This window comes from Rhinoderma darwinii, chromosome 8 (assembly GCF_050947455.1).
Source record: "Rhinoderma darwinii isolate aRhiDar2 chromosome 8, aRhiDar2.hap1, whole genome shotgun sequence".
Taxonomy (NCBI): Eukaryota; Metazoa; Chordata; class Amphibia; order Anura; family Rhinodermatidae; genus Rhinoderma; species Rhinoderma darwinii.
The window spans coordinates 100029980-100174158 of record NC_134694.1 but is presented as its reverse complement, the minus strand read 5'-3'; the positions used below and the strand labels follow the sequence as shown (position 1 = coordinate 100174158).

Genomic DNA, 144179 nt, shown 5'->3' with positions numbered 1-144179 from the left:
CCTCTTTCCTTTTGTACCAGCCTGCTAATTATTAAGCTCATGTTTATTGTAATTGTTGTTATTGTCTCATGTCATGTACTTTTCATGGCAGGTGGTGCAGGTGCCTCGTCTACAGCAACGTCTTTTGGCATCGCTGTAGAAGAGGCTGATGAGCGCTCCTGTGAGCTCATCCTCTAAGCAGGAGCTGTAATTTACAGCTTCCGATCTTAAAGCAGCCTGCTAAACACAGCTGGGTTTGGAAAACATTCTGACCCCAGGTGTTTAACCCTTTGATCGCCGCGGTCCATGACTGCGGAATGATCAAAGGGAACACCCCTCTTTGATCGCGTCACTGGAAACCCGGCGACGCAATCAAAGATCAGGAAATCCCTCTGCAGTCAGCCCTGGGGACCTACAAAGGACCCCATGGATGTCTGTTCAGTTTGCCCTACACTATGTGCTGCTCTAGCAGCTGCCTGGGTCATAGTGAAACAGTATAATGTATTGGCATACATGAGTATGCTAATATATTATAAGTAAAACAAAGGTATAAATAAGATATCCCTTATTGGGATTTAAAAAAAGTACCCCAAAAAAATATAAAAAATGTCATTATTTTGCCTTAAATATATTTTATTGCACATACATTACATAAAAACAAAAAAACGACACATATTAGGTATCTACACGACCGTAATAACCTGAAGAATTCATTTAACAGGTTATTTAGTATAAAACGTGTACGGAATACAAAATTAAAAATATATATATTTTAGGGAATCGCTTTTTCCTATATTCACGCCGTAAAAGTAAATTCTAACTATTTTATTGAAAATTAAAAAAGCAGTCATTGAAGTAGTCCTCGAATCCGACATAGTCCAACATCCGAACCTATAAAAAAACAAAAAGAAATCAGTAACACATAAAAAAGCAAAGCAATTATTATTCTTGCTTATAGGGGCCTTAGTCTTACAGATATGCTATCTCCGATATGTATGTAAAAATATTTTTTTTGGGGGGAGGGTTAAACATATGTCTTGGGGCTTGTGCCCCTGATCTTTTAAGATCCTAGCAACGCCCCAGCCGATCATTAAGGGGTTAAACCCCTTTTATATATACAGTGCCCTAGAATTAATGGCGCTTTAAAATAAATAATAATATGCCATTTGTGTGGCTGATCATAGGCAGGGCGAGCCTTAAAGGTGTACGACACCTCTTTTGCCACCCTTATCTTGCAGTTAAGGGTTTGTCTTCTTTCCATAATTCTTGTTTGTTAGATCGATCAGCTCTGAACTGCAGGGGAAGTCTTCATTTCCTCTTCAGCATTAAGACAGGAGAAATGAAGCATTGCATGCAGTCCATGACATCAATAGAATGTCAGTGCAATGTATGGATGTGCCAGGTCCACCAGAATAGGAGATACTCTTTGACTTGCTCTCCATTCTGGTTCATAGTTAAAGGTCCAGGACGGTGATGGTGATGGTGGTGGTGGGGTCTATGTTAACTGAGAATTCCCTCATAGGGTATTATAAATGTTTTTTTAAAACTAGTCAGCACCACTAAAGTTATTAACATTTAATAGGAGCCCCCTGTCACATATGATTAACTATGAGAATTGCACGATACATTGGAGAGAGTGCCTGATAGCTATTATTACACTGCATTTTGGCCTGGAAACTATACAAGAAAAAGACTATTTAACAAAGAAGATGGAAAGAATGAACAAGCAGGGCCGGCAGAAATTGTTAGTGTCACAAAAAGTTACGTTTTTATTTGCATGTTGGTATATTTATATATGTGTGTGAGTGCATGGATACCTTTGTCCGGGCGAACGCATGGATGTTTGTATGAGTGAGCGTAAGGATGTGCATGTGTGTGTGAGCGAGCTTATGAATAGATTTCAATGAGCAAGTGCATCAGTGGATGAGTGTAAACGTAGGATTGGAGGATGCCTTTGGGTATGTATAAATTGGCCATTGTTCATGAGTGTGATCGAGCACATAGGTGATTGTCAGTGTGCACAAGCAAACTCACATTTGCATGCTATATGTGCAGTAGGGAATTTTGCAATGGGTGCAATCGAAACAAATGCCAACCCTACTCCTCATTCATGAGAAAATGAAGCAAAAAAGATTTTAATAAAAATTATAGTAAAATTTACCATGCCTTTACTTCAACGTCTCTCCAGCGAATCCAGGTCAAGAGGTAATCTGAGTGCCCCAGTCTGCATCTTTACTGGCCATCATGAAAGTGGCACATCCAAGTGAAAAGTTAGCAATTAATCTTAGCTTCTAAGGCCCCATGCACACGACCTTATTTTCATAAATACGGTCTGTAAATACGGAGCAGTAGTCATCCGCAACTTATCCGCATATACGGAACGGTATACGCAAATACGGTTCGTAGTGCATTCATAATGCATCTGTAAATATGGATCCGCAAAAAGAAGAAAACCACAAATGATGTGCAACATCTGCAATCCTGGCGACGCCTAGAAACGCTTCTGTGATTACGAACAGCTATAGGTGCACATACGTAGCTGTCCGTAATTACGGAAGCACCCATAGACTTCTATGTAGAGTCCGTGCCGTAATTACGGACAAGAATAGGACATGTTCTATATTTTATGGATCATTTCTACGGAACGGACACCCATCCTTAAATATAAGGAAAGGTGTCCGTAGCCCATAAAAATGAAAGGGTCCTTAATTACGGTCCGTAATTGTGGATGAAAAATACGGTAGTCTGCAGGGGGCCTAAGTCAGTGAGCAAATTATGTTCCATTTGGACGACCAGACCTGTTCATGTTTTTAAAAAATTTTATTCATGTAAACCCGGCCTTACAAACCGAAATGAGAAGAATTAAAGTCTTCTTGTCCATTATAGGTACCTGATTAACCACTTGCTGACCACTGATTATACTGATCATATACATCTTAGGCTGGATTCACACGAGCGTGTGCCTTTTGCGCACGCAAAAAACGCGGCGTTTTGCCTGCGCAAAAGGCACTTGACAGCTCTGTGTGGCAGCATCATATGATGCGCGGCTGCGTGGTTTTCGCGCAGCCGCCATCATTATGACACTCCATTTGGATGTTTGTAAACAGAAAAGCACGTGGTGCTTTTCTGTTTTCATTCATCCTTTTGACTGCTGTTGCGCGAATCACGCTTGTCCCACGGAAGTGCTTCCGTGCGGCATGCGTGGTTTCCACGCACCCATTGACTTCAATGGGTGCTTGATGCGCGAAAAACGCCAAAAGAACGGACATGTCGTGACTTTTTCGCCGCGGACTCACGCAGCGTAAAAATCACACACATGTCTGCACGGCCCCATAGACTAATATAGGTCCGTGCGACGCACGTGAAAATCACGCGCGTTGCACGGACGTATATCCCGTCCGTCTGAAATAGCCCTTAGTGGTCTGTATTTCTGTATTTAACTGGAAGGACTTATAAACAGAGTTAGCTGCTGCACAATCAATTGTGCAGTTGCTGGAGGGGAGAGCCGGCTGTCATTGAGAGAAGACAGAAGTGTTTTCTTACTGCGCCTATTCTCAATTGTTATATACTCAATGAGCACAATGTGTACAATACAAGAGGCAGTGCTTCTTCCGGTACCAATTCGAATGGTCATGCGAACCTATACATCAAAAGAAAGGTGAGATCATGAGCAACCAATATAAGGACTTCATTTTAGAACCACACTACATAAATACACACACACACACACACACACACACACACACAAATTCAAAAGTAAAGACACATATAAAATGAAAACGGTTTGGCAGACAGTGATCCAATTTTAGACACAAGCTGTGGGGTGAAGGAGGAAACCTGTTAGGCCATGTCACCAACATAATGGCCTTCTTGAATACCGCCATCTTGGATTCTACTTCAGTTTTTCAAACTGGCAGAGAATTTCACGAGAAAAACAATGATGTGCTTCATGTTAACATCACTTTATTCATTCTCATTTTAAAACAATGATTTTTCTTCTGCACATGTGATGTGAAGGTTGGTGTTATCCCAAGCAGAATGGGTTGAGATCATCCTGATTTGAAGCACACGTGTTACCGCAGAAGGATTCAACCATGTCACCCAAACAGGCCAGCCATTACCCACAGTGCTGTTGGCAAACTTCTTTTGTCACCAAAAAACCGAAAGCCGGATTACCAAAAAACTCTACGCATGTAGTAACAGCAATCTCTATTCTGGCCTCATTCAGCAAGAGCCCGCAATGTAGCACTCTTCGTCTGTCTCTAAAATGTGGGGTTAACCGTGCCTCAATTTAGCGAATTTGGTCTACCCATAAATGCGTAAATGACACCCTTACATAATTCATATGCTGCAACACCTGACCAAGGACGGCCCAGACTGTCGTATAAAAGTCATGGTATGGTGTGGTGTATGGGGTACCCCAGTTCAGAGACCCTTCTTCATTGAAGGGACATTCAGAGAAGAACGTTACGCAAGGTTGTCAGATGAAGACGTGTTTCTCTTATTGTTGTCAGAGGATGGAACATTTCCTGATTTCTTCTACAGGATTGTGCCCCGACTCATTACAGACTTATTAGAAACTATCCTGATGTGCAGTTTCCCGTAAAGTAGATTTAATCGAGTGGCCGACACGTTCTCCTGATTTAACCCCTTAAGGTTTCTATCTGTAGGGTCAAGTCACTTGTTTACTCTGCGAAGATACAGAATGTTGTTTATCTTAAAGACGGAATTGCTGATGCTTGTGCTAGCATTCAGACAGATATTTTGTGAAAGTTCATCAGGAATGGGAGAAAAGGATAGTTGTAACACTCAAAAATAATGAACAGCATATCGAACACATTCTATAGACCTTACGGTAAATTTTCTGGTTTCACATAAAATCGGTGTTTCTGTGTTTTAGCGTCAGAATGAATGTAGTTACACTAACACCATTGTTTTTCTGGTGAAATTCTCTGCATTTGATGTGTCACACATCTACCTTTCCATTTGAGAAACTGAAGTTGAATCCAAGATGGCAGCATTCAAGATGGCCATCATGTTGGGACATGGCCTAAAAGGTTTCCCCTTTCCCCCAGAGCTTGTGTCTAAAATTGTATTACAAGTCTGCCAAACATTTTTCATTTTATATGGGTGTTTCCTTACTTTTGAGACACCCTGCAAATTTAAATACAATTAAATCTTTAATCCCTTAACAACATGTACATGGCAGCCATTAAGAGGAAGAATGGAGCGGGCCCACGGGCTGAGCGCGTTCCATACTTAGTGAGTGACGGCTGTGTAATACACCTCATTGCAACGGGCGGAATCAAAGATCACTTTGATTTCGCCCGTTTAACCCTTCAAATGCTGTGGTCAATCGTGAATGCGGCATTTAAATCATTAGAATCAGGTTAGTGGCCCCTCCAATGTGCTATCGCCCCCGCAAAGCGATCGCAGGGTGCCAATGGTTGTCATGGCAGCCTGGGGGCCTAAAAAAGGCCCCCAGGCTGCCATCTTTGTACTCCTTTCAAGCCCTGCCTCTGGCAGGACTTCAAAGGAGTCTGTCAGTGTAGCGATATACTGCAATACATTAGTATTGCAGTATATCATGCAGGCGATCCAACAATCACTGGTTCAAGTACCCTAGGGGGACTAATAAAAAACAGTTAAAGTTTTTTAATGTTCCAAAAAGAAATAAATTAAAAGTTAAAAAAAAAACCTTTTCACATTTTTTCCCTAAAGCAATATTAAAATCAATAAAAGTTAATACAACTGGTATCGCCACGTCTGTAAAAGTCTGAACTATCACAATATAGCCTTGTTTAACACGCTCAGTTAACACAGTAAAATAAATATATATACATATAAAACACACAAATTGCTGTTTTTTGGTCACCTCAGCTCTCAAAAAAAATTGAATAAAAAGTAATCAAAAAGTCGCATGTACCCCAAAATGGTATCAGTAAAAAGTACAGCTTGCCCCACATTGCTAGATTTACATAAAATAAAAAAGTTACGGCTCTTAGAATGTGGCGACAAAAAACAATTAATTTTCTTAACAAATGGTTTCTTCGAAAAGTGGTGAAACATAAAAAAAACATAAATTTGGTATTGCCGTAATCATATCAACCTGTAGAACAAGGTGAACATGTCGTTTTTACCGCCTGATGAACGCTGTAAAAACAAAACCCTCTAAAATACACGGCGTAATCGCAGTTTTTTTCTCATTTCACCCCACAAATATTGTTTTTTAAGCTTTCCAGTACATTATGCGGTACAATAAATGGTGCCATGACAAACTACAACTTAAAAAAGTTAAGGCTTTTGAAAGGCGGGGAGGAAAAAATGAAAATGAAAAAACAAAGATTGTCCGTGTCCTTAAGGGGTTAAAAAATGTTGCTCCATAAAAAAAAATAATACATTAAATAAAATGGGTATTTGTATATACGAAAGACATAAAATCCTGCAAGTAGTGAAAAAAAATGTAAACAGTAATTTAGAATGCCTATCAAATGAAAAATGTATAGTCCTAAAACGGACACATACTAAGTATTGGTAAATAGTGTCTAATTATTAAGGGGTAAAAATGAACCAGTCATGAAGTGGTTAAGGACATAAAGAGCAATATTTTTCTATCCGGTTCAAAAAGTTTTGAAAATAAATAAATTAGAACAAAAGTTTTCCTATACCTCCCCCTGGTGGTATACTGCTATAAACAGAGTACAAACGGTCCCTGAACTTACAATAATGATGAGCTCCCATACAACCATTGTAACTTGAAAATATTGAAATTTAGTTCTGAAGCCCCAAAAATGTCAACAAAAAATGTAGATAAAAGAAAAATAAGCAGATAGCTAATACAAACAAAACAAGTCTTTACATATAAAAGTCAGAAAATGCTGCTGGAGGCTGAGAAATTACTTTCTATGTAGAAGACAGAAGCTTCTTCAGGCCCAATATAGTATACACAGTTTACATAACAAAATATGGAGCCAATCCTCACTTTGTGTCCAAAGGAGCAATTTGTCCTGACATAGGAAGAGCGTAGTACAGTACATGTAGCTCTGTATTGTACCTCCGAGAGGCGCCACTAGGCAGCCAATCAGAGCATACTCTTAAGTAATACAGCACCCACTCATAGACTATCTGTCAGGTCTGATAAACACACAAGTCCCTGACAGTCCTAGACCCCCAACCACCTTACATAATACCATAAGTTGAGCTCTATACGTTGATAGTGAGAAAGCCCTCTTAAAGAGGCTCTGTCACCAGATTTTGCAACCCCTATCTGCTATTGCAGCAGATAGGCGCTGCAATGTAGATTACAGTAACGTTTTTATTTTTAAAAAACGAGCATTTTTGGCCAAGTTATGACCATTTTTGTAGTTATGCAAATGAGGCTTGCAAAAGTCCAAGTGGGTGTGTTTAAAAGTAAAAGTCCAAGTGGGTGTGTATTATGTGCGTACATCGGGGCGTTTTTAATACTTTCACTAGCTGGGCATTCTGATGAGAAGTAACATCCTCTTCTCTTCAGAACGCCCAGCTTCTGACGGTGCAGATCTGTGACGTCACTCACAGGTCCTGCATCGTGACGGCCACATCGGCACCAGAGGCTACAGTTGATTCTGCAGCAGCATCAGCGTTTGCAGGTAAGATCGACTTACCTGCAAACGCTGATGCTGCTGCAGAATCAACTGTAGCCTCTGGTGCCGATGTGGCCGTCACGATGCAGGACCTGTGAGTGACGTCACAGATCTGCACTGTCAGAAGCTGGGCGTTCTGAAGAGAGGATGTTACTTCTCATCAGAATGCCCAGCTAGTGAAAGTATTAAAAACGCCCCGATGTACGCACATAATACACACCCACTTGGACTTTTACTTTTAAACACACCCACTTGGACTTTTGCAAGCCTCATTTGCATAACTACAAAAATGGTCATAACTTGGCCAAAAATGCTCGTTTTTAAAAAATAAAAACGTTACTGTAATCTACATTGCAGCGCCTATCTGCTGCAATAGCAGATAGGGGTTGCAAAATCTGGTGACAGAGCCTCTTTAAGGCTGTAGCTAAACCAATAAGGAAGAACACACTGAAATTCATATATACGTATTATTTGCATTTCAACTGCCATGAATTTGGTCGTGAAAAAACGGATCCGCCAAAACATATTCATAGTGAAATTTTAACGCTTCGAGTCCAAAAGTCTAAGACCATTTTGAAAAAAAAAAGCGCCTGGAAATAAAGAGGTTAATACTATGCACAGACATCTATTAGGATATATCAGACAACATTATCACAGGAAATAGGAACCATATAAGTTCCCTATAAATCCAGGAACTCTGGCGATTGTAATGTTGGCGTTCACCATGATGTGACAAGGGGAGCTTCTCTGATCATGACGCCTAAGACTTTAAAAGAATGGGATCAGAGTTTTTTCTGATGCCTGCCATTGCAACATACAGTAAGTGTAGCTGTCAATCGCAGGCACACCCTCATGATTACCACATGCATGTACATAGATGTATGTGATAAGATCACTTTGGTGAAGTTTTTGATCTTGAACCATCACTGATTTCCAGTGATGGTCCCTTTTGCTTAGGTTGTTACATATACCAGAATTTTATGAGCAGTGCCAAAGGGTTTTCAGATCTTTATAGGGCTCATTCATTCTGGAAATCAATGGCAGACTTCACCAATCTGATGTTCTCATAAGTACGGTTTCTTTGGACATATCTGAAGATCATTTTGACCAGCTTTCCTCTTTAAATCATGTTGTCATTAAAGCAAATGGTGGGCACAGAAAGTACAGAAATTTGGAAATTAAAGGGGTTGTCCCTAGAAAATAATGTATTACCTATTCACAGGATAGGTGATAAACGTGTGATCGCTGCAGGTCTGCCCGCTTGTGAAGACCTCCAGGTATGCCTTCTGTACTTGACTAAAGAGCACAGAAAAAGGCAGTACACTGCAATTAACAGGTATTGCAGAGTATTGCATGGGTGATCCAGCGATCACTTAGTAAGGTTACAAAAGGGGACAAAAAAAGTGAAAGAAATGTTTAATAACATTTTTAGAAACATTAAAAAAACAGATAAAGTGAGAAAGTAAATCTGTTTCCCATTTTTTACATAAAATAATGTAAACAAATAAAAAAAATTAAACATACATTAAAAAAAAAATGTTATTTAACCTGCATGATGAATGCCACAGGAATAAAAAAATCACAATGCCTGATTTGCTGCTATTTGATCTTTTTTCTTCTCGAAAAAATGTAATAAAAAGTGATTAAAAAGTTTTATGTAACCCAACATGAAACCAATAAAGGCTACCGCTTGCCCCGCAAAAAGACAAGCCCTCACACATCTCTGTTGAAGGAAACAAACCAAAAGTTAGGGGGTCTCAGAATATGGAGACACATTTTTTTAACAATTTTTTTTTATTCTGCAAAAGTAGTAAAACATAAAAATGTCATATATATATTTGGTATTACTGTAATCGGACTGACTCACAGAATAAAGTTAACATGTAATTTTCACTACACAGTCAATGCCATAAAAATTAAACTCCCAAAAAATAATGCAGAATTGTGTGGGTTTTTTTTCTTAAATCCACCCTATACAAAGTTTTTATTAAAGTTTTTCAATACATTATATGGTACATTAAATTGTGCCATTAAAAACTACAACTCATCCTGAAAAAAACAAGCCTTATACGGCTATGTTGATGGAAAAATAAAAAAGCTCTTGGTGGGGAGGAAAAGATAAAAATTAAAAACCGAAAAAATGGCTGTGGCTCCAAGGAGTTAGTTTACCTTGCAAGTGTCAGAATATTGAATTGCAAATAAGAATGCAAAAAAATTCAATACCATAAATATGCATAGAAGATTGAGTTCTCTATTTATACTTGTAAACCTAGAGAACCTCTGGGAAAACAGGTTAAAAAGAGAATACTACCATAAGATACAATAATACTTTAATTTAATCAGAGGATTCTCCTCATTGATTATACACTCCATCTTCTGATTCTTATTTTGTGAGAATCTAGATTATCTCAAGTTGCATCTACATAGGTTTATCATAAAAATGTATCTAGCAAGAATATTTCTTGTATAACCCATGAGTAACAATTGATGAATGGTTTCAGAGATACCAAATATGCTTAATTCATTTCATTTAGTGACGTATAGAGAATCCTATGGGCCCCATGTCAAATTGTGCACCTGGGCCTCCTCTGACTCCCCACCACATAGCCCCCCTCCCCTTCCCTGCTTGTTGCTCAGATGCACAGGCGATCCTAGTATTAAAGACAATATCGCTATAGAAATAAATTCTATGTATGATAATATACCTTTAAATGAACCACTATACAAAGACCAAATATACTCATACTGTTACTGAACAAAACCCAGTATACCAAGGCCAATATTTCCAATAATGCCGCTATACAAGAGACAAATAATACCGCCCCACATGACCACATAGTGACAGAATAATACCATGGAACTGTTACTGAATAATACAGACACACCATGACCATATATTACCACTACATAGTGACTGGATAATACAACCATACTGTTACTGAATAATACAGCCACACCATGAACCCCATAGTGACTGAATAATATTACCATACTGTTACTGCATAATACCTCCACACAATGACCATATGTTACCACCACATAGTGTCTGAATTATACCCCCATACTGTTACTGAATAATACATCCACACCATGACCACATAGTGACTGAATAATATTACCATACTGTTACTGCATAATACCTCCACACAATGACCATATGTTACCACCACATAGTGACTGAATAATACCACCATACTGTTACTGAATAATACAGCCACACCATGAACCCCATAGTGACTGAATAATATTACTATACTGTTACTGAATAATACCTCCACACAATGACCATATGTTACCACCACATAGTGTCTGAATTATACCCCCATACTGTTACTGAATAATACAGCCACACCATGACCACATAGTGACTGAATAATATTACCATACTGTTACTGCATAATACCTCCACACAATGACCATATGTTACCACCACATAGTGACTGAATTATACCCCCATACTGTTACTGAATAATACAGCCACACCATGAACCCCATAGTGACTGAATAATATTACTATACTGTTACTGAATAATACCTCCACACAATGACCATATGTTACCACCACATAGTGTCTGAATAATACCATCATACTGTTGCCGAATAATACCTCCACACCATGACCACAGATTACCACCACATAGTAAATGAGTAATATCACAATACTGTTACTGAACAAAACCCAGTATACCAAGACCAAAATAACCAATGATACCACTATACAAAAGACAAGTAATGCTGGCACACATGACCACATATTACCACCACATAGTGACAGAATAATATTACCATACTGTTATGTGGTTACTGGTAATATACGGTCATTGTGGGGCTGTATTATTATACAGCCACACAATGACCATATATTACCACCACATAGTGACTGAAAAATACCACCATACTGTTACTGAATAACACAGCCACACCATGATCACATATTACCACCACATAGTGACAATTATATTACCATGCTTTTACTGAATAATACCGCCACACCATGATCACATATTATCATCAAATAGAGTCTAAATAATATTACTATGCAGTAACTCACCATACCTCCACATAATGGCCAAATGTTACCACTACAAATTGAATGAATAATATCACCATACTGTTACTGAATAATACCTCCACACCATAACCACATATTACCATCATATAGTGACTGAACAACACCACCGTATTGTTACTGAATAATAACTCCACACCATAATCATATATTACCACCACATAGTGTCTGAATAATACTACCATACTGTTATTGTATAAAACAGCCACACCATGACCACATATTACCACCACATACTGTCTGAATAATACTACCATACTGTTATTGAATAATACCTCCACACATGACCACATATTACCACTACATATTGACTAAATAATTTTACCATACTGTTAATAAATTATACCTCCACCCCATGACCATATAGTGACTGAATAATACCACCATATTGTTAGTAAATAAAAAACACTATGCAAAGACCAATATTACTAGTATACAGTGACCATATAGTGGTACATACTAGTCGTACAACAGTGCTCTGCAGACCATATAAGTTAATACAGTACAGTTAAATCCAGTGACTCACAGGTAACATCTTTCCTGATTATAGTCTTTTGCTTTTATTTTCTTCCTTATCCAGTCAAGCCCGCCATGATGAATTTCCCAGCCATGACACGTCTCTGCTGAATTAGAAGCACAGACAACTTGGTTTTCCAGTACCCTCCCCACCTATTCCCAACCCTCTACAAATAGTGCCCTTTTAGGTGCCCCACACATTAATTCCACTCCCTTTTCTGATCCACACAGTATTTGTAATGTCGGGGTAGGGAGACAGACAGGTGAGCCCTAATCTACACGCCACTCAGTCCCTGCCTACTTGCACGGCCCGTCCTAGGTGACGGCGTACAACTGGGCGATGGTCCCTACGCTCAATATGTGCACGACAGACAAACAGACAAGGGTACACAGAAGCTAAGGGAAATGGGGAGTAGTGAACAAGCCGAGTCAAACCAGGAGTGTACGAGGTACCAAACGCAGAGCAGGAGAGTAGTCAGTAAAGCCAGGGTCAATAAGAAGCAGAGGTCAATAGTAATCGCAGGAACAGCAGAGCCAGGAAACAAGATAAAATCACAGGCAAAGACAAGCAGCAAATGAAGGTATAAATAGACCGAGGGCGGGAGCTAGAACCGTCTGGTGAGGCTGTGATAGGTTCTCCCACTCCTCAGCCTACCAGCCTGAGTGGTAGCAGATCGAGTCACTCTATCAGACCTAGGAGCAGGTGCAGACTGATTAACCACGGGCGTCGACACAGAAGCTGTGTCTGGCAGATCCTTTACAGTATGAGTGCCCCTCAAACAGTAATTGTGCCCCCTTTAGGCCCCAAACAGTAATAGTGCCCCCACACAGTAGTAATATCCTGCTTTGTGTCCCAACACAGTAGTAGTCCCCATTGGTGTCCGCATATGGAAGTTAGGTCCCTTATATGGTATTTAGGCCTCCATATAAAATTTAGGCCCCTATACAGTAGTTATGCCCCCATATACAAGTTAGGCCCCCATACAGTATTTAGGTCCCCATACAGAAGTTTGGCCCCATATAGTAGTTTGGTGCCCCCATATAGTACTTAGGTGCCCCATATAGAAGTTCAGCCCCCATACATTAGTTAGGTCCCCATAGAGTAGTCATTTCCCTGTGGCTTACCAGAGTAAAAGGCAGGGCAGGAAGCTAATGGCCTTCTGTTCCACCACAGTAAACTATGCTTGCCCGGGAATTCTGCCCCCCCCCCCCCCCCCCCTGTGTGTAGGGAGATTGCTGTAGTGATCAGCTGCTCTTTTCCACTAACTAGTAGAAGAGAACAGCTGACTGCTGAGGAAGCTGTCCATTCTGTTTCCCTGAGAGGGCCACGAGGATTCACTGGCTACCCGTGGGCCAGTGTCCAAGCCATCTCTTAAGAGTAAGGCCCCATCAGCCTGACATGTAGATTTACCAGTTGGCCAGGCCTGGTGTTTAAATGATTATCAACGTCCGTACATTTCTTCAGGTAAACACAAGTGTGGGAACAGTGTAATACTGTATTTTTCCTGTGCTGGCGCTGCAGGTGAATTAAACGACTGCTCCCAGTTTTTTTTCACAGATTATAGTTGATCACTGGGAGTCCCAGCAGCAGTATACCCTGTGATATGCTTATTGTTCTAAAGTCCTTCTAATAAAACTGTATTGTGCAAAGTGGACATTAGCACAATGTCCACAATAGTTTACATATTTCTGATTGATTGCTATAATTTGCTATCTTTGCAATTTTTAAACTGGACTATCAGTTCTAGGATTTAATTAAATGTTTATTGTTAGACAATTATCTAGATGTCTATTCACTATTTGCCACTAGGGGACAATCACAACCACCAACACAATAATGTTTCAAAGTAATTTTCAGTGTTTCCAGCATATAAAAATACCTTTTTGATTTTTATTTCTTTTTTTTGCTTCCCTTTGACCCCCTTCTTTGTTCTTCTTCCCCCTCTGGCTGCTGACAATAAAGTCCCTTTCACTTTCCCTGCATTTAGGTAACATGGGATCCAGATAAGGCAAGATACTTTATATACAATGTGACATCCACAGTTTGTACTTCCTTATGAATCAATGAAAATATAATTATATACAACAATAAATACTGAATGAGCAAGTGCAGGGTTCAGATCAGCGTTCAGGATGCAGAGCATTACAATCCTAACAAGCTGAGAAGAAGGAGTTTTCTCTCCTATACTGCCATGCTACCACAGAGGCTCTGCTCCTACACTGACAAGCAGGGCAAAAAACGATTTCTATTGGCTGCTCTGCAGTAAACAGAGGGGAGAGTGACTTTGCACGCTTGTTCAGCAGCACTCCGCTCATTAGGTGGACGTGCACATTGCAATTCACTTTGAACAACAGGTGGCGCCATACTTTGCAAGTTATACGCAGAAAAAAGGGGGACATAGATATACTCAAAAAAACACAAAAACAAGCCATAATTACTAAATGGGTTGGTAGACACCAGTTCCCAACAGGACGCAGAGAAGTCAAAAATGCTACAGAGGGAAAGGGCTCAGGTGCATTAAATAGCGATATCCACTCCCACTAGTCTTTAGGGGAGTGGCTGCTCAGCGTTATCACTGCACACAACCAAAGCTTCAAATAATGCGCCAGTGAACTTTGTGGGATCGTTTGCTTTTTTTTAACAGCATGTAAATGGCAAATCTATGGATATCTATCCGTCTAATATCTATCTACAACAAAAGAAGTGATCGAAACACTCCAACATTGTAGTTTATTCACCCATGAAGATACAATGTGCCAGGGGCAATCGGTGCTCATTATGGGCTGACATCTGTCCGTCACACAGCCTTTAGTCACACTTTTCATTGTTTGTTGCAGTCTGTAGTCAAAATGCTGTGGTTCTGTAAAAAGCGAAGTAAAAAATGTGACTTGTCAGAAAAACGTGAAAAATAATGTGTTTGTTCGGGTTTTGTTTTTTTTTTTTATATTATACATTTTGTGTTTTTGAGTTACACACTTCCGTCCTGTATTGTCTGTATAGAAAATAGAGAGAGGTTAGAGAGGAGCCGACAATAAGCTGGTCTGTCTGACTGAGCACTGTTTGGTATCCAGCAGCTTGTAGTGTCTTGTACAACATACAAGCTCCAGAAGACAAACAATGCAAATTTTTAATGAAAGCCAATTGTAAATATATTTTACATAATTAAATGCATGCGGTAATTAAAAAAAATTGTCTCTTAACTCGCACACAGGTTAATGATAACCAAATTTAAGCAAAGGTAGGAGTGGAAACACATTTCTACATATTCTGTGGAGGGTGGGCCCTCATAATTATTTTCTCTGGTGGGCCCAAGGAACCTGGGAATTAGGCATAATGCACACATCCTGCACTATTATCACGTCCGTTAAAAACGAATCCGTGTCTGGCTTCTGTTGTCACTCCGCATACATTCCGTTCTTCCGTTTTAAAGGGACGTTGTGCTTCCATTTGTCTTCCATTTTAAATGGTCCATTAAAATCCATCTTGTGTGTTGAATGCTGGGAACTGTGGCACGCCCTGCCATTGCTTGGCAACGGATCTGTGAAAAACGGACAGCACACGGATGACTTCTGTGTGCCGTCCGTTGTTTTGACAGACGCAAAGGCTTCAATGAGCGAGACCGACACTGAACAACGGACAAAAGTAGGACATGTTCTACTTTTTTTTTTAATACTCAAATTTTTTATTGATTTTCAATACACACAAATATAGAACACAGTGGAGGGAAGGTCTCCATACACTAAAGAAAATCAACAAATAAGGGCAAAGCCCAAACAAAAAAGTGTGCATCACATCCCAGTACAAAGAACATTAATTATCAGCAGCATTAATTTAACCGAAAAATAACAGCTCAGACTCCGATACAACATAAGGTACAACAAGGGCCTAGAAATGCAATCAGAGGAAGCGAGGCACATTTCCCTAGACAGGGGAAAAAGAAAGAATAGAAAAAGTACAGAGAAGGGGAAGGGAAAGGTAAGGGAAGGAAGAAGACATGGGGAGCCTGGACTTCAGTTCCCGATTATCGTGAGTGAAAACAGAAAAGAGCAAGAGCCACAAGACACATAGTAGGGACATAGTCGGACTAGCAAAATCCCAGCAAACTACAAGGAACACCACCTCATAATAAGCCACGTAGGCAAAAAGGGGGGGGGGGTGTTACTCAAGCTACTGCAGTAAAATAGGTGGAAGAAGAAAGGAACATAATCCATGGAGACCATGTAGACGTGTATCTTATAGAAGCAGCTGGGGAATGGGCCATCAGGTGTTCCATTCTCTGTATCAAGGCAACCTCCTGAAACCACTCATCTAACATTGGAGGAACCGCCGTTTTCCACCCACGCGGGATTACCGACTTCGCAGCCTGAAGGAGATGCCTAGTTAGGGAATGTTTATAAATGTGTAATGGCATAGGGAACATAAATAAGAGAGGCGCCTCAGGAGAATTGGGAACCGATACTCCAATAACTTCTAATATTACTTTAAGGACCGTGTCCCAAAAACTCCTCAACGAGGGGCAACTCCACCAAACATGAAACATGGAACCTCCCATAGCTCCACAGCGCCAACAATTGTCAGACACGGACGGATACCATTTATGAAGAGCAGCAGGAACCCGGTACCATCAGGAAATAATTTTGTAACTAGTTTCCTGAGCTCTGATGGCTATAGAGGCTTTTTGGGAGAGTGAATGTTGTGTGCAATTCTTTCTCCCAAGCCTTGCAGAAGGAAGGGAGATGGTGGGATCATTGGGAAAAGAGTAGTTTATATAATGTGGCGATGGCATGGGTAGGGGACACAGTGGAAACACATAATCGTTCGAAGTCAGTAAGCGGCCAGTGAAGATGGGCGCGGCGATGATAGCACCAGAAAAATGCTTTAACACCGAATATTCAAACATGTGGCGTGTAGAGGGCGTATTAGCTGGGTAGATGGAAGCTAAAAGGAATCGGAAAGGACCTGAGTAAAATACATAGGATTGGTGGATGACCTACCTAGAAAGGATAGACGAGCCTTACCAGCAGGAAAGGCTAGATTGTCAGTAACAGGGGTTAAAGGGCCCAATGGGTCTATGAGCGAACCTCCCACCCCCGAAGACCGCAACGCCAGGAGAGTGTGGTAAACAACAAACGAGGTTTGAGTCGGTCTATTCCCAGACAGGTTCCACGGCAGGGTAGATAGGGTACTAGGGCATAGTTGTTGGGCTAAACTAACCCAAATTTTCGAGTCGCTATTGTGAAAAAAATCAAGAACACGAGCATGAGTTGACACCAGGTACTAGAGACGACAGTCTGGCAGACCAACCCCACCCGCATCTCTGGACCGAGTAAGAATGGCCATATGAAGGATCCAAAGCATTGCTGGATGTGCAACCAATAATAGGATGGGATGGAGATGTGGAGGAACAGTAATCTGGGAAGAAGAGACATTTTAATAATATCAATACTGCCAAACCAGGAGAATTCCCTCTTCTGCCAGGAATTAAGATCTGTGTGAAATTGGGCTAGCAGGGGAATTAAATTATTTGTAAACAGTTGTGTGAGGTCACTACTTATACATGCACCCATAATAAGTTATGCCCCTAGAGGACCAAGAAAAGGGGAAATTACTTTTGAGAAGTGACACTACCGGGGCCAGGAGGGTGACATTCAAAGCCTCAGATTTGCAAATGCGGAGGACTTATATTCTGTCCCTCCTATGGTAATGACTTTAATATCCGGGCTGTTCCGAATGGAGGCCATGAGATGCTCCATGACCCGGACATACAACAATGGGGATAGGGGGCAGCCCTGCCTGGTGCCATTACGAATAGCGAAAGGCGCAGAAAGGGAGCCATTTACTTTTAATTGGGCGGAGGGGGAGCGATAGAGGGCCATCATTTTGGCAAGGAGGGAAGGTTCCAGTCCTATGTGTTGAAGGGTTTGGCAGAGGGCGGGCCAGGATATTCTGTCAAACAACTTTTTGCCATCCAGGGATAGGATCATGAGTGCGATGTTCTGAGTCTGGGCATGATGGACATGTTCTACTTTTGACGAAACGGACGCTCGGAACCGTGAAAACAATGAAAGTCAGTGTGGTATCCGTTAAAAAAAACTGATAGCCCCCTGAAGAAAATAACTGAAGTGGGCATGAAAGCCTATGCAGCAAAGTTGACAAGTGAGCTACAGAAAACGGGAAGTCTCAGCTTATTGTGTCTGCTCTACTCGCCTGGAAACCTAGAAGATTTTATAAAAAAAAATATGATGTGGATATTAACAAAAAAAAAAACACCACCAAAAAATAAAAAAATTATGTTTATAGTAAAAACCTGATGATACATTCTAATTGCTATTGTTTCCGTAAAAAAAACCAGAAATCTTACGGAACGGAAACAAACGGAAACCAATTGCAACTAAAGCATTACCATTGAAATCAATGGTAATGCAAATGGAAACTATGGTTTCCGTTTGGCTTTCCGTTCATCGGTTTCTCCGATGGATAGGTCAAACGCACCCATGAACAGAAGCCCGATGCTGATGTGAACAGGCCCTAAGTAAGTTCATAACTAAAATACAAATGACAGTAACAATTAATAAAGCAGGAAACAAAAATAAAAACAAACAGCATGTTAAAACCACTAACTTGCAACAGATCTAAAGGGAAAGTGCATGAAAAATCTACAAAAAAAGAATGAACTATTAGTTCCGTTAAGGCTGATCGGGGCTAAGGTGTTCAACAGGTCAATCCACATTGTTTCTTTTTGGGCGAGTGTTCTTTTCCAATTGCCCCCTCTTGGGCCAATATACACCCAATCAATCCAGCAAATCCTAAGTAATGAGGCATCTCAGTTATATATCAGTTTAAAGTGACGAGAAATGGGTTTAAGAGTGAGCAGATCGTCACTTTCCTTGGCGTTATCAACGTCTAAGACATGTTCACACACTCTGCGAAATTGACGGAACTTTAATCGCACATAGATTTTTTTCCACAGGGGCAATAAGCATGATATATTACCCCTACTGTAGTGCAATCAATCTGTTAGGTGATGTTATAAACACTACTGCCATCGGAACCTCTCAATTACGTAACTCTTTCAATGTTGGGACAGGCTACACATCTACCACATGTAGTACAGCCCCACTTTGCTCCTTTGGACCCAAAGTTTTTGTTAGAGCATTGTCCATGATGGTACCTGTGGACCAATAAATCCCTCAGGTTTTTAGATCTCCAATTGGTCACTGAGAGATGTTTGGGCAAATATGCTTTCAGGACATTGTCGATAAGTAAGATTGGCCAATATTGCTCCAAAGACACACATAAGTCTCTTTTCTTGGTCAGTTTGGGGAGTAACTTTTTTGGTCAGTTTGGGGAGTAATAATGTCCTTCGATTGCACTTTTTCGATCTAGTGTAAGCCTGCTGGATACATCTCTTACTATACCTCCTCTCCTGGAAGTGCTCTCTGAGATCAAGTGCTTGTTTCTCAAATTTAGTTTCTTCAGAATAGATTCTGCGAGCCCGCAGAAATTGTCCAACCGGGATGTTCTTGATAAGATGATTCGGATGGGGTGATGCATGGAGTACAGTGTTTGTCTACGTACTTTTCCGGAACAGATTGGTTTGGACGAAATCATTGTGATCCATCATGATCTGAACATCAAGAAAGTCGATACAATTGGTAATGATTTTGTGAGTCAATTTAATATTCTGATAGTTCACATTCAACCTACTCATAAAGATGTTTAGGTCTTCCAATGAACCTTGCCATATAAGCAGGATATCATTGATATACCTGCCCCAAAAGTGAACCTTCTCTATGTGTCGTCTTGGGTCCGTAAGAAAGATCATTCATTCCCACAGCCCCAGGAAAAGTTTGGCATATGAGGGTGCAAAAACTGCTTCCTTAAGGGCCGCTCTCTGGGCAAAACTCAAATTACCGCTGGTATAGATCTAATTTCTTCAGAAACCAACTTAACAAACATATCAATCCCAGGGTAGAGAGACAAAGAGGGACATTTCTTAGATCTAGGAAGTAAATGCGTAGGGTACGTACCTAATGAAATATCCTGTTTCTCATCTAACAGGTCTTGCAAATCCTGTACAACCTCGCGTTCAGTATCCGTTGAAAATAAATTGCTTGGGTCATTCTGTGCAAATCTGTATAAATCTTTTACTGCAGAAAAATTATTACATTTGGCAGAAGGGGAGAAAGATGAGCCATGACCCAAAACTTCCATTTGGGCATTGGTGAGTTCAATATCTGATTAATTACCTTTTATGTTGGTCCACGTTGTGTGTCATTCCTCGGAGCGTCAGTTTGGCTTTTCCCACAGATTTCCTTTCTAGTTCTGCCTTACGTTTTCCATTAAGGAAATGATACCTATTCATACCGCCCACAGATGTTGCATAGCTCATAGATGACAATTATGTCACAGACGGCAACCTTTCTCGGAGAGGGGGCTTACTTTGTTTCCAGGTCTGTTTATCCTGTAAGTCTCTCTGGTATTTGTTAGTTTTTATGGATGATACCTGGTTCTCCCATTCAATGATATCCTTGCCAAGATCTTTCACAAAGGACTCTAGCTCCTCTTTGGATTTTGCGTTGAACCTCCTCAATTTCCTGTTCAAGAAGTTCTAAAGTTTGGCTGTTTTGGCCTACTAACAACTCCATAAAGGTCTTAGAATACAACATACAACTCTCCTCCCAGCGGGCTTTAAACATCTCATCATCAACAGGGAATGATGGAAAGTCCTGGATCCGTAACCTACGTGGGATAAGACAATTAGTCAGATAATTTTGTAGAGATACTTTGTTCCACCACGTGCGTACACGTCTATGATTCACAAGTCTGTGTAATCTCATGACTAAAAACATTTTCGGCCGCCCAGGATACATCTCTGCTCCTGTACCCATGGTTAAGATGGGGAAAAAGATCTGTAAAATACAGAAAAAAGAATGGCAATGCCAATTATTATTCCTATACACTGTAAGCCCTAGAATGCATGTACAATTATAAAACCAAATAGAAAGAATTCAGTACTAACATAGTAAATCTAATGTTTATTGATTGTCAATTAAAAAAGGATAAAAAACAACAACATACAAAGAGGGTCATGAAAACACAGACAAGAGAAAAATGCAAAAAAGACAAGGGCGGACTCCCCACACACAAAAAGAGACCTCACAAAAAAATAATAATTGTATTTATGAAAATGAGTAAATACTTAATAAGTGTAGTGCTGGCTAGAGATACAATGCTGTTCCGCTATACTAAAGGCAAATAACATATGCATACATGGACAATTTCACATATACAAATGTTCCTATAAATGACTTGGGTACAGAAACCCACAAGTGAGAGTGCAAGCCGCACAAGCAATAAAACTAGTAAATCATAAGCTTATAAATATTAAGACAATTGACTAATCCATACAGTCTCTTGTGTGCACCCTGCTAGACTACTTCAATACAGACTGGTTCCACATGTTGTATCCATTTTATACAGTTCCGTGGCTGTGTAAGTAGGTTGATAAACTAAAATACAAATGACAGCAATAATTAAGGCTTCGTTCACATCTGCGTTTGGGGTCCCGTTCTGACGTTCCGTCAGAGGTTTCCGTCAGAACGGTACCCTGAACAGACACAAACTGACACGAACGGAAACCAGAGGTTTCCATTTCAATCACCATTGATTTTAGTGGTGATGGATCCGGTGCCCATGGTTTCCGTTTGTTTCTGTTGTGCACCGGACCCGTCGTTGTGCGGGAATTAATAGGGTAGTCGACTGTATAGTACATCTTCTTTGTTCCCTGGCTCTCTTTTGTGTTCATCTCTTCCCCATTTTGGGCATTATTTGGTTACTATTGCGGGACACCATTGAATCTCTAGCCACTTATTGAATTTTTTTTTTCTCATTTTCATAAATCTAATTACATGCATAGATCTGGTATCGTCCAATGAAAGGCAACTTTTAAATTTGCTATAGGGTAAAATAAATAATATGCAATGTAGTACGGTAACTTTTTGGAGGTGGGGCTAAATGAGTTTGTTAATTAGAAACCTACAAATGTATAAGCAGTTTTGTATCGTATTGTGTATTTTAGGGCTTTTCAATGTTTTTCTACAGGGGCCTCACTTACCAGAACATGATGATGCCTGGGCCTCTGTCTCTTGATGTTAGTATAAGATTAAAGGGGTTGTCCAGGCACGGGGCAGTTTTTCATACTGATAACCTATCCACAGAATCGGTCATCAGTATATGATCGGTGGATGTCCGACACCCGGTCCTTGCACCGATCAGCTGTTCTGGCTGCCTCCGGGCACCGGATGTCGGATGGCTCTGGTCGCTGTATATCGCGGCCGTGCTGCAGTACTGCATCTCTGCTACCATACAAGTGAAAAGGTTGCAGTACTTCAGCATGGCGGATATACAATGTATGGAGCTATCTGTTTCCAACACTGGCCACTGCATAACATCCAGTGCCCCGAGGCAGCCGTAACATCCAACCTGTGCCCGGAAAACCCTTTTAAACTAAGCATAAAAAGGAGTCAGTTATCTGCTAAACCAATGATTGTTGCAGCCAAAGAAAGGCCAGTGAAGAATATAATCACTTCTGTCAAAACTGCCTCTCCAGCTGTGTCTCCCCAAAAATTGAGAAGAACTGTTGTATCCATGTAATAATTCTAACACAACAAGAATGTGTAAAAAATTATAACATCATACACACTGATCAATTTTTGCAGTGAATATAATTAAGTGCCAGATTTATGACTGTGAAAAGCAATTTTAAGGGCCAAAGAACAGTTATTGGGCTCTACCCTCGAGCCACAATTCAGTAATAATTAAACAGAAATCTCGATAACTTGTTGCCAAACATGTGAACAATGGCAACTGTTATCTCAAACACATACATGTTTCTAGTTAAATATTCAGTCAAACTAAAAATATAAAATATTACTCTCTACATATTACCCCAGTCATATTGAAAAAACAGATATGTATCCAAAAGCTAAAATGTAACTACCATTTTAGTATAAATTCCTAATAAAAATGTTCATAATTATTATGGTTTCCAGAGTGACTTTTATTGAAATTGGATGAGTGACTTAAGGTCCTTTCGTACAGCTCAATATGGGCCGTGAAAATGAACGCATCAAACAACGTTAGTTTGCCCCATTTACAAGGAGCAATAATTGGTAATGTATGGGGTTGAACAATTGTTATTACAATGTCTCATAGAAAAGGGAAAATTATTCACTCATTCACTGCAATAAGTGAAGGCTGTAATACTGTGAACCGCCACTACAAGTGTGTGTCAGAGATTCACAGTGTGAGCTGTAAAGGAAATGAAGGGGAAGCAGTGCTTGTACAAGCGCTGCAGTCCCTTCAAAACAACTGATCGGCGGGGGTGCCGGGTGTCGGACCACGACCGATCAGATATTGATGGCCTATCCTGAAGATAGGCCATATTTTTTAGGACTGGACATCCCTTTTAAGGGTCTGAGAATCAGCAAAATTTCTCTTAATTTATTACATCCTATGTATGACTGAAGCAGAGCATGGATATGGCAACTATCCCCGATCTGACTGTTTTCCCAATCATTAATGATAATTGTTCTATGGATATTGGTTCTGACCAACAGAAATCTGCTCTAGTGGTTGAAACACTAAAAAATGTTGTATCCTCTGAGAAAAAGTCATTACCGCATAATAGACCCTAGTGGCATGTGATTGCCTTCTAACTCAAAGTCAAAACTCCTCATAGGGTTGTCTTCTGCTGGGCCATTGTATTAGTAGTTTATTACTGTTTCAGAGCCTGGGCAAATCCCGGGGATCCTCTGGTAATCTAGTGCTCAAGTCAGACTGTGTTTGGCACTTATAGTGATAGAAAAGTTTATACAACCATTGCTGTCTGAGAACCTACAATATTCATTATTAACAGATGGTACCTAATGCCAGGGATCCCAGCCAAGAAGATTAGAACTAGATAATAAGCAAAAGGCAGTTATATCCGGACTCATTACACCATACAATAAATATGACCAGACAGAAGGACAGAACTGCTCCACCTATCATAAATAATAAATATGTCTAAATCGATTTAACAATCTATAATTGGATATTATGTTCCAAAAACATCCTTTGTGAGGCAAGGCTCTAATGTAGTAAATGACAAATTATATATGAAGTGAATGGATAGAAGCAACATTTCTTATTCCATGACATACAGTTTTAGGGCACTTTTACACGGGTTTATTTTGGTCAGTATTTTGCTTCAGTATTTGCAAGCCAAAACAAGGAGTAGGTCTAATACCTGGAAATGGTAAAATCTTTCCATTATACTTTATCTCTGTTTATTTTCCACTTCTGGTTTTGGCCTACATAACTGATGCAAAATATTGACCAAAATACTGCCGTGTAAAAGTGGCCTTAGTTAAACCCCATTTGTAATGCAATTCTCAGTTTTGGAGATTTCACCAACAAAAAAATCAATATTAATACTAGGAGGGAATCTCATAAAAAATTATTCAAGAGCTGAGGCAAAAAAACAAACGAAACTCTATAGTAGCAGAAATGTAGTCTCACCTCCGGACACCATTTTCCAGCTTACATATAGATATAATGAGTGGCGTAACTACCGCTATAGCAACCATAGCAGCTGCTATGGGGCCCGCAACATGAAGGGTCCCATGCCGCCCGGCTCATAATATTCATGTGCCGGGCTGTGCGGCACGGGCCCACTCATGTTCGCCAGCGGCGGTAGCACTGCGCATTCGGAGACCCGGGTCACTGCCACATTAAATTGCATCTGCATCCTTAGGACGCAGATTCACTTGAACACTATGGTGGAGCAGGGAGTTAGCTCCCTGTGCAGCCATTCACTAGGCTTCCACGTTAGGCCTGCATGCAGCCTATAAGGCACTGGGACAGGATTCCTGCACAGGCCGGCGCAATTACTTCACTGGATCACCCCGGCTTATGCAAAGATTCATTCTGGGTGTCTCATAGGCTGCTGAGGAGGCTCTGAAGCAGCTCCATTCATTGTGGGAACAGGGCTAGGTGAGTACAATTTTTCTTTTTATTTGTTTGGCGGGCACTATCTACAAGGACGGGCTGTTTGGCACTATCAACAGAAGATCACATCATGGTTTCTGTTTATACCGGAATCCACAATGCAGTGCAGGATCCGTCAAACGACGGATACCAGCGCCGCCCAGTGAGTCCGTTGACTTAAAATGGTGAACATAGCCCGAGTGATTTGCAACTAGTAGACATCAAACTATTTTAGTTCATTCTCAACAGGAAACAGGAAATACTTCCACAAGAAGTCTTGCAGCATTGTGGTATACTGATGTAGCAATCTGTAACTTGACTCTTAACGCGTTGAATACACCGTGGGAAGAAACCTTAACTTACTTTTTCAATGGCTTTTGTTGTTGTGGGATATCACACAGCATCAAGTTATCAGAGTCAAGTTAAACTTTGCTACATCTATAAAACAGTCAAGACAAGGGAAATAGACACAATAAAAGAAATACTTTAAATATGTGCTATACTAAGAGGGAGGCTTCCACAGGAGCCAGGGGTTAACACATACAGACAGCAGGGGGCCCCGGTGCAGGAACAGGATATGGGCCCATTCTGCTCTTGAATATCATAGAGAACCCCTTGATGTCTCTAATGATCCACCAGTGATTGTGAGCTATGAAATTTATTTAGTTTACAGACAGTAAATGAATTAGCTAATAGACAGTAGGATGAATTAGCTCACATGCAATCATATAGACAGTAGGAAGTTGTTTTTAAAGTGATAGTCTGCCCCCACCTACTGGGCCCCTGTGCATCTGCATAGGTTGCACATATGGTATATCCGCCCCTGACAGGAGCATAGTTATACATAGTTGCCAACATTTGAAAAATGTTTCCAGGGACATTTAAGTTGTGTATTATGTGGGTGTGGCTTTACCATTGGGAGTGGCTAATCGGGGCGTGGCTTTCTTCCCAGAATTTCTGCAAACAAATAAATGAACTAAAATTTCTGCACTAGTTTGGCTGACAACTACTATGGTGGCCGGTTTCTCTTTTGTTATCTGGTTGTTTACAGGCAGGTGATATCTCACTTTATCACTAGGGCTTGGTAATATGTGCAGACCGCTACTGGTAACCTAAAAAAACAGCGTAGATAGTGCCACACTCAGTGCCCCTCGAAGATGGTACTCCACGCTGCCCCCAGTAGGTAGTGCCACACACTGCTCCCTGTAGATATTACCACACACTGCTTCCTGTAGATATTACCACACACTGCTTCATGTAGATATTACCACACACTGCTTCCTGTAGATAATGCCACAGTGCCCACTGTAGATAGTGCCACATGCCCCCCCTGTACATAGTGCAACAGTGCCCTCTGTAGATAATGCCACAGTGTCTTTTGTAGATAATGCCAGTGTCCTCTGTAGATAATGCCACAGTGCACCCTGTAGATAGTGCCACAGTGCCCTCTGTAAGTAATGCTACAGTGCACTCTGTAGATAATACCACAGTGCCCTCTGTAGATTGTACCACAGTGCCCTCTGTAGATAATGCCACAGTGCCCTCCGTAGATGGTACCACAGTACCCTCTGTAGATCGTGCCACACCCCCCCCCCTAGACAATGCCACAGTGCCCTCTGTAGATAATGCCACAGTGCCCTTTGTAGATAGTGCCAAACCCCAGTAGATAATGCCACAGTGCCCCCTGTACATAGTGCCACAGTGCCCTCTGTAGATAATGCTAGTGTCCTCTGTAGATAATGCCACAGTGCCCCTGTAGATAGTGCCACAGTGCCCTCTGTAAATAATGTTATAGTGCACTCTGTAGATAATACCACAGTGCCCTCTGTAGATTGTGCCACAGTACCCTCTGTAGATAATGCTACAGTGCCCTCCGTAGATGGTACCACAGTACCCTCTGTAGATTGTGCCACACCCCCCCTAGACAATGCCACAGTGTCCTCTCTAGATAATGCCACAGTGCCCTTTGTAGATAGTGCCAAACCCCAGTAGATAATGCCACAGTGCCCCCTGTACATAGTGCCACAGTGCCCTCTGTAGATAATGCCAGTGTCCTCTGTAGATAATGCCACAGTGCCCCCTGTAGATAGTGCCACAGTGCCCTCTGTAAATAATGCTACAGTGCACTCTGTAGATGGTACCACAGTACCCTCTGTAGATCGTGCCACACCCCCCTAGACAATGCCACAGTGCCCTCTGTAGATAATGCCACAGTGCCCTTTGTAGATAGTGCCAAACCCCAGTAGATAATGCCACAGTGCCCCCTGTAGATAATTCCACAGTGCCCTCTGTAGATAATGCTACACACCCCCTTGTAGATAGTGCCTCACATACCCCCTTGTAGATAGTGCCACAGACCCTATATATAGTGCCACACACACCCTATAGATAGCTCCATTGGGGCTCCCTCTAGGAGTGGAATCCCCAGCCAGAGGGTTGTCAACTATCTGGCTGGTGATTACGCTTCTGAAGGAGCCCCTGATGTGGGGGTCCTCCTGGGCCAGAGTCCCCGGCCAGGGCGTTGCCGATGCTCTGGCTGGAGAGTCCTCTCCTGGATGAGCCCCTGATGTCACTGTCTATATATGGACACTGACGTCAGCGGCTACGTCTAGAAGCGTAATCCCCGGCCAGCGCGTCGGCAACACTCTGGAGCTGGGGTGTGTGGTGCGCTATCTACAGGGGGGATGGCACTTTCTACAGGGGTGTGTGGCACTTTCTACAGGGGGCTGTGTGACGCGCTATCCACAGGTGGCTGTGTGGGGTGCTATCTACAGGGGGTGGCACTTTCTACAGGGGGGTGTATGGCACTATCTACAGGGGATTCCGGTCCAGGAGGAGCCCTTTACCTGCTGTTCATATACATTGGCAACGCTCTGGCTAGGGATTCCACTCCTAGAGGGAGCCCCAATGGAGCTATCTATGGGGAGAGGGGTGTAGCCAGGTCGACAGGGTGAGGTGTATGGGGCAATATCTACAGAGGGTGGCACTATCTACAGGGGTGTGTGCGGCACTTTCTATACAGGGGGCTGTATGGGGTGCTTTCTACAGGGCGGGTAGCACTTTCTACAGGGGGATGTGTGTGGCACTACCTACAGGGGATTCCTGTCCAGGAGTAGCCCCTTACCTCACTGTCCATATATAGACAGTGACGTCAGGAGCTCACTCTAGGAGCGGAATACCTGACCAGATCATCGGCAACGCCCTGGCCGGGGATTCCGCTCCAGTACGAGTGAATGGCAGAGCAGGGAGCAGATAGTTTCCTGCTCTGCTATAATTTTCAATTGTGTCTGCCTCCGGAGGACGCAGATACAATTGAATAAGGCAGTTGCCGTGACACGTCCGGGACAGTACTTTGTAACGGTCTCTGTCAATTGTGAAAATTCGGAGCTGTTGAAAACTATGATTATAGAGTGTGCAGGGAAGGGGTTGTTGTCACACCTGTGTAGTCCACCCTGCCAAATAAGAACAACTTGTGTTTATTATCTAAAGACAGAGACATGACTGTGTTTATCATCTATGTATTATGACACTGTGTTTATTAACCCTGTGCTGTGACATCACTGTGGATCTTAACCGTTAGATGTGACATCACTGTGTTTATTATCTCTGTTCTGTAAAATAATTGTGCACATTATTCCCATACTGTGACATTACTATGTGCAATAACCCACTTCTATGACTTCACAGTGTTCATCATCCCCGTAATGTCACATCACAGTGTTTATCACTTTTTGTAGTGTGACGTCACTGACTTTTGTTATTTCTATCCTGTGACATCACTGTGTTTATAATTCCTGTAATGTGACATCATTGTGTTTATCAGAATTTAACTGTAACATCACTATATTTATTATCCTTGTTCTGTGACATAATTGTGTTTAGAATTTCTGATCTGTAACATCACTGTGTTTATTATTTCTGCACTGTGACATCACTATATTTTTATTTTTTTTACTGTGACCTTACTGTTGTTCATATCTGTACTGTTGTAAGTAGGGGGACTGGGTGGTGTATAGTCCTTGCAGGTGTGTCATGGCAAAGATGATATGAAGTTGGAGATCTGTTGTAAACTCAAACTTTACTATGTCGGTGTTCTCGGCACAACCGGCCACAGCAGAAAAAACAACAACACTTCTTCTCAATATCAGAGGTACAGTCTAAGACATGACTAAGGCAGGCAGACGATGATTGGCCGACTTGGCTTGCTATCGCAGACAGGGAAAGAACATCCCTCCCTGATGCAGGGGTTGGTATGTAATGCCTCATGCCATACCCACCACTGTCCCATGACTGTTGCATGCTACCTGGAGGATCCTGCCTTTCACCCGCAACTCGCTCTGGAACCACAGATTTAGGCCCAATGATATTGCAGTCACTTCTCCAGCAGCTTTCCACACTCCTTAAGCAGCTCTGCAGCAGCTCTCCGCAGCAGATCTCATTTTCTTTGTAACGCAGCCCAAGCTCTCTCCAAACCTCCACCTAAACACTGGCTTTGCCGTTTTATAGAGCAAGCCCTGCCTCTAGTGCCATGATGTGACGTAGCCACGCTGACTTTTTCTGGCGATGTTATGGTGTGGCAATGCTGTCAAAACGAGTCCCGGCCCACACATCTCAGCTCGCAACAATTTAGAATCCAACAAGCCAACCATCATTAATCCTGTTAAAACAGTCATAATGTTACAGTGCGCAACAACAGCACAAGATAAGTATACAGGATGGACTGGCCACTCCTCCAGTGGGACACCAGTTAAGTGGATAAAACAGAACTTAAAGGGGTTGTCCAGGCACGGGACCGTATTTCATACTGATGACCTATACACAAGATAGGTCTTCAGTACTTGATCGGTGGGGTCTGACACCCAGACCCCGCACTGATCAGCTGCCCTGGCTTTGTGAGCGGCAACATGCATTTCACCGTGGTTTCTTCTGGGAGTATTAAACTGTTTGCCCTTCCTAGACAATTTTGAAAAGTGTCTAGAAAAATGGTTGGCGTCTGGTCTGGACTCTGAAATCATTTAGGGTCTGGTTCGGGGTCTAATTTTGGCATTTGGTGTGGGGTCTAAATTAATTTTGGCATCTGCTCTAGGGTCTGAAATAATTCAGGCGTCAGGTCGGGGTCTAAATTATACCTGTCTGTTTAAGGTCTGAATTTATTTAAGGGTCTGGTTTCGAGTCTGAATCATTTTGGCGCCTAGCCTAGGGTATGAATGAATTTAGGGGTCTGGGTGTGGGTCTGAATTAATTTAGGGGTCTGGTCTGGGTTCATTTTGGGTCCGGTTTGGGGTCTGAATTAATTTAGGAATACGGTCTGGAGTTTGAATTAATTTATCGGTCTGGTCACGGGTTTGAATTAATTTAGCGGTCTTGTCGAGGGTCTGAATTCCTGAGAATTCTGGCTGGTTGCCGTGAGATATAGCTGAGGACGACCCATACGTTCTTTGATTTGTTGGAATACCTGTGTGTTTATAAATTCCAGGTTGAGTTTATCTACTTAGACGTTCAAGAAACCCTGAATGTGGACTGTCAATTGGCTTTATAGATGTGCTTCAGCCAGGAAATAATTACACTCCAGTCCTTTTCCCGAATGGGACTCCTCGCCCCCATTCCTGCTTGTTCATGTAATAGTCACATGTTGCTTTGTCTGACTGGATTTTGACATGCAAGTTACGCGAATGTAAGAGAAGTGACAAAGATGAATTTCCGTCATTTGCTTCCAAGTGGTGAAAGATCTGAGATCCCTATGGTGCCACTTCCTTTGGACCCAAAATATGTTAAAGTGGGAACACCAGCCCAGGCAAGAGGCATTGGTGGTAAATATGACAAACCTCTATGGAGTCAGTTGACATCTTCTGCAGAGATTGAGAGATATTAACCACCACGTCAAGTCCTTGCGAACTTTGAGAACAATGTGGCATTGCTGATCTAGAGCCAAGGGATGAAAGGAAGGCAAGGATAGAAAGTGGGGATGAGCCCATGGTACCACCTTGAGAAGATCCAAGGTTCTGATGGCCAATCGTACTGTAGTCCCTGGATGAAGGATCAGGTGGCGAATGGATGATTGTATTTTCTGTATTTTCTCTGACAGAGTAATCAACATTTTTTTGGGAGTTGATTATGTAACTCAGGTATTTCAGTTCTCTGGTTGGAGTCAGACAGGATTTCTTTAGATTTAGAATGAATCAGTGGGATTACAGTAGATTCATGGTAGGAGGAAGATGACTTTGCAACTGTGCTTCTGATCCCACCTTGACCAGTCAGTCGTCGAGATATGGAACTACAAATACCCCTTGAAACCTGAGGGCTGCTTCTAACATGACTATATCTTGGTTAAAACTCGAGGAGTGGAGACCAGTCTGAAAGTTAGACACATGAACTGTGGATGGATAATCGACTCTTTGAGCTGTACCACCAGCCTTAGATGTTTCCTGTGCTCTAAACAAATGGGAACGTGCAAATAGGCGTCGGTCAAATACAGTGCGGTCATAATGTCTCCCTCTGGTAGGACTGCGATGACAGATTTGATATTTTCTATCTTGAATCTAATAGACTTCCATAATTGCTTCAAATACTTAAGGTCTATGACCAATCTCAAATTCCCGTTTTTCTTGGTACTGCAAAAATGATGGAGTAAATGCTGGTACCTACTTCTTGTTTGGGCGCTCGTTCCAGAGCACCTTTGGTTATGAACTCCTGAAGAAGCATGGAAACATGAGGATTGAAGCTTTGTTTAACCGGTGCCCGACTGCTGGCTGTGTATTTGCGGCCAGCGGTCAAGGTCCTTAAAACTCGCGCCATGGACTATTTACGGCGCAGGTTTTAACTTGTCGGGTCTCTGGCAGTTAGTGACTGCCGGGGACCCTGAGGAGAAGATAGAAGCAGTTTTCGCTGCTTCTATCATCTCTGATCTCTTCTACACAGCTGTAAAGGATCTGCCAGGCACAGCTTCGGGGTTAACTCCCAGAACTAATCAGTCAGCACCTGAGAATACATCCCTGAGACTGACTCCTGCTTCCACCATTCAGGCTGGCAGGCTTAGGAGTGGGAGAACCTATCGTAACCTGGCCAGACTCAGCTAGCTCCCGCCCTCGGTCTATTTAAGCCTGCACTTCCTGTCCCTCGGTGCTTGTGACTCTTTCCTTGTGGTTTCCTGGCCCAGCTACAGCTCCTGCTATTTTTGATCCTGCTCCATACAGACCCTGGCTTACCGACTACTCTTCTGCTTTTCGTTTTGTACCTCGCACACTCCTGGCTTGACTCGGCTCGTTCACCACTCTGGTTGCTCACGGTGTTGCCGTGGGCAACGGCCCCTTTTTCTTGCTTGTGTTCCTTTGTATGTTTGTCGTGTTTGTCGTGCACTTACTGAGCGCAGGGACCGCCGCCCAGTTGTACCCCGTCGCCTAGGGCGGGTCGTTGCAAGTAGGCAGGGACAGAGTGGCGGGTAGATTAGGGCTCACTTGTCCGTCTCCCTACCCCCTGCCATTACATAATCACAAGCCCATACCTAGTCTACCCCTGGTCCCTGACACCACTATGGATCCCCGGGAGACCCTGGCTCAGCAAATGCAGGGTCTCTCCCTACAGGTCCAGGCCCTGGCTCAGAGGGTCAACCAGCCTGATGCTACCCTGGTAGTTCCCCTCACCGCACCTCTTGAACCCCACCTCAAGTTGCCCGACCGGTTCTCAGGGGACCGGAGGGCTTTTCTCTCCTTTCGGGAGAGTTGTAGGCTTTACTTTCGTTTAAAGCCTCATTCCTCAGGTTCTGAGAGCCAGCGGGTGGGTATAATTATGTCCCGGCTCCAGGAAGGGCCCCAAGAGTGGGCCTTCTCCTTGGCTCCTGACGCCCCTGAACTTTCCTCCGTTGATTGTTTCTTTTCTGCTCTTGGACTTATTTATGACGAGACTGACAGGACTGCCTTTGCCGAGAGTCAGCTGGTGACCTTACGTCAGGGTAAGAGACCTGTTGAGGAGTATTGCTCTGACTTTCGGAAGTGGTGCGTAGCTTCTCGGTGGAATGACCCTGCCTTAAGGTGCCAGTTTAGGTTGGGTCTGTCGAATGCCCTGAAAGACCTGCTAGTTAGCTATCCCTCTTCTGACTCCCTAGACCAGGTTATGGCTTTAGCGGTACGACTTGACCGACGTCTCAGGGAACGACAACGTGAACGTTTATGTGTTTTCTCCTCCGACTCCCCCATGATGCCTCCCGAAGCTCCGTTGCTTCGTTCCTCCCCGAAAGATTCAGAGATACCTATGCAACTCGGGGCCTCCGTGTCCCCCCAACAACGTAGAGAATTCCGCAGGAAGAATGGTCTCTGCTTCTACTGTGGGGACGACAAGCATCAAGTGAACAACTGTCCTAAGCGTAAGATTGCAGCCAGAGAACTTCCGCGTCTAAGTGATCATCGGGGAGGTCACTTGGGCGCACAGGTATTTCCCGTAAATATGAAACGTACTAAGATCTTGCTTCCCTTTCAGGTCTCTTTTGGTGGTAGGTCTGCTACCGGCAGTGCCTTCGTGGATTCAGGGTCCTCTACTAATATCATGTCTGTGGAATTTGCTATGTCCCTTGCTATGCCTCTGATTGATTTGCCTAAACCTGTCCCGGTAGTGGGTATCGACTCCACTCCTCTTGCTAATGGTAATTTTACACAGCATACACCTGTTTTTGAACTCCTTGTTGGCTCCATGCATTTGGAGCAATGCTCTGTACTGTTGATACAGGGATTATCGTACGATTTGGTTCTAGGTCTTCCCTGGTTGCAGTTGCATAATCCCACGTTTGACTGGAATACTGGGGAGCTAACCAAATGGGGTAATGAATGTTGTACGTCATGTTTTTCTGTTAATTCTATTTCTCCCCCTAAGGAGGCGAATACGCTACCCGAGGTTGTTCAGGACTTCGCTGATGTTTTCTCTAGGGAGGCCTCCGAAGTGTTACCTCCTCATAGAGAATACGATTGCGCTATCGAATTGGTACCAGGAGCTAAGCTTCCTAAGGGTAGGATATTTAATCTTTCTTGTCCCGAACGTGAAGCTATGAGAGTGTATATCCAGGAATCCCTGGCCAAGGGTTACATTCGTCCCTCTTCTTCTCCGGTAGGTGCTGGCTTCTTCTTCGTGGGGAAGAAGGATGGTGGTCTTAGGCAATGCATTGACTACCGTAGCCTGAATAAGGTCACGGTAAGGAACCAGTATCCCCTTCCTTTGATTCCTGATCTCTTTAATCAGGTTCAGGGGGCCCAATGGTTTTCTAAATTGGATCTACGGGGGGCGTATAACCTTATTCGCATCAAAGAGGGGGATGAGTGGAAGACTGCGTTTAACACGCCCGAAAGCCATTTCGAATACCTCGTCATGCCCTTTGGGTTGTGTAATGCCCCTGCGATCTTCCAGAATTTCATAAATGAGATTTTGAGAAATTACCTGGGGGTTTTTCTGGTAGTGTAACTTGATGACATACTGGTGTTTTCCAAGGACTGGTCCTCCCACATTGAGCATGTCAGGAAGGTGCTCCAGGTCCTTCGGGAAAACAAACTGTTTGCCAAAACCGAAAAATGTGTGTTTGGGGTACAGGAGATTCCATTTTTGGGTCAAATCCTCACTCCTCATGAATTCCGCATGGACCCCGCCAAGGTTCAGGCTGTGGCGGAATGGGTCCAACCTGCCTCCCTGAAGGCGTTACAGTGTTTTTTGGGGTTCGCTAATTATTACAGGAGATTTATTGCTAACTTCTCGGTCATCGCTAAGCCTCTTACGGACCTCACTCGCAAAGGTGCTGATCTCCTCCACTGGCCTCCTGAGGCTGTCCAGGCTTTTGAGGTCCTTAAGAAGTGCTTTGTCTCGGCCCCGGTGCTGGTTCAGCCCAACCAAATGGAGCCATTTATCGTGGAAGTTGACGCATCTGAGGTGGGAGTGGGGGCTGTCTTGTCCCAGGGTACCAGGTCCCTCACCCATCTCCGCCCCTGTGCCTACTTCTCCAGGAAGTTTTCGCCAACTGAAAGTAACTATGATATTGGCAACCGCAAACTCTTAGCCATTAAATGGGCATTTGAAGAGTGGCGCCACTTCCTGGAGGGGGCTAGGCACCAGGTAACGGTCCTTACCGACCACAAGAATCTGGTTTTCCTAGAATCTGCCCGGAGGCTAAACCCGAGACAAGCTCGATGGGCGTTATTTTTTACCAGATTCAATTTTTTGGTTACCTATAGGGCTGGGTCTAAAAATATTAAGGCTGATTCACTGTCGCGTAGCTTCATGGCCAGCCCTCCTTCGGAGGAAGATCCTGCTTGTATTTTGCCTCCAGGTATAATCATTTCCTCGATCGATTCTGATTTAGTCTCTGATATTGCTGCTGATCAAGGTGCAGCTCCCGGGAACCTTCCTGAGAACAAGCTGTTTGTTCCCCTGCAATTCCGGCTAAGGGCACTTAGGGAAAATCATGACTCCGCACTATCTGGCCATCCAGGCATCCTGGGTACCAAACACCTCATTACCAGAAATTATTGGTGGCCTGGGTTGCCTAAAGACGTTAAGGCCTACGTCGCCGCTTGTGAGGTTTGTGCTAGGTCCAAGACTCCCAGGTCCCGACCAGCGGGCTTACTGCGTTCGTTGCCCATTCCCCAGAGACCTTGGACACATATCTCCATGGATTTTATCACCGATTTGCCTCCATCACAAGGCAAGTCGGTGGTGTGGGTGGTGGTGGAACGCTTCAGTAAGATGTGCCACTTTGTGCCCCTCAAGAAACTACCCAACGCCAAAACGTTGGCTACCTTGTTTGTCAAACACATCCTGCGTCTCCATGGGGTCCCTGTCAATATTGTTTCGGACAGAGGGGTACAATTTGTTTCATTGTTTTGGAGAGCCTTCTGTATGAAGTTGGGGATTGATCTGTCCTTCTCCTCTGCCTTCCATCCTGAAACCAATGGCCAAACGGAGAGGACTAATCAATCTCTAGAACAATACTTAAGGTGTTTTGTCTCTGACTGTCAATTTGATTGGGTCTCTTTCATTCCCCTCGCCGAATTTTCCCTTAATAACCGGGTCAGTAACTCGTCAGGGGTCTCGCCTTTTTTTTGTAATTTTGGGTTTAATCCACGGTTCTCCTCCGTTTCACCTGGTAGTTCCAACAATCCCGAGGTAGAGGTCGTTCATCGGGAACTGTGCACAGTCTGGGCCCAGGTTCAGAAAAACCTAGAGGTGTCCCAGAGCGTACAAAAAACTCAGGCTGATAAAAAACGTTCTGCTAACCCCCTGTTTATGGTCGGGGATCTGGTGTGGTTGTCGTCTAGGAACTTGCGTCTCAAGGTTCCGTCCAAGAAGTTTGCTCCCCGGTTTATTGGGCCGTATAAGGTCATTGAGGTCCTCAATCCTGTCTCCTTCCGGCTGGAGTTACCCCCGTCTTTTCGGATACACGACGTGTTTCATGCCTCCCTCCTCAAACGCTGCTCCCCGTCCTTGGCTCCCTCGAGGAGACCTCCTGTTCCCATCCTCACCCCTGAGGGGGTGGAATTCGAGGTGGCCAGGATTGTGGACAGTAAGATGGTCCAAGGCTCCCTCCAGTACCTGGTCCATTGGAGAGGATACGGGCCCGAGGAGAGGACTTGGGTACCCGCCCGGGATGTTCACGCTGGGGTATTGGTCAGGAGGTTCCACCTGCGTTTCCCCAGTAAGCCAGGTCCACTTAGAAAGGGTCCGGTGGCCCCTCATAAAAGGGGGGTACTGTAAAGGATCTGCCAGGCACAGCTTCGGGGTTAACTCCCAGAACTAATCAGTCAGCACCTGAGAATACATCCCTGAGACTGACTCCTGCTTCCACCATTCAGGCTGGCAGGCTTAGGAGTGGGAGAACCTATCGTAACCTGGCCAGACTCAGCTAGCTCCCGCCCTCGGTCTATTTAAGCCTGCACTTCCTGTCCCTCGGTGCTTGTGACTCTTTCCTTGTGGTTTCCTGGCCCAGCTACAGCTCCTGCTATTTTTGATCCTGCTCCATACAGACCCTGGCTTACCGACTACTCTTCTGCTTTTCGTTTTGTACCTCGCACACTCCTGGCTTGATTCGGCTCGTTCACCACTCTGGTTGCTCACGGTGTTGCCGTGGGCAACGGCCCCTTTTTCTTGCTTGTGTTCCTTTGTATGTTTGTCGTGTTTGTCGTGCACTTACTGAGCGCAGGGACCGCCGCCCAGTTGTACCCCGTCGCCTAGGGCGGGTCGTTGCAAGTAGGCAGGGACAGAGTGGCGGGTAGATTAGGGCTCACTTCTCCGTCTCCCTACCCCCTGCCATTACAACAGCGCTCAATGTGTGCTGTGTATATGAATAGAGGCAGTGGCACATGATCACCGGGATGCCATTAGTGGCAGACTGCTGCTGGGTCTTACTAGACCCAGCACAACCCTATTAGTGACAATAGTCACTATGAGAGGGCTGATTTCCCCTGTAACTGTGGCTGCTGTGGAAAAACATGGTGTAAAAGAAGGGAAAAAAAAGTCCCCAAAGGTCTTTCTGACCTTTGAAGGACAGACCACAGTAATAAAAAAATAAAAGTAAAGTAAAGTGCAAAAAAAAATTATAATAATAAAATGCCCACCCCAAAAAAAAGTCGTCCCCCTGCCAATCATTGTATAATTGTCGTAACGCTAGCCCTGAGCCAATTACCCTAAAATAGACATATATTAAAATTTAGGTAGACAATGACTATCTCAAATATAAGGTCTACTTTAGTGTAAAACTATGTTATTATCAGAAAAAAATAGCTAAAATGTAAAAAAGCTTATTTTTTTACTATTATTTTTAAACTTTAAGTCTAAAAATTCTAAAATAGCAAAAAGGATGTGTATATAAATGATAAAAAAAGAAACCTGCATTGTCTATGGAAAATAACATTGCAAAAATCACATCGCTAGCACAACAAATAAAACAGCTATAGCCATTTAACTAATGAGTGCTAAAAAGGGCTAAACGGTGTCTGGACCTAAAGGATCAAAATAGCCCGGTCCTGAACTGGTTAATAAGAAATGAGGAGCTGGAGGTTTTTCGAGCTTCATGAGGTAACCTTTTTGGATGCAAGCAAGCACCCAGGCATCTGAGGTAGTGAGTAGCTATTTGCCAACAAAATTTGTTAATGATGCCCCTACTTTGAGGAGAGACCTGGCATCAGAATTCTTGTTAAGAATTACTCTGCTTCTTTTTTAAATCAAAATTTGACTGATCTGATGGACGTGGTCATGGTCTCTGATGATCCTTTTGAAACAGTTTCCTTCCCTTTAAACAACTTTGTTCTCATTCAGTTTTTTCAGCATGTTTCATAATTCTGCCCAAACAGACAGGAAGGCTGGAAAAGTAATGAACAGAAATTTATCTTGGAGCCAGAAGTTTTCCCCCTGACTCAGACTTCCATGTTTTGGAAGAAGGTAATACGGCGGCTTTTCTTTTTCTTTGGAAATATTACTACTTATAGTCGAAATAGCTGAGACTTGTTTATTTGTTATTTCTAATGTATTTGTACTATAAATAATTAAGATTTTTTCACTAATCTGTTGACAACGGATGGAATTGTTTTTGTCTTTCCTTTCTTCTGATGGATTATATAGTGCAAATATTTTTTTTTTCCTTTTTGTTTTTTTTTTCCTCCTTTCTGTTTTTTTTTGTTCTTTGTTTCTTAACTGTGTCGTTGTTATGTTGAAAACTTAAAAAAAATGTAAATTAAAAAAAAAGAAATTCATCTTGGAGGCTACATCATCCAACCAAGGTTTGATCCATAGTGCGCATCTTGTTGTGTTAGCCAAGTCAACATTTTTGTATACCAGTCGCAAAGTATTTAGTGGAAAGTTACAAAGAAAATCTCCTGCCAAGCCTCATATTCTTTTGTATCCAGTAGGTAAATCGACTTCAACCTTGATCCAACGTCTGTCCAACGTCTGTTTTTTTTGTCTGGAGATATCCAATCTTGCACCAAAATTGCTTTCAAGTCAAGGTAACTTGGTAGCCCTCTTGTCCTCTTCTTAGGGAAGTAAAGCAAAGATTCTTTGTTGACTGTGTCTTCACATCGTCCATCCGTCTGGATGATGCCCTTGACGGTCTTGACTAGACGATTCGTCTTGTCATGATGGAACAAAAAGTAATCTTCTAATACTTTCAACTTCGAAATCTTTGACCTAACCTCACCATCAGAGAGTGAGATAAATTTATAAGATGTGCTGGTGGAAGTTAAAGACTGTCTCTTGGATTTCCTATGATAAGCGTGGGATCGCTTTCTCTTCCATGGTGACTGATAATTGGCCTTAAAACCACTTGAGAAGATCTCTGGTACTCTTGGTTAAGTCATGAGCAGGATTTGTGCAAATATTTAATGAATTATTATCCTGTAGGGGTTGATGACATGAAGAACACATCCTGCGATGAGACTTGATATGAACTTTTCCCTCCAGCTGGGAAAGAATGACTTGACATCTGACAGGATAGAGAAAAAAAAATCACCTCTAGAATAATAGCTACTGCATCAGGCAAATTTCTATATTCCGATAAAGGGTCTAAGACAGTAGGGCATGTTTGTCACAGCACCTCTAACTAAAATTTTTGGAAGGTTACTAATGGTTCTCCAGGCCAGCTGCCACAGCTTAGACAGCTATTGTCTGGTCTCAGCTGGCGTTTTGAAGTGAAAAAATACGCACGGACAATCTGCGCCTGCGTTTTGATTCATTGCCATCTGCGCTTGCGCACACCTCACCGTGGAAGGTGTTTTGCTATCTGCGCCTATGCAGAGAAATTTACACAGCGGCCTCTAGTGACCGCAATCAATCTGCGCATGCACCGTGAAAAAAAAAAAAGTCGAACAAACACATCTGTATATTTTCACCTTTCTGCAGAGCACCTCTGCCTAGGTTATAATATTCAGATTATCCAAAGGATAATAATCACCAGAATACTTCTTGGAGGACACCCTAAAACAAAATATAAAAAATAAAAACTTCTGACTCCCGTTCATGAGAAGCAAAAGAAAAAACACATAATATTGCATAGCTGCAGGGACTATTTATGGGTGAATCTCATATGGATCTGATAAGATAATTAGTGGTTAATTGTTTTGTTGCTCTTGACTCTTCTGTTCTCTTGTAGGGTAGAAAACCATACCCAGTTTGCTTCCTGAGGTTCATAAGGAAGGCCTGAGGTTCCTTATGGTGGCCATTTTAGCAAAAGTCACAACAGGTAGTGCAGCAATATTAGTTATCAGTTTCGAATTAACTTGTCAGAAATTGGCTTTGTATCACAAAAAACAGAGCTCTAACCACCAAAAAGATGTATTAAGTAAAGAATTAGCAAAAAATATTGCGCCTAAAAACATAATGATAAAGATTCACAATAACCTCTAAATTAACAGGGCAATTTTAGCATTGAGGACCAGAATAATGTTTTGATCTTTTTTTTCTCTTTACATCCCCGCGGTCACAATTTTTTTTATATTTTTGTTCCACGTAGCTGTATGGGGCTTTGCTTTTGTTTGTTTTGTTTTTTACTTTTTTTTTAGTCCCATAATAGTATTTTTTATTAAAATGTTGTCTTTTAACTATAATTTACTGGCATATATTTATATGTTAGTACATTAGCTTGTGTATTGATAGTACACAGGCAGTTGTTAGGGTATACCTAAGTATGCCCTAACAACAGGAAATATGGTCAGAGAACTATGGGGTCCTTCAATGGACCCTGGGCTGTCTACCCATACAAGTTATGGACTTCATTCGCACGCAGGGATTTCAAAAGGCTAACGGTGGAAATCAGAGGTTTCTCTGATCTTCGCCATTAGAGAGGGGCTACAGCTGTGTATTACAGCCATTGCCCTGCTCCTGGGCACGCTTCCTGTGCCCGTGCGATCAGCAAGACGAATATGCTCATCCTAAATGGATATCGTCTTGACGAGCATACTCGTCCTGCGTCGGCAACCAGTTAAAGCAGTCGCTTGTGTGCACTGCACCAGAGCAAATACAAACTTTGTGACTGTTCTAACACAAGGTCAGAAAATTCAAACAGGAAATAAATCTTCCTAACTCGTCAGTGTGTTCTTTACTTTATTTAGTCTAATTTATAAGCACATTATTTCTTATTTTCCATTATAATATGAGTTACAAATAGATATTGGATTGTAAACATCTGCTCATCTCTAAGTCAATGTTCTAGAAAATGTTGGTCACGATGACATTAGATTTATACTAATATGGAGCTGAAACCAAGCCCAGATTAATTTAAGAATACATAAAAGGCATCCGATTCATGATATCACCTCAGAGTATAAACAGAACAACCCTTTGCAGGACTGAAAGTTGCCATAAGGACCATCATTAGCAGAAAATCCACAGATTGGCTCTGATGAACATGACATACAAAATTAGATATTTAACCGCGTTCATGTAGTCATACTCCCTTCTATCTGTTCCCCTACTTCTTGTTAACATACAGTATATTCCAGACACATAACCAGTTAGTGCCGGCCGGGCCCCGTATAGGACCCCTCTCTTTGATCATTCCCCCCAGATCAGACATATATATATATATATATATATATATATATATATATATATATATATATATAAATAAATATATATTTATATATATTTATATATACAGTATTTACTCACCGCTCCTCCATCTTCTCTTGTCCACGGGGGGTCCACCTCGGGTCCACTCAGGCTGTTACATCAGGCCTGGTCTATGACATGATGCATACAAAGTCCTGATGCTGGGTAGAATCAGGACGTTGTATGCGATGCAGCCCACGTCCAGCGGCATTTCATTGTGTGCTGCACTGCATATAACCTCCTGACGCTTCCCGGCATTACGACCTTGTATGCGGTGTGGCACAGACTGCCTAATGTGGCAGCCTGAGGGGATACAGAACAGGCCCTCTTTCCTTCCTAGTGACTGAGTCTCTCCAGTGATCCATTGATGCAGCACTAGCCAAGAGATTGCTAGAGTCTTGAAGGACTTGAAGCCCCAAGCCTTTTTTTCGCTATGAAAGTAGGGAAATTGTTAAAAAAGAAATAACGGTACAGTCAGCCTTAAGTGTGGCGAGGGGGGTCTATGGGAAATCCCGGCTTGGGGGCCCGCTTGCAACTGCGACCCTCTGTAGCTCCTATAGATTCGGCACAGACCAAAGCATAGGGGTTACAGATGGAAGAGAGTATAACCAGCCTACACTGAGTTTGTTTGTAGTCTGTTACCATGGAAACACTTACTTCTGCATAGGAACTGTAGACACAAAAGAGAAGGATATTTTTAATCAACAATATTAGCTTAGTTGCTTCATTTTTAATGTAAGGGTATGTGCACACGTAAATTGCATTTACGTCTGAAATTACGGAGCTGTTTTCAGGAGAAAACAGCTCCGGAATTTCAGCCGTAATGGCATGTGCAGGCGCTTTTCGCTGCGTCCATTACGGACGTAATTGGAGCTGTTTTTCCATGGTGTCAATGGAAAACGGCTCCAATTACGTCTCAAGAAGTGACAGGCACTTCTTTGACGCTGGCGTCTTTGTTACACGCCGTCTTTAGACAGCGGGGCGAAAAAAAAATTACCGTCGGCACAGAACATCGTAAAGCCCATTCAAATGAATGGGCAGATGTTTGCCGATGCTTTGGAGCCGTATTTTCGGACGTAATTCGAGGCTAAAACGCCTGAATTACGTCCGTAAATAGGGTGTGTGAACCCAGCCTTAGAAGAATTGGCACTGTGTCTGGTATTGCAACTCAGAACCATTTATGATTTTACTGATGCTGGTGCTTTTATAACACCAAGTACACAGAATGACCTTGTAGGCACGTTTACTGTTATCCCCTGATGTTTTAGAGTTCACTAACCTGTTATACCATCTGGAGAAAACAGAAAGAATGAACTCTTCAGACAAAACAAAAAACCATAAGCCCAGTAGGGACATAAATCACGCAAACATCATTTAATTATGTGTTCCTCATTAAAGCTGCATTCTTGAAAAGGAAAACATAAAATAACTATTTATAAAACACCAAAAGCAAATCAAGTGACGTTAAGCCAACTAAGTGTCCATCCTTGACATGTATTCTTTGCAAAAAGACAGGATTTATTCAGTGTCATACTGGCAGGCCATGCAACTGATATGGGGCCCCCATAGCAAAAGGGGCCTGACACTGAACTTCCTTCACTGCTTCTCATCACAGTTTTAGCATTCACATGCAGCCGCCACTAGGGGGAGCTCACTGTGCACAGATTTCTGTAGCTTCCATTGAGCTCAATGCAAGCTACATAAATTGAAGTGCAGTAAGCTTCCCCTAGTGGTGGCTGCAGGGACTCAACATTTTTTTTTATCATTTAGCTATATGATGTGAAAGTAAATAATAAGTAAAGTAAATAATAATAATAAAAAAAAAAACATAGAAATAAAGACAGAATTTTAGAATTAAAATAAAACAGCATTCAAGATTAATAACAATAGATCCACCCAAAAGCACTCTGCTAGGTATACCACGTGCCAGTGGCGTAACTACCGCCGTAGCGGCCGTAGCGGCTGCTACAGGGCCCGCGGCATGAGGGGGTCCGTGTCGCCCGCCGGCACGGGCCCCCACCATGGCCGGAGGCTCCGCTAGCAGCCGCTACGGCTTCTACAGCGCGACGACACTTAACACTACGGCAGAGCAGGGAAGTATCTCCCCGCTCTGCCATTAAACAAAAGACATGTATCCCCTATCCACAGGATAGGGGATACATGTGTGATCGCTGGCAGCGATAGGGAGAACGGGGGACTGAATGTCCCCTGAAGTTCTCCATCACAAACTTCGGACTTCCGGGGTCTGTGTCGGCAGCTCCGTAGAAATGAATGAAGACGCCGGAAGTCAGAGGTTAGTCATGGAGAACTTCAGGGGACTTTCGGTCCCCCGTTCTCCTTATCGCTGTCAGCGATCACACATGTATCCCCATGTATCCCCTCTCGCTGGCGACCGCTATATTTCCTCAATTTTTTTGCGCTGCAAACCACAAAAGTTTCGGAATTTGCTAAATCCCAATCTTTTGGGATATTCGGACCACATTTGATTTGTATATAATCAATCCGCTCATCTCTTGGTAGAGTTCATTACCCCGGAAAGAGAGCAGCAAATTCTTTAAGTCCTGTAAGTTGTGAGGTGGGGCCTCGATGGACCAGACTTGTTTTTCCAGCACATCTCACGCATGCTCGATCGGTTTAAAATCTGGGGAATTTGAAAGCCAAGTCAACACCTCCTTGTAATGTTTCTCAAACTATTCCTGAACAATTTTTGCAGTGTGGCAGGACGCATTATCCTGCTGAAATAGGCCACTGCCATTAGGGAATACTGTTGCCATGAATGGGGTGTACTTAGTCTGCAACAATGTTGAGGTAGGTGGCACATTTCAATGTAACATCCACATGAATCCCGGGTCCCAAGATTTTCTTGCAGAAGCTTTCAAGTCCACCTTCTTCTATTGCTCCATGGTCCAGTTGAGATGCTCAACAGCCTATTGTAGGCGCTTTTACCGGTAGACATTGTTAGCGGCTCTGTAGCCATGCAAACTGCAATGCACTGTGGTCTGAATCCTTTTTGTCATAGGCAGTATTAACATTTTCTGCAGTTTGTGCTACTGTAGCTCTTGTGTGGGATCAGACCAGACAGGCTAGCCTTCACTCCCCAAGAGCAACAATGAAAACGGGACCAATAGCCCAGTTGCCGATTCACCAGTTGTAGTGCCATTTTGGAGATGCCCTGACACATCTAGCCCTCACAGATCATCCATTGTTAAAGTCGCTCAGATCCTTATGGTTGGCCATTTTTCTTGCTTCCAAAGCATCAACTTCAAGAACTTTAGTGGTTATGTGTTGCAAGGCCGATAACCACGCATAAATAGCTGCACGTTTTACTGTGAATTGCCACGCTTTTTCAATACAGTTTTTGGCTGTGGGGCAAGTACAAATGAAGCACATAAAAATCATGTCCTTCACATGTACTTGCCACGCGTCCACAAACCCCATCCCACAAAATATATGTGGAACAAAAAGAATAACATAACTGGTATCGCCGCATCTGTAGTACTATTCCTATTACAATAAAACATTATCTAACCCGCACAAAGAATAGAACTCAAAAAGAGTTTTGGAAAGTCAAAATCAATGTTATTTGGTCACCTCATCTCTCACAAAAATTGAACAAAAGGGACCAAGAAGTCTTATCTACCCCAAAATAGCACCAATAAAAACTACAGCTCGACCCGCAAAAAAAACTAACCCTCACAATATTCAATAGACGGAAAAATAAAAAAACGTTATGGATCTCAGAATATGGCGATACAAAACAAATTGTATTTTTAACAGTCAGTTTTTCCTTGTAAAAGTAGTAAAACATAAAAAAATAATATACATTTTCTATCGCCAAAATCGTATTGACCCACAAAATAAAGTTAACATGTTGTTTTTACCGCATGGTGAACGCCGTAAAAACTAATCCCAAACAACAATAGAAGAATCCCTGTTTTTTCCCATTCCACCCCGCAAATAGATTTTCCCAGTTGCCCAGTACATTATATGGTACTATAAATGGCGCCGTGAAAAACTTCAACTCGTCCTGCAAAAAACAAGCCTTCATACAACTATATCGATCTGAAAAATAAAAAAGTTATGGCTTTTAGGAATTGGGGAGGAAAAAGCACAATTTCAAAAAAAAATCAAAACAACTGCGGAGGGAAGGGGTTAAAAAGGCTCTAAAGCAATAACAACAGCCATTAATCTTTGAGATCCAATACCTTGTAAATAAAGCAATGATTTTGTATTGACATAGCTACAAAAATGACAGCACCCTCATTTAGCAGAAGGACCGTTTTTCTATGTTAGTGGTAATACTTTAAATCTAAAAAGAAATTAAGTTTGTCAAGAAAGGAAAAACAAAGGTATCAGCTAGAGATCTCTAATAAATGTTTTTCAACATTATTGTCACACTTTATTTGTGGTATTACTCAGGAAACTCACAGCGATTACATCTAGCCGAGTATTTGTAACTTACCGTACTTCTTCTTTGACATTTTTTGCATAAAAAAGACACAGAATGGACAGAGTGGAGGACATTATGGAGTCAACTAGATGGACTTTTTATTACTCAGTTACAAACAGGCACTCTAAAACCTCTTCCTTAAGTAACTTGAAATGTTTTGAAACGTTTTACGTTAACATTTCAGGTGAAGTATTATTGTAAAAGGCAATTACTGTCTTACTGAAGCCTAATGAATAAACATAACTTTGAATAATTGCAAAAAACTTTTAAGACACCATAGAAGTATAACGCAGACTGGAATAAAATGTGTTTATTACAAATTAAACATTTATTGCAGGTAAAATTGAATTTATTAAAACAAATTTATGTCCCACTTTTGTGTTTTCCTCCCCGGGATAAAAATAAATTACGTCTACACATGTGAACAGGTGGATGCTGCAATCGGCAAGAAACCAGATTTATTATCATTAATTCTTATATTGGAAAATGAACGAGGTTCTTAGTGCATATGTTGATCAAATTATGTGCCCGTCAAATTGTATCTCTATCGGAGGCCTTAGCACGCACATCAGATTCCACTGCTAGAGACCAGGAGGTGGCAGAGAAGTTGCATTCATAGCCTAATCTGTGTGTATAAGTGTTGCTATTCTGGCAACTGGAATCTGTCATTAAATCTCTACTGTCTAATGATATTATGAGAGCTGACTCTGTCCAAGACTACATAGCAAAGCTTAAGGGTGGATTCACAAAGTGCAGTATTGCTGCGTTTAATGCTGCGTGGCTAAAAACCTGAAAACAACACAGGATTTTTTTACAGCAATTAGCATAACCGTGGTCAGTTGGAGAAAAAGTGCTGCCGTTTATTCAGTGTAGAGAAAAAAACACGTCAAAACCGCACCGTGTGAATCCACCCTTAAAGTGAGCTGCTGAAAACAGGAAATGTCAGCCTATAGTGTGTGCTCCAATGGCAACGGTGAAAACTGGAACATTTTAGAACTTTTTTTCTATGTTCACATCAGCGATGGGTTTACGTTTGGGGTTTCCATTCATCTATTCTGTCAGAGGTACAGAAGAACGGAAAGCCGAACGTAAACTATAGCTTCTGTTTGCATTACCATTGAATTCAATGGTAATACTTCCATTTCAGTTGGTTTTCATTTGTTTCTGTTTTGTAAAGTTTACGTTATTTTCACGGAAACAATAGCGTAGTCGACTACGCTATTGCTTCTGCTAAAAAAAACCTGAAACTTTACATAACAGAAGGAATTGGAGAACCAACTGAAACTGAATAAATTACCATTGAAATCAATGTTAATGCAAACGGAAGCTATAGTTTACGTTCGGCTTTCCGTTCTTCTGTTCCTTTGACAGAATAGATGAATGGAAACCCCAAACGGAACCTGACGCTGATATGAACCGGCCCTGAAACACATTCACCTTAAGTAGTTTTATCTGTTTTAGTAAGCATGATGCTGCTGAGAAATATATTTTTCCTGGATTTATTACAATATAAGGAAAAAACAGAAAACCCCACGTCCTATTCTTATGGAGAAAAACTGGTTTATTTTTATTATTTGCTTGTAAACTTGAAGATTAAAAATGTTTCTATGGAAGTCTTTTTATATAACAGTTTTGGTAGGCACAAAAGCTGGCACAGATCCTGAGCAAACATCCTCAATTTCCTTCGGCCTTGATCCCCGCTGAGCATCAGCCTTACTCTCTTCAGATTTGAATCCAAAACACATTCATTTCTGATACATACATGACATTTTTTTGTATAGGTCAACTGATGAATCGCTTTTAGCTGGTATTTGCTACAAAGAATATTTATTTCAGAAATAGCAGCATCTTTCTAGACCAAATACCACAATTCTTAGCCATCCCTTCCTACGGTAAATGCATGGGTACGGAAAAAAACAACTGTAATCTCAAGCATAGAATAGAATTGTATTATTATATTTTATTTCTAGTCTTTTTCTTTACACACACATATATATATATATATATATATATATATATATATATATATATATATATCATAGACATCTCGTAACAGAGTATCACAAAATCTATTTTCTTTTTTTCAAAGCTGGTCATCTCACGCCACACATCTCACGATACCTCTGCAAGTCGTACTAAGCACTCGCACCACACACAAACATCTATAAAGTTTGTACATTTTATACTGCCCCTATCCTGTCGAAATCTGATCTTAAGCGTAAAATCCACTAAATTCTTTCTGATAAATAGAAAACATTTCCGTCACAAAATACGTTTTCGTTCACTGATGCTCGCCATAAAGGATCGTTTTCAACCAGTTGCACTTCAGGATTAGTTAGGACTTTCCGTCAGTCAAATACACATGGAATGGAGCAACGGGCACCTGCTCGACCGCTGCTTTATTGGAGCTCCTCCTCACGGCTTGAGGAGCAGTGAGGAGGGATCGGGGATTAGGGAGACCCGTTCTTGCGAGGGGTGGGTGTCCCAGCATTTTAGCCCCCATCGATCGGACAATTATCACTTATCCTGTAGATAGGTGATAATCATCCATTCTTGAAATGTCCCCTTAATCTAGGGTTTATAGTTTCTAGATTCTTGATATAATAAAACCATTTACCTGGAAGCTGTATAAACTTTATCTGTACACTATGTGACATTGTGTATCTGGCTGATGTATTTCTAATTAATAGAGTTCTATACATGGATATTTTTTTATGCTGTTTTGGATCGTCCGGTTTAGTGGAAAAAGAGCCCAAGTCCCTAACTGCCTCGCTCACCAGCTACAAAGGAAACTTGGTAACTACAATAACTCATGCAATGCAAATGTCTATTCATTATAATTATGGAGTGCCAAAAGATCAAAAGATTTTTATGTGGATAGCTATCAGCACTCCAAAGATACAGCTGCTGGGTCATAAACAAGTCAGCTTCCACATTAAGAGAAGTCGATTCACAGGAAAGATTTTCTTTAAGTAGGAATGTTAAGAAAAATTCTAAAGATGTTACTTCCAGAAATGCTTAGCAGAAGAGGAAATAAGAAGAAAGTGAGGAAAATGGGTTCCAGTACAGAATGCATGTTTTCATATCGAGGAGGACAACAGGTAGACTGTGTTGTAGGAATAAGCACATGGATGAATTAAATGTGTCTACCTGTAATGGCAGGGGAGTAGGGAAACAGACAGTGAGCCCTAATCTACCCACCACTCAGTCCCTGCCTACTTGCAACGACCCGCCCTAGGCGACGGGGTACAACTGGGCGACGGTCCCTATGCTCAGTAGGTGCACGACAGACAAACAGACAAGGGGACACAAGCAAAGGGAAAAGGGGCAGTTGCCCACGGCAACACCGTGAGCAACAAGAGAGGTGAACGAGCCGAGTCAAACCAGGAATGTACGAGGTACCAAACGCAGAGCAGGAGAGTAGTCAGTAAGCCGGGGTCAGTGTGAAGCAAGGTCAAATAGCTAGGAGCTACAGCAAGGCCAGGAAACCACACGAGAAGAATCACAAGCAAAGGAGGAACAGGAAAGGCAGGTATAAATAGACAGAGGGCGGGAGCTAGCTCCGTCTGGCCAGGCTGCGATAGGCTCTCCCACTCCTAAGCCTGCCATCCTGAGTGGTGGAAGATGGAGTCAGTCTCACAGACATAGAAGCAGGTGCAGACTGATTACCCATGGGCGTATACACAGAAGTTATGCCTGGCAGATCCTTTACACTACCCTTCAATTGTTGGTCACCACCATAGATTGTTTGTAAAATATATTCATCAGGAAATAGATTTCATTATTTTACATTGGCCACAGTTTTAAGATTTCTCTACAATGTTGGAGGGATTTCTGTCAATCTAATGTCTATGGCGTGTGGAAACAGAAGAAAACATACGATATAATAAAATAAAAAATGAGAAATAAAAAGTACAAAAAATACAAATAAGTTAACGTAGATTAATAAAAAAATGATAATAACACAAAATAATAAAATGACAACGCAAAATTGCGATCAGTTACTTAAGTTTTTTTTTTTTTATCTGGTATGCTCATAAATGTTAGGCTGGGTTCACACGAGCATGTTACGTCCGTAATGGACGGAACGTATTTCGGCCGCAAGTCCCGGACCGAACACATTGCAGGGAGCCGGGCTCCTAGCATCATAGTTATATACGACGCTAGGAGTCCCTGCGTCTCCGTGGAACTACTGTCCCGTACTGAAAACATGATTACAGTACGGGACAGTTGTCCTGCAGCGAGGCAGTGACTCCTAGCGTCGTACATAACTATGATGCTAGGAGCCCAGCTCCCTGCAGTGTGTTCGGTCCGGGACTTGCGGCCAAAATATGTTCCATCCATTACGGACGTAACATGCTCGTGTGAACCCAGCCTTACAATCTGGTAAACTGGTTAAAAGTAATGTACATTCCATGTGATCTGTTTACTTTTAATTTCCACAAAAGCTGAACATGAAAAATAATATATAACAATATCGGTCATGAACATAAAAACAAGATGTAAGGCCTCATGCACACGACCGTAGCCATGTGCACGGCCGTGATTTTCGGATCGGCCGGCAGCAGACTGTCAGCCGCGAGCCGCCTGCAAATCGCAGGCCATGAACATGGCTGCGGCCATTATTTTCAATGAGCCCGACCCGCAGAACACGGCCGTAATAAGACATGTCCGTTCTTTCTGCGGTGCGGGCTCCCGGGCCATGCACGGACCGTAAAAACTACGGTCGTGTGCATGGCCCCATAGAAATGAATGGGGCCGCAATTCTCGCGTGGATTTTCGGGGGAATTGCGGCCGCAAAAGCACGTTCGTGTGCATGAGGCCTAACATAAATGTGCAGCTAAACATACAAGTGCTATAAATACTAAAGCTGGGACTCCATAGCAAAACAGGGTTGCCCGGAATTCAGGATAAAATTGCTAAATTATTGCGACTCCTGGGCGCCTTCGATCTTTTCTTTTAACAAAGAAAGTCGCAAGCGACCTTGTAATTTAATTTACCATAAGGAAATTCCCAGATGACTATCACTGTGGAGTTCAAAATCAGTTCTTCACGTTACACTTTGTATCTTTTGTAATCTTGTCAGAAAAACGAATCATCATAAACTAGTGGTGAAATAATTAAAATGAAGATTTTTGTTTTATAAACATAAAATGTATTCGTTTATTACCAAAGAAAAGTATCAGTACTTTTTATTTATCATTAGACAAGAGGTTCTATTACTCGGCCGTGTAAAGGAGCGCCAATCAATGAAACGGCTTGCTGATCGGCACTCGTTTGCTCCTTTCATAAGGAGCTATTATCAGTAATGTATGGGGATGAGTGCTCGTTATTCCAATCACTTGTCCCCATACATTTCTATCATGTTTACATAGGGAGATGCGCTGCCGAAAACGATAATATTTTATGTTGCGTAAACTATATAATCAGCCGATGCTCGTTCATCGGCTGATCGTTGCCCTGTTTACACTGGGCAATCATCGGGAACGAGCGTTTTGTGAACGCTCGTTTGCCCGATAATTGGCGGGTGTAAAAGGGCCCCTAGGGATCACAGCAAAGTTTTCAGGTGAAATTCTACTGACTAATGAAGAGACAACATCGGCGGGTAAATCGTGGTAGGTCACCTCAAGGAGCAATACATCCACCTTGTAGCCCTGGGCTGAATTATTTCTTATAAATAATTAACAAAATACTAAATGGATTAAATGGATTTAAAAAAAATCTGTACAAAAATGTATTCTAAAATGTGGGTTTTAAGAAAATTGGTAAAATTATGATCATAAAAATCTTTGTATATGAGTTGCATTGCAGCCTACATAATTTAGGGCCAATGTACATGGGAATGCCATGTATTATGCAGCTGTAGCCGTTATATTCTCTATTAAATCCTCTGTAATATGGCATATGGAACATATATTTTTTTCTTACAGATTTATACAAGAAAAAGTGTGTCCGTATAAAATCAGAGGCAGACAGACTGAGGTATATTATGGGCCAACATTAGACCATCATCACTGTATTATGGATTCCTAGAACACGTGTGCATAGACCCATATGGCAATAGCAGCTCTGAAAATGTTCTTAATAATCTTAATTAGAAAGAGGAGGGAATCAGCTTTCATTGTTTCATGTGCTAATCAGGGTTAAAAATGGGTTTAAAATGTTTCTCAGTTCTAAACATCCTGTATTCGGCTTACTTACCGTTTTAGTAGAAAGAATTGTCATTTACAGCCGGTCTATCAAAGTGGTTGAATTTCCTCTATCATGAATACAATGGAGATTTCTCAGATTCCTGGAATATCTGATTCAGTTGCTAATTTAAGTGCCAGTCATTAAATGATTTACAAGAATCTTTATGAGATAATTTACAATTCTTTCAAACATATGATGAATGGGGGTTTTCAGGCCTTTAAAAAAATGTTAAAATCAGTTAATACAGCCGTGAAAACGAGTGCCGATCGGCAACAGTTCGTTGATCGGTGCTCGTTTGCTCCATTCACAAGGAGCAATGATCAGCTATGTATGGGGATGAATGATCCTTACTACGATCATTTGTCCCCATGCATTTGCATCATTTTGGCAGCACATCTCCCTGCTTACATAGGGAGTTGTGCTGCCAACTAGCAACGATTTTATTGGCTGAATAAAAGACAATGTTTTGCTCGTTGATCAGCTGATCGTTGCTCTGTTTACACAGGGCAATGAATGGGATCAAACGTTCATATGAGCGCTCATTTGCCTGATCATTGGCCCGTGTAAAAGAGTCTTCACTCAATTTTGAAATCCTCAGACACCAACTTTTTTGCTATTCCTGTTTACAATTCTGCTGCGATATTGTATTGGCCCGGCACGTGACTCACTGGCCACAGCGGTGATGTGAGGTGAGGATCTAACCACTAGCTAACAGTTGTCTACTTCATTGGAAATACATCTAAAGTACAGATTCAGATTAAACTTAGAATTAAAATGCATAAACACCATCAATACTATCAGTTTCTATCTAAAGATCATATGATTTTACTGGATATACAGTACAGTATGTTGCTACTAGACTACTGGACTTTTCTAGAGAAAACAATGGAGGGAGCATAGACTGATCAGAAATATTTACTGAACTTTGAAAATGTGTGCTGAATAATTGTCTGTTTCTCTAAGAAATGGACTGTACCACTTATTCTAACTACTATTATTATTAGTGTTCATGCACACACCTGTATTATGGCCTCTGGAGCCATAACAAGCTGCCCATAGAAGTCTATGGGGCCCTACTATACCTTTGTATGCTTCTGATTTGATATGGAGGATCCTTTTGTCAGATTCTGAATGAAACCGACAGAAAAATATTGTTATATATCAGGACTATGGGGAGGCACAATACGGCGGCAGATGGAGTGCCTATGTCAACATTTCAATCCCTATTTGTGGGACATTTTAAGCCCCGATCCCACCCCGAATGTCCACCGAACCTCCCTAAAATGCCTTTTTGGGGGACTTTTGCATAAGTTTCCCCCCTTTGAGGTCCAAACTGGACGGTTAGCAGTCCCATAGGCGTAGAGACTCAGGGCATATGACTGCATACAAGGGGTTAACAAACTAAGGATAACAGGCTAGGTGAAAGGGCGGTGTTCTTTCATGGCTGTGCTTCAGCCATTAGGCAGTAAAGCCCGCAATTTGCAGAGGGGGGCGTATGTATGTTAATGGGAGGGGGTTTATCTAGGCAGCCCCCTTCCTTTCTCCTCTCAGTGCGAGGAGAAATTTCAGCTTCCCTCCCTGTTCTATTGCGATGAGAGTGGTGTTCTTGTGATATGCTATCCTTTTAAAAAAAATAAAATTGTATAAAGCCCAAAAAAAAGTCACAGTTGGCGGTATTTTTTATTTGTATCAGTCTACATACATGCTGCTGCATAAGGACTGCTTGGCATCCGGGTGTTTTCAGACTGGGGTTTAATGGCTTTGGTGCGTATTAATATTTAAATTAAAGTAATAACAAATTTATAATTAAATATTAAACTGTGGCCGACCCTGAGTCAACTTACAATTAAAATTCAGATGGATTTGTGTCTTCATTATATTTTATTTACCTAGCCTAACTTCATAGTAAAAGACATTATTGCAGTCTGGGAGGCATGCCTGTGACTCCATAGTTCTGAGTGACATGGACTCCATGTACTGCACCTCCGGTCAGGCTCTGGCACACTTACTTTTTTTTTTCTTTAATGCAAGATCTTTTTTTTATGGGTTTCATGTACTTATCTAAAGGTTAAAGGCCCCATATAATATGCTGCTACTATGTAAGCAGTTCCGTATCTAAGTGCTATTGCACTCCTCAGGAAATAACTTGAATCCTTACAAATACTTTCCGTAAATGTTTCAAATTCCAGTTTTCAGAAAAGTTTTGTTTTTTGCTTGTCATACTCTTACATTATGACACATTTTAAAACATTTAATTTGATCTATTTACTTACATCTAGCATATGATCCAGTTCTCTTATGAGAGCCATTGAGGAGAGCGGAAAAAGCCTGTGATACAATTATATTACTATTGTTTCCTCTGTGCATAATTATGTTTTATCCAAAATGATTTTAGCTATTTCAAATGCTGACAAGTAGCGATAAAAAAAAATTGCTTTTAAAAAAACAAATCTTATTATAACAGAGTTCTTTAAAGGGGTTATCCAATCTTGACAACCCCATCTTAGACAGACGCCACCCAGAGGTCAGCTGATCACCATAGGTCCAGGTCAATCAACTGTTGTCGCCTGATGGGATCACCCCCCCCCCCCCCCCTAAGTGCCCAACGAAAAAGAAAGCACTTTGTGGTTCTGGTATCATGACATACCACAATTGTTCCCCTCATGGCCAGATCACCAATCAGGGCCAAATTATAGGGGCCATTCACCAGCCAGGTCCCTCCAGCCCTTTCCAAACTTTCCTAGCAGTAAGACATGGGAATTTCAAAATATTTAAAGAGGCTCTGTCACCAGATTTTGCAACCCCTATCTCCTATTGCAGCAGATCGGCGCTGCAATGGAGATAAGAGTAACATTTTTTTTTTTTTTTAAAAACGAGCATTTTTGGCCAAGTTATGACCATTTTTATATTTATGTAAATGAGGCTTTCTAAAGTACAACTGGGCGTGTTTAAAGTAAAAGTACAACTGGGCGTGTATTGTGTTCGTTACATCTGGGCGTTTTTACTTCTTTTACTAGCTGGGCTTTGTCTATAGAAGTATCAGCCACTTCTCTTCGTTAACACCCAGCTTCTGGCAGTGCAAAGACACAGCGTGTTCTCGAGAGATCACGCTGTGACGTCACTCACTTCCTGCCCCAGGTCCTGCATCGTGTCGGACGAGCGAGGACACATCGGCACCAGAGGTTACAGTTGATTCTGCAGCAGCATCGGCGTTTGCAGGTAAGTCGATGTAGCTACCTACCTGCAAACGCTGATGCTGCTGCAGAATCAACTGTAGCCTCTGGTGCCGATGTGTCCTTGCTCGTCCGACACGATGCAGGACCTGGGCCAGGAAGTGAGTGACGTCACAGCTAGTAAAAGAAGTAAAAACGCCCCGATGTAACGAACACAATACACGCCCAGTTGTACTTTTACTTTAAACACGCCCAGTTGTACTTTAGAAAGCCTCATTTACATAAATATAAAAATGGTCATAACTTGGCCAAAAATGCTCGTTTTAAAAAAAAAAAAAACTTTACTCTTATGTACATTGCAGCGCCGATCTGCTGCAATAGGAGATAGGGGTTGCAAAATCTGGTGACAGAGCCTCTTTAAAGTACATTTTTAAAGTGGATGTCCAATTGTATGCTCAAAAATGATATGTAAGAGTAGCGTCCATGGATCTGTGAGTGCTGGTCCCCTTCTCCTTCCCAGGAGACGCCAGCGCTCACTTCCGCTCCTGTCCGTTGTGTCCCGTACGGTGTGCGTGCACGCTCGTGCCCGCTCTTAAAGGGCCGGCGCGCGCACATGTAGGAAATCATCCTCATTAACTCTCATGATTTCCTGGCCTATAAGAAGGTCCCAACCCCTCTGATCCTGGCCTGAGCGTTGATAGCATTCCCAAGTCTGTCTTGCAAATGGTCCCTTAGTATTTCCCATTCCAGTTGTTACCCGTGTCCTGTTACCTGTTCCTGTATCCTGTGCTGTGTTCTTGTTCCTGTGCCTACTAGTTGGAGTCGTGTCTACTGCATCTGTGTCATCCACCACGTCCTGTGTCATCTGCCACGTCCAGAGGGATTCACCACGTCTGGCGCAACCTGCGGCATCTGTGTCCTCCGCCACGTCCTGTGTCATCTGCCACGACTTTAGGAATTTGCCGCGTCTGGCACAACTTGCGGCACCTGCTGTCATCCGCAATGTCTGGCGTTAACTGCTGCACCCACCTCCATCCGTGCAAGAGCTGTGGCCACTGTCTGGGCTATCCAGGTACCCTTGTGCGGGACTTTGTATTCCTGGGGTTCCCTGTTGTTTGGCAAGCTGCCTCCCTGCTACGGCGGTGCGGCCTAGTGGGTCCACATACCCATGATCCGTGACAGTAAGTAAGTACATATAGGTCTTGGCTACCTGCTATTTATTTTTCCTCATTGTTTGCAACTTTGCTGCATTTTAGCTCAGCTACATTAGGAAAGAGCTATGATCTATGACTGCAGCTTATCTGCAATGCCTGCAGGAAGCCTTAGGTAGTCTTAAATCCACCTCTTGTCTTTCATTGGCTCATACTGCTGCTCCCTCCCTCCTCTTTGCAGCTCGGTCTCTCCAGAGTCATGTGACTGCCAGTCACTATCTGCATCAGACACGTTCTATTGAGTAGCTGGCAGTGACGGTCACCTGCCATGGTACATCAGTGCACACGGAGGAGCAACAGTATTGCAAGGGAAAGTACATTATCAGTGCAGGGGGCCGGTGTGGAATCGGTAAGGTAATTATATTGCATTTGTTACTTTTAAATTTTGAGCCAATGCAGGTATTTTAAAATCCCATAAAACCCCTTTGAATAAATGTTGTAGTACATTAAAAAGTGTGTTTTAGAGTTGAACATCTTTATAATTTAATTAAAATTATCTCCTTTATTTTTCAAATAGTTTTTGCCAAAATTCATTACATGAGGGATTAAGTTGACTAAAAGATTTCTCATAGAGAACCATTCTAAATATATACTCATATTCTTGTGAATTCCCCCCAGAAGATAGGTTACGTGCTCAAATGACCATCACCAGGGTTTAAAGATATTTCTATCATAGGTGCCCGTAAATCTTGCCTATTTTGGCTTTTTCGCAGTCTTTTAACATGTGTGCTCGTGTTTTGCCACAAGGGAATCCCCAAAATAGAAAAATGATCCTTCCGAAACAAATATTAACTTTTCGTAATCATGGAGAAGTTAACCATGTCTATTTATGCAGAATGAAAGAAGTTTCAAAATCTGATTCCATCAAATCTAAAGGCCATATAGGAAAAGTGTTGTGAGGGGTTAAAAAACTTTAGAGATACAGAGCAGATGGAGAAGACAGGGTCACAGTGGGTCCATGCCACCACATTATTCTGGAATAAAAGGGCTTTTTGCCTATTTTTTTCCCCCATGCCATTCCCAAGATAAAAAGAGAAAAGTGGGGCATATAGGGTGGCATAAACTTAGGGCTGGTTTCCACCTGTGTTTTGTAACATTGAGGTGACTGTACAGAGAGGGAGTTCTTCACAGGTTCTCATAGCCCATAGGAAAGGGGCTGAACTGCACCCCCCCCCCCCTTCTATACAGGTTCCATTGGAATTTCATTGTCTGCTTTTATTTCAGTACCTTTTTGGTAGAAGAAAAATGCATAAATATTTCATAATTAATAATAATAATCCAAAGGTAAACTTAGTAGCTAAAGCGCAGAGTCACTTTTGGGGAACTTTTGCTTACATATTATGGAATCGCATTATCGGCTGTTCACTGTGAATAAAATGGCTCCCTTTGCTACAGGGAGCAATCCAGTTTAGGCTAGAGGTCCACAGTGACACGGAGTCACCCGTGATTTGTGGTACAATCATTGTAAAATTGAAGCATTACTACAACTCCCTTGCAAATTTTATGTTTCCTTATGGAAAGAAAGTGCTGCGATTTTAATGTGAATTGTGGACAACTCTGTGTCGCCATGAAGCCCTCATCTAATAGAAACAATCTTTCCCCCTGTGCCTAACTGTTCATAGTTTACTTAAGGGTAACGGGAGCTTTAGAGACTGGTACACTAATACTGGGGCATCTGTCATTAGCTAAAAGTTATAGGTACACCTGTGGTGGGTATGCGCATATTGTGATAACTGTAATGGGGCAACTTTGGAGCCACTCAAAGCGTGTGCGTGTGAAAAATGTACTGTGGTGCAATAGACACACTACATATACAATAATGCAACAATGTGTCACTATTCCTGATCTTTGAGGGTATGGTGTCCTGTATTGGACAACAAGGCAAATGTCTAGACTATAGGAGTCGCAGCGGTCGCAATTGCGACCAGGCCCCAAAGCCACACCACATCAATGAAAAGTTACTATAGTAACTGGGGCCCATGTAATAAACTACACAGCCTCTGTTACTATAGTAACTGACAGTACTCACCCCCCACTGACGTCACAACCCTGTGCTATGCACTGCGCACAGCATCCCAACACTTGATGGAGTGAGGACCTCTGCTGCGGCCGAAGAGGATGTTAAGTTAATATTAGTGTCTTGCTGAAGCTGATGGGTCGGGGGCCGACTCCCGGGACCCCAATCAGCTGTTTTGAAGGGGGTGCAGCCACTCGTATGAGTGCTACTTCCTCTTCATTCCGGTCACTTTCACACACTGAATCGCCGACATGGACGTGTCAGCGATTCACAGTGCGAGCAAGTAAGGGAAATGGCGGGGAAGCAGCGCTCGTACGAGCTCTGCACCCCTTTCAAAACAGCCGATTGTCGGGGGTCCCGGGAGTCGGACCCCGACCCATCAGCTATTGATGGCCTATCCTGAGGATAGGCCATCAATGTTTAGGGACTGGACAACCCCTTTTAAGCCTACCGTGTGTTAGGCTTAGATACAGGGCCCCAGCAGACAGTAATCTTATACTGTATAAGATTACTGTCTGCTGGACCCTGTATCTAAGCCTACCTTAGGCTTAGATACAGGGTCCAATAAACAGTATCACACATGCACATGGGCCCTGTATCTAAGGCCTCGTTCAAATCCGCGTTGGGGCCCGTTCTGACGTTCCGTCTGAGCTTTCCATCAGAACGGGACCCTGAACAGACACAAACTGACACAGACGGAACCCAGAGGTTTCCATTTCCATCACCATTGATTTTAATGGTGACGGATCCGGTGCCCATGGTTTCCGTTTGTCTCTGTTGTGCACGGAACCCGTAGTTTTGCCGGAAGCAATAGCGTAGCCGACTGATTGGCAGCATCCATTACTAAGGCGGGGCTTAGCGTTAGCCGGTGCAGAGGCTAACACTTACCCTCATTATTACCCCGGTACCCACCGCCACCAGGGGTGCCGGGAAGAGTTGGTTATGATCCAGTACCTGTCACGGCGCTGGGTGTGAACCCACTGGGCCGTACCGCATAGCGGGATAGCAGCTGGCCAAACAGGTATAATACAATGTCTATAGTTCAGAAAGGGTACCTGAGACTATGTATACAGTAGCGGTGGATTCAGGCTAAGATGAGGCTCCGACAAAAGACAGACACCCGGCGGGGTGCGACACAATAGATGCAACGGAGGGCACAACACGACTCCAACTCTTGAAGGCACAGAGAAACAGTAGCACGGGATACAGGGTACAGGCAGCAGGAACGGGTAACACTGGGAACTGGAAAACACTAGGAGACCATTTGCAAGGACAAACTTAAGGTAAGACAACAACGCTCAGGCAAGGATCGAGAGGGCAGAGCCCCTTTTATAGTCCAGAAGCATTCTGGGCTAATTGCAGCTATTCTGCAAATGTGTGTGTACTGGCCCATTAAGGCCGTGCACGCGCCCTGCGGGAGACAGTGTCTGGACCAGGAAGTGAGTGCCGGCGTCTCGCAGGAGATGCTGCCGGGAACTCGCTCGTGCATGGCCGCGGCCGTCAGAGGGTACGTTAGGACGACGGTCCGCGGCCATAGACGTTACAGTACTGGACCATCTGTAGTGATGGTTGGGCAGTGGGGTGGCCGCAGGCTAGTATTATTAGGCTGGGAAAGGCCAAAAACTGTGGCCCTTCCCACCCTGGTAATGCTAGCCTGCTGCTTCTATGTTGTATCTGGCTGGTTATGAAAAATGGGGGGGACCCCACGTCATTTTTTTACAAAATAAATAATTGGAAAGAACGATGTGGGATTCCCCCATTTTTATAACCAGCCAGATAAAACATAGTAGCAGCAGCAGCCTAGCATTATCAGGGTGGGAAGGACCACTGTTTTTGGGCCTTCCCAGCCTAGTAGTACCAGCCTGCGGCCACCCCAGTTCCCCTCCGTCACTACAGATGGTCGGATACTGGATCGTACCCGGCTCTTCCTGATACCCCTGGTGGCGGTGGGTACCGGGGTAATAATGGGTGTTAGTGTTAGCCTCTTCATGTCTAACATTAAGCCCCGCCTTAGTAATGGGCGTTTTCAATCAGCCAGCCGCCATTACTAATGTAGTAGTAATAAAGTTTAAAATAATACAAAGACATAGATAAAATATTTTATTTAAATAAAAATCCCACACACAACCCTCGTTATCCTTTTTATTGAGAATAAAAAAACACAGTTATCGAAGTAGTTCTCAAATCCGAAGTAGTCCAACAATTGAACTTGTAAAAAAACAAAAAAATAATTAGTAACACATAAAAAAGGAAAATAATTATTATACTTACCTTTCCTGGGTCCAGCGCTGGAGCCACAATGTCAGCGAGCTGAGCCCTATATCTAATCCTATCATGTGTGTTACTGTCTGCTGAGCCACTGTATCTAATCCTATCATGTGTGGTACTGTCTGCTGAGCCACTGTATCTAATCCTATCATGTGTGATACTGTTTGATGAGCCACTGTATCTAATCCTATAATGTGTGATACTGTCTGCTGAGCCGCTGTATCTAATCCTATAATGTGTGATACTGTCTGCTGAGCCGCTGTATCGAATCCTATCCATAGCTATAGTGTCGTATTGCTATAGATATGCTGCCTCACAATATATATATATATTTATATATACACACATATGCATACACGCACACATTTTTTGGGGGGGAACATATGTATTGGGGCTATTCCCCCTGATGTTTTAAGTCCTTAGTGATGCCCCTAGTGATTGCTGCATTGTTGGATCACTTAGGAGACCCAGCAAAGCAGCTGAAAGCTGCGGGTTATCGGCCATGAGAAGTTTGGGGGGGGGGGCAAGAAGAACCTCTGCATCGGGGCCCATGAGCCTTTAGCTACGCCCCTGGCTGCTACATATAGATAATTGGTTGGAAGTATATGCCCAGACTCTTATAGACATCTGGAGAAACAATGTTCCCACAATGTGACGGAGAACATTCTTGTTGCATTACAAGGAATGAAGTGTCTGAAGTGCCAAACACAAGACTCGTGGAGGTTTATTACAGAGGGTTCATGCAGATCATTGGCAGAAGATTAAAATGTATTGTCAGCATAAACAATGATATATTGGATTATATTTGAGTTCTAGTAATGTTGATGTCATTTTATATCATGTCCAAATACATACACCCGCAAACTGCTGACAGCATAATATGGCTGACACATACAGAGCACGTTTTATTCTTTTAGTTTAGTAAAATGATGCAACGTAAATCTGTAATCTAGCAATATCTTGTAAGTTATGGAAATAGTCAGCATATGTAAACCATTCCCAGTGATCTCTGCTCTACTAGAATGATCATCGACAAGCTGCTCTGTAGTAGCAGCTTCCTGCTCATTCTCCTGAACTCTCAACTTTATTATGCTGCCAGCTGTTTGGCCTGTGTAACATACTGTGAAGATCATGGGTCCCAATGCAGACTCTGTAACAGGGCCCCCACCACATGCCATTTATAATACTAGTGTCTTTTTATTTGGCAGAGTGGCCATCAGGCACCAGGACCCGGGTGTAACTCATAACCTCTGCACCCCCAATAGCTACACGCCTGAGGTCTGCTTTGATTGTTAACACTTAAAGAAGTTATTTGATGAAGAGAATCCTTTTTTAAATTGGGGCTAGTGTGGTGATCAGCGGATTGCCATGGGTCTGGCTTCTCTAAATCTCAGCAATCAGCAGTCGCTTGAGCAAGGCCTAATACAATGTGCTGATGGCAGGCTTGAGGGACTTTGTTAGGCCCCTGGATGCAATATCAACCATTGGAACCCTACAACCTTTATGTGGGAGGTGACGATAGAGCCTCAAAATCGCCTAATGATGCTGAATCCAGGTGGACCAGGGGGCTGTTGACATAGGTGTGGGTCCCAGTGCTGAAACCCCCATCTACCAGTCATTTATGGCATATACCATGAATATGCCATGAATTTCTTAGATGGGAATAACCATTCTACCACCTCCCTGACCCCTTAATTTCTCTCTTCCCAGTATACCCTAACTTCTCTTTAGTTCTCTAAGTCCAGATTGTGTAGTTGAAATATGGCTATGCATGCTGTGGTATTACTTTATTAAAGAAGTACTCCAGATTTTTTTAATTTGATAATTAGTGTAGTAGTAATTTTTCATTGCGCGACACCCCCCTCCAGGAACGTATATCTGTGTCGGCAAATTAGAGAACCGGTTATTAAAAATTTGAATCCTATCCCTGACCATACACATAGATCATTGTCGGCAGATCCCACCTATTAAAATACATTTACATTGTATGAGTTAAAGTGGAGCTGTAGTTTGTATTACAAAGTCTGCTGGGCTTTCCGTCGGAACGGAGCCCTGACTGACCCATAGGTTTCCGTTTCTATCATCATTGACAATAGCGTAGTCGACTACGCTATTGCTTCCGTCAAAACAACGGAACCCTTGCACATTGGAGACAAATGGAAACCATTGGCACATCTGTCAGTCAGGTTCCCGTTCCGACGGAAAACTCAGTCGGAACGGGACCGTGGCGCAAATGTGAACGAAGCCTTACTCGTTCTACTGTATATTAGTCATGTGGCAGAAAAGATAGCCATACATGGAGCTACAGCCAAAAACAGGGGACCAATTCTAGGTGGAACACATTAGTTTATCCCCTTAATGACCAGGCCTGAAATCACCAGCAACATTTTTCCAATTCTGCCTCTCGGCACTTCCGCAGCCATAACATTTTTATTTTTTCATCTACGTGGCTATATAAGGCCTTGTTTTATGCGAGAGAAATAGTTTTTTTTTTTCCTGTGTGGTTCGGGGGTTGAAAAATTTACTGTGTAAGTTATATCATTTATTTTTGCGCTGTGAATATAGGAAAAAGTGATTCTCGGTATTGTTTTTCTTTGTTTATTTTTTATCTAGTTCGCGTTTCACGCTACATATCCTGTTAAATGAATTCTTCTGGTTATTACAGTCGGGTAGATACCTAATATGTGCTGTTTTTTGTTTTTATGCAATGTATGGGCAATAAAATATATTTTATGCACAATAATGACTTTTTTTTTGACTTTTTTTTGTTTGTTCAATTTTTTTTTTAATCCCATGAAGGGGTAACTTTATATACAACTTTAATTTTTTTACTAATAATGTATTAGCATACACCTGTATGCTAATACATTACACTGTGTCACTATGTCACAGGCTTCTGTTAGGTCCGCACATAGTGTGCCGTAACGGCAAGCCTACTGAGCAGATAGCTCTGGGGTCCTTTCTAGGACCCCAGGGCAGACTGCAGAGGGATTGCCCAGTCTTTGATCACGTCACCTGGTTTCTGGTGAAATGATTGAAGAGGGAAGTCCCCTTTGATCATGCCGCGGTCACGGACCGTGGCGATCAAAGGGTTAAACAGCTGGGGTCGCAATTTTTTCCGATCCCAGCTGTTTTCTAGGGGTTTCTCTAAGTTCAAGAGCTGTAAGTTACAGATCCTGAGAGAATAAGCGCTCACAGGAATAGACTGGGGACAGCGGGCGATCGGAACTAATGGACTTCACAACTAATACGCAGATAAATAAATCAGCTTAATGCTAAACATATTAGTGGGGCTATTAGGCTTCATAATAAAGAAACAGTATAAACAAATGAATGCATACTGTCTGTACAAAATACCCATTAATATGATAGTCTCAATACAACGTGGGCTAGCATGAGTCTTTCATGTCTATTTATATAGTTTGTATTGTAAATTGTTCCAGCTTTATATATATTTTATAATGAAGTATTGAAGGTTATGTTTTAACCACACAATATCATGGGGACTGCTCAGTGAAAAATAAAGCAATATTTTGTCCTTGGGAAATAAAATTACATTTCCTGGCCGGTGAAAAAAAACTAAAATATGTGCGCACACACACACGCACGCACACACACACACACACACACACACACACACACACACCTCAGCTCATTGCCTTGCAGTAGTAATATCATTTCAGTGGCATATGAGAAGACGTTAAAAGGTGCACATAACCTTTAGGGCATGGCCCCACGTGGCGTATTTCTTCCGCAACTGTCCGCATCAATGCCGCACAGAATCTGCGTTGCAGATTCTGTTGCGGATTTGCCCAAAATGTGCAGTAAATTGATGCAGACTAGCTGCTGCGTATTGAGGGGAAAGTACTTCCCTTCTCTCTATCAGTGCAGGAGGGACAGCACTTTCCCTAGAGAAAGTAAACAAATTTCATACTTACCGGCCGTTGTCTTGGTGACGCGTCCCTCTTTCGGCATCCAGCCCGACCTCCCTGGATGACGCGGCAGTCCATGTGACCGCTGCAGCCTGTGATTGGCTGCAGCCATCACTGAGACTGAAACGTCATCCTGGGAGGCCGGACTGGAGAAAGAAGCAGGGAGTTCTCGGTAAGTATGAACTTCTATTTTTTTTACAGGTTGATGTATATTGTGATCGGTAGTCACTGTCCAGTGTGCTGAAACAGTTACTGCCGTTCGCTTAACTCTTTCAGCACCCTGGACAGTGACTATTTACTGACGTCGCCTAGCAACGCTCCCGTAATTACGGGTGCACACACGTAGTCACCCGTAATTACGGGAGCCCCATTGACTTCCTCAGTCTGGCAGTAGACCTAGAAATACAAAGGTCCAGCCAGAATGAAGAAATGTCATGTTAAAAAACCAATACGCTCCGCAGCACACATAACATGTACATGACATATGCAGACTTCATTGCGGAACTTAGAATCTCCATTGAAGTCAATGGAGAAGTTCCGCAATGACTCCGCAACCAGTCCGCCACATGTCCGCAACATCCATTGTATGCTGCGGACACCAAATTCCACACCGCAGCCTATGCTCCACAGCGGAATTTTCCGCATCGTCTAAACGAACACTACTATAAATCAGTGGAAGGCAATGGAGAAATGGGTCCGCTGAGGATTAACGCTGCTGAGTGTCTGCAGCGGAATTCCAGAGCAATTCCGCCACGTGGGGCTTTGCCCTTAGGCCACGTTCAGATGTGGCGGAATTGCTGTTGAATTCCACTGCGGTCCGCAGTGGAATTCTGCAGCCAACTTTTTTTACATTTGTTTCTATACATTTTTAGGAAACTTAGTTCAGACATTGTGGAAAAAAGGTGTGCCGAAAGTAGGCTGCGGTGCAGAATTTTCCCTCCGCAGCATGCACATTCTGTTGTGGAGAAGCAGAATTTCACTGCGGATTTCATCCTTTGCAATGCAAAAACTGAAATCTGTGGCAAGTCCTCTGTGATATCTGCAATGTCTGAATTACCCGTCAAATATGCAAATGTTGGTACAGATTAGTTGCGTAATTGCCCCAAATCTGCACCAACATTTGCAGCGGAAAAATTCTGCCACGTGTGAACATGGCCTTAAAGAAAATTCTACTTATATCTGACGTCATGTCATATAAATTGGACCCCCACATATTCTAAAAATAAAGGGGCTTCACTTTCATGAGTTTTATGGCAAAAATCTCTAATCAGCACTGAAGAGGTTTTGTCGCTATGGGGAACATTGCCCCTTATCAATTAATATATAGACTTCTATGAGATTCATTCTTCCAGGCTGTGTGGTATAATCAAAGTTCCTGCAGCACCGGCATGTATGACTCCATTGAGTGTTTATGTATGTACAGATGTAGCCAAGTTTATCTTCACTGATAACTTGCTGCACAGTGATATGACAGACCAAAAGCCATTGAAAAGTAATTGAAAAAGTCAACTTAAAGTTTCTTGCCACTGTGTATTTAATGCGTTAAAAGTCAAGATAAAGATGGCTACATCTGTATACAAGAAGTCTTGTGGATATGATACGCTGCAAACTAACAGAAGAACCTCGAATTTGACTCTGACACTATCTCAGAAATAACAAACACCTATTGGAAAATAATATATGTCAAATGTTTTGGGTGTATAGTGTCAAGCCTAACTGAGTTTTTTGTTTTTGTAGTTAAAATTTGCCTGTTCAGAAATACTAAGGCAATTTTTTTTGTCTGTGCATTATAATCTGTTACGGCCGCGGTCACGGACCGCGACTTCCACTTACCTGCCTCCCGCAGATCTTCCTCTTCCTGCCGGCGTCTCCCTCCCCGGAGATGCCGGCACATGCGTCTGCTCTGTCCCGTAGTGCGCGCACTCACTGATTCCCGGCCTTAAAGGGCCAGCGCGCTTGTGTAAATAATTAATTAATTATTCCCACATCACCCTGAACTATGAAAGGGGCCCTGACCTTCTGATCCTTGCCTGATCGTTGGTTGTAATCCCCATGTTTGTCTTGCAAATGGTTCCTAAAGTGTTGTCCCGTTCCAGTGTTCCCATGCCCTGCTACCTGTATCCTATATCCCATGCTGTGTTATGTTACTGAGCCTGTTTAGTGATTGGAGTCATGTCCTACTGCACCCATTGTCATCCGCCACGTGTGGCGCAACCTACTGCATCCGCTGTCATCCGCCACGTCTGGCACAACCTGCTGCACCTACTACCATCCGTGCCAGAGCCCCTGCCACCATCTGGACTATTTCAGGTACCCTTGTCCTACGAACTTGTATAGACTTTTGCATAGACTGTAACTTGGCCAGCTGCCTATCCGCTACGGCGGAGCGGCCTAGTGGGTCCACATACCCCTAGATCGTGACATAATCTATCCAAAGCAATTGCAGTGTAGAGGATCCACTTCTCCGGTGAGAATCGTAACAGTCTGCTTTTCTTTAGTTCCAGAAACAGCCCCACTCTTGATGATGATCTGTGTTTGGAATTGCAGGTCAGCCCCATTTATGTGAATGAGGGCGAGTTGAAATACCAGATAAATTCCCATCAATGTCGTATTGGGGTTCCTTGGGCCGACCAGCGGAAATAATTCTGAGAGCCCATCCTCCATCTATACAGTACATGTGCACGTCCAATGTTACTGTTATCATTGAACACACAGGTCAAATCATCTTAAGGTCTAATAGGTTATTTGCGAATTAACATAAGAAATACCCTACTAGCAAGTGATTGGCTCCAAAATCCTCTCTAAATGAGGTTGTCAATCAAATCCACTGAAGGATCCTCTAAAAGGGAATGTGTCGCTAGAAATTTATTTTTTTCAGTTAAACAATTATTATTTAAGTGATTACACATTGTTTTAATTGTTTTCATTTTTTTAATTAAAGTCAGGAAATATTATAAATTAGATTCTAATTTATAACATTTCCATGTGCTGGGCACTAGAGGGAGCAGTTCCCAGAATTGCAGCATGGTCAATGTGGTAAAGCAGCCTCATTGATTTATGCTGCAAATTTGGGGTGGACACACTCTCCTCTAGTGTTCTCACACAATCCCCCCTCCCTTATTCTGGCTAGTGCCAGGAGAAGGAAGGGTTTGAATCTTCAAACCTTCTACACTGTGTGCCGCCATTTTCTGAGCAACTGCACAGTGTAGGAGGATTAGATACAGTGCTCAGCAGACAGTATAACACGAACATACACGAACATAATACACACATCACATACACGAACATAAATTACCTGCTCCTGCCGCCGCCTACGCTGGTCTACGCTCCTATTCCTTGCGCCTGAACATATGGCCGGAAGCCGCGGCCAGAAGTGTGGGAGCAGCGCATGCTCTGTTCCCACACAGATGGCGTACGCTTCTGAGAATGGAACGGCTCCCGTTCGCATTCTCTATGGGGTTGTATGTGGCGTATTCTATCTCGGTATGTGTCGTTAATCGACACATACAGAGATTAAAAAAAATGGCAGCCCCCATAGAGAAGTAAAAGTAAGAACACAGTAAAAAGTAGAAGATGAAAACACAAATAAATAAAATTTATGTTAATATCATATCAAAAGCAATATGATAAAAAAAAATACAAAATTCATGACATCTTCCCTTTAATGGAAGAACAAATCCTGGACAATCCCATAAACTAGATTAACTGTATAGGGTGAATTATTCTATCATGTGTAAATTGTGTGGTCTCACTAAATACCGTGACACACTGGATTTTTGACACACCATTTAGGGGAACTTAGTTTTGGACTCAAACATGTAGCAACATGAAGCAACTTCAAGCAACTGCAGGACAGTGAGCCGGGCACTGTTGCATATGTTGTTTACTGATTTGAGGTATAGATATTGCCAAATCATCCAGTTTCAAAACATTTCAGCTTAAAAAAAAAATGTGTGAGATACAGTATATTATAATTTCTAGAACTTTGAATGGCAGCAAGAATTGAGCTTTGTGTGGCAGCATTAATTGATAACTAAATAGCGATATTAACCCCTTCCCATTGTAAACAACTTTAAGATTTCAATTTTTGTTTTTTTTTGGGCTTGATTTTTGCGGTACGAGTTGTAGTTTTTCGTAGCACCATTTATTGTGCCATATAATGTACTGTAAAACAGGAAACAAAATATTTGTGGGGTAGAAAATGAAAAAAACAGCGATTCCTCCATAATTTTTTGCGCTTCGTTTTTACAGAATTCACTGTGCAATTAAAACAACATCTTAACTTTATTCTGCGGGTCAATACGATTACGGCGATACCAAATATATATATAGTTTTTCTCTATATTTTACTACTTTTACAAGTAAATGTGTAAAAAATGTAATTTATTTTGTGTCACCAAATTCTGAGAGCCATAAGTTTTTTATTTTTCCATCGATTAAGTGGTATGAGGGCTTATTTTTTGCGGGATAAGCTGTAGTTTTTAATTATATGATTTTGGGGTTCATGCGACATTTTGCTAACTTTTTATTTCATTTTTTTGTGGGAGATGTGGTGACACAAAAATAGTGATTCTGCCGCTTACAATTTTTTGTTTTACGGCGTTCACCGTGCGGGTTAAATAATGATATATTGTAATAGTTCAGACATTTACGGATGCGGCGATACCAATTATGTCTATTTAATTTTTTACTATGCTCTAGGGGGAAAATACGTTTTTTTTTAACTTTTAATGAAAAAATTTTTTTTACATAAAAAAAACTTTATTTTACTAATGTTTACTTTTTTTTATTAATCCCCCTAGGGTACTTCAACCAGGGATCGCTTGCACAATATACTGCAATACCAATATATTGCAGTATATCATCCGTCTGACAGGCAACTATTAAGCTTAGTAGGAGCACAATGATGGCTGACCTGGGGGCCTTCTTTAGGCCCCCAGGCAGCCATAACAACCATCGCCACCCTGCGATTGCATTGCACAGGGCGTGATGAGCTGCTAGAGGGGGTCACCCCCTCTTTCTAACAATTTAAATGCCGCGGTCGCTATTGACCACGGCATTTAACCCGTTAAACTAGCAGGATCGCGTTCGTTACTGTGAAGTGTCGGCTGTAACATACAGCCAACACCCGCATCGTATTTAGCGGGTTCACTTCGTGAGCCTGTTCCATACTTCCCCTACCCGGCTATGACGTATGGATACGTCAAATGTCAGGAAGGGGTTAAACACTTTCAGGCAGTTGATAAGGTTTGGCATAACTTGCTTAGATATTAATATATTTAATGTAGCAGTAAGTGCCAATGCATATGGGGTAATTAAGGCTAGTCGAAAGCATTATTTAAGTTAGAAAAATATGCATTCTTTATAAAGATGACCTCCATTAGTGATGAAGGATGCGTTACCTAAACTACCGTATATGACAATTTAGAAACACATCAATGCAAAACAAGGAAGCACAAACCTCAACGGATGCTTTACCAGATAACTAAAACAAAAGAGTTATTATGGAAATTGTTGTTTCTCAAAATAGTTTTCAGGATTTTAGATATGGTAAATTAACTTGGCAAGTTCATGCCTAAACCACATATAAATCTGTTGTTATGCTACATCTAACAAAAACAATCAAGAAAACAATATATGTAAAATAACATTTCGATTTTTTTGACTCTGTAAGGTAATAGCGGCTTTAGATACCAATTCTGTAATTGTAGGTTTCACTCCAGAATGCTCCAGCTATCACCTATTCTTGTGTCATTTTGCCCCGTCCAGATGTTTCTGATATGTTCATCAACTACCAACAGCTCCTGAGAGCCACCAACAAGTATTAGGTGTCATGCAGACAAGTCTATTCTCACTTGCGAGAAACCTGTTAAAGATTGGCACCTTGGATGAGTTTCTAACTACAATAAGTAGTATAGAGGGTCTACTGGTGGATCAATAACAGTAGTAATATGTTGATACGTATGTTGACCGGAATGCCCCACCTTGATTTAAAGGCATTATCTGGAATGTAAAAATGTTTTGTTATGGGGCTGGAAATGAAATAAATAAACCAAAAGAATAATACTTACCTTTCCTTGCTCCCGGCGATCCAGCGCTGTCGCTCCAGCGTCACTCCCGTGGTTATTTACATGCACGTAGCATATAACCGCTGCAGCCAATCAAAGGGCTCAGCGGGGGTCACGGATGACGAATTGTATTTCCGACATAATGCCAGAAATACAACATATGAACACTAAGCCCAGCTGAGCCCTCTGATTAGCTGCAGCAGTCACATGCTACATGCATGTAAACAACCACAGGGAGTACCACCAGGGCGTCAGCGCTGGATTGCCAGGTGCAAGGATAGGTAAGTATTGCTATTTTTGGTTTATTTATTGAATTTCCAGCCCCATATAAAAAATGTTCACAAACCTGATAACCCCTTTACGTATGGAAGCTGGTTAGGTTCAGAAGAAAATACCTTATTGTTTTGCCCAAACCATTAACTAGTTTTCCATTTTAGTGAAAATTAAAAAATAAATCTTCCATTCAATGCAGAAGTTTTTCAAAATCTAAAAGTGGAATTAGAAAGGAAACACCAATAGTTCAGATAACAAAAGTAACTGAGTAGGGGTAAGAGCATTAAAACAATATGATACGTTCCAGTTCTTAGATGCATGACTGATTCTGCCATTCGAGCATTCTTAAGGGCACAATACATATGATTTTTGGTATACTATCAATTAGAGTGCATAACTCATAGCATGCTTCAGGTATACTATAATTCTACATATTATCTGAATCCTGTCTGCAGACTATTTTAAAAATTAATTTAATTCACTTTACACAGGCTAGTTATAAGTGAGTGTTCCTAAATTACTTTAGATATGAATCATTGTCAAATCATTTCCTGAATTATAAACTTTGTACACAATAGCTCAAAGATAAAACAGCGATAAACAGGGCAGCGATCAGCAGATGAACGAGCAAACGCTCGATCATCTGCTGATCGTATCGTTTTAAAAAAGTGCAATATTATCGTTGTTGGCAGCACATCTCCCTGTGCAAATAGGGAGACATGCTGCCGACATGATAATAACGTATGGAGGCGAGCGATCGGGAATAACAACCGCTCATCACCATCCATAGTTCCGTGTGGCAGGAGCAAACGAGTTGGCCGAATATCGGCAGGTGTAAAAGGCCCTTTATTCTTTAAACAAGTGGCTAACGAACTGGTGTATGAAGAGCGGTTTGAGTTCTTAGAGAACTGGGCCGACTTCTCTGTTGGCTACAGACTCTACGGTAGGGATAGACTGCACCTGAATGAGGAGGGTGAAGCAATGTTGGGGGAGAAGATGGCAAGAAGGTTGGAGGTGTGTTTAAGCTAGGGAACGGGGGGAGGCAATTACTGTGTAGGAGGGGAGGACAGCGAAGCTAGTGAGTTAAGTGTGTTAAGTAATGTACCTAGGAGTGAAATAAAGGGAAGAGTTAGAACAGTTAATAGGAATAAGTGGAAAAGTGATATGGCATAACACATAAAGTGCATGTATACTAATGCCAGAAGCCTCACTAACAAGATAGAGTAATTATAATTGATAATGCTGGAAGAGAATTGTGACATAGTTGGGATAAGTGAGACATGGCTGCTTGATCGCTATGACTGGGTTGTTAATTTGCAGGGTTACAGTCTATTCAGTAATGATTGTACTAATAAGAAAGGGAGAGGGGTTTGTTTACACTGCATTCCAAATTATTATGCAAATGTTATTTTTCGCTGATTTTCCTAAATAGTCGATGCAAATGACAGTCAGTATAATCTTCAAGCCATCAACCATTGGAGTATAATGCAAATTTTATTGAACAAATCTCCTAATGATAACAGATTTTTTTTAGAAGTAAAAAACTCAAAATGCACTGTTTCACAACAGAGATCATAACATTTTAAAGGTTGTAAAGAGAACTAAAATGGTAATTTGTTGAATTTGCAGCATCAGGAGGTCATATTTACAGAAATCAAAAGCTCTTTCAATAAAAAAAAACTTAACAGGCCAAGTTACATGTTAACATAGGACCCCTTCTTTGATATCACCTTCACAATTCTTGCATCCATTGAATTTGTGAGTATTTGGACAGTTTCTGCTTGTTTCTGCTTGAATATCTTTGCAGGATGTCAGAATAGCCTCCCAGAGCTTCTGTTTTGATGTGAACTGCCTCCCACCCTCATAGATATTTTGCTTGAGGATGCTCCAAAGGTTATCAATAGGGTTGAGGTCAGGGGAACATGGGGGCCACACCATGAGTTTCTCTCCTTTTATGCCCATAGCAGCCAATGATACAGAGGTATCCTTTGCAGCATGAGATGGTGCATTGTCATGCATGAAGATAATTTTACTATGGAAGGCACGGTTCTTCTTTTTGTACCACAGAAGAAAGTGGTCAGTCATAAACTCTACGTACTTTGAAGAGGTAATTTTCACACCGTCAGGGACCCTAAAGGGGCCTACCAGCTCTCTTCCTCATGATTCCAGCCCAAAACATGACTCCGCCACCTCCTTGCTGACGTCGCAGCCTTGTTGGGACATGGTGGCCATTCACCAACCATCCACTACTCCATCCATCTGGACCATCCAGGGTTGCACGGCACTCATCAGTAAACAACATGGTTTGAAAATTAGTCTTCATGTATTTCTGAGCCCACTGCAACCGTTTCTGCTTGTGAGCATTGTTTAGGGGTGGCCGAATAATAACTTTATGCACACTTGCAAACCTCTGGAGGATCCCACACCTTGAGGTTCGCAGGACTCCAGAGGCACCAGCAGCTTCAAATACCTGTTTGCTGCTTTGCAATGGCATTTTAGCAGCTTCTCTCGTAATCCTATTAATTTGTCTGGTAGAAACCTTCCTCATTATGCCTTTATCTGAATGAACCCGTCTGTGCTCTGAATCAGCCACAAATCTCTTCACAATACGATGATCACGCTTACGTTTTCTTGAAATATCCAATGTTTTCATACCTTGTCCAAGGTATTGCACTATTTCACGCTTTTCGGCAGCAGAGAGATCCTTTTTCTTTCCCATATTGCTTGAAACCTGTGGCCTGCTTAATAATGTGGAACGTCCTTCTTAAGTAGTTTTCCTTTGATTGGGCACACCTGGCAAACTAATTATCAAAGGTGTCTGAGATTGATTACAATGATCCAAAGAGCCCTAAGACACAATACCATCCATGAGTTTAATTGAAAAATGAATAATTAAATGTTTATGACAATTAAATCCAATGTGCATAATAATTTGGAACACGGTGTATATGTAAAATCCTGCCTAAAACCCATCCTGCGTGATTATGTCTGTGACGGAAATGATCATGTTTCCCTATAGGTGGAAAAAGGGGGATGGGGAAAAGAGTAATAAAATACTGATAGGGGTTTGTTATATGTCTCCAAGTATAATAGAAAAAGCAGAAAATCAACTAATAAAGAAAATAGATGAGGCAGCAAATCCTAATGAAGTCATTATTATGGGGGACTTTAACTACTCTGATATAAACTGGGAGGCAGAAACCTGCAGATCCAACAAAGAAAACAGGTTTTTGACAATAATAAAAGACAATTACCTTTCACAACTGGTGCAGGACCCAACAAGAGGGGTGCACTTCTAGACCTAATTTAGACAATAGACCGGACAGGATATCAAAAGTACAGGTTGGGTTACCTAAGTAATAGTGACCACAACATAATACATTTTAATTTATTCTTTAATAAGACAATTAGTAAAGGAGCTACAAAAACAATTAACTCCAGAAAGGCCAAGGTTCATAGGCTAAGGGATGACCTGAATGGCATAAACTGGGACAATGTCTTCAAAAATAAAAGTATACAAACTAAATGGGACATTTCAAAAGCCCCTTAAATTTGTCCTGTTAAAGATATATACCTTATGGGAATAAACGAGTTAGAAAAAGAAGGAAACTGGTGTGGTTAAATAAATCTATAAGGAGGGCAATAAATAATAAAAAGAAAGTGTTCATACTACTAAAGCAAGACGGTGATGATGTGGCAATAAATAATTATAAAAAATAAGTTGTGTAAAAGATAAATAAAGGCATCAAAGATTGAAACAGAGAGACTCGTTGCTAAAGAAAGTAGAAATAACTGAAAAATATTTTGCAACTACATAAATAATAAGAAACTAAAAAATGAAATAATTAGACATTTCCACCCAGTTAGACACCACAAAAGGGACGATCTTTCTACCATCAATGAATTAGTTGTATCATTAAGAATTGTAACTAGTTTATATACATTTTTAGGAATTTGCATAATTTGCGTCGATAAATGTTTTTGAAATATTCACATTACAGATACTGTATAATAGGATCCTTTCTTAACAACACTAAACCGAAGTTCTTATATTTTTACTTAATATCTACAAACTCAGCAAAATCAGATGCAAGAACAATAGGCATCAGTCTTTCTCAAAACTTATCTTTTCCTCAAGTTCCCTATTTACATGAAAAAAAGTCACAATCTTGCACGCTAAAAGAGCACAATGTTTGTGATTATGGTTCGTCAGGATGAAGATACTCAAATTCATTCTTCTATCTAGAAATCTAAAATTGGGTTATATAACTAGTCGGGGCCGGAAAGAGGAAACCCCACAAGCACCACAGGATCAAACATGGGTCCTGGAAAAGGTTTATATGACACTGAGCCTAAAAATAAATGAGGAAACCAATATGAAACAAACATTTCCCTATTTCTAAGTCTGCAAGTCATTCTATAAGCACCTGAACAAACAGTTTTACAAAAATCTGGAAGAGAAAGGTCCTTCACCTTCTGGTACCCTTGATTTCAGATTTGGAAAAGCTGAGGGGGAAGGGATTAGTTAAAGGGGTTATAATTAGCTTGCCTAGTCCCCATGGCGGCCTGAGCTGAGTTAGAAAATTTCTTCTAGAGACAAAGGACAAAGTCAACTTTTCCCAAACTACTTTTCCACCTGCAAGAGAGAACTGGAACAGGGAGGAGGGGATAGCTAAATGGATGTTTCTGAGCCTCAAGATGATGTCATATTCATGATCTTTAACCCCTTCCCTCTTTAGCGACTTTTGATCTTCCTGGCAGAGCCTCATTTTTCGAATCTGACATGTTTCACTTTATGTGGTAATAACTTCGGAATGCTTTAACCTATCCAAGCGATTCTGAGATTGTTTGACACATTAGACTTTATGTTACTGGCAAAATTTGCTTGATACATTCAGTATTTCATTGTGAAAAACAACAAAATTTAGCAAAAAATGGCAAAAATTTGCATTTTTCTAAATTTAAATGTATCTGCTTGTAAGACAGGCAGTTATACCACACAAAATAGTCACTAATTAACATCCCCCATATGTCTAATTTAGATTGGCATCGTTTTTTGAACATCCTTTTATTTTTCTAGGACGTTACAATTTCAAAAGGCTATTTTTGCAGGGGCCAGCTCAGTTGTGAAGTGGCTTTTAGGGCCTTATATATTAGAAACCCCCAAAAAGTCACCCAATTTTAAAAACTTCATCCCTCAAAGTATTCAAAACAGCATTTAGAAAGTTTCTTAACCCTTCAGACGTTTCACAGGAATTAAACCAATGTAGAGGTGAAATGTACAAATTTAATTTTTTGTTGTTGCAGAAATTCATTTTTTATCCATTTTTTTTGTAACATAAAGTTTTACCAGAGAAACGCAACTCAATATTTATTGCCCAGGTTCTACAGTTTTAGGAAATATCCCACATGTGGCTCTAGTGTGCTACTGGACTAAAGCACAGGCCTCAGAAGCAAAGGAGTACCTAGAGGATTGTGGGCCTCCTTTATATTAGAATATATTTTAGGCACCATGTCAGGTTTGAAGGGCTCTTGCAGTGCCAAAACAGTGGAAATCCCCCAAAAGTGAACCCATTTGGGAAACTACACCCCTTAAGGAAATTATTTAGAGGTATAGTGAGCATTTTGACCCTACAGGTTTATTGCAGAAATTATTGGAACTAGGCCGTGAAAATGGAAATCTACATTCTTTCAAAGAAAATGTAGGTTTAGCTATTTTTTTCTCATTTCCACAAGGACTAAAGGAGAAAAAGCACTGCAACATTTGTAAAGCAATTTCTCCCAAGTAAAACAATACCCCACATGTGGTCATAAATGGCTGTTTGGACACACGGCAGGGCTTAGAAGGGAAAGAGCGCCATTTGGCTTTTGGAGCTCAAATTTAGCAGGAATGGTTTGCGGAGGCCAGGTCGCATTTGCAAAGCCCCTGAGGGACAAAAACAGTGAAAACTCCCAAAAAGTGACTCCATTTAGGAAACTACACCCCTTGTGGAATTCATCTAGGGGTGTAGTGAGCATTTTGATCCAACAGGTGTTTCATAGGTTTTATTTGAATTGGGCAGTGAAAATAAAAACAATCCTTTTTCTCCAATAAGATGTAGATTTAGGAGCGCCATTTGTCTTTTGGAGCACAGATTTTGCTGGATTGGTTTCTTGACACCATGTCGCTTTTGCAAAGCCCCTAAGGTACCAGTACAGTGGAAACTACCAAAAAGGGACTCCATTTGGGATACCACACCCGTTGAGGAATTAATCTACGGGTGTAGTGAGCATTTTGACTCCACAGGTTTCATAGATTTTATTTGAATTGGGCATTGAAAATAAAAATATTTTTTTTTCCAATAAGACGTAGCTTTAGCGCAATATTTTTCATTTTCTCAAAAAATAAAGGACAAAAAGAACCCCAACATTTGTAAAGCAATTTCTCCCAAGTACGGCTATACCCCATATGTGGCCATAAACAGATTTTTGGGCACACGGCATGGCTCAGAAGGGAAGGAGCGCCATTTGGCTTTCAGAGTACAGATTTTGCTGGATTGGTTTCTGGTTACTATGTAGCATTTGCAAAACCCCTGTGGGACCAAAACTGTGGAAACCCCCCAGAAGTGACCCCATTTTGGAAACTACACCCGTAAAGGTATTCACCTAGGGGTGTAGTGAGCATGTTAACCCCGCAGGTGTTTTTCAGAAATTAGTGTGCACTCGATATTGCAGAGTGAATATTTTTTCCATAGATATGCCAATATGTGGTGCCCAGCTTGTGCCACCATAACAAGACAGCTCTCTAATTATTATGCTGTGTTTCCCTGTTTTAGAATCACCCTACATGGAGCCCTAATCTTTTGCCTGGACATTTGACAGGGCTCAGTAGTGAAAGAGTACCATGCGAAGTTGAGGCCCAATTTGGCAACTTACACAGTTTTGGTTCACAATTGCAGGACTCTGATGTGAAGTAATAAAATAAATCCCTGAGAAGTGACCCTATTTTAGAGACTACACCCCTCAAAGCCTTTACTAAGGGGTGTAGTGAGCATTTTCACCCCACAGGTCTTTTCCATAAATTAATGCGCTGCGAATGGTGCAAAGTAAAAATTAACATTTTTCCCAAGATATGCCAATTCAGTGGCAACTATGTTGTGCCCAGTTTATGCCACTGGAGAGATACACCCCAAAAATTGTTAAAAGGGTTCTCCCGGGTATGGCGATGCCATATATGTGGAAGTAAACTGCTGTTTGGGCACACTGTAGGGTTGAGATGGATGGGAGCGCTATTTGGCTTTTAAAGCGTAGATTTTGCTTGATAGTAGATTTGTTTGAGTATTACTGGTATTTCAGTTTATAATGTGGGGGTACATGTAAGCTGGGCAGAGAACATCAGGGGCATAGTCAGGTGGTATAATAATGGGGTAAACAATAAAATAATCCATAGATGTGTGTTATGCTGTGAAGAATCCTTCCAGAAGATATATTTGAGTCCTCCCCTTCCTGGTTCCCTAATTTTAGGGCCCAGAATAATCGCCTCTTGAAACAGACAACATTTTGCCCTCTGATCTGCACAACCGCGTATTTTTATTTCCTGACATTACTTATTACTTATTACTGACCTTAACCAATTTTATTTTATTTCTTCGTAGACGTAGAGGTATGAGGGCTGTTTTGTTGTGGGACGAGCTGTAGTTATTATTGGTACCATTTTGGGGTACATGCAACTTTTTTATCCTATTTTTTGAGAGGCAAGTGACCAAAAAACAGCAATTCTGACATCGTTTTTTTTTTGTTTTTTTTATACAGCGTTCACCATGCGTTATTAACTACATGTTAACTTTACTCTGCTTGTCAGTATGATTCCGGGGATACCTAATTTATAGCACTTCTTTATGTCTTACAACTTTTTGCACAATAAAAAGAATGTATTTTTTCTGCCACCATGATGTGAGAGAGAGCCATAACTTTTTAATTTTTTTGTCTACGGAGCTGTATGAGGGCTTGTTTTCTGCGAGACGATCTATAGTTTTTATAGGTACCATTTGTGGATGCATGCAACTTTTTGATCACTTTTTATTTAAATTTTTGTAGGACAAAGTGACCAAAAAACAGAAATTCTGGCATTATTTTTACTTTTTTTTACGCCGTTCACCGCGTGGAATAAATAACATAAGATTTTTATAGTTCAGGCCGTTCCAGTCGCGGCGATACCAAATATGTATGGTTTATTTTTATTTTTTTCAATAATAATGGACTTGATAAGGGAAAAAGGACGATTGTGTTTTATTTTATTACTTGAAACTTTTATATTTTTTACAACTTATATTTTTCTTTTTTTTAGTCCCACTAGGGGACTTGAAGGTCCAACTGTCAGATTTTTTGCTAATACATTGTACTACCTATGTAGTGCAATGTATTAGATGTGTCAGTCATTCACTGACAGCAAGCCGATTAGGCTTCGCCTTCAGGCGGAGCCTAAAAGGCTTCCGTAATGGCAGACAGGAGGCCATTGTTAGGTCTCCTGTTGCCATAACATCAGTAGGCAGCCGTGCTATTGCAGGGCACAGCTGCTGATCTGCTAACAATCACAAAGATGCAGCGATCGCTGCATCAAAGGGGTTAATGGCAGGGATCGAAGATAGCTCCGGTTCCTGCCATTACAGGTGAATGTCAGCTGTAACATACAGCTAACATCCACCGCTGATGACGCCAGGTCATCTCCTGAGCCGACGCCACCTTGCCAGCGGCTACGGAAGCTTTCAGGCCCCGCCTCCGGACGGGGGCTGAAAGTTTTCCATGCTAGGCACACCGGGAGGCCAGTATTAGGCCTCCGGTTGCCATTGCAGCCACCGACACCCCGGCAATTTCATTGCTGGGGTGTCGATGAGCTGCAAACACCTTAAGTGCAGCGATCGCATTTGATGGCTGCATTTAAGGGGTTAATGGCGGGGATCAAAGCTAACTTCGGTACCCACCATTACAGCAGGATGTCAGCTGTAAGATACAGCTGACATCCGGTGATGATGGCACCGACTCAGCTTCTCAGCCAGTGCCATGCATTTGTCGTAAGTATACAGCATTTTGCGGGAAGCACTGGCTTTCCATGACGTATACTTACGACAAATGTCGGGAAGGGATTAATAGAGTTGTGTCACCAAGATAACCTTTTTCTAAAAGGTGCTGCCCCGGGGGTAAGCTGGGATGCACATTCAGGAGCTGTAGGTATAGGAAATTATTTCCAGTAAGCAATTAATCACTAGAAACTATACACAATATAGAGTAGATCCCTGTATATACAACTGGGTAACCAGGGAGTCATTGTTGTATATATGTCTGGGCATTAAGGACTGTATTATACTCTGTACATAACACTGGGTTATGGCACTTTGGGTAGTGAGTACATTGGACCTCGACTATACCAGAGGTGGCACCAGGAGTGAAACACTATATATCACTGAATTTAGATGCTTTGTATACAAGCAAGTGACAATTGACTTGGCATTCAACATGAAGCGGGCACTGGATATATATGTGTGAAACTAAACAGTATACTGCTGTGGATACAAATAATTTACACTAGGCACCGGAGACTGAGCAGTTATAAAGCTTACAGAACAATGTGGCATTCATATATTATTTATTTTTAATGTCATTTTGTTATCATTGTTTTCCTAAATTAAAGTAATTCTAAAGAAACATTACAAAAGATGAAACAAAAATATATCAAGGAAGCCTGATGAGTCACACTGCTGAAAAAAGCATTCTAGGCACATTGCATAAAATAGTTTAAGTACTACAATATGGTGGTTAGGCATCTTATCATCAATAATGTATTTATTACTGCATTTATTTACTTTTTAAGCACTCTTCGGACTTCATACACTATTTGCATACTAGAAGCTGCAGCTGCTTTTCTCGGCATGTGGGAGGGTAAGCTGGCTTGTCTGCCTGTATCTAAACCTGTACAAACTGTAATGTAACCTAGTGGTTGGGATGGTAATGCAGGTAAGGCAAGACAATTGGTAGTTGTAGGGGATTCTATAATCAGGAAGACTGATAGACTAATTTTTTGCCAAGGCCGCCCCAACCGAATGGTTTGCTGTCTCCCTGGTGCCAGTGTTCGGCATGTGGTGAAACGGCTGGATAAATTACTGGGAGGGGCTGGTGATGATCCAGCTGTCGGGGTGCATGTGGGAACCAATGATAGAATAAATGGTAGGTGGAGGAGCCTTAAGAATAATTTTAAAGAACTAGGCTACAAGCTGAAGGGAAGGACCTCCAAGGTAGTATTCTCAGGAATACTGCCTGTGCCATGCGCAACACAGGAAAGACAGCGGGAGCTCAGGGAGTTAAATGCATGACTTAAGTCTTGGTGTAGAGGAGAAGGCTTTGGGTCCCTAGAGCACTGGTGTAAAGGATCTGCCAGGCACTACGTCTGTGGATACTCCCAGGATTAATCTGTCAACACCTGAGGCCAGACCTCTTAGACTGACACCGGCTCCCACCAATCAGGGTGGCAGGCTCAGGAGTGGGAGAGCCTATCGCGGCCTGGTCAGTCGGAGTTAGCTCCGCCCCCTGTCCATTTATACCTGCCGTTTTCTCTTCCTCATTGCTTGTTATTCTTCTTGGATTCCTGGCCTCACTGCTGCCTTGCTCCAGCCTGCTTCTGCCGTGCTTCTGCCTTGCTTCAGTTCCCGCTTATCCTGCTTCGCTCTGCCCCTGGCTTGCTTCCTGCTCCGTGCTCTGCGTTTGTATACTCCACTACATCCTGATCCTGACTGGCTCGTTCACCACTCCGTTTCCTCACGGTGTTCCGTGGGCTACTGCCCCTTCCCTTGCTTGTTCCCTGTTTGTATCCCCTTGCACTTAGTCAGCGTAGGGACCGCCGCCAAGTTGTACCCCGTCGCCTAGGGCGGGTCGTTGCAAGTAGGCAGGGACAGGGCGGTGGGTAAATTAGGGCTCACTTGTTCCAGTCACCTCCTTCCTGCCATAACTTAATAACAAGCCCATACCTAGTCTACCATTTCTCCTACGCTGACGCTATCATGGACCCCCTTGAGACCCTGACCCAGCAGATGCAGGGCCTCTCCCTACAGGTCCAGGCCCTGGCTCAGAGGGTCAACCAGTCTGACGCTGCCATAGTAGTACCCCTCACCTCACCTCTAGAACCCGACCTCAAGTTACCTGACCGGTTCTCAGAGGACCGTAAGACTTTTCTCTCCTTCCGGGAGAGTTGCAGACTTTACTTCCGTCTAAAACCTCACTCCTCAGGTTCCGAGACCCAGCGGGTGGGTATCATTATAACCCGACTCCAGGAAGGGCCCCAAGAGTGGGCCTTCTCCTTGGCTCCTGACGCCCCTGAACTTTCCTCCGTCGATCGTTTTTTCTCTGCCCTCGGACTCATTTACGAGGAGACTGACAGGACTGCCTTAGCCGAGAGTCAGCTGGTGACCTTACGTCAGGGTAGGAGACCTGTTGAGGAATACTGTTCTGATTTTAGAAAGTGGTGCGTAGCTTCTCGGTGGAACGACCCGGCCCTAAGGTGCCAGTTTATGTTAGGATTATCTGACGCCCTGAAGGATCTGCTTGTTAGCTACCCCTCTTCTGACTCCCTAGACCAGGTTATGGCCCTAGCAGTACGACTTGACCGACGTCTCAGGGAACGTCAGCTTGAACGTTTCAATGTTTTCCCCTCTGACTTCCCTGTGATTCCCCCCGAGGTCCCGTCTCCTCGCTCTTCCACGGAAGACTCGGAGGTACCTATGCAACTCGGGGCCTCCATGTCCCCTCGACAACGTAGAGAGTTCCGCAGGAAGAATGGTCTCTGCTTCTATTGTGGGGGTGACAAGCATCTACTGAACACCTTCCGCGCCTAAGTGATCATCGGGGAGGTCACTTGGGCGCACAGGTATTTCCCGTTAATATGAAACGCAATAAAATTTTGCTTCCCTTTCAGGTCTCGTTTGCTGGCCGGTCTGCCACTGGCAGTGCCTTCGTGGATTCTGGCTCATCTGCTAATATCATGTCTGTGGAATTTGCTATGTCTCTAAAAATGCCTTTTATTGATTTGCCTTATCCTGTCTCGGTAGTGGGTATCGACTCCACTCCTCTTGCTAATGGTTATTTTACTCAGCATACTCCTGTTTTTGAACTCCTTGTTGGCTCCATGCATTTGGAGCAGTGCTCTGTACTGGTGATGCAGAGATTATCGTCCGATCTGGTATTAGGTCTTCCCTGGTTGCAGCTGCATAATCCCACGTTTGATTGGAATACTGGGGATCTCACCAAATGGGGTAGTGAATGCCTGACGTCATGTCTTTCGGTTAACTCTATTTCTCCCCGTGAGGAGGTAAACACGCTACCTGAGTTTGTTCAGGACTTCGCTGATATGTTTTCTAAGGAGGCCTCCGAGGTGTTGCCCCCTCATAGAGATTACGATTGCGCCATCGATCTGGTACCTGGTGCTAAGCTTCCTAAGGGTAGGATATTTAATCTTTCATGTCCTGAACGTGAAGCTATGAGGGAGTATATCCAAGAATGCCTGGCCAAACTGTTTCATTCGCCCCTCGACTTCTCCTGTAGGTGCTGGCTTCTTCTTCATGGGGAAGAAGGATGGTGGTCTTAGGCCGTGCATTGACTATCGGAACTTGAATAAGGTCACGGTAAGGAACCAGTATCCCCTTCCTTTGATTCCGGATCTTTTTAATCAGGTTCAGGGGGCCCAATGGTTCTCTAAGTTCGATCTACGGGGGGCATATAACCTTATCCGCATCAAAGAGGGGGATGAGTGGAAGACTGCGTTCAACACGCCCGAAGGTCATTTCGAATACCTGGTCATGCCTTTTGGGTTGTGTAATGCCCCTGCCGTCTTCCAGAATTTTATTAATGAAATTCTGAGAGATTACCTGGGAAATTTTCTTGTAGTGTACCTTGATGACATACTGGTGTTTTCCAAGGACTGGTCCTCCCACATGGAGCATGTCAGGAAGGTCCTCCAGGTCCTCCGGGAAAATAATCTGTTTGCGAAAACCGAAAAATGTGTGTTTGGGGTACAGGAGATACCATTTTTGGGTCAAATCCTCACTCCTCATGAATTCCGCATGGACCCTGCCAAGGTTCAGGCTGTGGCGGAATGGGTCCAACCTGCCTCCCTGAAGGCGCTACAGTGTTTTTTGGGGTTCGCTAACTATTACAGGAGATTTATTGCCAACTTCTCGGTCGTCGCTAAGCCTCTTACGGACCTCACTCGCAAGGGTGCTGATGTCCTCCACTGGCCTCCTGAGGCCGTCCAGGCTTTTGAGACCCTCAAGAAGTGCTTTATCTCGGCCCCCGTGCTGGTTCAGCCCAACCAAAGGGAGCCATTTATTGTGGAGGTTGACGCCTCCGAGGTGGGAGTGGGGGCCGTCTTGTCCCAGGGTACCAGCTCCCTCACCCATCTCCGCCCCTGTGCTTACTTCTCTAGGAAGTTTTCGCCCACGGAGAGTAACTATGATATTGGCAACCGCGAACTTTTAGCCATTAAATGGGCTTTTGAAGAGTGGCGTCACTTCCTGGAGGGGGCCAGACACCAGGTAACGGTCCTTACTGACCACAAGAATCTGGTTTTCCTAGAATCTGCCCGGAGGCTTAATCCTAGACAAGCTCGATGGGCGCTATTCTTTACCAGATTTAACTTCTTGGTTACCTATAGGGCTGGGTCCAAAAATATTAAGGCTGATGCACTCTCACGTAGTTTCATGGCCAATCCTCCTTCTGAGGAGGATCCTGCTTGTATTTTACTCCCTGGTATAATCGTTTCTGCCACTGATTCTGATTTAGCCTCTGACATTGCGGCTGATCAAGGTTCAGCTCCCGGGAACCTCCCTGGGGACAAGCTGTTTGTCCCCCTGCAATACCGGCTAAGGGTACTCAGGGAAAACCATGACTCCACACTATCTGGTCATCCTGGCATCTTGGGTACCAAACACCTCATTACCAGAAACTATTGGTGGCCTGGGTTGCCTAAAGACGTTAGGGCTTACGTCGCCGCTTGTGAGGTTTGTGCTAGGTCCAAGACCCCTAGGTCCCGACCTGCGGGCTTACTACGTTCTTTGCCCATTCCCCAGAGACCTTGGACCCATATCTCCATGGATTTTATCACCGATTTGCCTCCATCTCAGGGCAAGTCGGTGGTGTGGGTGGTAGTAGCCGGCTTCAGCAAGATGTGCCACTTTGTGCCCCTTAAGAAACTACCTAACGCCAAGACGTTAGCTTCTTTGTTTGTTAAACACATTTTGCGTCTCCATGGGGCCGCAGTCAATATCGTTTCTGACAGAGGGGTACAATTTGTTTCCTTATTTTGGAGAGCTTTTTGTAAAAAGTTGGAGATTGATCTGTCCTTCTCCTCCGCCTTCCATCCCGAAACTAATGGCCAAACGGAAAGGACTAATCAATCCCTGGAACAATATTTAAGGTGTTTCATCTCTGACTGTCAATTTGAATGGGTCTCATTCCTTCCCCTCGCCGAATTTTCCCTGAATAACCGGGTCAGTAACTCGCCAGGGGTCTCCCCGTTTTTCTGTAATTTCGGGTTTAATCCAAGGTTCTCCTCCATTTCTCCTGGTTGTTCCAATAATCCCGAGGTAGAGGACGTTCATCGGGAACTGTGCACAGTCTGGGCCCAGGTTCAGAAGAACCTAGAGGCGTCCCAGAGCGTACAAAAGATTCAGGCTGATAGAAGACGTTCTGATAACCCCCGGTTTGTCGTCGGGGATCTGGTGTGGTTGTCGTCTAGGAACTTGCGCCTTAAGGTCCCGTCCAGGAAGTTTGCTCCCCGATTTATTGGGCCTTATAAGGTCATTGAAGTCCTCAACCCTGTATCCTTCTGTCTGGAGCTGCCCCCATCCTTTCGCATACACGACGTCTTTCATGCCTCCCTCCTTAAACGCTGCTCCCCGTCCTGGTCCCCCTCGAGGAAACCTCCTGTTCCCGTTCTCACCCCTGAGGGGGTGGAATTCAAGGTAGCCAAGATTGTGGACAGTAGGATGATCCAGGGCTCCCTCCAGTACCTGGTCCATTGGAGAGGATACGGGCCGGAGGAGAGGACTTGGGTACCTGCTCGAGATGTTCACGCTGGGGTATTGGTCAGGAGGTTCCACCTTCTCTTCCCCACTAAACCGGGTCCTCTTAGTAAGGGTCCGGTGGCCCCTCATAAAAGGGGGAGTACTGTAAAGGATCTGCCAGGCACTACGTCTGTGGATACTCCCAGGATTAATCTGTCGACACCTGAGGCCAGACCTCTTAGACTAACACCGGCTCCCACCAATCAGGGTGGCAGGCTCAGGAGTGGGAGAGCCTATCGCGGCCTGGTCAGTCGGAGTTAGCTCCGCCCCCTGTCCATTTATACCTGCCGTTTTCTCTTCCTCATTGCTTGTTATTCTTCTTGGATTCCTGGCCCCACTGCTGCCTTGCTCCAGCCTGCTTCTGCCGTGCTTCTGCCTTGCTTCAGTTCCCGCTTATCCTGCTTCGCTCTGCCCCTGGCTTGCTTCCTGCTCCGTGCTCTGCGTTTGTATACTCCACTACATCCTGATCCTGACTGGCTCGTTCACCACTCCGTTTCCTCACGGTGTTCCGTGGGCTACTGCCCCTTCCCTTGCTTGTTCCCTGTTTGTAGCCCCTTGCACTTAGTCAGCGTAGGGACCGCCGCCAAGTTGTACCCCGTCGCCTAGGGCGGGTCGTTGCAAGTAGGCAGGGACAGGGCGGTGGGTAGATTAGGGCTCACTTGTTCCAGTCACCTCCTTCCTGCCATAACAACTGGGCTGACTTTTCATTGGGGTACAAACTGTATTCTGCAGATGATTTGCACCTAAATGGAAGGGGGTCCGCTGTGCTGGGGGAGAGAATTCTAGCTGGGATAGAGGAGAATTTAAACTAGGGCTGAGGAGGGAGGTCAGTGTAGAAAATAAAGGGGTAGTTAGGTTAGAGCGCGGTCAGACTTTATTGGTGGGGAAGAAACTGACTGTGGGGAGAGCACTTGCAACAAGATAAGGTGATCCTTTTTTTACAAAACAGCAATGAAAATAAAAATGCCCAAATAATGTCAAATAATCACATTTCTGAAACTGAAAGTGAAAAATTGAAAGGCAAGTTAAAGTGTATGTTCACAAATGCCAGAAGTCCAGCAAGGAGAATGGGGGAGCTGGAGGCCTTGGTACTGGAGGAACATATAGATATAGTTGGTGTTGCTGAAACATGGCCGGACTCTTCTCATGACAGAGCTGTAAATCTCCAGGGTTTTACACTGTTTCGGAAAGACAGGGCAAATAGGAAAGGCGGTGGTGTATGTCTGTATGTGAGAAGTGATATGAAGGAGAGTGTGAATGAGACATTAGAGGGTGAAGATTGTGAGGAGATTGAAACATTGTGGGTGGAATTACAAGTAGATTTCAACACTGAAAGCATTACTTTTGGTGTAAACTATAGACCGCCCAATATAACTGAGGAGATGGAAGTTCAGCTATATAAACAGATGGAGCGGGCTGCACAGGCGGGTACTGTAGTAATAATGGGAGATTTTAATTACCGGGATATTAATTGGTGTCATGGTTCGGCTTCAACTGCAAAGGGGCGAAATTTCCTCAACCTGTTGCAGGAAAATTTTATGGGCCAGTTTGTGGAAGACCCAACTAGAGGTGAAGCTCTGTTGGATCTGGTCATTTCTAATAATGCAGAGCTTGTTGGGAATGTCAATGTTTGTGAAAACCTCGGTAACAGTGATCACAATATAGTTACATTTTACCTATACTGTAAAAAACAAACACAGGCTAGGAGGACAAAAACACTTAATTTTAAGAAGGCCAATTTCCCCAGGATGAAGGCTGCAATTCAGGACATAGACTGGGAACAACTAATGTCAAATAATGGGACAAATGATAAATGGGAGATTTTAAAATCTACTTTGTATAATAATAGTGCAGAATTTATTCCTATAGCTAACAAGTATAAATGACTAAAAGTAAACCCCACATGGCTTAGACCATCAGTAAAAAGGGCAGTATATGACAAAAAAAGGGCATTTGAAAAATACAAATCTGAGGCTACAGCTGTAGCCTTTTTAAATTATAAAGAGCTTAATAAAATCTGTAAAAAGGTAATAAAATCAGCAAAAATACAAAATGAAAGGCAGGTGGCCAAGGATAGTAAAACAAATCCCCCAAAAATCTTCAAGTATATAAATGCAAAAAAGCCAAGGTCTGAACATGTAGAACCCCTAGATAGTGGTAATGGGGAATTGGTCACAGGGGATCAAGAGAAGGCAGAGTTACTAAATGGGTTCTTTAGCTCTGTATATACAAAAGAAGAAAGAGCAGCTGATGTAGCCGATGCCATTGCTGTTAATATATCAGTTGATATACTGAATTTGCTGAATGTAGATATGGTCCAAGCTAAATTAAATAAAATAAATGTACACAAGGCCCTGGGACCAGATGGGTTACACCCTAGAGTTCTTAAAGAGCTTAGTTCAGATATTTCTGACCCCTCTTCATAATATTTGGAGATTCTCTAGTGACTGGTATAGTGCCAAGTAGAGTAAAGGAGAAGTCAGCAGCACAATCAAATGAATGTCCAGAGGAGAAGGCAAAATATCCCAGCGAGGGATGGTGCACGCAGCACAAATGTCCCAGGTCCAGAGGGACAATTTGCACAGAGTAGATAGAAGAAAGATTGCAGCACTCAAATATCCAAAAGGTATTGGCCTTGATTCACCAAGCAATAAAAACTGCAACGTTTCAACCCCTGTTGGGCCTTTATCAAGCATGGGTGTACTTGTAGATCATAAACTAAATAAAAGCATGCAGTGTCAATCAGCTGCTTCAAAGGCCAGCAAGATATTGTCGTGTATTAAAAGAAGCATGGACTTGCGGGACAGGGATGTAATATTACCACTTTACAAAGCATTAGTGAGGCCTCATCTAGAATATGCAGTTCAGTTCTGGGCTCCAGTTCATAGAAAGGATGCCCTGAAGTTGGAAAAAATACAAAGAAGAGCAACGAAGCTAATAAGGGGCATGGAGACTCTAAGTTATGAGGAAAGATTAAAATAATTAAACCTATTTAGCCTTGAAAAAAGACGACTAAGGGGGGACATGATTAACTTATATAAATATATTAATGGCACATAAAAAAAAATACGGTGAAATCCTGTTCCATGTAAAACCACCCTAAAAAACAAGGGGGCACTCCCTCCGTCTGGAAAAAGAAAGGTTCAACCTGCAGAGGCGACAAGCCTTCTTTACTGTGAGAACTGTGAATCTATGGAATAGTCACAGCAGGAGCCGTCACAGCAGGGACAGTAGATGGCTTTAAAAAAGCGTTAGATAATTTACTAGAACAAAAAAATATCAGCTCCTATGTGTAGAAGTTTTTACCTTCCCCTTTCCCATCCCACTTCCCCTTTCCCATCCCTTGGTTGAACTTGATGGACATGTGTCTCTTTTCAACCGTACTAACTATGTAACTATGTAATCTAGACAGCATCTCCTCACTCACAGACTGATACAGAGAAGGAAGAAGATGTATTATCTATCTTATGGGTGTTTTAGCTTGGAGCACAAGGAGCATAATCACATACAGTACACCAGGAAAAGAGCTGTGGGAACAATCTGGTCATGAAAGTGACATACAGAGCTCTATAGGCCAATATAACCAGCATGGTGTACTAATTAAAAATTAAAATTGGTGCTATGGACAGCAATAAGGTAGGTAGGTCTTTCATACAAGTTTTCTTTTTATTATAAAATGTTATTGGAATATGTAAGCATTATGGTTTAGGTTTTGTATTTCATTTTCACTTTCTTTCTTATATAAGTATATTTTTTTTAAAAAAGTATGTTTTGGCAGCAGTATGAAGCTTAGATTGACACTGTGTATACTGTAGAACATTCTCCTGATAGACATTGTGAAAACTTTCTAATTATGGGGTCCATGCTATATTCAAGTGGCCCAGAGAGAGCGAAGTGATAAATTCTCTTCTAACCCATCTTTTGGATTTGGTTGCATTTTAGATTGATAGTGTAATGATGGGGGTAGGGAAACGGACAAGTGAGCCCTAATCTACCCGCCACTCTGTCCCTGCCTACTTGCAACGACCCGCCCTAGTCGACGGGGTACAACTGGGCAGCGGTCCCTACGCTCAGTAAGTGCACGAGACAAACAGACAAGGGTACACAAAGCTAAGGGAAATGTGGCAGTTGCCCACGGCAACACCGTGAGCAACAAGAGTGGTGAACGAGCCGAGTCAAACCAGGAGTGCACGAGGTACCAAACGTAGAGCAGGAGAGTAGTCAGTAAGCCAGGGTCAGTATGGAGCAGGATCAAATAGTAGAAGCTGTAGCTGGGCCAGGAAACCACACGAGAAGAATCACAAGCAAAGGAGGAACAGGAAAGGCAGGTATAAATAGACAGAGGGCGGGAGCTAGCTCCGTCTGGCCAGGCTGCGATAGGCTCTCCCACTCCTAAGCCTGCCATCCTGAGTGGTGGAAGATGCAGTCAGTCTCAGAGACATAGACTCAGGTGCAGACTGATTACCTATGGGCGTATACACAGAAGCTGTGCCTGGCAGATCCTTTACAGATAGTGTGGATTATGCTTTGTAAGTAGCCCACATTTGTTTATTCATTATTAAAAACTAACCAATCATCATTTGTACCAAAGTTCTGACAAATTATATTTTGAGTGATCCATTGATAATTGATGAACGTTTAAAGAGACCTGTCACCAGGTCATTTAAGTTGAAATGGTTAACTGACCTGAATAGCGCTGTCTCCCGGATTCCAGCACTGTTTGGCCTTTTTTCCCATTCCAGAGATATGGTTCACTGTTGTGTTGGTTCCCTATAGGCTAATTTGCTGTAGTTAGCCTACAGGGCGTGAACTAACCTCAAGCTGCCTCATGCTGATTGGTCAGCATCAGGGGCAGGGGGAGCTAGCTCCACCCCGTTGGCTAACTACAGCAAATTAGCATACAGAGAGCCAACTCAACAGTGGGCCATGTCTCTGGAAGGGGTCTAGAAAAAAACAAATCATCACTGGAATCAGGGAGACAGCGCTATTCAGGTCAGTTAATCAGTTCAACTTATGACAGGCCCTCTTTAACTTGCAAGGTTTGAAGGGAAAAGCACAGTCAAAAACTGGAATTAAGAAAAGCCCTTAAAGGGGTTTTCCGAAACCTGACCATTCTGTAAGGTTTCCGTTGCTTTGACTGAATCAATAGCGTTCTCGACTACGCTATTGATTCCGTTAAAGCAACGGAAACCTTACCGAAAGGTGACAAACGGAAACCATTTGCAACTGAAGCATTATCATTGAAATAAATGGTAATGCAAACGGAAAGCTATGGTTTCTGTTTGTTTCAGTTTGGGTTCTGTTCATGGGTTCCCCTGATGGAAAGGTCCGACAGAACCCATGAACGGAGCCCCGACGCAGATGTGAACGAAACCTTAAATTTTCTTGCCACTGTGTTTTTAATGCATTACAAGTCAAGATAAAGATGGCTACATCTGCACCATTGTTTGACTTTTTGATTTCTATATACCCTTCATGTCATCAACATTGATATATATGTTGCACAATTTTGAGTTTTGCAAGACTTGTAAGTAGCTTTAAATAAACTTAATACTTTCACTACTCCTTTTTCAGAGTGCAGCATTTACCAGCAGCAAGACATTATCACTTTCTGCATCTTGCTGTATAAACAGTTTTCATATTTTGTCATGTTGTTTTCATTGTGTTTTGTTTCTATGCATAATTGCATCCTGTGTTATAGAGTTTACACTCATAGTGTGAATTTACTCCGAATTTGTTCCACTTTGTTATTTTAACTCATCTCACCTGGCATAGGCTTTTTTCTAATCCTAGGCACCCCCTTTAACCCTAGGGAAAAAATTCAGAATATTACTGATTTATCATCTCCCAGGGTAGCAATTTTGAGCCACTTATATCAGGTAATTGCAAGAAGGAATAGCTAGGGCAGGGCAAACATTTGTACATTATCTTATCATAGTCTGCTTCACTGCATGTCAAAAATACCCAAAACATTTATCCGAAATATTGGCAACCATGTGTTTGACTGAGATAGAATTTTATTCCCCAAGGTGTCTGTTACTCAGAGAAAAAATGTATAGAGAAATCCTCCAGCTCACCTGACACACTCCGGTGTGTCGTTTGTAGCGCCCGGATCCTCGTGTCGGCACACGGAGTATCAATTGGAGATAGAGGGCAGGGTAGGATCCAGCGCTGAAGCGTTTAAAATGGAATACGATTTTCCAAGTTTAATATAATGATTAAAAGGAAGTCCAGTGGTATCAGGTCCTAGGCGTGCATGAAGTGAGGGGAAGAAAAATTATATCCTCTTTGGCCAAAGAGGATATCATTTTTCTTCCCCTCACTTCATGCACGCCTAGGACCTGATACCACTGGACTTCCTTTTAATCATTATATTAAACTTGGAAAATCGTATTCCATTTTAAACGCTTCAGCGCTGGATCCTACCCTGCCCTCTATCTCCAACTGTCTGTTACTCACATTTAGGCTAGATTCATCCAAACTTGTCCATTTTGCGTCCGCAAAAGACGCAGCGTTTTCCTGCATTGCAGTTCCGTGTGCCATCTGTGTGTGTGTTCTGTGTGGCATCAGTTTTTGATGTCAGTGTTGGTGCACATTTTTTTTATTTATTTATTTTTGACTGAATTTCTTTAGCAACTGGTGCGTGAATCACGGACAGTGCAGGGATGATTGATTTCAATGGGTGCGTGATCCGCAAAAACGCACCAAAATAGAACAGGCAGTGAGTTTCACACAACGGAAACACGCTGCGTGAAAAATGACGCATTTGTCTGAATATCCCCATTGAGTTGCATGGGTCCGTTTGCCGTCCGTTGTTTTCACGCACAGCCCACGGATGTATACAACGTTGGTCTGAATAAGGCCTTAGTTCAATAGAGAGGGATGACACATTCCCAGTCACACTGGCACTTAACAGCTCTGTGTGTCATCACCATATGATGCGCGGCTGCATGATTTTCGCGCAGCTGCCATCATTATGACAATCTGTTTGTATGTTTTCAATCATACTTTTGACTGCTGTTGCACGAATCACGCGCGTCCCACGGAAGTGCTTCCATGTGGTGCGCGTGATTTTCACGCACCCATTGACTTCAATGGGTGCGTGATGCGCGAGAAACACAGAAATATAGGACATGTCGTGAGTTTTACGCAGCGGACTCACGCTGCGTAAAAATGACAGACTGTCTGCACGGCCCCATAGACTATTATAGGTCCGTGCGAGGCGCATGAAAATCATGCGCGTTGCACGGACGTATATCACGTTCGTCTGAATAAGCCCTAATAGTCACACAGTGGGTCCAAACTTTTTTCCAGAGACCTAATCATGACAACCATATTCTTGCTTGTAGCTACAAAAACCGAAGTTCTATCTGCTACACAGTGAACTGCATCTACATGGCGAACAGGCTTGTTTTCCGGATGTAGCAATCTTTAACTTGACTTTTAATGTGTTAAATACACTGTGGCCAGAAACTTTAACTTGACTTTTTCAATGGCTTTTGTTGTGTGACAACATGCTGCAGCAAGTTAGCAGAGACAAATTAAACTTTGCTACATCTGTAGGTCCTTTTCAATGGGAAATTTACAGGAGATGTGTCAGCAATGAGAGGCGGTTACAGTACGAAGAGGCAGATTTGGGGAAAACATTTTGTAGAGGAGTAAATAGGCTTTAACATTTTATGCTAATTGATATCCACGCTTTTTTGTAGTCTCTTCTTCTTACGCATTCAGATGTGTCTCAGTATCTGCTATCTCACAAATACTGAAGCAAATGGTGATAACAGACCTTCTCTTATAACCACATAATAACCACCCTTATTTCTACTTTTATAAAGTAACCCTCTGGGAAGTCTAAAGAATAAGTTTACTGTTATGAATCGAAATAAGCATATTAGAGAACGGCTATTTGTTTTGTTTTTTTACAATTCATGTTAGAATGATAATGAATACATTGTGTGCGTATAAGAAAGTGATTGTCTTCATGTAACTCACTGCGCTACTCATGAATTTCATCTGTGATTCATAAAGGATAATTCCCATCTTGAATATAAATTTCTGATAAATCCATGGTTTTGGAATTGGATGTCCAACAAAGCTCATATCCGGTGGGTGAGACGGTCAGATGTCCATATACTTTTGGCCAGATATTGTATTTTTCAGCCTATTTACTATCAAAGTGAGTTACCGCAAATTATATACTCTTCATTGGCTTCAAAATGCTTATATAAGTATTTTTTCACTATTCTGAAAAATATTTACTGCAACCTCTGCCTAATATTGTTTCATTAACAGAACTGCAGCAAAAAGAAATAAAAAGTGCGTCGATTTATATGCTTTTTTACAATGTTTGGGTTTGGTTTTTTTGCAATATGGTAGGGTTGCAGATTTCTGCCACACCACGACCGGTACATGTGAATTTGCCTAACAGAAATATAGGAAACTGAAGAGTAATATATTATTACCAATAGCCTTCCGTAAATATGGGAAATGTAGGATTGTTTATAAATAAATTGTATATCAGGTGTACTTTTCCTTTAAGAGCACAGGCATTACGGTGCTTCTATGGTATTCTGGGTGTGTTATATGGGGAGGTCCATACAGGCACATTATTTAGTCTCCAGACCACGCAGCTCACATCATTTCACTCTTGACAAGCGCTGATGTGGGTTGGTCTGCTTGTGTAACTTCTACTTCTCATCGGCAGCATGTGCGAATCTCTGACCAAATAAAGAACTGTATTCTGCAAAAATTGAATGGGTAAGTCATTGAGATATTCAGTCCTCATAAACTACTTGGATTTGTAAGATGCACTTATCCAAGAGAAACAGACGGGGTTAAAACTTACTGACTATTATTGGTAATTACTGATCTTTCCTGGTGATTTTACTGCGGTTCCTTTTATTCCGGTCTGCTACTGTGAACTTTCCTAAAATGTGGTCCTGAGAGCTGATCCCGGGGACTTTGGCTATGGAAGGGGTTATTGATTTATATGCGTCTGGTCCATGTGGGCAGCACAATAGCACGTTGGTAAACCATATTGCCTTGCAGAGACATGTAATGGACTTTGTATGTTCACACTGTGTTTCAATGAATTCCCTCCAGTTGCACAATACAAAAAATCTACCAAAATCTTTATTGATGTCTTATAGAAATGTGTATATGTATTTGATATACGGGGTTAAGTACATCAGTCTGTGAGTATCACTGGGGACAAAGACTGATGTGAGCGCTTATATATAAAGGAAACATTACTATTGTCTTGTTACAAGATATTTGGGTATGTCCATAGGGGATTTGTGGACGTATCGAGGCTACTGAAATTTTTTTCATGGCTAAGTGTCATGTAAACTTATCTCCAAATCCTTCTTTTAAAGGGACAGTTCCGACATTTATAGATTCACCTCTTTCTCTTTGAAATGTTCCTCTTTTGGATACTAATAAAAGGATTCACGCTAATAAATGTACGTATATCTCTAAAAGTGCAGGTCTGGTGCCTAACTGCATACTAGCAAACACCATGTATAGCATTATTACTATGTGGCAGTTATAAAGTTTATAATCTCAGCTGTTTTCTTGGGTTATTATACATTAAAAACTACAGAAGAATACAGAAAAAATAATCTCTGCCACAATAAATTTAAAGGGGTATTCTAGTTTCTGAAAATTTCAGCAAATATTATTTTTTTTTATTGTATAATGAAGTGTTATGTAATCTAACAATGACACATAATGATAGAAAAGAGGGAACCTGGGAACCTTGAGTATTTGATAGACAAATTATTTCGTGAAATAAAAAAGGGTCCCTCTGACCATCTGAAAGGTTGGGAGGTATGATGTCAATAATCATTCTCAGAACTGTCCCCAACAATAGTGCTTGGGAACCTAATTTGTTAAGCTCATAGACTTTCTATTGAGCACATACACCACTTGCTTGGCCTTCCGAGGAAAGCCAACAATTAGTATTTAAGTGATTACACATTGTTTTAAATTTTTTCACAAGTCAGGAAATATTATAAATTAGATTCTAATTTATAACATTTCCATGTGCTGGCCACTAGAGGGAGCAGTTCCCAAAATTGCAGCATGGTCACTGTGGTAAAGCAACCTCATTGATGTATGCTGCAAATTTGGGGTGGACACACTCTCTCTAGTGTCCTCACACAATCCCCCCTTCCTTCTTCTGGCTAGTGCCAAGAGAAGGAAGGGTTTGAATGTCTTCAAACCTCCTACACTGTGTGCTGCCGTTTTCTGAGCGTAGGAGGATTAGATACAGGGCTCAGTAGATAGTATCACACGAACATAAATTACCTGCTCTTGCCGCCGCCTCCGCTCCTCTTCCTTGTGCCTTCGCTTCGTTGAACATATGGCCGGAAGCCACGGACGGAAGTCGTCATCTTACTGTTCGGCAGCGGCTTCCGGTCCACATGAAAATGGTGCTGGATTTTGCTCTACGAACGAGCTTCGTTTTGGTCTGTGTGGGAGCAGCACATGCGCCGTTCCCACACAGACGGCGCACGCAACTGAGAATGGAACGGCTCCTGTTCACATTCTCTATGGGGATGTATGTGCCGTATTCTATCTCTGTATGTGTCGTTAATCGACACATACGGAGATGAAAAAAAAATGGCAGCCCCCATTGAGAAGTAAAAGTCAGAAAACATTCAAGTAAAACACGAGAACACAATTAAATAAATTTTTTGAAAATATTATATTAAACGCAATATGAAAAAAACAAAACATTTAATTATGACACCTTCCCTTTAAGGCAGGATTGTGAATCTATTACCTTTAATCCCTGAAAGATAATACTTTGTAAACTGATTTACCCATTGTATTATATTGACTGTGTAAAAGTCAGCAAGCAAAGTGGTGGGGTTCTGAATTGATTTCCTCATCTCTAGCTTTAGCTTCGGAAAAGCATAATAAATAATTTAAAATATATATATATATATATATATATATATATATATACAGTGAAGGAAATAAGTATTTGATCCCTTGCTGAATTTGTAAGTTTGCCCACTGTCAAAGTCATGAACAGTCTAGAATTTTTAGGCTAGGTTAATTTTACCAGTGAGAGATAGATTATATAAAAATAAAAAAAAACAGAAAATCACATTGTCAAAATTATATATATTTATTTGCATTGTGCACAGAGAAATAAGTATTTGATCCCCTACCAACCATTAAGAGTTCAGCCTCCTCCAGACCAGTTACACGCTCCAAATCAACTTGGTGCCTGCATTAAAGACATGGTCACCTGTATAAAAGACTCCTGTCCACAGACTCAATTAATCAGTCTGACTCTAACCTCTACAACATGGGCAAGACCAAAGAGCTTTCTAAGGATGTCAGGGACAAGATCATAGACCTGCACAAGGCTGGAATGGGCTACAAAACCATAAGTAAGACACTGGGTGAGAAGGAGACAACTGTTGGTGCAATAGTAAGAAAATGGAAGACATACAAAATGACTGTCAATCGACATCGATCTGGGGCTCCATGCAAAATCTCACCTCGTGGGGTATCCTTGATCCTGAGGAAGGTGAGAGCACAGCCGAAAACTACACCGGGGGAACTTGTTCATGATCTCAAGGCAGCTGGGACCACAGTCACCAAGAAAACCATTGGTAACACATTACGCCGTAATGGATTAAAATCCTGCAGTGCCCGCAAGGTCCCCCTGCTCAAGAAGGCACATGTACAGGTCCGTCTGAAGTTTGCAAATGAACATCTGGATGATTCTGAGAGTGATTGGGAGAAGGTGCTGTGGTCAGATGAGACTAAAATTGAGCTCTTTGGCATTAACTCAACTCGCCGTGTTTGGAGGAAGAGAAATGCTGCCTATGACCCAAAGAAGACCGTCCCCACTGTCAAGCATGGAGGTGGAAACATTAGGTTTTGGGGGTGTTTCTCTGCTAAGGGCACAGGACTACTTCACCGCATCAATGGGAGAACGGATGGAGCCATGTACCGTCAAATCCTCAGTGACAACCTCCTTCCCTCCACCAGGACATTAAAAATGGCTCGTGGCTGGGTCTTCCAGCATGACAATGACCCGAAACATACAGCCAAGGCAACAAAGGAGTGGCTCAAAAAGAAGCACATTAAGGTCATGGAGTGGCCTAGCCGGTCTCCAGACCTTAATCCCATTGAAAATTTATGGAGGTAGCTGAAGATCCGAGTTGCCAAGCGACAGCCTCGAAATCTTAATGATTTACAGATGATCTGCAAAGAGGAGTGGGCCAAAATTCCATCTAACATGAGTGCAAACCTCATCATCAACTACAAAAAACGTCTGACTGCTGTGCTTGCCAACAAGGGTTTTGCCACCAAGCATTAAGTCTTGTTTGCCAAAGGGATCAAATACTTATTTCTCTGTGCACAATGCAAATAAATATATATAATTTTGACAATGTGATTTTCAGTTTGTTTTTTTTATATAATCTATCTCTCACTGGTAAAATTAACCTAGCCTAAAAATTCTAGACTGTTCATGTCTTTGACAGTGGGCAAACTTACAAAATCAGCAAGGGATCAAATACTTATTTCCTTCGCTGTATGTTTATGTACATATATCCATGCGGTGGCTGAAATGTCACCACTATGTGGCCATAGTTGATAGATCTAGTCGCATAAACAAATAAAATAGCAGATATATAAAGTACTTACCAACATTTTAATCCCAAATTGAAAGACGTTTTAAAACCTGCATCATTAGACCCGAGAACACACCCAAATGTCAAAAAATGCCCCTTTTTAATATAAATTTGAATAACCTTAACCCTTTGTGGTCCAGTTCACGGAGTTGGCCTGAAAAAATCAAGACTGTTGGAAAGTAAGTGGATATTACCTCAGCAGTACATGTTTAGTAACTCATTGGTTAACTTAAAGGGGTTATGTGGGGACCAAAAATCATTAGCAGTGTACACACTGCAGTATGTTTCGCTCTGATTCTGAGATTTTCATAGATTTTTATAGCACTGCCAGGGACCAGAAGTCTAGTGGCACAGCCTTGTTTGATGACGATACGACTCATCGCCATGTGACTGGCCCCGCTGTACTCTATGTACTCGCTGTACTGCTGCTCCTGCTTGTACGTAGAGTACAGCGGGGCCGGTCACATGACGAAGAGTCATATTGTCATCAAAGAAGGCTGTGCAACTAGACTTCCTGTCCCCCGGCAGCGCTATAAAAATCAATGAAAATCACAGAATCAGCACAACGGGGGAAAGGAATATATATTGTGAGTGTACTCACATACTGCAGTGAGTACACTGCTAATAATTTTTGGTCCCAAGATTACCCCTTTAACAAGGGTCTACATTCAAATATAATTTAATCAGAAAAATCTGATTACTAACTCTGGCTGAGATTTGACATGTTTAAAGGTACGAATGCTGCCTCTCTGCTTTCCTTTTCTCTGCTGTCAGCTCTGTACCTCATTTTAGGCAGAATGGTTGCTATAGGCACAACCTTAGCAACCAGTCTTTCTTAAACAACTGAGGTCTGTAGCTCAAGGCTGGATTGACACCGAACTGAGTGAAGATGAATGTTACGAAGGCTTGTCAGAACTCATACAGAATCATTCCTTTTCTCTTGTCTCTATCTAGAATATATCAGAATAGATTGACTGTTTTATCCGAATAGGGTGAACTAACTTGGTATATTCATACTTTCTCATACATGATATGCTAATATTCTGTTCCTGAGAGTGGAACTCAAGGACAATGACTTCAGGGGAAACTGCATCTATATCTATACTACACTTTTATACCGGGGCATGATGTACGGATGGGATATATATCTATTCAGATCTATGGATACCTCTAACATTCACATGTAACATCCATAGAGATTGGACAAATTGACAAGTAGCACAAAAAGAAACAAAACTCTGCTTCTGCAGCTGTGATCACTGCGGTCAGGGCTCATGACTTGCCTAAGTAGAGTCGTGTGTTATTGAACATTTTTACTTATCCTTCTTTATCACCCCTTCATCTAAGAAAAAGACACGTGACAACCGAGGTTGGATGTGAAATGGCTACAGCAGCCGTTTATTAATTTACATTGTTTATAAAATGCAATTTTGATCCGAAACATTCGGATAACTAATTAGGAATCCAACCAGAGAATTCCTCCTATAATTCACATGACCCAACATGGGTCAGAATCATAAATAACAATTAACATTAACACTAATCAGAGCAGGGGAAGTCCTTGAAGCCATTTTTCAGATATGTTTTTACCTCGAGTTAGCCATCTGCAACCACCACCAACTATTTACCTCCAGCCGTAAACCAGCTCGGAGGCACCGCTCACCTCTGCAGATGGCTCCAACCACCAGAAGACCACTTCAAAGGGATAACACCCTATGAAGTCTTCAAACAATGTACCTTTTTTGGGGGACGCATACCCCCGATGCGACCCCCCCACCATTTCGTACTGACCAACCTCAAGGACTCCCCCCGCCAGCCGCTATGACACCTGGACCTGCTCAAAAATGAAAAAACAACAAGTTACATGAGCATACAACAAAACAGAAACAATCATAGACAAACACACACATAGAACAAAACAAGGGACACAACCCAATTAAAGGGCGGGAGGATGGGAGCTTGTACTTTTACTTGCTCTTCCTCCCGCTGCTTCCGGCTCAATGCCGAAAACAGCGGGAAGACTGGTAACGTCCCCTAACTCCTCCCTTCCCCTCTTCCAACTCCTCCTTCTACTCCCTCCTTCTCTCAACTCTCTTAACCCTTTCCCTCCTATGTCTGTCATGGAGGCTTCCCTCTGAAGCCCTTTGTGCTGCGTCCAGCCTCTTCTGGAATGAAATTCTAGCACAGTTGTTCTTATATGAAACCATAGGAGATTTATATCAAACATCGAGTGTTTGGAGCCTTGACTGCCCTTGGTCCTCAGTCACTGGTAACCGTTCCACAACAGTCGTATCTCCGTCAAAGTTGAATTAAAGTTACAGTCACAAGCAAATTCTATGTAACAAAGCCAATGTAGTTAAGTTGAGTGACTCGAGTTAGGTCAGGAATTTTGTTGTGACTGAAACTTCATTGACAGCATAGTGCATGCTTTTTACTAACCATTACTTACCGACTTGTGTAACTATAACAGAGTTCAATAAATGTTTCTGCTCTGTAAAACAAAGTCCATAATATGTTGAGAAGATGATCTTTAGTAGCTTTTTTTTAACGTGTACCAACTTTCATCAGCATTTTGTTTTAGGTCCAAAAGTGTGTGCTGATTAATTTCATAATATATCTTTATACCAACTGATACATAGCTCCAAACCTCCTGCTTCCATTCATACAGCAATGAAGTTAAAAAGATTCTATTATAAGAATTCAGCCCAACAAACGACTCCCAGCGCTTGGTAGGGCACCTAATAATAAGTGGACACATACCTTTGTGTCCCATACAGCATATTCATTAACGATAAAATGAACTTTAATCTGGTATGCAAATAAGCCCACAGGTGCTCCGAGGGCGGTCTCAAGTCCGGATCTGGCTTTGTAACCCTGCCCAACTCCTCCCCCCTTGCTGTTGATTGACGGCTCAAGTGATGTGCTGCGTCATCATGGGCAGAAAGTAGCACAAGGCTGGAGCCATCAAGCAACACAGAGGGAGGCGCAGTTGGGCAGGGTTACAAAGCGGGATCACAGGATTGGAGCACTTGCAGGCTAATTTACAAACCGGAATAAAGTTAATTTTAACGACAATGAATTTGCTATGAAGGGACACACAGGTATGTGTCCACATATTTTTAAGTGCCGTACCAACCGCTGGGAGTTGCCTTAAAGGCAATATAAACTTTTGAACACTTTTTTTCTTTCTTTAATAAAATAATGTATTATGGTGTTTAATCAAACTTTTGAATTGGTTTTTATTTTTTTTAAAAATACAGCTTCTATGTTTCCTGGATACATAGAAGCTGTATCTTGCACCGAAACCTAAATCTGTCAGGTCAGCAGGATTGACGGCTTCGGTGACAGCGGGTCTTGTTTGTCTCTGACATGCAGGATCCACCTGTTATCGATCACATCTAAGTTATGAATTCACGTGAATCTGCCTGAATCCGTCAGGTCAACCGAACTGACGGTTTCGGTGACAGTGGGTCCTGCGTCTCTTTGACATGCAGGATCTACCTGTTATCAATTACATCTAAGTTATGAACTTAGATGTGATCGGTAACAGGTGTGTCTTGCGTGTCAGAAACATGCAGGACCCGCTGTCACCGAAGCTGTCAGTCTCGCTGACCTGACGGATTCGGGTTTCAGCGCAAGATACAGCTTCTATGTATCAAGAATACATAGAAGTAGTACCTCAAAAAGTAGAATTTTTTTTTAGAGAAAATGTTTATATCTTGACATTGTTGCAATGATAATCATTAGGAGTTTTAGTAATAGTTTTTTCTTCTCTTCGGAGACATAGAGTTAAAGGGAATGTGTCAGCAGTTTTGAGCTATATACAGGATGTGGAGTGCAGCATAACGATATCTTTCAGTGTAGAGAGCCCAGAACGTTGAACATGAACTCTGACACTTGCGATTGTAGTGCCAGGTAGACGTTAAAATGTAGATTTCTCAGACATGCAATTTGCATCACTGACAACACAGGTATCGTATCCTGCTCTCCCCATCTTGTATATAGTGCTATCAGAAGTTTTGAGGGGTCAAAACTGCAAACAGGTTCCCTTTAAATGATGAAAATTCTGGTTGTCGGCAGTCACCACTAGGCGGAGTTTAGGAGCTTATTGTATATAGTTTTATTACAATTGCAGTTCAATGTACAAACTGTATGCAGTAATCTCCTAAACTCCCCCTAGTGGCGACTGCAAGAAGTCAGATTTTTTTTGTATGTGCAGAAAAAGGCTATATAGATATATTAAAAAATTAATCAGCATAGAATTTTGGATATAAATGGTGCAATATCTCACTCAATCCATTGCAAAAATCTGACCATTATTCAGTTTCTCTATTGTGACTTCTTAAAGAGGCTCTGTCACCAGATTTTGCAGCCCCTATCTGCTATTGCAGCAGATCGGCGCTGCAATGTAGATTACTGTAACGTTTTAATTTTTAAAAAACGAGCATTTTTGGCCAAGTTATGACCATTTTTGTCTTTATGCAAATGAGGCTTGCAAAAGTACAACTGGGCGTGTTTACAGTAAAAGTACAACTGGGCGTGTATTATGTGTGTACATCGGGGCGTTTTTACTTCTTTTACTAGCTGGGCGTTAGGAATGGGAGTGTATGATGCTGACGAATCAGCATCATCCACTTCTGTTCGTTAACACCCAGCTTCTGGCAGTGCAGACACACAGCGTGTTCTCGAGAGATCACGCTGTGACGTCACTCACTTCCTGCCCCAGGTCCTGCATCGTGTCGGCCACATCGGCACCAGAGGCTACAGTTGATTCTGCAGCAGCATCAGCGTTTGCAGGTAAGTAGCTACAGCAGGTCCTGAATCGTGTCGGACGAGCGAGGACACATCGGCACCAGAGGTTACAGTTGATTCTGCAGCAGCATTTGCAGGTAAGTAGCTACATCGACTTACCTGCAAACGCCGATGCTGCTGCAGAATCAACTGTAGCCTCTGGTGTCGATGTGTCCTCGCTCGTCCGACACGATGCAGGACCTGGGGCAGGAAGTGAGTGACGTCACAGCGTGATCTCTCGAGAACACGCTGTGTGTCTGCACTGCCAGAAGCTGGGCGTTCTGAAGAGAAGTGGATGATACTTCTCGTCAGAACGCCCAGCTAGTAAAAGTAGTAAACACGCCCAGATGTAACACACACAATACACGCCCAGTTGGACTTTTACTTTAAACACGCCCAGTTGGACTTTAGAATGCCTCATTTGCATAAATACAAAAATGGTCATAACTTGGCCAAAAATGCTCGTTTTTTAAAAATAAAAACGTTACTCTTATCTCCATTGCAGCGCCGATCTGCTGCAATAGCAGATAGGGGTTGCAAAATCTGGTGACAGAGCCTCTTTAAGGCCAGGTTTCATCCAATATAAGAAAAAGAATCAAATCGATCACAGGAAAGCTTCAGATTCAAGAGGTCTAACAACCAGATATCCAGTATAGGTGCAGGAAGAGTTAAAGAGGCTCTGTCACCAGATTTTGCAACCCCTATCTGCTATTGCAGCAGATAGGCGCTGCAATGTAGATTACAGTAACGTTTTTATTTTTTAAAAACGAGCATTTTTGGCCAAGTTATGACCATTTTTGTAGTTATGCAAATGAGGCTTGCAAAAGTCCAAGTGGGTGTGTTTAAAAGTAAAAGTCCAAGTGGGCGTGTATTATGTGCGTACATCGGGGCGTTTTTAATACTTTTACTAGCTGGGCATTCTGATGAGAAGTATCATCCACTTCTCTTCAGAACGCCCAGCTTCTGCCAGATCACGCTGTGACGTCACTCACAGGTCCTGCATCGTGTCAGACGAGCGAGGACACATCGGCACCAGAGGCTACAGTTGATTCTGCAGCAGCATCAGCGTTTGCAGGTAAGTAGCTACATCGACTTACCTGCTAACGCCGATGCTGCTGCAGAATCAACTGAAGCCTCTGGTGCCGATGTGTCCTCGCTCGTCTGACACGATGCAGGACCTGTGAGTGACGTCACAGCGTGATCTGGCAGAAGCTGGGCGTTCTGAAGAGAAGTCGATGATACTTCTCATCAGAACGCCCAGCTAGTAAAAATCTGATGGAGAGCATATGGCATGGCATTGTATTCAAATTATTGATGCAGTTGTCTAAGTATTTGTGAAGCTTTCCACCATAGTTCACAAAGTAACCTGAGCCCTTCCGCCCATTACAGAAATTGGATCACACAATAGATTGACTTTGGCAGGTTTTAAATAAAAAATAATCCCATAAGATACTATTGTACTTACATCTGCTATCTTGATAGCGTTCCAAAATTAATTTGAACATTTAGGCTACATTCAGATGAACATAGCCAACCTCGGACGTGAAAAACTACAGTTTTTCACGTCCGACGTGGACCCGTGCTGCACCTGTGCGGGACTCGTTATCACGCATCCCCCGTAGACTTGAGTCTATGGAGGGATGTGTGAAGCGCAAAAAAATAGAACCCTTCACACACTCCGTTGAAACGACGGTCGTGTGAACGGCCGCATTAAAGTACATGAGTCCGTGTGACGGCCTACATATACGCTCATCTGAATGAGCCCTTAGGATGAGGTTATTGTGGGAAAATGTATGCTTTTTTTTTTTACTGTCCAGAATTATCTGCGATTAGGAAAAGCGGTATAGCGTTTTTTCCAGAAACACCGCCACTCTTTTTCATGGGTTTTTCATGCTGCCTTTAGGCCGGGTTCCCACGTAGCGTAAACACTGCAAAATTTCCGCAACAGAATTCTTTGCGGAAATTCCACAGCATTTACAATAGGATCAGAGTGAATGAGATTTTGTAAATCTCATGCCCACGCTGCGGAAAAAATATGCAGAAAAGTTGTGCGGAAAGTGTTCTGCGGTGTGACTTTCAATTCTGCAGCATGTCAATTTATGCTGCAGGTTCTATGCGGGGATGATGCCTCTTTTGCCCATAGACTTCAATGGGAAACTTAAATTACGCAACAGATTTATTTTGCTGCGGTTTTTGCCATTTTTGCACAGAAAAGCTGCGATTCCACCACATAAATCGCTAAAAAAATCAAAAAGGTCTTTGGTTAATATTTACCACCCGGGTGTTGTCATAGCCTAGTGTTCCTCTGTTCTCCATCCAAGCCGGCCTCCTGGGATGACGTTTCACCCCATGTAACTGCTGCAGCCAATGACAGGCAGTGGTCACATGGGCTGCAGCGTTATCCTAGGAGGATGGGCAGCACGGAGAACAGAGGGACGCATCGCTATGACGATGCCCGGATGGTAAATATTGGCTTTTGTTTTTTCTAGCCCTGTTTCAGCAGCAGAGATTTCGTCCAAAAATCTGCACCCCAATTTTGTGCGTATTTTCGTCCAGAATTCTCTGCGGGTTCCAGGACGGATACGCTGCGTACTTTTACGCAGCGTATCCGCCCTGTGTGAACATACCCTGAGCATACAGCATTCCAAAAGGTAACATTTTGTTCTTAATATGAAGACCCAAAATACCCTTGGTCACGAAAGTGCTAAGGATATGTCGACCTTTGAGCACCATCTTACAGCTTACAAGTGGGTATAATTACTTCATAAATACATTGCATTACTTGTTTTGCACTTATCCTTAGTTACAGCCTATATTATAGTCTATGTCTGCTAGTTGTCATTGGAAACAGTCATCAAGCTTGTTGTCAGACAGATCGTTAAAGAGCACTCCCACAACATTTTTTATTCTCTGGTCCATTAGAGAGGCACATTATGTAAATTGTGGTGAAGGTAATCTTCTAACCGGTGAATGTATTTGTGAGTTATCCCCTCCCTTCTAGTCCTCAGTTGTGTCATGTGACCAGCAATAGGACTCTCCTACTGCCACAGTGTCATGTGTGGACAGGAAGTCAGATTCTCTATTGTCTCATGTGTGGACAGGAAGTCGGTTTCTCTATTGTCTCATGTGTGGACAGGAAGTCAGTTTCTCTATTGTCTCGTGTGTGGACAGGAAGTCAGTTTCTCTATTGTCTCGTGTTTGGACAGGAAGTCAGTTTCTCTATTGTCTCATTTGTGGACAGGAAGTCAGTTTCTCTATTGTCTCGTGTGTGGACAGGAAGTCAGTTTCTCTATTGTCTCATTTGTGGACAGGAAGTCGGTTTCTCCATTCATTACTGTCACCGCCTCGATGTGAGCCTTCTAGGAATGAATAAAGAATCTGACTTCCTGTCCACACATGAGACGCTGTGGCCATTGTAGAGTCCTATTACTGGTCACATGACACAGCTGAGGACCAGAAGGGAGGGGATAACTCACAAATACAGGCACCGGTAAGAAGATTACCCTCACCACAATTTACATAATGTGCTTTTCTAATGGGCCAGAGAATAAAAACATTTTGTGGGGGTGCTCCTTTAAGGATCTGTCTGAAAACAAGCTTGATGATTGTTTCCAATGAGAAAATGAGGAGTTTTCAGCCCTGAATTATGTAGAATTAAGAATGCCCTTCTGGATTATAAATCAGGCTAAAGCTAAATAATACAATATATATGTAAAGTTATGAATAAACTTTAATATGGAGCTCATAGGTGGACATTTATTGTTATGTATAATACACTGACATAGAGAGAAGGGTTGTAACAAAGAGCAGACTCTTCCCAACATATATCATTATACAGGTAATTATTACTGTGGCTGCTTTTTTGGCTGGAGACTCTCAGAGACACATGGAAATCATCTACTGTATTACTGCCATGTTAATAACAGAACTTTCCTAATGATGACAAACTGCCTTTATAAGGGAAAACATCGGACTATTTCCTCTAAAGTAACCGCGCTCCTCAAGAGCACTCAGTCTGTTTGGTTGTAATTCATCTATTATTGAGAAGTGTAATTCAGTCCTCATCATTCTTAATCATTTTAGCACGCCATATAAGATGAAGTTGTTGAAGGACAATCATTTCCGAGGTTTTTATGATACAAATTAAAGTAGCCACGAAATGGACTGTTTATGTCTGCTTGTACAACAAGAAATGTTCATGCTACTAAAGATAATGTCCCAGTACCACAGTGATAATATCATAACTGTCAGCTTCATAAACTAGGCAAATATTTACTGTCTTCTATAAATATCCATTCGTAGCTTTCCCATTTGGTTCTGTATAAGAGCTAGTTCACACAGAGTTTTTTTTACGCGAAAACCGCATCAGAAACCGCGCCAAAAAATGGCTGAAATCACCTTCCATTGATTTCAATGGGAGACGGAGGTTTTTTTTTGCCGCAAGCGGAAAAAACACTCACGGGAAAAAAATGTACATGATCTTTCTTCCCGTGGTTCCATCTCTGACTTACCATTAAAATCAATGGGAGGTGGAGAAAGCGTTTTTCTCCTGTGGCGCTCAATGGCCGCGGCCAAAATACGCTGTGGAATACGCCGCAAAGAAAGTGCAGGCAGGGCAAAATCGGCCTCAAAATTCCTTCAGGAATTTTCTGCCTGCGAAAAACTCAGTGTGAACATACCCTAAAGATGTCTTCTATCAGGGTACTAGTATCCTCGCTGTCAGCTGCCCAAATCAGACAAATAGTTTGTCAAAGCTAAATCTCTACTTTAAAAATCTACCCTTTAAAGTGCTATTCCCAACATTCGACATTTATGGCATGTCCGCAGGATATGCCATGAATGTCTGATAGATGCCGGTTCCAGTTCTGTGACCCGCATCCATATCGAGGACGTGGTCTCCTGGCTCCCATTTTCCCTGGTGAGGTGGCCGCAGACCACAGATTCCAGGCTGGTACTAGTGGAGCGGGGGTTACGCATGTGTAGGTCTTTCTCCATTCTATTCTACGGAGTTACAGAAAAAGTGTTTGCCTCACCAGGTAAAACAAGGGTCTGGTTAGCCCCATTCTCGATATTGGTGCGGGTTCCCAAATGCTCATTTGTCAACTGGTCAAGTCTATTATGCAATTTTAAAAAAATAATAGTTGTCGGCAGCATAACTACCCGTGTAAACAGGGGATGTGCTACAGACAATATTCACATGGTAGGGGAAAGGAACGATCAAGCCAATTCAGTATTGTATCAGCCCATGTAAAAGGTTATTTATACGAGTGCCGATCTACTTGTTATATCATCAAATGAGCAGAAAAAGTTTCTATGTAAACCCATCTTAAAGGCTATGTACACCTTTGAATGTATTTTATTATTTTTATGAAATCAATATGTTTTGCGTTGTTAAGCAATTTTTTCAATATGGCTGCTATTAAAAAAAAGTTTTACTTTTTCTGATACAGCTTCTATGTATCCCATATACATAGCAGCTGTATTGCATCCTGGAAATGGACACAGCCAGGCCAGAAATGCTGATGAAAGGGCGAGCAGGTGCTTTAAATAATAATAGCCACTCCCACTAGTCTTGAGGGGAGTGGTGTGTGGTGCATGGGATGTGTAGTAAGAAATAATAAATGAATAGTGTGTGTGCAAGTGTAATACTATAAGTGAAATATAGGGGGCAGTAATAAATGAAGTGCCTCAATAGAAATAAATGGATAATGGGGTGCAAGTGAGTGAAACATGGAGGGATAGTGTGTACGTCATGAGGCACAACGTGTATAGCCAGGTAGAAGCCTATTTGTGACGCCTTGATAATTCATAGAGCGGGCTACCCTGCTTGCTATGCCAAACAACAACACACCAAGCTCTCCCAGCATCAAAGACCCGGCTGTGTCCAAGAGAAGCAAATATACATAATAATGAAAAATACCTGGGGTATTGGTAATCATTTTGGCCAAAAGGACGCAAGCTCGCAATCCACGACAAGGATCCCCAGACTTGCGAGTCCCTAAATCCTAAACTGGAACAGAACGTTCCTGATGCACAAACAGAACCGATAAAAACACAGGGACATATACAGAAACACCGAAAAAGGCCATACTTGCAAATGGACACAGCCAGGCCAGAAATGCTGATGAAAGGGCGAGCAGGTGCTTTAAATAATAATAGCCACTCCCACTAGTCTTGAGGGGAGTGGTGTGTGGTGCATGGGATGTGTAGTAAGAAATAATAAATGAATAGTGTGTGTGCAAGTGTAATACTATAAGTGAAATATAGGGGGCAGTAATAAATGAAGTGCCTCAATAGAAATAAATGGATAATGGGGTGCAAGTGAGTGAAACATGGAGGGATAGTGTGTACGTCATGAGGCACAACGTGTATAGCCAGGTAGAAGCCTATTTGTGACGCCTTGATAATTCATAGAGCGGGCTACCCTGCTTGCTATGCCAAACAACAACACACCAAGCTCTCCCAGCATCAAAGACCCGGCTGTGTCCAAGAGAAGCAAATATACATAATAATGAAAAATACCTGGGGTATTGGTAATCATTTTGGCCAAAAGGACGCAAGCTCGCAATCCACGACAAGGATCCCCAGACTTGCGAGTCCCTAAATCCTAAACTGGAACAGAACGTTCCTGATGCACAAACAGAACCGATAAAAACACAGGGACATATACAGAAACACCGAAAAAGGCCATACTTGCAAATGGACACAGCCAGGCCAGAAATGCTGATGAAAGGGCGAGCAGGTGCTTTAAATAATAATAGCCACTCCCACTAGTCTTGAGGGGAGTGGTGTGTGGTGCATGGGATGTGTAGTAAGAAATAATAAATGAATAGTGTGTGTGCAAGTGTAATACTATAAGTGAAATATAGGGGGCAGTAATAAATGAAGTGCCTCAATAGAAATAAATGGATAATGGGGTGCAAGTGAGTGAAACATGGAGGGATAGTGTGTACGTCATGAGGCACAACGTGTATAGCCAGGTAGAAGCCTATTTGTGACGCCTTGATAATTCATAGAGCGGGCTACCCTGCTTGCTATGCCAAACAACAACACACCAAGCTCTCCCAGCATCAAAGACCCGGCTGTGTCCAAGAGAAGCAAATATACATAATAATGAAAAATACCTGGGGTATTGGTAATCATTTTGGCCAAAAGGACGCAAGCTCGCAATCCACGACAAGGATCCCCAGACTTGCGAGTCCCTAAATCCTAAACTGGAACAGAACGTTCCTGATGCACAAACAGAACCGATAAAAACACAGGGACATATACAGAAACACCGAAAAAGGCCATACTTGCAAATGGACACAGCCAGGCCAGAAATGCTGATGAAAGGGCGAGCAGGTGCTTTAAATAATAATAGCCACTCCCACTAGTCTTGAGGGGAGTGGTGTGTGGTGCATGGGATGTGTAGTAAGAAATAATAAATGAATAGTGTGTGTGCAAGTGTAATACTATAAGTGAAATATAGGGGGCAGTAATAAATGAAGTGCCTCAATAGAAATAAATGGATAATGGGGTGCAAGTGAGTGAAACATGGAGGGATAGTGTGTACGTCATGAGGCACAACGTGTATAGCCAGGTAGAAGCCTATTTGTGACGCCTTGATAATTCATAGAGCGGGCTACCCTGCTTGCTATGCCAAACAACAACACACCAAGCTCTCCCAGCATCAAAGACCCGGCTGTGTCCAAGAGAAGCAAATATACATAATAATGAAAAATACCTGGGGTATTGGTAATCATTTTGGCCAAAAGGACGCAAGCTCGCAATCCACGACAAGGATCCCCAGACTTGCGAGTCCCTAAATCCTAAACTGGAACAGAACGTTCCTGATGCACAAACAGAACCGATAAAAACACAGGGACATATACAGAAACACCGAAAAAGGCCATACTTGCAAATGGACACAGCCAGGCCAGAAATGCTGATGAAAGGGCGAGCAGGTGCTTTAAATAATAATAGCCACTCCCACTAGTCTTGAGGGGAGTGGTGTGTGGTGCATGGGATGTGTAGTAAGAAATAATAAATGAATAGTGTGTGTGCAAGTGTAATACTATAAGTGAAATATAGGGGGCAGTAATAAATGAAGTGCCTCAATAGAAATAAATGGATAATGGGGTGCAAGTGAGTGAAACATGGAGGGATAGTGTGTACGTCATGAGGCACAACGTGTATAGCCAGGTAGAAGCCTATTTGTGACGCCTTGATAATTCATAGAGCGGGCTACCCTGCTTGCTATGCCAAACAACAACACACCAAGCTCTCCCAGCATCAAAGACCCGGCTGTGTCCAAGAGAAGCAAATATACATAATAATGAAAAATACCTGGGGTATTGGTAATCATTTTGGCCAAAAGGACGCAAGCTCGCAATCCACGACAAGGATCCCCAGACTTGCGAGTCCCTAAATCCTAAACTGGAACAGAACGTTCCTGATGCACAAACAGAACCGATAAAAACACAGGGACATATACAGAAACACCGAAAAAGGCCATACTTGCAAATGGACACAGCCAGGCCAGAAATGCTGATGAAAGGGCGAGCAGGTGCTTTAAATAATAATAGCCACTCCCACTAGTCTTGAGGGGAGTGGTGTGTGGTGCATGGGATGTGTAGTAAGAAATAATAAATGAATAGTGTGTGTGCAAGTGTAATACTATAAGTGAAATATAGGGGGCAGTAATAAATGAAGTGCCTCAATAGAAATAAATGGATAATGGGGTGCAAGTGAGTGAAACATGGAGGGATAGTGTGTACGTCATGAGGCACAACGTGTATAGCCAGGTAGAAGCCTATTTGTGACGCCTTGATAATTCATAGAGCGGGCTACCCTGCTTGCTATGCCAAACAACAACACACCAAGCTCTCCCAGCATCAAAGACCCGGCTGTGTCCAAGAGAAGCAAATATACATAATAATGAAAAATACCTGGGGTATTGGTAATCATTTTGGCCAAAAGGACGCAAGCTCGCAATCCACGACAAGGATCCCCAGACTTGCGAGTCCCTAAATCCTAAACTGGAACAGAACGTTCCTGATGCACAAACAGAACCGATAAAAACACAGGGACATATACAGAAACACCGAAAAAGGCCATACTTGCAAATGGACACAGCCAGGCCAGAAATGCTGATGAAAGGGCGAGCAGGTGCTTTAAATAATAATAGCCACTCCCACTAGTCTTGAGGGGAGTGGTGTGTGGTGCATGGGATGTGTAGTAAGAAATAATAAATGAATAGTGTGTGTGCAAGTGTAATACTATAAGTGAAATATAGGGGGCAGTAATAAATGAAGTGCCTCAATAGAAATAAATGGATAATGGGGTGCAAGTGAGTGAAACATGGAGGGATAGTGTGTACGTCATGAGGCACAACGTGTATAGCCAGGTAGAAGCCTATTTGTGACGCCTTGATAATTCATAGAGCGGGCTACCCTGCTTGCTATGCCAAACAACAACACACCAAGCTCTCCCAGCATCAAAGACCCGGCTGTGTCCAAGAGAAGCAAATATACATAATAATGAAAAATACCTGGGGTATTGGTAATCATTTTGGCCAAAAGGACGCAAGCTCGCAATCCACGACAAGGATCCCCAGACTTGCGAGTCCCTAAATCCTAAACTGGAACAGAACGTTCCTGATGCACAAACAGAACCGATAAAAACACAGGGACATATACAGAAACACCGAAAAAGGCCATACTTGCAAATGGACACAGCCAGGCCAGAAATGCTGATGAAAGGGCGAGCAGGTGCTTTAAATAATAATAGCCACTCCCACTAGTCTTGAGGGGAGTGGTGTGTGGTGCATGGGATGTGTAGTAAGAAATAATAAATGAATAGTGTGTGTGCAAGTGTAATACTATAAGTGAAATATAGGGGGCAGTAATAAATGAAGTGCCTCAATAGAAATAAATGGATAATGGGGTGCAAGTGAGTGAAACATGGAGGGATAGTGTGTACGTCATGAGGCACAACGTGTATAGCCAGGTAGAAGCCTATTTGTGACGCCTTGATAATTCATAGAGCGGGCTACCCTGCTTGCTATGCCAAACAACAACACACCAAGCTCTCCCAGCATCAAAGACCCGGCTGTGTCCAAGAGAAGCAAATATACATAATAATGAAAAATACCTGGGGTATTGGTAATCATTTTGGCCAAAAGGACGCAAGCTCGCAATCCACGACAAGGATCCCCAGACTTGCGAGTCCCTAAATCCTAAACTGGAACAGAACGTTCCTGATGCACAAACAGAACCGATAAAAACACAGGGACATATACAGAAACACCGAAAAAGGCCATACTTGCAAATGGACACAGCCAGGCCAGAAATGCTGATGAAAGGGCGAGCAGGTGCTTTAAATAATAATAGCCACTCCCACTAGTCTTGAGGGGAGTGGTGTGTGGTGCATGGGATGTGTAGTAAGAAATAATAAATGAATAGTGTGTGTGCAAGTGTAATACTATAAGTGAAATATAGGGGGCAGTAATAAATGAAGTGCCTCAATAGAAATAAATGGATAATGGGGTGCAAGTGAGTGAAACATGGAGGGATAGTGTGTACGTCATGAGGCACAACGTGTATAGCCAGGTAGAAGCCTATTTGTGACGCCTTGATAATTCATAGAGCGGGCTACCCTGCTTGCTATGCCAAACAACAACACACCAAGCTCTCCCAGCATCAAAGACCCGGCTGTGTCCAAGAGAAGCAAATATACATAATAATGAAAAATACCTGGGGTATTGGTAATCATTTTGGCCAAAAGGACGCAAGCTCGCAATCCACGACAAGGATCCCCAGACTTGCGAGTCCCTAAATCCTAAACTGGAACAGAACGTTCCTGATGCACAAACAGAACCGATAAAAACACAGGGACATATACAGAAACACCGAAAAAGGCCATACTTGCAAATGGACACAGCCAGGCCAGAAATGCTGATGAAAGGGCGAGCAGGTGCTTTAAATAATAATAGCCACTCCCACTAGTCTTGAGGGGAGTGGTGTGTGGTGCATGGGATGTGTAGTAAGAAATAATAAATGAATAGTGTGTGTGCAAGTGTAATACTATAAGTGAAATATAGGGGGCAGTAATAAATGAAGTGCCTCAATAGAAATAAATGGATAATGGGGTGCAAGTGAGTGAAACATGGAGGGATAGTGTGTACGTCATGAGGCACAACGTGTATAGCCAGGTAGAAGCCTATTTGTGACGCCTTGATAATTCATAGAGCGGGCTACCCTGCTTGCTATGCCAAACAACAACACACCAAGCTCTCCCAGCATCAAAGACCCGGCTGTGTCCAAGAGAAGCAAATATACATAATAATGAAAAATACCTGGGGTATTGGTAATCATTTTGGCCAAAAGGACGCAAGCTCGCAATCCACGGTTCTGTTTGTGCATCAGGAACGTTCTGTTCCAGTTTAGGATTTAGGGACTCGCAAGTCTGGGGATCCTTGTCGTGGATTGCGAGCTTGCGTCCTTTTGGCCAAAATGATTACCAATACCCCAGGTATTTTTCATTATTATGTATATTTGCTTCTCTTGGACACAGCCGGGTCTTTGATGCTGGGAGAGCTTGGTGTGTTGTTGTTTGGCATAGCAAGCAGGGTAGCCCGCTCTATGAATTATCAAGGCGTCACAAATAGGCTTCTACCTGGCTATACACGTTGTGCCTCATGACGTACACACTATCCCTCCATGTTTCACTCACTTGCACCCCATTATCCATTTATTTCTATTGAGGCACTTCATTTATTACTGCCCCCTATATTTCACTTATAGTATTACACTTGCACACACACTATTCATTTATTATTTCTTACTACACATCCCATGCACCACACACCACTCCCCTCAAGACTAGTGGGAGTGGCTATTATTATTTAAAGCACCTGCTCGCCCTTTCATCAGCATTTCTGGCCTGGCTGTGTCCATTTGCAAGTATGGCCTTTTTCGGTGTTTCTGTATATGTCCCTGTGTTTTTATCGGTTCTGTTTGTGCATCAGGAACGTTCTGTTCCAGTTTAGGATTTAGGGACTCGCAAGTCTGGGGATCCTTGTCGTGGATTGCGAGCTTGCGTCCTTTTGGCCAAAATGATTACCAATACCCCAGGTATTTTTCATTATTATGTATATTTGCTTCTCTTGGACACAGCCGGGTCTTTGATGCTGGGAGAGCTTGGTGTGTTGTTGTTTGGCATAGCAAGCAGGGTAGCCCGCTCTATGAATTATCAAGGCGTCACAAATAGGCTTCTACCTGGCTATACACGTTGTGCCTCATGACGTACACACTATCCCTCCATGTTTCACTCACTTGCACCCCATTATCCATTTATTTCTATTGAGGCACTTCATTTATTACTGCCCCCTATATTTCACTTATAGTATTACACTTGCACACACACTATTCATTTATTATTTCTTACTACACATCCCATGCACCACACACCACTCCCCTCAAGACTAGTGGGAGTGGCTATTATTATTTAAAGCACCTGCTCGCCCTTTCATCAGCATTTCTGGCCTGGCTGTGTCCATTTGCAAGTATGGCCTTTTTCGGTGTTTCTGTATATGTCCCTGTGTTTTTATCGGTTCTGTTTGTGCATCAGGAACGTTCTGTTCCAGTTTAGGATTTAGGGACTCGCAAGTCTGGGGATCCTTGTCGTGGATTGCGAGCTTGCGTCCTTTTGGCCAAAATGATTACCAATACCCCAGGTATTTTTCATTATTATGTATATTTGCTTCTCTTGGACACAGCCGGGTCTTTGATGCTGGGAGAGCTTGGTGTGTTGTTGTTTGGCATAGCAAGCAGGGTAGCCCGCTCTATGAATTATCAAGGCGTCACAAATAGGCTTCTACCTGGCTATACACGTTGTGCCTCATGACGTACACACTATCCCTCCATGTTTCACTCACTTGCACCCCATTATCCATTTATTTCTATTGAGGCACTTCATTTATTACTGCCCCCTATATTTCACTTATAGTATTACACTTGCACACACACTATTCATTTATTATTTCTTACTACACATCCCATGCACCACACACCACTCCCCTCAAGACTAGTGGGAGTGGCTATTATTATTTAAAGCACCTGCTCGCCCTTTCATCAGCATTTCTGGCCTGGCTGTGTCCATTTGCAAGTATGGCCTTTTTCGGTGTTTCTGTATATGTCCCTGTGTTTTTATCGGTTCTGTTTGTGCATCAGGAACGTTCTGTTCCAGTTTAGGATTTAGGGACTCGCAAGTCTGGGGATCCTTGTCGTGGATTGCGAGCTTGCGTCCTTTTGGCCAAAATGATTACCAATACCCCAGGTATTTTTCATTATTATGTATATTTGCTTCTCTTGGACACAGCCGGGTCTTTGATGCTGGGAGAGCTTGGTGTGTTGTTGTTTGGCATAGCAAGCAGGGTAGCCCGCTCTATGAATTATCAAGGCGTCACAAATAGGCTTCTACCTGGCTATACACGTTGTGCCTCATGACGTACACACTATCCCTCCATGTTTCACTCACTTGCACCCCATTATCCATTTATTTCTATTGAGGCACTTCATTTATTACTGCCCCCTATATTTCACTTATAGTATTACACTTGCACACACACTATTCATTTATTATTTCTTACTACACATCCCATGCACCACACACCACTCCCCTCAAGACTAGTGGGAGTGGCTATTATTATTTAAAGCACCTGCTCGCCCTTTCATCAGCATTTCTGGCCTGGCTGTGTCCATTTGCAAGTATGGCCTTTTTCGGTGTTTCTGTATATGTCCCTGTGTTTTTATCGGTTCTGTTTGTGCATCAGGAACGTTCTGTTCCAGTTTAGGATTTAGGGACTCGCAAGTCTGGGGATCCTTGTCGTGGATTGCGAGCTTGCGTCCTTTTGGCCAAAATGATTACCAATACCCCAGGTATTTTTCATTATTATGTATATTTGCTTCTCTTGGACACAGCCGGGTCTTTGATGCTGGGAGAGCTTGGTGTGTTGTTGTTTGGCATAGCAAGCAGGGTAGCCCGCTCTATGAATTATCAAGGCGTCACAAATAGGCTTCTACCTGGCTATACACGTTGTGCCTCATGACGTACACACTATCCCTCCATGTTTCACTCACTTGCACCCCATTATCCATTTATTTCTATTGAGGCACTTCATTTATTACTGCCCCCTATATTTCACTTATAGTATTACACTTGCACACACACTATTCATTTATTATTTCTTACTACACATCCCATGCACCACACACCACTCCCCTCAAGACTAGTGGGAGTGGCTATTATTATTTAAAGCACCTGCTCGCCCTTTCATCAGCATTTCTGGCCTGGCTGTGTCCATTTGCAAGTATGGCCTTTTTCGGTGTTTCTGTATATGTCCCTGTGTTTTTATCGGTTCTGTTTGTGCATCAGGAACGTTCTGTTCCAGTTTAGGATTTAGGGACTCGCAAGTCTGGGGATCCTTGTCGTGGATTGCGAGCTTGCGTCCTTTTGGCCAAAATGATTACCAATACCCCAGGTATTTTTCATTATTATGTATATTTGCTTCTCTTGGACACAGCCGGGTCTTTGATGCTGGGAGAGCTTGGTGTGTTGTTGTTTGGCATAGCAAGCAGGGTAGCCCGCTCTATGAATTATCAAGGCGTCACAAATAGGCTTCTACCTGGCTATACACGTTGTGCCTCATGACGTACACACTATCCCTCCATGTTTCACTCACTTGCACCCCATTATCCATTTATTTCTATTGAGGCACTTCATTTATTACTGCCCCCTATATTTCACTTATAGTATTACACTTGCACACACACTATTCATTTATTATTTCTTACTACACATCCCATGCACCACACACCACTCCCCTCAAGACTAGTGGGAGTGGCTATTATTATTTAAAGCACCTGCTCGCCCTTTCATCAGCATTTCTGGCCTGGCTGTGTCCATTTGCAAGTATGGCCTTTTTCGGTGTTTCTGTATATGTCCCTGTGTTTTTATCGGTTCTGTTTGTGCATCAGGAACGTTCTGTTCCAGTTTAGGATTTAGGGACTCGCAAGTCTGGGGATCCTTGTCGTGGATTGCGAGCTTGCGTCCTTTTGGCCAAAATGATTACCAATACCCCAGGTATTTTTCATTATTATGTATATTTGCTTCTCTTGGACACAGCCGGGTCTTTGATGCTGGGAGAGCTTGGTGTGTTGTTGTTTGGCATAGCAAGCAGGGTAGCCCGCTCTATGAATTATCAAGGCGTCACAAATAGGCTTCTACCTGGCTATACACGTTGTGCCTCATGACGTACACACTATCCCTCCATGTTTCACTCACTTGCACCCCATTATCCATTTATTTCTATTGAGGCACTTCATTTATTACTGCCCCCTATATTTCACTTATAGTATTACACTTGCACACACACTATTCATTTATTATTTCTTACTACACATCCCATGCACCACACACCACTCCCCTCAAGACTAGTGGGAGTGGCTATTATTATTTAAAGCACCTGCTCGCCCTTTCATCAGCATTTCTGGCCTGGCTGTGTCCATTTGCAAGTATGGCCTTTTTCGGTGTTTCTGTATATGTCCCTGTGTTTTTATCGGTTCTGTTTGTGCATCAGGAACGTTCTGTTCCAGTTTAGGATTTAGGGACTCGCAAGTCTGGGGATCCTTGTCGTGGATTGCGAGCTTGCGTCCTTTTGGCCAAAATGATTACCAATACCCCAGGTATTTTTCATTATTATGTATATTTGCTTCTCTTGGACACAGCCGGGTCTTTGATGCTGGGAGAGCTTGGTGTGTTGTTGTTTGGCATAGCAAGCAGGGTAGCCCGCTCTATGAATTATCAAGGCGTCACAAATAGGCTTCTACCTGGCTATACACGTTGTGCCTCATGACGTACACACTATCCCTCCATGTTTCACTCACTTGCACCCCATTATCCATTTATTTCTATTGAGGCACTTCATTTATTACTGCCCCCTATATTTCACTTATAGTATTACACTTGCACACACACTATTCATTTATTATTTCTTACTACACATCCCATGCACCACACACCACTCCCCTCAAGACTAGTGGGAGTGGCTATTATTATTTAAAGCACCTGCTCGCCCTTTCATCAGCATTTCTGGCCTGGCTGTGTCCATTTGCAAGTATGGCCTTTTTCGGTGTTTCTGTATATGTCCCTGTGTTTTTATCGGTTCTGTTTGTGCATCAGGAACGTTCTGTTCCAGTTTAGGATTTAGGGACTCGCAAGTCTGGGGATCCTTGTCGTGGATTGCGAGCTTGCGTCCTTTTGGCCAAAATGATTACCAATACCCCAGGTATTTTTCATTATTATGTATATTTGCTTCTCTTGGACACAGCCGGGTCTTTGATGCTGGGAGAGCTTGGTGTGTTGTTGTTTGGCATAGCAAGCAGGGTAGCCCGCTCTATGAATTATCAAGGCGTCACAAATAGGCTTCTACCTGGCTATACACGTTGTGCCTCATGACGTACACACTATCCCTCCATGTTTCACTCACTTGCACCCCATTATCCATTTATTTCTATTGAGGCACTTCATTTATTACTGCCCCCTATATTTCACTTATAGTATTACACTTGCACACACACTATTCATTTATTATTTCTTACTACACATCCCATGCACCACACACCACTCCCCTCAAGACTAGTGGGAGTGGCTATTATTATTTAAAGCACCTGCTCGCCCTTTCATCAGCATTTCTGGCCTGGCTGTGTCCATTTGCAAGTATGGCCTTTTTCGGTGTTTCTGTATATGTCCCTGTGTTTTTATCGGTTCTGTTTGTGCATCAGGAACGTTCTGTTCCAGTTTAGGATTTAGGGACTCGCAAGTCTGGGGATCCTTGTCGTGGATTGCGAGCTTGCGTCCTTTTGGCCAAAATGATTACCAATACCCCAGGTATTTTTCATTATTATGTATATTTGCTTCTCTTGGACACAGCCGGGTCTTTGATGCTGGGAGAGCTTGGTGTGTTGTTGTTTGGCATAGCAAGCAGGGTAGCCCGCTCTATGAATTATCAAGGCGTCACAAATAGGCTTCTACCTGGCTATACACGTTGTGCCTCATGACGTACACACTATCCCTCCATGTTTCACTCACTTGCACCCCATTATCCATTTATTTCTATTGAGGCACTTCATTTATTACTGCCCCCTATATTTCACTTATAGTATTACACTTGCACACACACTATTCATTTATTATTTCTTACTACACATCCCATGCACCACACACCACTCCCCTCAAGACTAGTGGGAGTGGCTATTATTATTTAAAGCACCTGCTCGCCCTTTCATCAGCATTTCTGGCCTGGCTGTGTCCATTTGCAAGTATGGCCTTTTTCGGTGTTTCTGTATTGCATCCTGATCAGACCGGAGGTAAGTTTTCAAAAAAGAACAAAATGAAAATTATTGGGCAGTACATACACTATATGGACACACCTCTTAATCATTGGATTCAGTTGTTTTCATTCAGTCCCATAGTTTCTTCCCTACTAGATCAACTATAAGTGTTGTTGTTGTTGCAAAGTGGAAGCATTTAGGAACCACAGAAACTCAGCCACGAAGTGACAGATCACAAAGTTACAGAGCAGGTCGCCAAGTGCGGAGGTGCATAGTGCATAAAAGTCGCCAACGCTCTGCTGACTCAATAGCTACAGAGTACAAACCTCCTCTGGCATTAACTTCCAAACAAAAACGGTTTCCGTGCCCGAGCAGCTACATGACAGCCTTTCATGACCAAGCCCAATGTCAAGTGTCGGATGGGGTGGTGTAAAGCCGCTGCCTCTGGACCCTGGAGCAGTGGAAACTGTGGAGTGACCAATCATGCTTCTCTACCTGGCAGTCTGATGGACGAGTCTGGGTTTGGGCCGTTTTTCAAAAAAGAAGTGCATGACACTTCTTCAGCCATTTTTGGAGCCGTTTTTCATAGACTCTATAAAAAAAAAACAGCTCCAAAAATGGCCGTGAAAAACGCTCCGTATTTTCAGAAGTTTTTGAGTTTGTGTGTGCACATACCCTTAGATTTCTGCTGCGGATCCTGTAGTAAATATGCATAATAGGGCAAATTGTACACATGTGAATGAGGCCTTCAAATGACTTCACCGCTAAACCCCCTAAGGGCACGGTGAGAGCCAAACATTGAACAGAATAAAGCACTCACCTAGATCATGTGGTAATTGTCCATTTATGAAACCAAGTCCCTAGAGTATGTTGTCTCAAGGTAAATATACCACAAAGAAGATCAATACATTCAGTACCTCTCCATATAAAAGCTTTTGTTTTTAGTGGTCCACATGTTGCAAACGGTTATAGTGAAATAAGTCTCACGTACGCTTAAGCGTTTATAACCATCTAGTTCCTACTCCTAGCATGTCAGGAAATTGCAAACAAAGATGTTCAAAAGCGTATTCACCTCGAGGCCGAAAAGGAATCCGCGCGCTCACAGCATATGGACTCGGCCTCATAAATTGAGGATTACCACATGGACTTCGTGAGCACTTCTTGATTTATTATTCTGTTCAATATACAATTATACTTTCTTTTGTCCCTTGTCATGTAGATAGCACGAGCAGATCCTCTAGGATCACGACAGGAGGTAAATCTTCATAAACTATCTGCTATCTCCAAGTAAAACTGTGTTCACACTTGCATAATTTCTTCAATTTTTACAATATCCGTGACAGATATAATGGAACTAGTATAATCCAATCCTCCAATTTATTGACTTCTAATGTGTCCACCTTGTTTCTAGTTTGGTTGGAGGAGCGGTTGTCAATTTTTACAGTAAGCCCACCACCGGTTTAGCCTCATGTTTCAGATACAGAATGACTGCTAAGTAGGTGGGGGGACACTTTAGGAGGGGCAGACTAGGATTAAATCAAGGATATAATAAAAGAACAAAGACAGACTAAGGCTTCGTTCATATCTGCGTCAGAGCTCTGTTCATGGGTTCCATCTGAGCTTTCCGTCAGGGAAACCCATGAACGGAGCCCCGAATGAAACAAACGGAAACCATAGATTTCCGTTTGCATCACCATTGATTTCAATAGTGACGGATCCGGTGCAAATTGTTTCCGCTTGTCACCGTTGTTTAAGGGTTTAGTTAATGCTCTTTTCGTGGCAGTTATTGAAGCCAAACACAGAAGTGAATACAAAAGAGAGTAGAAGAATGTTTTCCTTTATACTTTTCCTTTTCTATGGAACCACTCCCGGCTTTAGCATAAAAAACTGTCACAAACACTGCAACGAAAATAGCATGTGTGATTCCTGCCTTATTACTATGCATAGAGGATGCAGGGCCAGAGTTAGGCTGGGTTCACACGACCTATTTTCAGGCGTAAACGAGGCGTATTATGCCTCGATTTACGCCTGAAAATACGGCTACAATACGTCAGCAAACATCTGCCCATTCATTTGAATGGGTTTGCCGACGTACTGTGCCGACGACCTGTAATTTACGCATCGTCGTTTGACAGCTGTCAAACGACGACGCGTAAAACTTCTTTGAAACGTAATTTAAGCCGTTCTTCATTGAATTCAATGAAGAGCAGCTCAAATGTTTGGCCGTCAAAGACGCCTCGCATAATGCGAGGAGGAGCTTTTACGTCTGAAAACAGTCTGTAATTTCAGCCGTAAAAGCCAACTATCGTGTGCACATACCCTTAGATTAAATTCCGTATGTTTCCCATTTGTATAGCACTTTGTATATAGAAGGTTTGACAAATGTTTTTGTTATTGTCTGTGTGTGATCTACATGGTCATTTAGTTTAGTTCTTGTTAACGGATTACAATTCTTGCAAAGCTTGTACAAGGTTTTATTCACTTTTTACAATGCTTAGCTGAGTTAGAGTAGCACCAAATTTGATTTACTTTATACTAAAGAGGCTCTGTCACTACATTATAAGTGCCCCATATTCTACATAATCTGATAGTCGCTGTAATGTAGATTACAGCAGTGTTTTTTACTTAGAAAAACAAATACATTTTGACAGTTATGACCTATTTTAGATTTATGCTAATTAGTTTCTTAATGCCCAACTGGGCGTGTTTTTATTTTTTGAGCAAGTGGACGTTGTGGAGAGAAGTGTATGACGCTGACCAATCAGCATCATACACTTCTCTCCATTCATGTACTCAGCACAGCGTGATCTTTCTAGATCACTATGTGCTGAGACATACTCACAGATTAACGTCACTGAAGTTCTTTGAGAGTAAATAGACATCACCTCCAGCCAGGACGCGATGTCTATTCACAATCCCAACACTTTGGTAATGTTTGTGTGGAACTTAATGACAGCAAGCTTGATCTCGAGAGATCACGCTGTAAATCATGCTGTCATTAAGTCCCACACAAACGTTACCGAAGTGTCGGGATTGTGAATAGACATCGCGTCCTGGCTGGAAGCGATGTCTTTTAACTCTCAAGACACTTCTGTAAAGTTAATGTGTGAGTAAGTTACTGCACATCATGATCTAGCAAGATCACTATGTGCTAATTAAATGAATGGAGAGAAGTGTATGATGCTAATTGGCTTCTCTCCACAACGCCCACTTCAAAGTCATTAAAGTCACGGGCATAAATCTAAAATAGGTCATAACTCCGTCAAAATTTATAGTTTTTCTAAATAAAAAACACTGCTGTAATCTACATTACAGCGCCGATCACATTATGTAGAAGATTGGGCACTTATAATGTGGTGACAGAGCCTCTTCCACTCCCAAGCTCCCTCTAGTGGAAGCTGCAAGCAAAGTAAATTTCAGATTTTAACTCCAAAGTCTATGCAGGGGTGCTGGAGCTGTGTATCAAAATGTATACAGCACAGAATTTTGGACCTATTAAGATTAAAAAACAAATTAACAAATCTTGCTCAGAATATTATATATGGTTGTTATTACTTTTGCTTACAATTTCCAAACAGTTATGTATTCTAATTGTATTACAACTATTTTATGGAATTGCAGTATATTCAGTTTGGTCTAAGTTCTAATAAGGGCAATTTAAGAGATAGTAATCATAAAGTGCGTGTGTGTGTGTGTGTGTGTGTGTGTGTGTGTGTCACACCATCACAGGGACTGATAACAGAGCTGTCACACTGCAGTTCCTCCTACATTCAGTTGCTCACAGTGTAAACATTAGGGACATCACCTCAGTGATTAGAACAGGTTAAGAATGTATTTTTTTTCTTTAGTCATCTTTATTTTTATTATACTATACAGTAAGACAACATTTTTCATATATACTATAATCCTGACAACATCTTTAATATTCATACGTAAAGTACAATGTGAACCTTTTATGTGTCTTTGAATTAGAGAACTTTGAAATCATATTTTTTTTTAAATAAACATTTATATTAGTGTGTTTTGTGCAACTTTCTAAATACTTTTTTTATTATAAGGCTGGGTTCACACAACCTATTTTCAGGCTTAAACGAGGCGTATTATGCCTCGATTTACGCCTGAAAATACGGCTCCAATACGTCAGCAAACATCTGCCCATTCATTTGAATGGGTTTGCCGACGTGCTGTGCCGACGACCTGTAATTTACGCGTCGTTGTTTGACAGCTGTCAAACGACGACGCCCAAAATGACTGCCTCGTCAATGAAGAACAGCTCTAAATTACGGTCGTCGATGACGCCTTGCAAAATGCGAGGACGAGCAATTACGTCTGAAATTACGGAGCTGTTTTCTCCTGAAAACAGCTCCGTAATTTCAGACGTAATGGTCGTTATCGTGTGCACATACCCTTATTATTATTTGGGCTGTTTGAGATACAGCTGCATTGTATCCTTTATTCAGATCATGTTCTGAAACCTGTATCCATCAGGTTAGCTGAACTGACGGGTTCAGTGACAGCAGGTTCTTTGTGTCAGATCCACCTGTTATAGATCAGATCTAAATTTTGAACTTATATGTGATCGGTAACAGCTCGATCCTGATTGTCAAAGATACAGGACCTGTTGACACTGAACCCGTCGGTGCCAGTGACGTAACGGATACAGGTCTCAGCGCTAGATACAGCTGCTCTGTATACAGGATACAAATCAGAAGTATATCAAAGAGCAAACATTTGTTTTAATAAAAAGTATTAAAGTTTCACCAAACACACTTATAGACATTTTTATTTAAAAAAATATATATAAAAACATTTTCAAAGGTGTACATAGTCTTTAAGGTCTAGTCCTGATTACTAGTCACTTTTGTATGAACACTGTATGAATAACATTAAAGGAGTATTCGGACCATGGACTTCTATGGCGTATCTGTTAGATATGCCACAAATGTCTGGTAGGTGGGGTCTCACCTCTTGGACTCCACCTATCGAGAGAAAGTCAATGAACCCCGTTTGGCTATCCAAAGTGGCCAGCAGAAGCCTTGAAAGCTAGATGGAGAGAGCAGGACAAGCAGGCGCCCTGCTCTCTATATTAATTTCTATGAGTTTCCATAACTCTTATAGAAAACAATGGAGAGAGCCTCATACTTATGGGGACCTTGTTTTTTCAATAGGTGAGCTCTTAACTGTGTCATCCCCACCTTTCAGACATTTATGATGTATCCTACTAATACACCATAAATGTCTATGGTTAGAATAGAGTACTTGAAAGGGAGTCTGTCACCTAAATTCAGGGGGGTGCTCACTTGCTTATGTCATCATTCATTCAGTCTAGTTTTTCTACATTTGGTATTGTGATGCAGAATCTGTGTGAGTTATGAACAGAATAGATCAGAATGGTTGTGTTTTGGTTTTTTTAACGTCCTATCTCAACCCAAGACCTAAAACATTCACATTATATACTGCTGCTCCTTCCATCATACTTGCAAGCATCTAGGAAGCTGAGATAAATTGTGCTGTATGACCGGATCCCCACACTATGGAACGGATTTAGCTTTCCCTTAGACAATAGTCTCTCTACCCGGACAAGGAGTCTAAAATAGAAGAGATATAAAATTAAATGGTTTCCTGTTAGAGAGCTTAAGAGGCCGACATCCCATTTCAAATCACGCTTTAGGTAATTTCCCCTTCCTTTCCCCTAATGAAAAAAACCCTTCCCTATATGTGTGTAACTAAAACATGCACATAGCATCCTGATGAGACCGGAGGTAAGTTTTCAAAGAAGTACAAGATGAAAATTTTTGGGCAGTACATACATTATATGGACAAAAGTATTGGGACACACCTCTTAATCATTGAATTCAGTTGTTTTCATTCAGTCCCATTGCCTCAGGTGTATAAAATCCAGCACCTAGCCATGCAGTCGCCTTTACAAACATTTGTGAAATAATGGGTCGTTGTAAAGAGCACACGGAATTCGAGAGTGGTACTGTAATAGGATGCCACCATTTGAAATCAGTTTGTGAAGTTTCTTCCCTACTAGATCAACGATAAGTGTTGTTGTTGCAAAGTGGAAGCATTTAGGAACCACAGAAACTCAGCCACGAAGTGACAGACCACATAAAGTTACAGAGCAGGTTGCCGAGTGCGGAGTTGCATAGTGCATAAAACTCGCCAACGCTCTGCTGACTCAATAGCTACAGAGTACAAACCTCCTCTGGCATTAACTTCCGCACAAAATCTGATTCCGTGGCCGAGCAGCTACATGACAGCCTTTCATGACCAAGCCCAATATCAAGTGTCGGATGGAGTGGTGTAAAGAACGCTGCCACTGGACCCTGGAGCAGTGGAAACTGTGGAGTGACCAATCATACTTCTCTATCTGGCGGTCTGATGGACAAGTTTGGGTTTGGGGAATGCCAGGAGACCGTTACCTGCCTGACTGCATTGTGCCAACTGTAAAGTTTGGTGGCTGAGGGATAATGTTATGGGGTTGTTTTTCAGGTTTTGGCCTAAGCCCTTAGTTCCTGTGAAGGGAAATCTTAATGCTTCAGCATACCAAGACATTTTGAATAATTGTAGCTTCCAACTTTGTGGGAACAGTTTGGGGTTCGGCCCTTTTCTGTTCCAGCATGACTTTGCCCCAGTGCACAAAGCAAGGTCCATAAAGACATGGTTGGGTGAGTTTGGTGTTCAAGAACTTGACTGGCTGCACAGAGTACTGATGTCAACCCCATCCGACACCTTTGGGATGAACTAGAATGGAGATTGTGAGCCAGACCCCCTCCCCCAACATCAGTGTCTGACCTCACAAATGCTCTTTTGGATGAATGGGGAATAATCCCCACAGACATTCTCCAAAAACTTGTAGAAAGCTGTTAAATGTCGTTCTGACTCACTAAATAGTTCATATTGACCGTGTTTCCTTCAATATTCTTGATCAGTATTCAATAAGAGGAATACGGAACTTATACAAAAAATGGTTTGTTTATTTAGATATAGTAATAAACATAATACCATAGCAGAGATACATACATCGACAGATACATATTGTAATATAGCTTAGATTGTAACACAGAATAAAGATATCATCTTACATAGTCATTGTATGGGACACTTGTCGTCTCCATCTTGGTTGGCCTTGGGCGTGTGTCTTCATCGTCGGTATCAGTTTATGTCCTTCGGCATCTCCCTGGATGACCACCACTGGTTGTCCACCCCCTGTCTATCTCTGTCATAAATACCCCAGAGTATAGGAGTGTCTTAATGTTTAGGATTTGGAAGACTTACAACTGTCATTACTCATGTACTCCCTGTGCTGAAATAGCTGATATAGTTTTGCTTAACTGTCAATGTCAGCATAATGTATCTTTAGTTCTATCGAATAACATTTATATTATAACACAATATACATATACTGTATTTAACAAAAGCCTTCCCAGAATAATGAAAGATGTTTTAGCTGCAAAGGGGGGACCAACTCCATTTTAATTCCTCTGGATTTATAATGCGGTGCCATAAAAGCTTCTGTAGGTGTAATGTGTAGGTGTCCCAATACTTTTGTCCATATAGTATAGTGTATATATTAAGGAAATGTGAATTTAGTAGAAAGTATGATTGTAGAGTCCTGCTGATGTCAAGAGTGGGTTATTTTTCTTTGTGAAGCCAAAACTAATAAAAGGAAATTTTCAGATTACAAAATTTGAGACTTAGATAAAATGAATTTCTAAAGAAAGCACAAGTCATAATTATTTTATTTTTTATTTTAGAATTGCGAAGCATGCAAAGAGTCTAGACTCAAACAGATTATTCCAGGGTCAAGAAAAACAGAAGACATCATCTAATAGCTAACAGCTGATCCGGTGGACCTCCTGTAAGAATTCAGATGTTGCAGTTGACCAGTCAGGTACGTAAACTATTTCTATTGAGAAGCTTGAGTGAATCCTGTAATCTAGAAAGTCTGTTAATCTGGCGAGACCAGAAACAGAAGACTGAGCAGAGATAACCATTCAGAGTCCAGTACTTCTCTCAGCTGAGAAGTCGATACAATTGTATCCAGTCTGCACAAATGTCCCTGGTACTTTGCTACAATGTGTCAGTCTGGAGTCTAGGCTGTTTAGCTCACAGAGCATTACCTAGACGTAATACAATTGTATCCCCTCAGCTGCCTCTGTATGTAAACAAGAGTGTTCTCATTCACTGGCAGCAAATATCTTAAAAATGGTGGGAAATTAGAACACAAATTATCTAAGAAAGTTGTGTAACTTTTCAATTATACATTGATCAAAGAGGCTCTGTCACCACATTATAAATGCCCTATCTCCTACATAATCTGATTGGCGCTGTAATGTAGATAACCGTGGTTTTTATTTTGAAAAACGATCATTTTTGAGCAAGTTATGAACAATTTTAGTTTTATGCTAATTAGTTTCTTAATGACCAACTGGGCGTGTTTTTACTTTTACCAACTGGACATTGTGAAGAGGAGTGTATGACGCTGACCAATCAGTGACCAATCAGCGTCATACACTTCTCATTGTTCCAGCCCAGCTGGTTTCACTGCACACACAGCGTGATCTCGTTGTGAATGACATCGCATCCTGGCTGGAGGTGATGTCTATTCACTCTCAAGACACTTCGGTAAAGTTAATGTGTGAGTAAGTGACAGCACAGCGTGATCTCGCGAGATCACGCTATGCTGTCATTTACAGTGAGATCACGCTGTGTGTGCAGTGAAACCAGCCGGGCTGGAACAATGAGAAGTGTATGAGGCTGATTGGTCACTGATTGGTCAGTGTCATACACTCCTCTTCACAATGTCCAGTTGGTAAAAGTAAAAACACGCCCAGTTGGTCATTAAGAAACTAATTAGAATAAATCTAAAATTGTTCATAACTTGCTCAAAATTGCTCGTTTTTCAAAATAAAAACCACTGTTATCTACATTACAGCGCCAATCAGAGTATGTGGTGACAGAGCCTCTTTAAGGGGTTTTCTAGGTTGATGCAAATAAAGCTTAAAGTGGTTGTCCCAGCTATATAAGCCCATTCCATATGCACTTTTAGGGCATATGGATGTCATAAAGCCAATTCCCCACTAGTGACCCCTCTATACAGTCTCATTCCTGCACATACTCCATTGGTCTTGTATTTTTTTTTTTCTTGAAGTTGCGTGATTTCTTGTGCATCATACTTATGATTCCTACGGTCTCAATGAGTAAGCCTAAAACAAGCCGATGTATCATAGAGCGGCAGTCTACTGTACATACAGCTTCCAGCCAGTACTTGAATATATGCAGCTATATATATTCAGGTGGTGGTCAATCTGATGAGAAACATATAATAGATTCCGCAACAGTATTTTGCACTATTAAAAATATGTTTATCCTGTCAGTGCAGTGATATTAGGCTTTAAAGGAGAGTTTCCCAAAAGATTTTTAAGACGTTATACAATATGAAATTACATATTTCGGAAATGTCTGAGTATTTATTAACTGGGTTCCCCATTGATCTTAAAGGGGTTGTCCAGTTTCAGGAAGTTAAAGTTTATAAAGGTTATACAATTGTCCAATATACTTTCTGTATTAATTCCTCACGGTTTTAAAGGGAATGTGTTGCCAGCAAAACATGTTTGTTTTTTTTTTAGTTAAACAATTAGTGTGTAGGTGATTAAACATTGTTCTAATTTTCTAATTGGATTCAATTTATAATATTTCCCAGCACTGGTCACTAGATGGAGCAATTCCCAAAATTGCAGCATTACATGTGGTAAAGCAACCACATTGCTTTATGCTGCAAAATTGGGAAAAAATCCCTCGCTCTAGTGAGCTCTCAGAATCCCCCCCCTCCTTTATCCTGGCTAGTGCCGTGAGAAACGAGGGGTTTGAACGGTCTAACCTCCTACACTGTGTGTCGCCATTTTTTGAGCTAACACACAGTGTAGAAGGTTTACATACACTAGTAAACACACTGAAACACGAACATACATAGAAATCACTTACCTGCTCCAGTCGCCGCCGCTCCCTCCGGTCCGTCCGCTCCGTCTGCTGGCGCTGCTCCATGTGCACAAGTCCGGAAGCCGTGACCGGAAGTAGTAATCTTACTGTCCGGCCGCGACTTCCGGTCCACAGGAAAATGGCGCCGGACGGCGCGCATTTCAAATTGTACCGTGTGGGAGCGGCGCATGCGCCGTTCCCACACACACGGCGTACACCATAGTGGATGGAACGGGCCCCATTCGCATTCCCTATGGGACTGGAGCTGCCGTATTCCATGTCTGTATGTGTCGTTAATCGACACATACAGAAATGGAAAAAAAAATGGCGCCCCCTATTCGAAGAAAAAGTGTAAAAATAGAAAAAAGTAACACACAAACACACAAATAAATATAAACGTTTTTAATAAAACCCTAACATAAAACTGATATAAAAAAAAAAATTTGGGTGACACTGTTCCTTTAAAGATCTCTGCTTGTTGTTATTCAGTAGGAACCTTCATTGTTTATTTCCAGTGAATAAAATCCTGTCCATGGTCACATGATGGACACACAGGTGCATGGCTCGTTACAGTATGTGTATCAGAGCTGTGTCTCCTAACGATCCCAGCACCTGCGTGACCATCTCTTCCCCATGGACAGAATTGCATCCATTGGAACTAAACAATAAATGTCCCTACTGAATAACCACAAGCAGAGATCTTGAAAACCGTGAGAAATTAATACAGAAAGTATACTGGAAAATTGTATAACTTTTGAGTATGCAAAAAATAACACTAATTTGCTGAAACCAGACAATCCCTTTAAGAATGGGTCAGTGCTGGTTTCAACCGTCAGTCACTACACATCCATTGTCAGTGTCATTGATGGTCGCCACAAGTGATAAACCATTCTTAGTCGGGGTCCCATGTGCCCGACTCGCACCAGTTTTGTCTGTATCATTGACAATGACAAGAAATCCATCTTGGATAAAAGCACATTTCATTCTTCAATGTTATCTTAATGGAATAAAATTGTGTTGCTCAATCTGGCAGTCGTAAATGTAAGATGATGACACAATGGTATAGGGCATTTGCCAAGTTTGCCAGGCCCCTGAATCCAGAACTGATGCTTCTGCGGTCTAATGAGACAATATTAGCCTTGTGGCCATAAAAAAATGTAAATTAGCTAAAGCCGGTAGTGTCAGCATTATTCCATGAGGATGTATCTCAGCATTAGGATCTGAAAGAATTGCGAGAATAAAATTATTGTAGAAAAAATACAGGGAAATCCAACTGCAGTCTGCAAGAGAACTGTTCTGTAGAGACCTATAAAAAACAAACAATGAAATTCAATGTAACACAACAAAACATGGTGGTGAATACTTTTAAAAGTCATTATATGTATTTGAGTATGCTTGCAATTTTTGAAAGACATTTTTATTTTTTTCTAGATGCCTGATATGTCGAATACTACAAACCCATATTATAATGCATCAAGCTGCAGCATTGATGATTTCCGTAACCAGGTTTACTCTACTGCATACTCGATGTTTACAGTATTTGGTCTTATTGGTAACATCTTTGCTTTAATTGTTCTGATCAAGACCTACAGCCAAAGAACAGCTTTCCATATCTACATGCTCAACCTTGCCATCTCTGATCTGCTGTTCATCTGCACCCTTCCATTGAGAGTTGTCTATTACGTCAGCAAAGGACACTGGTATTTTGGTGATTTTTTATGTCGAATCAGTTCCTTTGTCTTTTACGTGAACTTGTACTGCAGCATATTCATTCTGACGGCAATGAGCATCACACGCTTTCTGGCCATAGTCTTCCCGGTTAAAAATCTGAAATTGGTGTCCACAAAAAGAGCAAAGTGGGCTTGTGCTGCAATATGGCTCTTTGTCACGTTAACAAGTACACCATTTCTAATGAGTGGTTCATATAAAGACCACCAAACGAATATAACCAAGTGTTTTGAGCCACCACTTTCTGAAGATAAAATAAAAATGGTGCTCACTCTCAACTACATCTCTTTCACCATTGGCTTCATTATTCCATTTATTGTAATATTGGTGTGTTACACCATGATTATAAAGACATTGCTCAAGAACTCCATGACCAAACAACAGAGTTCCAGGAAGAAGGCCATTCGAATGATTATCATTGTCATGACTGTGTTCTTTCTAAGCTTCATGCCATATCATATCCAACGGACAATACACCTTCACACAGTAAACAAGAAAAAAGACTGTAATGAGCAGTTATGGGAGCAGAAGAAGGTCGTGATAACATTGGCCCTTGCAGCCTCTAATTGCTGTTTTGACCCCATGCTGTACTTTTTCTCAGGAGAAAACTTTCGAAGAAGACTGTCAACCTTTAGAAAGCACTCGGTTACAAGTATGGCACAAGAGGGTAAAAGGAAAAAGTCAGGAAGCTTACATGACAAGTCTGACGTTTTTCCTGCCTTGGAGAAGCGGGACAGTGATGAAAGTTAGTCACCTACGTCAATATTACATTGGAAGATCTAAATGAGGTCCTCAGTTCAATGCAACTAGAATGATGATAGATGGGAACATGGTGCATGTTTGATTGTTCAGTAAACATAAGCATTTCATGGAAGCCCCTTCTCATCATGTCCAAAGGGTCATGTGTAGATCCGACCATGAGAAGACTGGAGTGTTTTCTAGTCTAGAGAAGAAGAAACCTTCTATGCTTCAAGCTTACTCTTCTATATGTCCAGTGTAGTAGATTCTCTTCCTATTGTAAGATAAGAGAAGTGTTTTTCCTGAAATTTATGAAGGCTGTTCCTTGACTAATTTAAACATATAACTTTTTGCTTTTATAGAGAGCTTTATCTCCATTGGCCTATTTTAAAGGCTCTATATTAGCCCATCTTATTTTTACCTTCTCTTGGGTACAGCATAAAGATGTTGCACACTGGATAACTTAGCCAAGGATATGGCACTGGACTAGTTTATCTATTACCAAAGAATTCTAAGACTTTATTGCACTGTTGTATGTGTTTTTGTTTGGCGGAGACATTTGGCATAAGCAGCTATGCTTTTCCTATGGAATGTTTCTTCGTAAATAGCTAGAGTTAATTCACTGAAATCTTCAACAAACTTCAAAGAAATAGTGGACTAAAACTGTTGAAGTGTTGCTATTAATGTCTATGTTTATACTGGACGGATAAATTATGATACATTTTCTCATATCTTGGCTGTTGTACACAAGCACAATTCCATGCTGTAGTTACTTCATGACTTTTATTTCATAGAAGTTATGTGTATGGGATATGTGCCAATGAAACGATTGCTGCCTAATTCTACAGATTGGTGGATAATGATAAGATGATGTTATAAAGTAAAGCAGTAAGAAATATATCCGCTTCATTTCAAATTGATAAATATGGACAAACCTAAAAGATCTGATAACACAGACCTTAAATGGGTTTACTAAGCCAGTCAACTCATCTACCAATACAGTATTGGGGTATTCCGAGTAAATAATGAAGCTGTCCTCTCTTCAGAGCCATCATCTATTATCCAGAGTGGAGAGCAGCTTAAAAGATCATCTCTGGCTCTGGAGGCCATGCATTACACAGACAGCCCATTGATTTTTTTAATGAAAAATGTGTAATGCTTCATTTCCCCTGTAGTGGTGCTGTAGAGGAATTGAACACTTGTTGCCAGATTTCACCACATATTAAAGTTTATCAATGAGGTACAAGCATACGCTTTTAATAAAAAAAGACAAAAAGTGAAGAACCCCTTAAAATATTTTCAATTACATTAAATAAGAGCTTATATCTTGTTCAGCTAGGAAGAAGTGTGTTATCTGTTAATATGGGTCCTCAAGAGGATGTTGTTGTTGTTGTTGTTTAGAACATTAAAAAATAGAAAAGGATGTATACCTAGCCACTCAAAGGAGCTAAAAGAACTGAAAAAAAAAATACATTTAAAAAAATAAATATTTATCAGGTGGCTTAAAAAAGAAAAAGTAGCGTTGTGCTATCAAGGACCCCACTACACAAAACACACAAAACATCAATGTGATCAAAGAGTAAGGACATAGCACAAAAGCCATGAACATGTAAACAACAGAAAATCTACGAAAGTGGGTTATTTATCGCACACAAAAAAGTAGTTATCCAAACAAAGGAAACCTGATAAAAGCAAAACCAGTCTAAATATGCAAACACAGAAGTGGGTGTAAAAAATAGTACAAAGAAAAAATATCTGAACTTATAAACGTTTGTATTATTTTACATTTTTGAGAACTGTGTGTTTACATATCAGGATCGACCTTGCTCTTATTAGGTTTCCTGTGTTAGGATAATTACTTTTATGTGAAGTAAATAAATGGGTTTTCTGTTATTTGCATAGTAAGGCATCTTTCACACGAGCGTAACACAATTGCGCCCGCATTACGAACACAACACCCGGACCTTCATGAGAACTGGAGTCACAGCACCGTAGGCTTCTATGGACCTCTAACTTCGGTTCTCGTGAACCATGTGAGTTCTGGGTGTTGCGTCCGTGATACGGCTGCAAAAAAAACATGCCTGCTATGCTCGTGTAAAAGCGGCCTTAGTGTTTGTTTGTTTGTTTGTTTGTTTGCTTGTTTTTCCTTCATTGTTTTCCTCTCTAGTCTGTGTGTGTGAATTGAGTGCTCAATCCTTACTATTTTTTTTTATCATATTTTTTTTTAGAATGCAGATGAATGCAAATATTACAATTACAAAATCAGTACAGAAGTCCTGCCTCCTACTTTCCCACTGACTCAATCAGGGTCATATCTTGGCACTTACCAGCAGCTGAAGAGCTTAAGTGCTTTATATATAAATTATATTCTATTCTATGCAGAATTTTTCGAGAGAGGTTTCAGAGCGTGCTGATCCCCTATGATGTAGGCGGAAAAATGTCCTCCAATATTACAGACGGTACAGGAATTTAAGTACATATGGTATCCCAGTATTGCAGCCTTTTCTCCCTATCACTTCAATGGGAGAAGAAGGCTGCAATACCTGTGAATTGGCGCTACATCCGTGTCGACGATTCACAGTGAGCAAGTAGAAATGAAGGGGAAGCAGCGATTGTACGAGCGCTGCACCCCCTTCAAAATAGGTGATCGGCGGGGGTCGGACCCCGACCCATCAGCTATTGATGGCCTATCCTGAGGATAGGCCATAAATTTTTAGCGGCTGGATAACCCCTTTCAAATTCTGTCTACCTATTGCTACCACTAGGGGGAGTTCACAGCATAGGGATCCATACAGCTGCCATTGAACTCTACAATATATCCATATGCAGAGAGCTCCCTCTAGTGGAGAGACAAATAATATTAGCATTTACCTCCATTTCTCATGAACACAGCTAAGAGGGGATTTCCATGTGCCAGAAAGCACCCTGTATAATATGTAAGCACTGAAGTAAAGATCATGAAGTGATGGCTATAATACTGAACACAGGAAATTCCACTTCTAGCTGAAGGACCGTATTTGTTCTATTAAAAAGGCTCTTCTTGATGTGACGGTAGTCCAGCAAACAGTGCGTCTTAAATATTAGTCAGTGATGACAACAGGGAAATCCAGCCATAACATTTACTAGCTCACCCTGTGTTAGGCCTAATGCACAGGACGGTCCGCAAAACAACAAATCTGTTGTCTGTATTTTCGGTCTATTTGTCCGCAAAAATCTTCTGTAATGCATCCATGTGTCATCAGAATTCACAGATCCACAAAAAAAAAAGAGAGGCTGGAATTGATGTCACCAGTTTCACCCAACCCTCTTAGTAGGTCACATGATCGCTCAGCAGCACGACAACAAGAGAATACCTTGGCAATGTATCCGCAATTGTGGTTGACACAACCCTTATGCCATCCGCAATTTTCATGGTCCCGTAGACTTCTATGGGCGAGTCCGTGTTGCAAATACGGCCAGCAAAAACGACACACCCGTGAACATCACGGTCGTGTGCATGGGGCCAAATAAATGAATGGGTCCATGTGCAAAATGCAAAATGCGGATAGCACACAGACAAAAAACAGGCCTCGGAGGTATTTTTACTCATTATAAACAACCCCTTTAATTAAAAGAGCTGTCATGGTGATCAACCGGTCACTGAAAGTATGGCTGCGGATACCACTCGAAAACAGCTTTTTTGCTGGGTGAAGCTGCGGGCAGCAAGTCGTTCCTGCAGGGGGAATGTAGGACATACTTGATAGCTGTCCCGGAATGGAAAAAAGAGAAGACCTCCTAAACTTGTAGAAGAACAGGCAAATCTCCTGGGTGCCCCACATCCTATTTAAAATATACTCACCTCTCCTGGTTCCTGCAGTCCTCGTCACTCCCGGGCGCCTCCTCAGACAACATCATGCAAACGACATCCAAGAGTTAATAGTATTACACGCCGCAAGAACCAAGAGAGGTGAATATCTGCAGTCTGGCTGGGGATCTTTATTATTTATGTCTGGGCTGGAGTGTGTATTGACGTCCACGTGACCTAATAGGATGTATGGAGAGGGGTTGTCCTGATGTGACGACCCCTTTAATAAGCTTTTTATTATTAAACAGAGGCTGTGATTTAAGGGGAAGAAGACAGGCAATGGGCAATAATCCTAACTCTGTTTCTGTCAGGTCAATAGAGAACAAAGAAGATGGAGAAACGAACTGACCCCCAATATCATGAATTATATCATGTGTAACTTTCACATTTGTTTGGAAATCTTCTTTAATTCCCTATATAACCTGTTAGTTTACAGTATTATAGCCATTGGACTTTACATTTTTCTGCCTAAAATCTTAAATTCAAACAATTTTAGAAGCAGGAATGGTGATAATAAGCCGAGAAGGACACAGTAAGACTAGAGTGCAATGAGACGTGTAGCATGGAGGCTTCACTGCTTAGACATCTGTGTATTGGCACTGACCGGCTTAGCTGCTTCTAAAAGCATTTAGAAAAATAAAAACGTCCATATGTAGCACTCTGAATGGTCTTTTTTTAGAAGAATTAAAAGGTCAGAATTTTCCCTCAATGCCTCAATTTTGAAGAAGTTATGTGGGGACCATAAATTATTAGCAGTGTACTTACTGAAGTATGTGTACTTCATGTACTCGCTGTACTACTGCCACTGCTTGTACATAGAGTACAGCGGGGCCGGTCACATGAAGAAGAGTCATATCGTCATCAAGGAAGGCTGTGCAACTAGACTTCCGGTCCCCCGCCAGCGCTATAAAGAGCTATGAAAATCTAATAATCAGTGCGACGGGGGTCCGGAATGTATATTAACAGTGTACTCACATACTGCAGTGACTACACTGCTAATAATTCTTGGTCCCCACGTAACCCCTTTAAACTCTGAAAAATAATTCATGCTTAAAAAGAGGTGGTAATGACTAGTAACCTGGTATGGTCCAGAGTCCTGGACATCTAGTTCTGTGAAGTTAAAAAATATAATTAAAAGCTTGCTTTGTTGGAGTTTAGACAATGAAATGTCCTCCAGGGAGCCCCAACTCCAGCAAGCGCTTGGTTCCACCTAAGATCCTATTATATGCTGCTCATGAGAACACGATAATAGCGAGTATCAGATATATGCAGCTTATTTGCCATTTCCTTTTTCTTACACTGTTCCAATGTTTTTGGATTTATATGTTTTTTTTAGCCACTTAGAAAAAGAGTATTTGAAGATGGGAAGATTAATATCAATATAAATACAGTGCAACAGTAACAAACATCAAATCTTCTAAGTCATATAAAAGCTAATGTTAACATACAAAATGAGTTAGCCCCTTTTTAAGTATATGTGGTAAGGTGAAATCCATGACCCTTTAAGCCAACAGTTTTGGGTGGAAATTGGTCCAATTACCCAAAATGCCAGTTTTATTTACCTGGGACTCTAAGTGAATTGAATCTCCACCTTTTAACACCATGTTAAAAAGTGTAGCTAAACGTTTGACAAACTTCTGACATGTGACAGTGACATGTCAGAAGTTTGGATTGGTGGGGGTCCGAGCACTGAGACCCCCACCAATCGCTAGAAAGAAGCAACTGAAGTGCTCGTGTGAGCTCTCAGCCGCTTCGTGTCTGTTCGGCTTTTTCCGGAAATAAATGTATAGTGTACGGACTCAATAGAAAGTCTATGAGCCCATACCCTGATACATCGACTTTCCGGAAATAGCCGAACAGCCACGAAGCAGCTGAGCACTCACACGAGCATTTCAGCTGCTTCGTTCTAGCGATTGGTGGGGGTCTCAGTACTCAGACCCCCACCAATCCAAACTTCTGACATGTCACTATGACATGTCAGAGGTTTGTCAAATGTTTAGCTACACTTTAAGTCCAACATTCTGTGACTATTAATTTCTTAATACAGTTGACAGTGGTGGAAGCTCTGTATTTCCTGATTCAGAGGTCTAAATCCACTGTATTGACATAGTGAAATGATAAAATTCTGAAAACTTTTAGCCACCAGTAGAGGGCGCTTAGGAGCTTACTGTATACAGTTTTTTTCATTCAGTCCAACGTCTAAACAGTGTGTAGTAAACCTAACATCTCCCTCTAGTGATGGCTGCAGGCAATCAAAATGTTTATCACTTAACTCTACATCTTTGCAAGTGAATTGGAGCTCTGTATCAGAAAAACGGAGCACGGACTGCTATGAAGATCTATTCAGAAATCAATCAGCACCACATTATGGACCTATTTCAATATAAACAACAAAGGGTGGACATGTCCTTGAAATTGGCAGCGGTCTAGTTTTAAGACTTGTTCATATAGACTTTCATTAAGTGGGTGAAGGATTGAGTTTGACAACCTCCCTACCAGTCTCCTGTTGCAGCCATAAAGGACACCTGCCTAGAATATACCAAAGTAGAGCTCTTCTTCCTCCATCTCAGCTGCTGCCGGCTCCAGGAATATAAAATTTTCAGAGGTCGGGGATTTCTATCCTACCAAAATCGAACTGTCATCATGTACTAACGAGTTTTAACCCATTACAGAACAGTATTGCTTGAAGAAACGATACAGGATGTAATAGCCAACATCATAGTATTTGTTGAGTTAATTTATTTTTTGTAACATTTTTTATAAATATATTAAATGTGTCATATAGATGATCAATCATATATTTAAGGAAAACCTATGTAAAATAATTATGCAATTAAATCACATCTTCTATGTAGCAGATTACTATGTATACTCCTCAGTACAGTGTATATCCTAATGGTGGGTAATGTGACTGCACTTTATAATGAGGAACTCATATGGAAATTTAAGTGTGGTGTCAGATGGGCACAGAAAAACCTTGGTTTAGAACATTAGACCTACTGTCTCTACAGGTAAAAAAACAAGTTCTCATCTCAATAAGGGTGGATTTATTTATGCAGTTTTTGTGGCCGTTTTTTGAACAAAAGCCAGGAGCGGACATCTTCTCTCTTTTGTATCCACTGCTGAATTTGGCTCAAAAAAACAGCATCAAAAACTTCCCCAGAAACTGCATGTGTGATTCCAGCCTTAAGCAGATACAGATGTGTTCACCCTTACCTTTTCTTGAATTTTGGTTAAGGACTCCAATTTCTCATTAAACCAATTCAATACAATATCGCGACATGCTAGCAAAACCCTTGACAGGCTGCAATTCACATCACAACCACTGGGTGGCCACACATAGACTCATTTAGCATAGACATCTCGTGAGAGTATCGCAAACTCCTGTTGTTGTTTTTTAAAGCTGGTCATCTCATGCCACACTTCTTAGGATACAGATGTATCCTTTCTTACATTTTCTCTTATCTCAAAATATTCTAATATATGTGTGGCACGAGATGACCAGTTTGGAATAAAACATGATTTTGCGATACTCTGTCACGAGATGTTTATGCTATATGTGTCTATGAGCGTCCACCCAGTGGTTGTGGCATGGATTGCAGTCTGACAAGGGATTTGCTGGGATGTTGTGATATTGAATTTGTTACAGAGTTATATAGAAAGTACAGTTGATAATAGACATATGTCCATCAATTTCAACCAAGGGATGCGATGATTTTATGAACGTCCTTAACCAAATTCAAGCAAAAGTAAAGGGCAGACACATCTGTATTTTGAGATAAGAGCAAATGTAAGGAAGGGAACATCTGTATACTCATTTAAAGTAGTCTGGGCCATATCTGCTATAGGACAAGATCACACATGCAGTTTTGATGCAGTTTTTTGTGCAGTTTTTAGTTTAGTTTTTTGAGCCATAGCCCGAAGTGGATCCAAAAGGAAGTAAATATCTAAAAAGACTGATGCATCTCCTTTCTTTTGTGTCTACTCCTGAGTTCGGCTCAAAAACCTGAGCCAAAAACTGCATGAAAACTTTGTGTGTGATCCTGGCCATAAAGTGATATGAATCCAGTCAGATGGGCCCAGTAACTCCCCAGTGCAGAAACTGTAACAAGGCCCTCAACATTTAGGGCAGATACAGACGAACGTTGCGTTTTTGCGCGCGCAAAAACCATTTGACAGCTGCGTGTGTCATCCGTGTATGATGCGCGGCTGCGTGATTTTCGCGCAGCCGCTATCATAGAGATGAGGCTAGTCGACGCCCGTCACTGTCCAAGGTGCTGAAAGAGCTAACTCTTTCAGCACCCTCGACAGTGAATGGCGAACACAATATCGAAAAACCTGTTAAAAAAAAAGAAAAAGTTCGTACTTACCGAGAACTTCCCGGCCGTTGCCTTGGTGACGCGCCTCTCTTGACATCGGGCCCCACCTCCCTGGATGATGCGCCAGTCCATGTGACCGCTGCAGCCTGTGCTTGGCCTGTGATTGGCTGGAGCTGTCACTTGGACTGAATTGTCATCCCGGGAGGTCAGTCTGGAGGAAGAAGCGGGAGTTTTTGGTAAGTCAGAACTTCGTTTTTTTTTTACAGGTTCATGTATATTGGGATCGGAAGTCACTGTCCATGGTGCTGAAACAGTTTAACTCTTTCAGCACCATGGACAATGACTGTCTCCTGACGTCGCGGACAGGAAAATTTTTTGCCGGGTTTGGCCAAAACGAGTTCGGCCGAACCCGGTGAAGTTTGGTTCGGTTGGCCGGGTTCGCTCATCTCCAAGACACTCCGTTTGGATGCTTGGAAACAGAAAAGCACGTGGTGCTTTTCTGTTTACATTCATCCTTTTGACAGCTGGTGCGCTGTTTCAGTCGGTTCGCACGGAAGTGCTTCCGTGCGACCTGCGTGGTTTTCACGCACCCATTGACTTCAATGGGTGCGTGATGCGCAAAATACGCAGAGTTATTGAACCTGTCGCGCTTTTTGCGCAGCGAACAAACGCTGCGCAAAAAGCACGGACTGTCTGTACTGCCCCATAGACTTGTATTGGTCTATGCATGGCGCGTGAAAACCACGCAGCCCGCACGGACCGAATACACGCTCGTGTGAATCCCCCCTTATAGTACTGGCCTCCTCATAAGGGCAGGTGGACCTTTTGGGCCTCCGCAGGCACCAGAGTCAGTATGCAATTTCAACCTCCTCAATCCCTATATTTATGCCCCTGAAGGCGCAATGTTGGTATTGCATTGGCATTGGTTTTTCTGTAACTCACCAAACACCACATAACGGTCATGGTAGACATATAGTCTAACAGCCTTTTGCCCTGACTGTATGTTTTGTATGTATTGCTTTGACGTACAGATTAATCTTGCAGGCATAATGTAATGACAAATGAGCTGGTAAATGCCGTATAGAATATTGTGCCACCTGGTGTGGCACAGTGGGAGGGGAGGGTTGCACCACTCATCTGACTTGATCATAAAATTCTGTTCAGGTAACTAATATTACGGTCTTGATATGATTTCAGTTTAATGGGTGAGGTGTCTTTATGAATTATATAATTTATTGTAAATGGATATTCTCTTTATATATCAGAATTAAAACTTGTGGCAAAACCTTCTGTTTCTGTTCACTCTTTAGTCTGTACTTGGAAAGTGAAATGCATCTGTTGAAGGCTGTATGAGATGTATTTCCATTGTAGTAGGATAGCGCACGCGATGTTACCGACGGTATTCCTGCAAGAGAGCTGGAGCTAGAAATGTTCACGACCTCAATTCATTTCACGTCTGTATCTCTCCCCATTTCATGGTACTGAGAGGTGAGATTTCATTTACAGTGATTAATAATACATATGAATTTTATATATAGTATATATGACTTTTTTATTTTTATTTTTTGAAGCTGTCAATTCTAACAGTTAAAGAGTAACCGTACTTTCCAAAAACTTTTGATATGTCATGGAGACATTTTAGAAGTTTTGGTGTTCCGGGTGCTGAGACCCCAACCGTCGCTGAAATGAAGGTGCTTTGCTGAGCGCCCTGCATCCTCGGCTGTGGTCAACACTCTGTTAGGCTGAAGACGGCTCATATAGAACATCTATGTCAGCCATCTTCAGCCTAGCAAGTAGTGCAGATCACAGCCGAAGATGCATAGCGCTCAGCTAAGTGATCCTGCGCCTTCATTTCAGCGATGGTGGAGGTCTCAGCACCTGGACCCCCAGCAATGAAAACTTCTATGTGTCTATGAGATATCCAAAGTTTTTGGAAAGTACAGTTACTGTTTAAAAGTATTATTCAAATATATTGGTTTTATCATCTTCATTTATCATACTATGTTCTAAATAGTCTTCACTTTGAGTATCCAAGATTTCAATATAGCTTTGTTTGCCTAGGTCCAGCTGTGGATGACTGCCCTGTAATTTAATGTCCGACCCTTTATAAACCCTTAGGGTATGTGCACACACACTAATTACGTCCGTAATTGACGGACGTATTTCGGCCGCAAGTAGTGGACCGAACACAGTGCAGGGAGCCGGGCTCCTAGCATCATACTTATGTACGATGCTAGGAGTCCCTGCCTCTCCGTGGAACTACTGTCCCGTACTGAAAAC

At 42.1% G+C, this 144179-nt stretch overlaps 1 protein-coding gene across 1 annotated transcript; it reads left to right on the top strand.

Annotated features, from left to right (window-relative positions):
* Nucleotides 1-132710: 132710 nt before the first annotated feature.
* CYSLTR1 (cysteinyl leukotriene receptor 1) lies at nt 132711-134467 on the top strand. The gene has a single exon (XM_075834405.1). The coding sequence runs from the start codon at nt 132711-132713 to the stop codon at nt 133746-133748; it is 1038 nt and encodes a 345-aa protein (XP_075690520.1). The 3' UTR covers nt 133749-134467.
* Nucleotides 134468-144179: the final 9712 nt, after the last annotated feature.

What these genes read in the sequence shown, in the direction of transcription:
- CYSLTR1 (XM_075834405.1), top strand. Translation starts at nt 132,711, where the DNA reads ATGTCGAATACTACAAACCCATATTATAATGCATCAAGCTGCAGCATT.